The sequence below is a fragment of the Coregonus clupeaformis genome, chromosome 31 (genome assembly GCF_020615455.1).
Source record: "Coregonus clupeaformis isolate EN_2021a chromosome 31, ASM2061545v1, whole genome shotgun sequence".
NCBI classification, from domain to species: Eukaryota; Metazoa; Chordata; class Actinopteri; order Salmoniformes; family Salmonidae; genus Coregonus; species Coregonus clupeaformis.
The window spans coordinates 37,351,604-37,495,782 of NC_059222.1; the positions used below are offsets into that span (position 1 = coordinate 37,351,604).

The following is a 144,179-nucleotide window of genomic DNA, read 5'->3' on the forward strand; positions in this document are numbered from 1 at the left end:
GTCTGTATGGAGGAGTGGGCCAAAATCCCTGCTGCAGTGTGTGCAAACCTGGTCAAGACCTACAGGAAACGTATGATCTCTGTAATTGCAAACAAAGGTTTCTGTACCAATTATTAAGTTCTGCTTTTCTGATGTATCAAATACTTATGTCATGCAATAAAATGCAAATTAATTACTTAAAAATCATACAATGTGATTTTCTGGATTTTTGTTTTAGATTCCGTCTCTCACAGTTGAAGTGTACCTATGATAAAAATTACAGACCTCTACATGCTTTGTATGTAGGAAAACCTGCAAAATCGGCAGTGTATCAAATACAAATACTTGTTCTCCCCACTGTGTATATATATATATATGCTGTGTTTTAAACCCACTCCTCCCTCTTACACTAGTGTTTGCCTCATTAGATTGAATCAGGATACAAGTTACATCAAGCCATGATGTGACTATTTTGTTTTTTCCAAAGCGTTGCCTTAGTAGATGTTGTTACCTATATGTTTATACATGTTCACACTTGTTTATACTTGTTCCCTTAATTATGGCATTGTATATTAAGTCCACGTATGCCTTAATTATGAAATACAAGGGCCAAATCGCCAACTTCTGTTGTAGAGATGTGTATCGCTTTGAAAGCCATTTAAAGCCACTTAGCACTGAAAAGTGGAAACGCTTCTCCGTGGCAGCGTTTACACATGCAGCCCAATTTAGATATTTCACTAATTGGTCTTTTGACCAATCAGATCAGATCAGAAATAGATCTGATGTGAAAAGATCTGATGTGATTGGTCAAAAGACCAATTAGTGGAACAAATATTAGAATTGGGCTGCCTGTTTAAACGCAGCCTAAGTCAGCTGAATAATGTAATCTACTGTTGAAATATTGTCAGATGAATGATGTAATCAACTGTTGTAAATGTGGTCAGATGAAAGATGTAATCAACTGTTGAAATGTGGGTGGATGAATGATGTAATCAACTGTTGAAATATTGTCGGATGAAGGATGTAATCAACTGTTGAAATATTGTCAGATGAATGATGTAATCAACTGTTGTAAATGTGGTCAGATGAAAGATGTAATCAACTGGTGAAATGTGGTCAGATGAATGATGTAATCAACTGTTGAAATGTGGTCAGATGAATGACGTAATCAACTATTGAAATGTGGTCAGATGAATGACTTGTTTTGAGAGAGAAACAGCAGGACACAACATTATCATGTCCTCATAATCTATGAATAGACTGCAAAATTAGATTTGTATCCACAGTAATCTGTAGAGATGTTCTCAGCTTTTTAACAATTCAAGTAAAGCCAGCCTCGAAGCTGTTGCATTTGTAATGTCACTGCGTTTTGAATGAATAAAAGCATTCATGTTTCATCTGGATCTCCCATGGTGTATTTCAGGCATCATTCTAGATGGAGCACTCTGATCAAGCCACAGCATGTACTGCTTCCTCATTAGCATTATCACTTACAATGATATTACCTAGCTACAGTATCTCGCTCCTTGTTATTATTAAGCCAGCTATTTTACAGTAAGCCTATTGTTTATATTATAGATATTTAAATCATTTTAAAGTGTGTACTCAGTTATGCACCCCATAAGTAATCATAATTTGTCATGTCACAAATCTCAGATGATTTCTTCCTCTGTTCTTGTATGTTAATCTTCCCTGGTAGGTGAACCAAAGTATAATGTGGGGGAATACTCTGTTTTCAGTCCACAGACTTTGATCCATGGGTTATAATCATGATGACCTTGAAGAAGATGAAGACAACATGAGTGTTATGACAGTGTTATGAAGACACACCGCTACATGACACCTGCACAACTTTTGAAGGTCTTGTGAAAATATATGATTTCACCATTATCATCTGAGAGGAAAGCTAATTTTAAATCGAGCTTTTGCATTCAACCATCAATTTAATTTAGATAAATATCACTAAAGAGAACCTTTAATACGATAAAGGTAGTGATGCGACTTAGCAAGCTTCCAATCATCATATTTTGTAATCCGATACAAATTGAATGTAGTAGATCAAATATTTTTCAAATCCGTTTCAGCTTTTCAGCCCTGGGTTCCTAGAATATGTAATAGGTGGATTATGTGTGCGGTATGGGACAGTGTTGTATTAAGATTGGGGTTGTGTAAGAACTCTAACGGAGTTGTGTTTTGGTTGTTGGTGTGTGTGCGTGCTTTACGCCTAATTCTCACAGATGACTGAGCACTGTTTAGATTCCATTTCTTGTATTGTAAAAGCTAGTGAACTACTGTGCCAAAGTAGGTCACATGATTTCACTGCACCAGGCAGCTACAATCACTGAAGCACACAATTTAATTCAAAACTTCAATTTATAGTGTAATATATTATCCCAAATGCATTGCTTAGTAAACTACTGTTGGGTGTCTCCCCCCTCATCCTAAATCTGACAAGAAAAACAACTACACATGGTTCCCACATTTCTTTATTCCAGTTGATTTACCAGATGGGAGAAAACAGCTTACTAGAGAATTAACAAAAATGATGTGAAAACATTCATTGTTGGGAACAGGTGAAAAACATCCTACTAATGCCATTCTATGTCATCATACTGGACATCTATCCAGTGTCTAAAAGAAAAACCAGTAGAAGGATTTTTGTTTTGTGACAGCAAAAAGACAATGGCTATGTGGCACACACACACCATAAGATTAGAAGCAGATGCAAATTGATTGGTATACATACATTCATTAAAAACCATAATATCAACCACAAGCCAACAGGAAGATAGATATGCATTTAGTCTAGGTGTTGTGTAAACTTCTGGGTGGTTGCTACTTCAGTAGTGACATGTATCTCTTCTGTCGGCTGCCCTACAATGGGCGTTCAGAAAACGCTGTGTAGCTCTTCACACGTGCAAAGTAGAAAGATGCATACATCTGGTCCAAGTCAAAGGCAGTGACAACTGTCTCTCCGGTGGATCTTCAAAGAAGTAAACATTAATTTCACATTTTATGTTCCCAATCACTATTCTCTCGTGCAATGACATTCATAGATTGAATGCTGTCAAATCAAAACCCTGGCTACACAGTGTATTATTACCTGTAGGTGATGTGGCAGGAATGGTGGATCCAATTCAGCTTGTTGAAGCTCTGGCGCCCCCCGGAGGACAACTGCAGTCCCACGTGAAAACTGTGCTCCGTCTCGGGCGCCGCTGGGTTCCGCCGGCAGAACCGAGAGATTCTCTGGTACTCTGCCACCTTCTGTCAAGAGAACACATACAGGGAATCAGAACTGGACAGCCAAAGCACTCTTCAATCATCTGTGGACAATGACACAAGTCTAAGAAGTCCGAAGTGTTCATTTGTTAATTTGTAATTTTCTCCTTGTATTCGGTGTCCTGCACTGCACCAGTTGACCCAGTTAATGTGTGAGGAAACAGCCCATCTTGTTGGGTTTAAGTTATAAACAGTAATGGAAAATATACAAATACCTTCCCACATCAAATCATCCCTGTCAACTTCTCTCACTCACCTCTTCTTTTCTCTTAGAGACGACAACAAAGACTTTGGTTTGATTGTCTGTGTCCTGCGACAGACGGTAAAGACCACACATAATGGACTCCACCCTGTGTAAAGGGAAATTGAAAGCCATTAATCTTACAAAATCAAACCGTTGTGACAAAAAAAAAAGTATATTATTCCCCTCAAATGTGTTACTCCAGACTTGAATGCCAGTGTATGTTGTGTTCTAAATACCTGGTGTTCTTGCTACGTAGACGGGGAACAGTGACCAGTGGGTCCTCAGGTGTGGTCAGCATCATGACTTGGCCATCAGGGAAGAAACGCAGATATCTGGGGACACAAACAGTAGTCTTGTCTGACTGTACAGTGGGGAAAAAAAGTATTTAGTCAGCCACCAATTGTGCAAGTTCTCCCACTTAAAAAGATGAGAGGCCTGTAATTTTCATCATAGGTACACGTCAACTATGACAGACAAATTGAGGGAAAAAATCCAGAAAATCACATTGTAGGATTTTTAATGAATTTATTTGCAAATTATGGTGGAAAATAAGTATTTGGTCACCTACAAACAAGCAAGATTTCTGGCTCTCACAGACCTGTAACTTCTTCTTTAAGAGGCTCCTCTGTCCTCCACTCGTTACCTGTATTAATGGCACCTGTTTGAACTTGTTATCAGTATAAAAGACACCTGTCCACAACCTCAAACAGTCACACTCCAAACTCCACTATGGCCAAGACCAAAGAGCTGTCAAAGGACACCAGAAACAAAATTGTAGACCTGCACCAGGCTGGGAAGACTGAATCTGCAATAGGTAAGCAGCTTGGTTTGAAGAAATCAACTGTGGGAGCAATTATTAGGAAATGGAAGACATACAAGACCACTGATAATCTCCCTCGATCTGGGGCTCCACGCAAGATCTCACCCTGTGAGGTCAAAATGATCACAAGAACGGTGAGCAAAAATCCCAGAACCACACAGGGGGACCTAGTGAATGACCTGCAGAGAGCTGGGACCAAAGTAACAAAGCCTACCATCAGTAACACACTACGCCGCCAGGGACTCAAATCCTGCAGTGCCAGACGTGTCCCCCTGCTTAAGCCAGTACATGTCCAGGCCCGTCTGAAGTTTGCTAGAGTGCATTTGGATGATCCAGAAGAGGATTGGGAGAATGTCATATGGTCAGATGAAACCAAAATAGAACTTTTTGGTAAAAACTCAACTCGTCGTGTTTGGAGGACAAAGAATGTTGAGTTGCATCCAAAGAACACCATACCTACTGTGAAGCATGGGGGTGGAAACATCATGTTTGGGGATGTTTTTCTGCAAAGGGACCAGGACGACTGATCCGTGTAAAGGAAAGAATGAATGGGGCCATGTATCGTGAGATTTTGAGTGAAAACCTCCTTCCATCAGCAAGGGCATTGAAGATGAAACGTGGCTGGGTCTTTCAGCATGACAATGATCCCAAACACACCACCTGGGCAACGAAGGAGTGGCTTCGTAAGAAGCATTTCAAGGTCCTGGAGTGGCCTAACCAGTCTCCAGATCTCAACCCCATAGAAAATCTTTGGAGGGCGTTGAAAGTCCGTGTTGCCCAGCGACAGCCCCAAAACATCACTGCTCTAGAGGAGATCTGCAAGGAGGAATGGGCCAAAATACCAGCAACAGTGTGTGAAAACCTTGTGAAGACTTACAGAAAACGTTTGACCTGTGTCATTGCCAACAAAGGGTATATAACAAAGTATTGAGAAACTTTTGTTATTGACCAAATACTTATTTTCCACCATAATTTGCAAATAAATTCATTAAAAATCCTACAATGTGATTTTCTGGATTTTATTTTTCTCATTTGTCTGTCATAGTTGACGTGTACCTATGATGAAAATTACAGGCCTCTCATCTTTTTAAGTGGGAGAACTTGCACAATTGGTGGCTGACTAAATACTTTTTTCCCCCACTGTATGATCATTAGCATATCACAACAAGGAAACCAGTGACTGACTGCAGCCCCTACCTGTAGTACTCCACCTGGTGCCAAGCCCTATAGAATCCATCAAGGGACTCCTCTCCCTGACGGATGTATGCCGTCTTGCTGATGTAAACACCTGCAAAATCAACATTGAAAACCACAGATTGAATTCACCAAACATAACAACCATCTGATAAGATGGACCCAATCTAGTTTTAGCTATGTAACTTATGCTAGACATGCCAATTGTGCATTGGTATTGAGGAAATAGAGTAGTCTATGAAACAAGCCCATTTATCTTAGAAGGGTTTTTCTTTCTCTAAGGATGATAAATAATTAATGTTCCTTAATGTTTACCATCAAAGCGCACACGTGGCCTCTCAAGAAACATCTCCCTCCAGGAGTTGAAGGGCACCAGTTTGGTACAGCTCCGGCCCCACACTCTCAGACAGGCCGAACGCCAAATCTCTGGGTCCCTGAGGAGAAATCAACACCGAGGGGAAATAACAATCTCAGTTTCATTTGAAAAACCAATACATCATTCAGAAGCCTGTTTTGATCCAGTGTATGGACCAGTGTTTCACAGCACTAAAAAGTTAAGGAACTACTGGCATGAATTAAAATTAATACAAGCCATGTTCATGGAAAATATATTTACAATATTTTGGATTTGTAAAGTGTATAGTCTGACCTAGCACAAATGTAGAAGCCTCTACAGACTAGGGAGAGCTGCTCCAGGGTGCGCAGGTCCAGATCACTGGACACAACCCAACGGAAGATGTACATCAAGACCTCTGGGGGCAGGGCTGTGGACAGAAACCCAAAGGAACCGACTGAAAAAAATAACCAGATCAAAAATCCAGTATAATAATAAAGAGTACTGCCAATCTGATATGCTCCCAGACAGTGGTTTATTGAGACATTTCGATCCTGACCAAGATCCCAGTGGGATGGAAACAGTGTGTATGTGCGTCTTAATAAACCACTGTGGGAGCATATGAGAGTTGCCAACATAACTTTTGACATGTTATTAATTTTTTCTGTCTAGGACATGAATTGCGATGGTCCTTTGTAGCTCAGTTGGTAGAGCACGGCACTTGTAATGCCAGGGTAGTGGGTTCAATTCCCGGGACCACCAATACGTAAACTTTATGCACGCATGACTAAGTCACTTTGGATAAAATCGTCTGCTAAATGGCATAATTATTATTATTATTGCATAAGCTCTACCTACCTGAGATGTGCATCTGAGTCATCTCCACCTCAGGAACACATATCTTCAGAGAGTTGTCTTGCAGAGTGAGCTGCTGATGGAAGTAGGCCAATAGATCCTCTATTTCACCATCCATGTCATTCTCATTGCTAGGAAACAGATATGAAGTTTCACTCACATGGTATGGAAAAGAGTGACAATGAGTTCAGATGGCACACACTTTGTGTGTAAGGTATTCATTGTAGTGTTACTGACTGCCAAAGTATACCAAAGTATTACGAAAAAAAAGACTTACCCGCCATCTGGATCAGGGGAACGACTGTAGTTGATTTTAAACTCAATGTCAGGCACAATCTGCATTGCCCTGCGATAGTATTTTATTGCTGTAAATTAGGGAGGGAAAAAGGTTCAGCTGTGTAAAACCATTATTCCCAATCCCAACTACAGTCACACAAGAATCCCATTCAAGTCATGGTACCGATATTAGCATTTTGTTGCCGCATCATTTTCTAATCATTGATAAGTGACTTTGTTGAGCTTCACAATCAATTTTAGATACTTTTGGATGATTTAGACATAATGCACACAAAACAAATATCGATACCATGACTTGAATGAGATTTTTGCCACAAATGCAAAAGCATTAGGAAACGGTGCCAGGTAAACTAAACTAAAGCATGGATTGCCATCATACCTTGTCCATAAACCAATGCGTCATTTTGTAATTTGGGTGAACTATCCCTTTAAAAGGTCCATCATTTTAACTATACTGAGACAAAATACTCATTTTCAACAGTGAGTGCCATTTTGCTTTGCCCAACTTGTCTCTCAGACATACATACCTTCATAAACAGCTCCATTCTCTTCTTCCTCAACAGCTTTAAGGAACAACTCTCTGGCCTAAGACAAAGAAACAAAAGTTGGCAACGATGGTGAAGATGACAATAGCATGCAGTCAAATCTGGTGTAAAACTACTATTCTAAATGACACTATTCTAAATGACACTATTCTAAATGGCTGTAACAAAACAGCTGACTTTTTCCTCCCGGGCCAGTTCCTGTTTTCTTCTCAGGTCTGCAGCTCGCGACGACATTCCTCTGTTCCCCCCATTGGACCCAGAGTTGGGCTTCAGTTCAGACATCCACTGGGCCCTGAACACGTTGAGCTCCACCTAGACGCATGGACAATGATGTACAAGGGATTGACATGAAGCGTTTTCTTATTGCCTGGGTCAAGTAAACTGTAAGTTTAGCCTGCTCTGAGGTTACCCCAGTGGGCAGTTGAAAACAAGTTTCTGCCCATTGTTTAAGTGAAAGACAGACAATTTATGGCAGTCCGGCAAATTAAGACTGGCTCTGATCATTTTTTTGACTGAGAACAACCAAAACACAAAGAAATCCAGTACTGATCTTTCTGATTCCTCCCCTATGTGTAAGTGAAAGGCAGCCAATATAATATGGCACTTCTGCATATAAAAACTTACATTTTCTGCGAAAGTGATCATAATCTTCAGCAAACAAAAAATACACCTGGTGCCTTTAAGACTAATGTGTACACACACAAAATGACAAAGCATAAACTACAACACTCCATCTCATAAGCTTTGTTAATCATAACAGGGTATAAGTCTGCTATCATTTTTTTCAATATGGATCTCTACATTTAAAGTCTTCATTATCACTCAGAGCAATCCTGAGACATAATAATTGTGTAGTCTTTGTATCTCGTGTCAAACAGGTCATCTTACGTGGAGGTTTTCGTCATCAGTACTTTCATTCTCTCCATCTTGATCTTCTACAATGCCAAGAGAATTGATAATGCTTTCAGCCTGGGCAGAAAACAATATAGTTTTGTTAAAATAACTAGGCCTAAACACGGCAGAGAATCACAAACATGGACTGTTTGGCTGTCTAACAAATAGGGTTTAAATCATCTGCAAATATTTGTAAGTCATTAACCAAATACAAGCTTTGTTTATGGAAGTGATGTGGTTTGACAGATAGACAAGCCCAACAAATATTCAAAGAAGGTCGTCGTGATCATGGTTGAGGTTACTTTGAGGTGTGAGCATACAAAATGTGCACACGTTAACTAGAACACATCGCTAGCTAGCTCCTAGTAGTCAAACAAATGTGGCACCACATAGCTAGCTAACTGGAGACTAACTGCATTGACTTTTTCCTCTGCCCAGCAAGGCACTAACTTGACGTTACCTAAACAAGTGACGTGTGACGAACAAGAAGCAAGCATGGTTTAGCATGCCACATTGCCAGGATTTACTTTTCAGACAGTTAGCTTGTCTATTCATCTTTTGACAGCTGGTCATTTTTAATGTAACAATACATTAACTACCGCTAGTTCGTATCATTCATGTTTACGACTAGGAGACACGTCATGCAACCACCAGCAGTAGGCGTGAGTGACCATACTTGCTAGCCAGCTAGCTAGCTCGATAACAAGTAGCCGTGCGCAAGGATTAGCCTCATAACAAACGACATTGAGCTACCATTATGGCTTATCTGAAAGCTCTTCTGTTGTCCGTCAACGTTTTCAGGTGAGGGTCTACAGATCACGGTCAGAAAAACGGACAACACAACGTGGAAATTTGAGTGATCGCAGAAATGCAGCCATTTCGACGACTTGCTGAGTACTGACTGTGTGTAGCTAGAAAGCTACTTACAAGGGTGTGTGGGTGTGACGTCAGCACACCACGTGACTAACTATTCTACAGTCTATCAACACACTTATCACAGAAGTTTCTACCTTTCTGCGTTTATGATTTTGTTGTAGGCTGGTACATGGGCCACACAAAAAAGTACCATCCTTCCTTGATTAGCATATTTGGCTAAAATCGTTCCGACGTAGAGTGATCCTGATTCCTGACTGTACCATGTAGGGGGGGGTGTTGTTGTTATGAAAGAGAAAGTTGGGGTACATCTCAATATAGTCTGAATTAGCTTCTTCTCTTTTCATCTCCTCTCCTTCATCTTCACTACTTGGAAAAACAGGACTGGTAAAAGCAATATGGTGGATCCCTCCCTTCTACTAGGAATTAGCTTTACATTTACATTTACATTTACATCATTTAGCAGACGCTCTTATCCAGAGCGACTTACAAATTGGTGCATCCAACTCATTTCCCATCAGTGCAGATGAAGGAAATGAGATGAAGAGGCCACTTAATGCTATTGAGATGAACCCAAATGTTTTATTTTATTAAACTTCATAACATAAAGAAATATGGTACTCAAACCTCTGGCCAACCCTAAAAGCAGCCAATCACAGACTCCCAGTATACATTTTCATCAAAAATAAATGGGAACGCTCAATTTAGTTCGCCAGAGCAGTATTTAGATACCTTAGCCAAATTCGACCCCTGCTCCTCCATATTCATTACTCAGCCAGCCAAGCTCCCTAACCCTCCCTAGCAGTTCTGTAAGGTGGAAGCTCCTCCATATTCTTATCCAGACCCTTCAGATCTGCAAACATTGAAGGGTTAGGGCCAAGGGGAGGGATAAAAGCGTCTGCTAAATGGCATATTATTATTATTATTAACTCGTTATACCAACTCTTTCGAAAGCTTCACAGAGGCGCCTTCGTACTTCTGACACCAGTGCAGCAATCGAGGGAGGGGGTAGAAACTGGAGAGGTCACCTGGACCCAAGGAAGGAGGGTGGGTTTGCAGCTACGAAAGCTTGGTGAAGCTTTCTAACTGTGAAGCTGCTGAAGAGGCTAACATTAGTCAACTCCAACTGACGCAACATAACAATATGGCAATATGTGTTGAAGATTGCGTTGGTGTCAGAACCAATGATTTATATATACACTAGATCGCAAAGAGGGGGCGCTGTTTTGGAGCTCCCGCACCTCCATCTTGGCACTCTCCCACGTGGTAAAACATATTTGGGAAGCTATAGAAATGCATTTATTAATGTATACATTTGTTTTTGCCAATTTTGTTTATTCTATTACAGACACCTTAATGCATACTAATTATATTATGTGAGCTAAACATAAAAATAAAAGATATTAAAACATTTTCTTTAAAGTATAGTTTTTTTGAAAGTTCTGTTACTGTCCCCACTACAAAAAAAAGTATCTTAAATACATGTTATTTTTTTCTTGAAACATTTAATTGAAATACCGTAGAATTCCATTTATTGCTATGGAGGGCCGCTCCTTCTCGGGAGTGCCAATATGGCCGACCAGCGGCTTCAAAGCCTCTCACTGGCCAATAGAGAGAAATAATAATGGCGTTTTTTTGTAGGCACTAACTCAGCCATGGTTTGTTGGACAAAGCCTATGAGGAAACTGAATGGCGTTTTTGTGGGGGTTTTGGATAAACACCAAAAATAAGGTCTGTGGTAAACACAGATTTAGGAGATTTTATACATTTTGTTCTATGACATAATTTTCATCAGCTAATGTAACTTAACATTGTTTATTTATTTTTTTACACATAAATCACATAAAAGCGTCATAATTCATAAAGGTCATGTTAACTGACTGCTATTATCTAATAGATCAAAACGTATAAGATATCTGAAGCCTGTGTTACCCTCAGAACTTATTTTCAGCGTTTATTACAAAACTCTATTCTTTCGTATTTTTTCAGTTGTTTTGAACGCACTGAAGTCGGAAATTTGAGATTTCCGAGTTACCAGTTCCGAGTTCCCAGTTCTTCGGAACGCGGCATTATATACGTCATTGGTCAGCGCAGATATGGTACGCAGGCTTGGTCAGATGTGGTAAGAACACCAAGTCCAGTAGATGGCGGTAACGTGACATAACATTGTTTGCCAACCGCCGTCAAACACCACTGATGTAGAATACGCAAATCTGCGACGCCCTTGGTCGCGCAGCTGTGATTTGTTGTGATGGGCCTGGATGTAGTGTGAGTGAGTGTGGTCGACTCTATACAAGTAGTTTAGTGGTGCTGTCTTCAAATGTCCGTTATTCGAGTTGAAACAGAGTGGGTGAGTGTCTTTTTGACTCTTTTGACTTTGCTTTATGTCATTATTATCAGCTGAAGTCAAAGATTGAGCGTGTGGCTAGCTAACCTTAGCTCGGCTGCAGCATCTGCTGTTTTTCATTGCAGCAGTAGCTGTGTAACCATAACATGACATTCTGGTCAGAAATCTGACCAGACAGTTTTTACTCTTAAAATCTTATGCATGCCTGCCCTGTAGTTAAAGGTTTTTTTTAGGTAGCTAGTGATGAAATAGGCTAAAACAGTCTGACTACTGTCTGTTGAAGATCTAGTAAGAAGATAATGTGCGTGAAATTAGAAACCGTCTGTCTCAGATTCCTTGGATTGTCTGGAAACTGAAAACCAAGTGTATATTTTCCCTCTGTGATTGAATTGCTGGTTCAATGGCTTCCTCTAATGACACCCCATCCCTTTTCCTCAGGAGGAGGCAAGAAGCCCATGACAACATGAGTCCTCCAGCTGTGCCTGTGGTCCACTGTTGTTGTCACAGGGAAATCTGGTTACACTCAACAGCTGCAGGGGGCTGCCAGCCTACCACCTCTGTGTTCCTTCACCCTACCACCTCTCTGTGTTCCTGGGCGATGGTGAGGAGAGGGCAGCACCATGAATAGATACACCACGCTCAGGCAACTCGGGGATGGCACCTACGGCTCAGTCATCCTTGGCCGCTGCCTGGAATCAGGGGAACTGGTCGCCATTAAGAAGTGAGTGGAGGGCACTGTCATAGCATTGTTATTATGAAAAAAATATGGCTGTGATCTCTGTGTGCAATTGCAGTCCATCTTTGAAGGGTTGCCAGCTAGTGTAACTTACATATTATCCTCTGGTACCTAAATTGAAGGGCTTTAGCTTACAAATTGTTGTAGCTGCTAAAGCCGTGTAGTAAAATGAGCTGCCAGTGCCTGTGGGATTCGCTAAGAATGGCATTAGCCGGTGGCCACTGCTACGCGTGGTTAAGCTGACAGCTGGCTAGACAGATGTAGACGAATGAAAGTGCACGGATGACTGACAGGCCCACCTATTTGGCTGATTGAAAAAAAGGCATCTGTTGGTGGGTACCTTCATGAAAGCTTCTTGCTTCTATTTATAGCCTTGACAGGAAGTATGTGGGGGGTTGGGCAGCCGCAGATTAGTAGCATAAATCTATCATGTTGGTGGCGTCGCTCTTGAGATTGAAATGGAGAGGGCCTTGGCCTACATGTTATAAACCTGTTTGCTCTTTTCAATCATACATTTTACGCGGTGCATATTCATCAAACTTCCCAATATGTTTTACTATAAAAAGTATGATCTATGATATGTTGGTCCTTTAATTCAGTTAGGCTAATCATAAATGATTGCATATTTGTTTCAGAATGAAGAGAAAATTCTACTCATGGGAAGAATGCATGAATCTTCGTGAGGTCATAGTAAGTGCTCCTTCCCAGATATGATGCTTGTGGGTAAAATGCTCCACCTATTGCAGTGTTTCCCCTAGGATTTATTTCAGCAGTGGTGGCAAGGGTAGGCACCGCACCGGTATAGGGCAGCATAATGAATACAACCTATGCTTTCACAGTTGTTGTCTACTGTTTCACCTGTTAGTGTTTTTGTACCACCATATAAATTCCACCTCTGCTCAGAACCACAGAAACCAGCACAAATAATCTAGAAGGTGACTCTTGTGTGTACTGCCTTAGGATTTTAACTCTCTAGTTCCTCACCCTGTCCCAGACATTCATTCCTTGCCGAGAGCTTGAATCCAAAGGAGCGTAGCAGTATCCTAGAAGAAACCAGCCCTCCAGGGATCTTGGTTAGAATAGCATAAATAGCATGTGCCACCACCAAGACCCATAACGACTTCCCCTCTACTCAAAACTATAGCATGGTGAAAGTTGCCGCCATTTACATCCATACTTTTCAGTGCATGGGAAAACTTCACCCGCATTTACTATGATCTGCACTAGTTTTCATTATTACACCTGAGTTAAAAAGCATAAAAAAATCCCTAAAGGCTGCACCTTTAGAAATACCAGTGGTTACCCACACTGTACCCAAGATGATATACAGTTTATTAATGCTTTGATTGTCAATCAATGTTTTGATTTTGAACTAAAGCATATTTGTTGTATGCCGGTTTTAAGGGTCAGACCTTCTATGTCTTACCTTTTATGTATCTAAGTCTGGAGGCAGGTGGCACCTTAATTGGGGAGGATGGGCTCATGGTAATGGCTGTAGCGGAATTAGTGGAATGGTATCAGATACATCAAACAAATGGTTTCCATGGTTTCCAGGTGGTTGATGCCGTTCCATTTGTACCGTTCCAGCCATTATTATGAGCCGTCCTCCCCTCAGCAGCCTCCTGTGGTATCTATGTCTGGCCATGATGAAGTGTTGCAGAGCTGTTTTTGATGATTTACAGATTGAGGTTATTTCCCTCATGCTTTGTCTTGATTGCTAAGGTACCATCTAATTCGTTCCCTCCTTCTTTCAGTCCTTGAAGAAACTCAACCATGCGAATGTGGTCAAACTCAAGGAGGTTATACGGGAAAATGACCACTTGTACTTTGTGTTTGAATACATGAAGGAGAACTTGTATCAACTAATGAAAGACAGGTAAATATAGCTTTTTTGATTCACATAGCGTAAATCTAGGCTATTTGAAATGGGTTCAGTGCTTTGGGGATAAATGTCAGTAGGTCAAAATCATGGCTCATATATTGTTATTTGTATCATGTTGCAGGTCTCGGCTGTTCCCTGAATCTGCCGTGCGAAATATTATGTTCCAGATACTGCAGGGATTAGCATTTATTCATAAGCATGGTATGATTAGAATGATACACTAGCACTTTTTTTGCTAATGCTTTTTACTTGTTACTTTGTATACTCACTGTATGTTTTTCCCCTCAGGATTTTTTCACAGGGATATGAAACCTGAGAATCTTCTGTGCATGGGACCGGAGCTTGTGAAAATAGCTGACTTTGGGCTTGCCCGCGAGATAAGATCTCGGCCGCCATACACAGACTATGTTTCAACAAGATGGTTAGTTTTGTTACCTCCATATGATGGGTTTATGTGTCACTAACCACATTTCCATTTACAGTTTTTATGCGAGTAAAGTAAAAAAAAATCACAACAGCTGAGATGGAAACAGGAAGTTTCGGTACAATTTTATAAATGCCGACAGATCATTTGTTCATTCGACATGGTGGGATATTTTTGTGTCGGTAAAGTTAATTATGCGAGAAATGGCGGTGGAAACGCCTTTATGGGTAAATATTCATATAATGACCATCATATCAAAGTAAACTTGGAGTCAATCGATGATATTTGGCCCTCCCACTACGACTCGGAAAACCATGCAGTTTAAAAGGCTACAGATTGAATAAATGATGATGAACTTCTCAGGGTGGTGAAAGTGCACGGTGATGAGCTTGATGCTCCTTTCCAATAAATATCGAGGGTCTAATTCTGGTGACATGATGATTGACGCTTGACTGCCGTTTGACAAATAAACAAATATTCTCACTCTTATCCATAATAATCTCATCATATACAGTAGACCATCCTACCCACACTGTATCTGCCAGCTGTTGGCTAAAGCACACATGTCAAGACCAGAGTAGACACAGTTTCTATTTAAAGCAACAGTTGTGACAACTATCGATAGGGTTGAAAATGCCATGGAAACACATTGAACTTTAGATTTTTATCTGGTACATAAAAACGTAAGCATTTTGTTTGCACTACTTCATCACACACTGTCAGTTTGGTGGAAACACACCACTGGTGGGAAAATGTGCATATTTTCTATGCAGATTTTAGAATCTTTGCATGAAAATCTGTCGCCAGTTGGATGGAAACCTAACTACTGACACCATTTTGTGATTGATCAGTAAAACTTGTCAAGTTCTATATGAATTTATTTGTCTCATTTTCTGTCGACTTGTGACAACATGAGACCTCTTGTATTTTCTATCATCATGTGGAGCATCAACCAGCCTATAAAGACCTTCTCCCTTCCCTGTGTTGTCTTCCAGGTACAGAGCTCCAGAGGTGTTGCTGAGGTCCACCTCGTACAGCTCTCCCATAGACCAGTGGGCCGTGGGCTGCATCATGGCAGAGCTTTACACACTTAGGCCTCTGTTCCCTGGCTCCAGTGAAGTGGACACCATCTTCAAAATCTGCCAAGTCCTGGGAACTCCAATGAAGGTAGCCTTGTTCTCCAGGGCTGTTAGATCCAGAATATCAGTGGAAAACAAGCTATACTGTCCTCACATCATCATGTAAAATAACTTGTGGTGTTGTTAAATGCATAAATCAAACCTCACTGAAGATGTGGTGATCAGTCTTGTGTAATGGGCTTTTGAAATGACAAACTTCTTCACAGATTATTATTGTCATAACTTTTAAAAACCGTTACATCTATCTGTTTTATTACTATACAGTAAAATAAGCAGTTCAATAATTATTGTGCCTGATCCACTTCTAGAATGACTGGCTGGAGGGCTTCCAGTTGTCAGCAGCCATGAATTTCCGCTGGCCCCAGTGTGTCCCCAGTAATGTGAGAAGTCTGATCCCCAACGCCAGTCCTGAGGCCATCCAACTGATGAGAGACCTACTCCAGTGGGACCCTAAGAAGAGGCCAGCCTCTGCCCAGGTAGCAAACCCTGGCTGGGGCATATCTCTGTTATCATCTATGCTAAAATAAATGTGATTCTCTTATAAAATGGGTAAAAGTAAGGTACACTTCTCAGAGAGTTTTGAATTGTCAAGAGTAGTTAAACAAAGGTGTCCACTGTCACCATATCTATTCGTTATGGTAGCTATTAAAATCAGATCAAATAATAACATTAGAGGATTAGAAAGGCTTAAAAACAAAGGTGTCCATGTATGCCGATGACTCAAGTTTTATATTAAGTCCGCAAGCTAGATCCCTGCAATGTCTCATTGAAGATCTAGATAACTTTTCTGGACTCTCTGGACTAAAACCTAAATGTACAATATTACGTATTAGATGTTTAAAAAAATACAACTTTTCCATTACCCTGCAGTTTACCTATAAAATGGGCTGACGGTGAAGTAGACATACTTGGAATTCATATCACAAAATATATAAATGAGCTCTCCACAATGAATTTCAATATGAAATTAGTACAATTAGACAAGATCCTGGAACCATGGAGAGGAATACCTGTCTATTTATGGAAAAACTGCCCTGATTAACTCCTTAGTTATATCTCAGTTTACTCACTTACTTTATGGCGCTGCCTACTCCTGATGATTCGTTTTTCAAATCATATGAGCAAAACATATTTACCTTTATCTGGGATGCTAAACCAGACAAGATAAAGCGTGCCTATCTATATAATGAATATGAACTGGGTGGGCTGAGATTATTACATCTAAAAGCACTAAACCTCTCTCTAAAAGCTTCACTTATCCAAAAGTTTTACTTGAACCCTAAATGGTTCTCAAGTAGATTTCTAAGAAAAGCTCATCCATTGTTTAAAAATTGCCTTTTTGCAGATTGCCATGTCTCATTTTCGCTTAATTGAAAATGAAACTTTTTTTCAAGCAAGCATTGCAGAGCTGGCTACAATTTCAATTTCATCCCCCTGAAAAGATAGAACAAATATTACAACAAATATTATGGCTGGACTCAAATGTGCTGGTTGATAAAATACCTGTATTTATGGAAAATATGTTTGAAAAGGGTATTTAAAAATAAATAAATGATATTGTAAATTGGAATGGTAGAGTTATGTCTTTCATGGAGTTATCAGAATTGTATGGGAAGGTCTGCTTACAACCAATTCATTACAGCACTACCCCAAACATGGAGGAGGCAGGTGGCAGTGGGAGGAGGTAGGGAACTGGTCTGTCTGCCCAATATAAAGGATCCAAACTGGCAGAGGAATAAAAATAGCATAAATAGGAAAGTATACCAGTTTCATTTGAGGACCAGGATGTTGACAGCTGTGCCATACAGATTGCAAAATAGTTGGGAAGAGATTTTTTATGTACCGATTCCATGGTACAGGGTGTATGAGTTGATATATAAAACAACGCAATATTCAAGACTTCGTGCTTTTCAGCAAAACATTTTGTACAGAATTCTTGCCACCAACAAAATGTTGAATATTTGGGGCATACAATCATCGCAGCTCTGCAGATTGTGTTGCGAGGATACAGAATCAATAGACCATTTGTTTTGGTATTGCCCTCAGGTAGCCTGTTTCTGGTCTCAGGTTCAGGAATGGCTGAAAATGCATCACATTGATCTAAAATTGACCCTAGAAATAGTATTGTTGGGAGATCTGGAGAGACCGGGTCAGTCAATTACTAATATACTAATACTCTTAGTAAAAGTATTTATCTTCAACTCGCAATCTGTGGATTCTATTCGATTAGATAGATTCAAATTGTATGTTAAACATCACAGCGTAGTTGAAAGATATATGGCGTGTAGAAATCCGAAGAGGGTGGCCAGCAGAGACAGGTGGGATGGGCTTAGGGAAGCGGGGGGTTTCTCTCGGATGATTGAGGGGCAGCTCTTGGGGAACTGTGGGGGGGATCTTGGAGGGCTGGTGGCCTGGCGGTTGAGAGCTTGGGCCGGTGGCTGATGTGTCGCTGGTTCAGGTCCCCGTTTTTGACCTTATGGGAGATCTGTCGACGTGCCCTTGAGCAGGGTGTTGACCCTGGTTGCTTCTGTGGATCGCTCTGGATGGGAGTCTGTCAGATGACTAATGTGATGTAGATGTTGAGCTGCTTCACTGCAAGTAGATTGTATGTTTTAAATATTCAATAATTTGTATAATTTTTTAAAAACGTATGTTAGCTTGTACATAGCTAAACAGGTTGGATTTTCTAACATTTAATGGCATGTTAACTGATTAATATGTCCTGCTTAGGGATCCTTGAAAACCAATCAATTATTTTATTATCCATTTGCAGGCCCTCAGGTACTCCTACTTCTACGTGGGTCAGGCGTTGGGCACTCCTCAGCAGATCCTGGAGCAGGGCAGGCCTCAGCCAGGTCCCCTACCTCCACAGCCACCACTACCATCACAGCAGCCTCTGCAGCAGCTACAACCACTGCTGCTGCTCAAACCAGTGCCCCCTCCCCAGCCAGCGCCCCCAAATCAACATTTCACCTCGTCCAGGCCCCTGCAACAGATCCATCCAGCCCCAGTCTCAGCCCCCACCCCAGTTCCATCGTACCAGAGGCACTCAAAGCTGTTGCGAGAGCAGCCCAACCTCATGGTGAAGCAGGAGGAGACTGAGACCACCCCACAGAACCGCTTACCTTACGTTGTTGACAAGAGCTTGCAGTGCCAGGTGAGTTTGCAGTCACCAACTCAGCTACTTGAGCACGACAAGCATTCATCAGTGTAATGTCATTAGATGTTAGAATACCTTGTTAAATGAATACAACATTAAATGGCTAGGAATGGAAAGTTGATGAATTCTTCAGAAATGTAATTGTTGTTTCTCTCCCCATAGAGATTGTTAATACAACATTTTCTTTTTTTTAACAGTTGACCCAGGAGGCTGAGAATGCCAACTTCTTAAGCTATCAGATGAAATCTAAGGGTGGAGGACGCCGGCGATGGGGCCACGGCACAGGCCTCCTAAAGGGTGACGAGTGGGATGACTTTGAGGACACGGAGCTGACCTCACTAAGTGTTCTGGGCAAAACAAAAATTCCTACTGAAAAACGAAGAGAGTGAGACTGTCTCCCTGAGTTATCCCAGTGACCTGAGTTATCAGTTTGATATTTTCAGATAAAGGGCTTTATGTATTTCTGTTATGCCTTTCAGGTACGGGAATGTTTTGGATTTTAGCAGCCCGAAAGTTAAGGGGCAGATGACAACAGGTGATGATGCACCTTTGAATCTGAACAAGGCCATGTCCTACCAGGAGCCTTCGAGGACAGCCTCTGCCAAACAGTATTACTTGAAGCAGTCAAGATATCTACCAGGTAGAAAATACAAAAACATTACCTTCCTTCCAAATGGATATTTTGAATAAGGCACTTCTAGTTACTGACAATGTATATGATAAAATGGGGTCACTCGTTAATTGGCATTGAGCCTTCTTTATCAGTAAACGTTGAACTTGATGTATCTGCCATTTGTCTACCAAATCAGAGGCATAAGCATATGTACATGCTCTGATATATAATGCCTAATGGTTTTTAAAAATGGGTGAAACCACATATTCTTTTCAGCCCGATTATCAATGATCATCATCTTAGGAGTGGCTAATCATGATGATGTAGTCTTGTTGAACCAGAAGGGGCAGCTTGTTGCAATGGAAATTACGTTGCAAACTCTACTTCCTAATCTATCCTATCTCACCCTGCAGGTTTAAATACTAAAAAGAATATGCCAATAAATTCCAACTACAGTGAAAGCAACCTCTGGGGCAGCAGAATTCCTGTTGGAGGGACACTTCCTAACCGAGGCACTCATGGTAATGATTAGTGTTGGGACCGATGTCCTGCCTGTTTATCACCTGTCACCCTACAACACGAGTGAGAGGGCTGTGTAGTATAAGCTAAGGTGATCTGTGGTGTGTGTTAACAGTATTAAATGTAACGTACATTTCCTGTTATCTTTGATGGCCCAATCACAGGTTCAAAAACTCTTCCAAGTGGATATGTACCGAACTATTACAAAAAAGAGGTTGGCTCTGCCGGCCAAAGAGTGCAACTCGCACCTATAGGGGACTCGACAGCATCAAGTGAGTGATCTTTGTAGTCTCGATGCACAGTTGTCAATCCAGGCTAGGTGCTGTGTAGTAATGTAATTCTATTATAAAGTAATAATGTTTCTTGTCTCTGCTGTTACAGATTACGCAACCTGGAGGTCATCTAGCAGAAATCAGATGGGTGCCTCATCCTATGTGCCGTCGCCCACCAAGACTACGCCAGGCCTACGGTCTCGCCCCCCAGTACAGGCCATCCATGGGCGCACAGACTGGTCTGCCAAATATGGACACCGCTAGTGGCCTCTTTGGGACACTTGTGTTATGGCCTGGCACAAATGACAGTACTTCAGATTTGTCTTTTCCCTATAAAAGGAAAAACTTATGTTTTCATATCAAAGTATGTACATATTATACAGCAATAACCTTGGTTTTGTATTAATCTGTGTATATATTGTTAAATGTGCAACTTTTTCAGTGTATGTGTGTTATATGGATAAATGCACTCATGACAGTGGTGTCATCACATTTTGTTCAGTGACAAATTCCATACTATTTATTTTTTGGGTTTATTGCATAGCATAACTTTTTCACACTTTTTTCATGTGTTCCATAGATTTTGTAAAATGTCCCCATGGTGTTTAAATTTGCATTTTCAATTACCAATCCAGTCATTTTATATTGCAAATCACTGTGATAGTTTGGCCAACACTGTTTTTCTGTTGCCAATTTGTTTTTTGTTTATTTTTCTTGGTGCTGTCTTTCATGAGATTCTGGAATAGAGGAAACACTTGTATCTTGTGCATTTAAAAAAAATATGTATTCATTGTTCCTTGATTTTTTTTCTCTAAAACAAGAACTCAGTGCTTTATTTCAAGCAGAATTGACATTCGTGTTATAATATGCCATTTAGCAGACTCTTTTATCCAAAGCGACTTACAGTCATGTGTGCGTACATTTATGTGTAGTCCCGGGGATCGAACCCACTACCTTGGCGTTACAAGCGCCATGCTCTACCAGCTGAGCTACAGAGGATCTTTCTTTGTAATTAATTATGTGGCTTAACTGTATGTTGACTTGGTTCATCTGCTGGGCCAATTTGTAAAAACATGTAAATTTGTAAAAACATGTAAAACTGCCAGTTACCAAATGCCATTGCTAACATTTGATTTATGTGGTATTGTAATGACCATTTTTATTTTCTTTACAACTGTAAAGTTGGACAAGCTGTAATGGTCATGTCTTTGACATCAATTCTGTTTTGGTTTATAATCAATAAAGTCATTGGTGTGTATATAGTCTGATTTAGTGAATTGCTTTAATTTGGTAATCAAACAATGACTTGATTAATGTATCCTATATATGCTCTGGCCTGGGATTATCTAGGAGACTGTGCTTTGCTCTTTTCAATTGAACAAGACAGTGAAGAGAACAGAGGACCTTGACATAAATCCTTGACATAAATGCTAAAGTGAAGTTAAATCACTTTAATATTTTTTTTACAAAAGAAGGCAGACTGCCACGTGCAGTGCCTCATTTGGATGTGTCTGAAGTCTTGGAGCTTGACTTCCCTACGTTTCTCCTACAAATGGGCCTTGAGCTTGTTTGGAGGTTCTAGCAGGGAGTGCAGCTACGCGTATACCAACGATGCTCGTCCGGGAAACTCGTCCTCTTCCACCGAGCGCGGGGCTTCGGGAGGGACGCACATGGAGCGGTGAGGGAGGAAGGGGACACCCGCCTAGCCAGCCAGATCAGCCGAATCAACCCTAGCGATCAATGGGGTGACAGATGTCGCAGCCAGATCGCCCTCACATCCGAAAGGAGCAGAGTGGCTCGTCGGTTTATATACCAAAAAGGAACCATACAATTTGCAGTTACGGTTTGTATTTTTATTTTTGGGGGTTCATATTTTAGAATATTGTGTGCTATGACATCTCCTGTAAGACGGAAATAGTCAGAGAAGATGTGATTTGTCTTCTAATATGTTTTTTTCACAATATATTTGTTATATTACCCATGATGCCTCGCAGACATGCAAATCTCCAGTCCTTCAATTGGCCACAACTCAATTCTCATGTTGGTCATATGACACAGTGCTTGAGGTTCAAGCTTTTAGTAACTTCGGGAGGGTACATTTTTTCGGTCTTTACACACGTAAAAGGTGCATACTTCTCTCTCGACATACAAGGTCAGTATTATTTCGTAGAATTATCTTGAAATTATAGGTTGATAACTACATAGACAATCGTATGTTTTGTACGCTTTTGTTTTTCAGCTTTATTTTCATGTATGTTTCAGTGTTCTAGTTTCAGAGTAGTCTGTTCACAATGTACCATCATTTATTTGACAGGCATGCATGTACCAAATCTTATGCAATTCATCAAACACAACATTGCTGCATTTGCACACACATGAAAGCGTAATTGAATGAGGTTGTTTCCTTCCTACAGTAAACTAAATGTTCACAATGTCTGGAAAAGTGGTGTTGACTTATTTCAATGGGAGGGGAAAATGGAGTCAATTCGATGGCTTTTAGCAGTTGCTGGAGTTGAGGTAAGCAGGCTGAACAAATAAAACCCAACATTTTTACTGTAGGTTGTTTACAGGACTTGCTTTTTCTAGTCAATTAAAGTACCCTGAGTGAAATAGTGGGTGGACAAACAGGTGATGCACACAGATGGATCACTGAACTGGATGTTCCGTCATAATTAAAATATATGTTTTATGTCCAGTTTGAGGAAGTGGCTATATCAAAGCGCCAGGAATATGTAAAACTGTTGAGTGGTAGGTTTGGTCACAATGGTAATACAACTCAGATAACATGCTCATTGTTTTGAAAGGTGTTTAATTGTTTTACCTTTCTTTTTCAGATGGAGCACTCAGGTTCCGTTGGTGGAAATGGATGGAATGAAGCTGGTTCAAACCCAAGGCTATCCTGAACTACATAGCAGGGAAATACAATCTTTATGGGAAAGACTTAAAAGAACGAGTCATGTATGTATGACATTTATGATTGAAATCGAACTTTTATTTACTTGTTTGGCTGTATTGCAGAGACATAAGAAGTGAAGCTGTTTGTACAAAAAAGGGGGGAAATCTGCTATGGTTTCAAAGGGTTTGGTTTTCATGTACCTTTAGGACTGACATGTATGCTGAGAGACTTGATGGAAATGATCATGGTGTTGGCCTTCTTGCCGCCTGACGCCAAGAAAACTAAACTGGAGGAGATAGAGAGGAAAGCAACAAGCCGCTACCTCCCTGTGTTCGAGAAGGTACTGTATGATCTGGGCCTTGGCCATATGGGAAGAGTAGAGCTCACTAAGGGGAGAAAGGGAGAAAAAAACGAACAAATCTAAGCCGTTATATTAGCATAATAATTGCGAGATACCATGTTTGCTAAGGGAACAGAAAAGGTTGGCACGTCTGTACAAGTTGATGTATTGCATAATGAGGGTGTGCTTGTGATTTTATAACAGGCGCTCCCTAGCTCCCAGTACCTGGTGGGTAATCAATTGAGCTGTGCGGATGTCCAGCTACTTGAAACCACCTTGATGTTGGAGATGAAATTTCCAACAATTCTCTCCAAATTCCCTGTTGTTAAGGTAAAGTTGATTACAAATTTATTTTGTTGTTGACAAAATAATCACGAGTCAAATCATCTTGTTACATTTGAGTGCATTTCATCAAAACATGTTAGAGGTTGACATAACCCCAGCAGCATATGAATATCACATACCAGCTGCACAGCACATTTTTCAGTCAGATATCAGTATACAATATGACTGGCCATACCAGTTCAAATGTACTGCTACCACACCCTGGTGGAGCCCAATAATCTCTCCTCTCTCATGACGTGTGCACTCTTTCAGTACTTACCACAAATCTCAAAGCATTGGATTGGTGGAGGCATATTTCTTTTACCAGTCATTTCCTTTCAAATCAGTGAAGGGAAGCAAACAAGTGCACACTTGGGGAGGAAGGAGAGATGATTAGGACATTGTCTGCAGCAGATTTAAAAGAAAGGTAAAAAGATCCATGGATGCTTCAGTTGATTCATTCTTGATTGGGTGAGAATGGTTTTCTTTTCAGGATTTTCAAGGGAGGATGAAAAGCCTACCAGCCATTCACAAGTTCCTGCAGCCAGGCAGCAAGAGGAAGCCTCAATCAGATGACGTATATGTAAAGACTGTGTGTGACGTGTTAGACTTCAAGCTCTGATGCTCATCTAAACATCAAGTAAAATGCACATTAAAGAGTTGAAGCTAATATAATTGAATTAATTCCATATTGTCATAACTTCTTGTAACATGTTGTCGTGGAAATATTGACATAAGCTTATGAATTGTTTAACCCTGGCTATATGATTGTGTGTGCTGGTTGCTATAATGTAATACATATTTGCTATATGACATATTTTATAACTAGCTTACAATAGGAGGAAGGTTCAGTGTGTGTGTGTGTGTGTGTTAGAAGACAATACCCAAGAGAGAACCTTGAGCTTCTTGGGTGAACGCCCAGAAATAACCTCTGAGAACCTTTATCAGGAGCAGGAGCCTTGATACACATTCTCTTTTGTACCCAAACCTCCGCCCTTGTGCTGAGGATGAATTGTGTTTGTGAGTTGTGTATCCTAGTATGTGCAGAGTTTGTTGTAACCTTTCCACTGGCGTGACTCGTAATAACGTTCATTTACTAATTGACTTGATGCGTCCTTGATGGTCATTTCCATTACAATGTGTAAGGACAATTGTTTAACTAGCACAAGTATTTTATGTTTTCCAATAATGTGCACATAAAAAGAACAAGGCTGTTGATCAAACAATGTCCACTGTAATTAAAAACTGCATCATGTCTGGGAGCTATTCCATCATTGACAGATGCTATTTAGTCAGGCAGCTGAATATGATTGTCAAACTATTTAAAAGTAAGTGGTCATACCTTCTGCAATGCTATAAAATGAATTCCGATCGAGTAGTAAATGTCATTGTATTTCTGTTGCCATATCCATTGAACAAATCATAACCTGTGTGCTTATAAACAGTAGTATATTTACCTGTTCAACAGAAAGTGCTCCTTTGTTCTTACAATTACATTTTAGTCATTTAGCAGATGCTCTTATCCAGAGCACATACATTTTTTCCCCCATACATTTTTTTACAATAACAATTCACTCAGTCATTGTAAGCCATTAATGTAGTTCATTCAACTTAAACAATTTCCTATGAGACAACACAACTATTCAAGGAAGTAACAACCTTTTTACTCCATCCACATAGCATTTGGTCATTGTGCATGTGCACTCATTGCCCCCAGTGCTGCGTACTTTAGGAATGACTAAAGCAGCATTATGATCATAGGTTGCAGGATCAACATCAATTTCTTTAAAGAACGTACAAACATGAAGTATGATTACAAAAATACATATAGGCAAGCACAAACAATGTGCAAATGGAACTTCATCCCTTGAAGACATTTTCCATCTTGCTTTAGTTGGTTGTTGTATTGTTCAAATCACATTACAATCACACCCATGAAGAGAAGTCGTAGGACCATCAGCAAACTGAGTAAAGAAAACAGATAACTTCATTTTGATTGTGCACATTATTTAATTTGAAACATTCCAATACAGGGTCAATTGTAACGGATGTCAAAATACAATGAAAATCAGCAAAGAGTTTCATGAACACATTCAACTAACCTCCATATATTTCAAAACCATGCAATACTGAGTATAATGGATTTTTGATGATTCTCACCTTAGTCCTGCCATAATACCACCTGGCATTATTTTCCCAGATTTCTTGAATCTCATTCCCATCACTATTGTCAGCGCTCCTGAGGCAACTGAGAAAATAAAAAAGATGTATGAAAATATACACATTCCAACACGTACACATCCCAACATAGCAGGCATACTTACAGAGGGAGTAGAAAGTCTTGGTTGGGTCATTTGAAATCATGAAGGCCCCATAGGCTGCTATGCTGCCAAACAATAGCCCAGCTATCAATGACATGACACTACCTGTAGTAAAAAAATATATAGAATAGCTGTTACTTGCCATCAGCTTGTTAACAGGGTCAACGTCAGTAAGACCAAGGAGCTGATTGTGGACTACAGGAAGGGTGGGGGGGAGCAGGTAGAGAGATTCAAGTTCCTCCAAATCACTAAACACTTAAAATGGTCCAAACACACCGGTACAGTCGTGAAGAAGTCGCGACAGCACCTCTTCCCCCTCAGGAGGTTGAAAAAATGTGTCATGGGCCCTCAAATAGTATATCTCACTGGTCATCCCCAAAGCCAACACCTCCTTTGGCCGCCATTCCTTCCAGTTCTCTGCTGCCAATGACTGGAACAAATTGCAAAAATCTCTGAAGCTGGAGACACTTATCTCCCTCACTAACTTTAAGCATCAGTTGTCAGAGCACCTTACCGATCACTGCACCTGTACACAGCCCATCTGAAATTAGCCCGCCCAACTACCTCATCCCTATATTGTTATTTATTTTGCTCATTTGTACCCCAGTATCTCTATTTGCACATCATCTCTTGCACATCTATCATTCCAGTGTTAATACTAATTGTAATTATTTTGCACTATAGCCTATTTATTGCCTTACCTCCATAACTTGCTACATTTGCACACACTGTATATATATTTTTCTGTTGTATTTTTGACTTTGTTTTGTTTTACCCCATATGTAACTCTGTGTTGTTGTTTTTATCGCACTGCTTTCGCACTGCTTCCGCACGGTAAGCGGTACATCAAGTCTCACACCAACAGGCTATTGAACAGCTTCTATCTCCAAGCAATAAGACTGATAAATAACTATCAGAATAGCTACACTGACTATCTTTATTTACCTTTTATTTTTGCACTTTCTATGTACACTCACAGGGCCCTACACACACACAATCATCTGCTCACTCACACATAATATGCACATGCATTTATACTGACTCTATACACACTCACATTCAAGCTGCTGCTGCTGCTACTCTGTTTATATTATATCCTGTTGCCTAGTCACCTTACTCCTATACATATCTACAGCCATCACGCCAGTCTCCCTGCACATTGTAAATATGGCATTGGAACTGACCCTGTACACAGTATACGTACTTAGTTATGGTGTTCTTCATATTTCTCGTGTGTTTTTTCTAGTATTACATTCTTATTGATTATTGCATTGTTGGATTTTGAGTTTGCAAGAAAGGCATTTCACTGTACTTGTGCACGTGACATTAAAAACTTGAAAGTGTGATAATGACATATTCATGTTGCTTTGTGCATTTTGAACTGCTTGACTAGAAACTCCTACCTTTTCTCTTGTATCCCATGAATCCCCCAAGGGCTATGGCTGCAGCGTAGCCAAATCCAAGCCAGTCAATTGCCATTGCAGTGCTGTGGAGCATGAGTATGGGTAAACACCAATTCATTTTAGCCTACATAGCTACAAGATACTGTAGCTAGCTACAACTATGTAGCGAACAGAAACGGACACTTGACAAAACACTGACCACTTGAAATATATGCATACAACTCACATAGGAATATAATGAATTAATTTACCTGGTATCTGCTAATTTAAACGTAAAATAAATGAGCAAAAATGTACGCCTACACGCCTGTGCTCCCAATGAGTTTGTTCGTTTTGCATGGCCCGGTGTCTTCTTCTTCTTCTTCTTCTTCTTCAATGAGGTTTAACGGCGCTTGGCATCCAATTTGTTGCATTACTGCCACCTACTAGACAGGAGTACAACTCCCTTATATTTTGCTTGAAAAATTAAATTAAATAAAGAAATACCCTACCATCTAACACTACACTCACAAATTCAAAATTGTTATTAATAATTAACACCACCCTTCTCCACTATTTAAATATATTCATTCCCACCTCATGCCCGCAACCTGAAATGATGGGACATAACCACTTAACACTCCCTGTAACTCTTCTGATGTCAAGTCTCGCACACCCAAATATCTCTCTGCAGCTGCCACCCCAACCTCAATCTTCTTCGACTTACATTCCATCCCTGCAGTACAATTAATAACCATTGCTATAAACGCTAAAAGTCCAATCTTACTGAAACATACATCAATTGTTGGCCTATCCCTCTGTAGTGAAAAATGTATGCACTCACTAACTGTAAGTCGCTCTGGATAAGAGCGTCTGCTAAATGACTAAAATGTAAATGTACATATCTACTACCACTTCTGGTTACCCTCACCGATTCCACTATACCCAACGCTTATTTCACCCATCTTGAAACCACAAATGGATCAGCCAAAAGGCAAGGGTCCACTTTTTCCAAGAACTTCACTCCTACTGTCACAGACTCATCTTTATCCTGACCCTCTATGCAAGCCTCAGGCTCCGAGTACTTCACCACACCTACCACCTCCGATACTTCACCCTCATTCACTTCCATTTCTCCTCCTGTCTTCAGCTCACTTTGCTTACATTTCCTACCATTCTTCTTTACCAAACCTTCTCCCTTTTTCCTGCAATTTTTCCCCAACTCAAGCTCACAATCTTCCTCACTCTCTCTCTTAGACCTCCTCTGCCTCTCTTTTTCTTTCCATTCCTCCGCCGCCATCCAAGTACACGTCTCCTTATCCCACAGCTGTCTGTTAGACATAGTTTTTCCTCCCCATGGCCCGGTGTCCAAAATGAGTGGAGGTTGTAAATGTTCGACCATTCCATTGGTCCTTAAATTAATCTCCCCTCACCCGGGTACCGGGCCATGCAAAACGAATACGCACAGTGTTTACTGTTTGGCACTAGGAAGTGTTAGGTGAAAGTCCGAAGTGCGCATGTGCGTACAAATTACTCGCTCACAACCGCATAATTTCCCTTTCAACATGTCTTCAACAACCCACTAAAAAGTCAAAAATTAATCCAAACGCTTTTGAATGTCATTCCTTAATTACTGAAGTCTCAAAAACACAAATGAACACAAGCATGATTGAATCATCATTGAACAAGTTTATGGTTTCAGATCAGGGTCAGTTAAAATGTGCTATAGAGTAAGGTGAGTAGGTCAAAGTACATTAATAAGTAAGGCTCTTTTGCTGCACTGCCTTAACAAGTATTAATGGATATTCATACGAGCAGGACAATCTTCTGCACTTTCTTAACAGTGCATTAGATCATTTTAGGAATATTTTGGAAATGAACAAATACAAAATATAAATGAATCTCTTCAATCAACAAGGTAACATTTTCAACTTCATAGCCTTCCATTTTCATAGGATTTTTAATAAATCTGTTAAGTGCTGCTACATTTCAGGAAAGGCATGCACAACTGTTCAAGTAAGGTATAGGATGTCAACAAAACAGTCTGTCACATGCGCCAAATACAACAGATGTAGACCTTACCGTGAAATGCTTGCTAACAAGCCCTTAACCAACAATGCAGTTCAACAAATAGAGTTAAGAAAATATTTACTAAATAAACTAAAGTAAAAAATAAAATAAAAAGTAACACAATACAATTACATATACAGGGGGTACCGGTACCGAGTCAATGTGCGGGGGTACAGGTTAGTCGAGGTCATTTGTACATGTAGGTAGGGGTAAAGTGACTATGCATAGATAATAAACAGCGAGTAGCAGCGGGGGGGTCAATGTAAATAGTCCGGGTGGCCATTTGATTAATTGTGCAGCAGTCTTATAGCTTGGGAGTAGAAGCTGTTAAGGAGCCTTTTGGACATACACTACATAACCAAAAGTATGTGGACACCTGCTCGTCAAACATCTCATTCCAAAATCATGGGCATTAATATGGAGTTGGTCCCCCCTTTGCTGCTATAACAGCCTCCACTCTTCTGGGAAGGCTTTCCACTAGATTTTGGAACATTGCTGCAGGGACTTGCTTCCATTCAGCCACAAGCATTAGTGAGGTCGGGCACTGATGTTGGGTGATTAGGCCTGGCTCGCAGTCGGCATTCCAATTCATCCCAAAGGTGTTCGATGGGGTTGAGGTCAGGGCTCTGTGCAGGCCAGTCAAGTTCTTCCACACCGATCTCGACAAACCATTTCTGTCTGGACCTCGCTTTGTGCACAGGGGAATTTTCATGTTGAAACAGGAAAGGGCCTTCCCCAAACTGTTGCCACAATTTGGAAGCCCAGAATCGTCTAGAATGTCATTTTATGTTGTAGCGTTAAGATTTCCCTTCACTGGAACTAAGGGGCCCGAACCATGAAAAACAGCCCCAGACCATTATTCCTCTTCCATCAAACTTTACATTTGGCACTATGCATTGGGGCAGTTAGCGTTCTCCTTGCATCCGCCAAACCCAGATTCGTCCGTCAGACTGCCAAATGGTGAAGGGTGATTCATCACTCCAGAGAACACGTTTCCACTACTCCAGAGTCCAATGGCGGCGAGCTTTACACCACTCCAGCCGACGCTTGGCTTTGCGCATGGTGATAGGCTGCTCGGCCATGGAAACCTATTTCATGAAGCTCCCGACGAACAGTTATTGAGCTGACGTTGCTTCCAGAGGCAGTTTGGAACTCGGTAGAGAGTGTTGCAACCAAGGACAGAGTTTTACGCGCTTCAGCACTCGGCGGTCCCGTTCTGTGAGCTTGTGTGGCCTACCACTTTGTGGCTGAGCCGTTGTTGCTCCTAGACATTTCCACTTTATAACAGCACTTACAGTTGACTGGGGAAACTCTAGTAGGGCAGAAATTTGACAAACTGACTTGGTGGAAAGGTGGCATCCAATGACGGTGCCACGTTGAAAGTCACTGAGCTCTTTAGTAAGGCCATTCTACTTGCAATGTTTATCTATGGTGATTGCAAGGCTGTGTGCTCGATTTTATACACCTGTCAGCAACGGCTGTGGCTGAAATAGCCGAATCCACTAATTTGAAGGGGCGTCCACATACTTTTGTATACATAGTGTATGATAAAACAAATTCAAAGAAAACAACTGAATTTCAAAGTAGACTTGAAACAAACTTCCAAGTGAAGAATAAAATACCATTGTGAGATAGCAACATGTGATTCTAAACGTTTTATACCATGGCATTGGGTAAAGATTTTGCACTGCATGTGGGTGTTTGATAGCCACAATGTATTCTTTGACCAGTGATATACAAAAGCATGACACATTACCGTAATAACGGAATAAAAGAGACTTGTAGCTTTGCGCCAGAGTATGAAAAAGACAACATGGACAATAAATTCATCTGAACTTGATGAGGTACTTTATTTACAAAAGGAAAAAAAACCTAAAACATATTACTTTTTTTTTCTTCTCAAAATCAAGTGCTTAAAAAAAAATATTCCACCAAATTCCGCCAAAAGCGCATAACTGAAGACAATTACACCAATAAACTATGCTGTGCAAAACAGTTCCAGTGCTGTCCAGTAGAGGGAGTCCCAGTCCAGTCATTACGGGCAGTCCTCTGGATGGAAGCTGAGGACTAACTCTGGTAGAAGGCACACATTTCTGGGTACAATTGGCACAATAGTGTCTACCAGAATTGTTTGATTATTTACAATCAGCTTTTTATATATATATCAAGTTGACAGAATTAAATTAAATAAATTGAATGAAATCATGTTTTTAAACTGTATTGCCATTCCACATTGTTATTAAAGGAAGGATATGTAAATGAGACCTAGGTGTGGCAGGTGTAATTACCATGGGCTAATTTCATCCCTATTGGAAGACACCTTTAATAATTCAATAAAATAAGAATACCAACATGTAAAGTGACAACAGTTGAAAAAGTTATGTTTTCATTGTGAAAAATAATGGACATACAGTATATAACTGTTTTTAGAATAGTGACGCATATTATACAGTTGACTTTGTAAACAAAGGATTATGAATTCTATATTGTGATACACTACAATTGGCCTTCTCAATATATAGCTATCTCTATTCTCTACCCCTTGTGTAATCTGTAACATGGCAAAGGCAGCATATACCAAACTGCCTCAATAACAAGCTCTCCAAAACGGAATTTGTTTTAGAAAATCTAATATACTTGCAATCTTTCGGTCAATTAAAAAATACAATATTGGTTCCTCAGGTACAGCTGACCCGATTACAGATACATTCCTCCCCCTAAAAACACTTGTTTGATACCCCTGCACTTCTATAGAGTTTGGCAACAATTTGCGGAACTTTTGCAAAAACTCAAACAAACAAAGCGCACATACAGCAGACATGTTGTAACCGGGTATTAAAAAGGAGAACTTTAAACACATGGCTAAGTAACCATCACTTAGACCTAATCCCTCCATCACCCTCAAGAATGTATTAATTTGACTATTGGATAAACACTAATCACTCTCTTTTGTAATGAGTACTTTGTAATTAGTACTGAATATTACATCTGCTCTCTAATGCTGGGTTCACATGCTCCTCGGAATAAGAAACTCTAAACTATCTTACTGGAAAGATCAGAGGACGATACATGTTATCTCCCCACTCCTATTTCATCCTTCTTGGAAGCTCATAAATTACTTTTTGGACGTTGTCAACGCAGAGTTATGAACATTCTGAGAGCATTTGGGGAGTTTCTCAGTCCCGAGTTGTTAATAATTCCAAGAGCACATGAACACAGCATAACATCTCAAACAGAGAGCTGAAGCCTAACTCCGGTAAACTAATGGAAGATTACATGTTGAAAAGGGATGCTGGACACTGGACATGCAAAATTACAGAATTTAATTATGTAATAGGCTAAACTGTATAGGGAAGAAAATCTGTCTATTCATACTTTATGGCTGAGATAAAGGGGGAAATTCAAGGAAAGAAAGACATACAACATCCCTATTTCTATTTTTCTCACCTTATCTGGCTGCAAGTTGACGCACACAACCATAGAGCAATGAAGAAGCAGCACAAGAAACAAAACCACTTCTCTATCTATCTATCTCACTCTCTCTTCTTACAGCTGTTAGGTAGGCAATGAGCCAACCATTTGGACAGAATTCTAGAAGAACCAAACCATAACAGCAACAAGTGCTTTGTTTTTCGAAAAACATACGCCCCTGCCTGATGGGTGAGTGAAAGGGCAAGGTCTTTCCATAGCCATAGCAGATGGCATTGATGACCACCATAAGCTTCTTAAGGACTAACGTTGACCCAGAGCCATCCCAACAGAGTCCCATACACCCAGGTTCGGACATAGAGTTTCCTGCCAGACTCCGTCAACAGCATTGGCAGTGTTAGCCCGCCCAAAAATAGCAGCGATGGCAACGTCTTCATAATGCTCAGGTGGGACCTTTGACCTTCTCCAGGGAATCTGCCTTTTTTGTCTGGATCCTCAGACTCATAGAAAGTAGTCAACATCCTGTGGAGAAAGAGAGAAGGTTCCCTTTAGAGTTAATGCATATCCCCAACTCATGTCTAATCAGCCAATCATGACAATTTATAACTGTAATTGTTAGTAAGTGGTAGGGTTGCAAAATTCCAGTAACCTTCCAAAAATTACTAGGTTTTCCAGAGATTCCCGGAATTAAGTGAGAATAACCAGGAAATCCGGAATCCTCCAACCAGGATTTCTGGAAAACCCGGCAAAATGGGGAAGTTACTGGAATTTTGCAACCCTGGTCAGTGCACACTTTTCTTGTGCAGTGGGGGAATTCAACACATATTATTACATGACTTATCAAACCAGACTAGCTCCAGCATCCTTAATATTGCAGTCCACCATTTGAGTAATTGAAGTTCTGCCAGCATTTCAGATTCATTTTCTTAACTTGAACTCAACCTTGGCCTACATGTGGAATTTGTGCATGGGCCAGTGTCATAATGTCAGACAGGGTTAGAGAGAGGGGGTAAGAGGATACTCACTGGTCCTTGATCTCAAATCGCTCGTGCAGCCACCTGCGGAAAAACACAGACTCCGGTGGAATTTCCTTCACGTCCACACGTTCAAAGTGGATGTGAACTCTGGGACATTCCTTACACAGGAATTCTGTCAAACAGAGAAAACATGAATGAGAGACAAAACAACATCAGGAAGAGCATAGCAGCCAAAGGCCACGTAGAGAGTGAGCCATCAAATTGTGTTCAACAGGTTGTGAATGAGGCACTACATAGGTTTAGATACAGTATCTAATGGATCTGACCTGAACTCTCTAAACTTCCGTCCTCTAACTCCAAATGGAGGAACTAAGTGACTACAGCTTGCACGGAGGTCTGTTTTTCCCAACAATTTCCAAAACACTGTACAATCTGAGCCGGATTTGAATGACCAGCTTTAGAAACTATAGTCTCCTCAAAAGCCCCGCCTGCTGTGTTTTTCTTACAGGCCCTCAGATTAGCCTATAGGCCTATTCTTAATCATAGTACCCATTTGGCATTTTCATATGACTCATCCAATCAGCCAGATCCACAACGGTAAAGCAGTCATTAAAACCATTATCCCTCACACTACACTCGTGAAGGCAATTTGTTCAGTTCCATGTTATCATGGAGAAACAGCTGGATCAAATTACAAAAGTCTCCTGAGATATAAGAAAGCAAAAAAGGACCACATGTCACGTCACTCCAGCCTCCCCAGAGGGAGAGCACTTATGACAGAAGAGTCAGCCTTTCCTGTGACCCATTGGAAAACATCTACATGGTTGATTTACACTAACTCCTGCCTTTTAAAGAAGGTCAAGATGGCACAGTGATTCTAAAGCGTATAGCTATTATCTCAAATGATAGACAAAAGCATTACACACCAGCTCTGATTCAATGTCAAATTTCTCAAGAATTGAATTGACAAGAATGAATGCTTGGATGATCTTCAATTCCTTGAGCCATTTTGTTAGAAAGACATGGAGTCATCTAATAAATATTAGAGGTCCTAATCGCAGGAGACATTTTAGAACCACTATATCAAACATCACTAACATGTTCTGATGTCATGATAATTCCATCAATGCAAGCGGGGCATTAGCCTTGAGAACTGGCAGCATTTTGAATCCTGCCATATGAAGGTTAAAAGCCAAGATAAGAGAAAAGTAAAATCCCTGCGCATGTCGTACATGACAAAACAATAACTCTGATCAGACAGCTTAGCTGAAAGCTCCCATGGAAACGTTGACGTTAAAAATAAGCAAACAGCCGAATCTGGGGCCGTGCTTCGAAACGTTCCCATGGAATAAACCCCCATAACCACTGCATCAGTCATTCAATGGATATTACAGTTTATTTCCGTTTATATCAACGTGGGTTCACATGATACCTAGGTCGAAAATATGCAGGTTAAGACAAAGGACTGATTCAATGCGGAGCATTCGAAAATAAACACATTCATTCACCAGCGCCGTTGCGGATCTATTGAAAACGTGACCAGCAGTGGCTGTAGATAATTTGAAAAATGTTAAAATTAATAGACAGTAAAACAGGTATGCTATGTGTTTGCTGTGTAGTTAGCTGAAATTCACTAAGACTGTGTTTACAGTGCATTCGGAAAGTATTCAGACCCCTTGACTTTTTCCAAATTTTGTTATGTTACAGCCTTACTCTAAAATATATTTTTTTCTTCAATCAATCTACACACAATACTCCATAATGACAAAGCAAAAACTGGTTTTTAGAAATATCACATTTACATAAGTATTCAGACCCTTTACTCAGTACTTTTTTGAAGCACCTTTGGCAGCGATTACAGCCTCGAGTCTTCTTGGGTATGACGCTACAAGCTTGGCAAACCTGTATTTGGGGAGTTTCTCCCATTATTTTCTGCAGATCCTCTCAAGCTCTGTCAGGTTGGATGGGGACCGTCGCTGCACAGCTATTTTCAGGTCTCTCCAGAGATGTTCGATTGGGTTCAAGTCCAGGCTCTGGCTGGGCCACTCAAGGACATTCAGAGACTTGTCCCGAAGCCACTCCTGCGTTGCCTTGGCTGTGTGCTTAGGGTCATTGTCCTGTTGGAAGGTAAACCTTCTCCCCAGTCTGAGCTCCTGAGCGCTCTGGAGCAGGTTTTCATCAAGGATCTCTCCAGATGTAACTTTTGGCATTTAGGCCAAAGAATTCAATCTTGGTTTCATCAGACCAGAGAATCTTGTTTCTCATGGTCTGAGAGTCTTTAGGTGCCTTTTGGCAAACTCCAAATGGGCGTTCATGTGCCTTTTACTGAGGAATGGCTTCCGTCTGGCCACTCTACCATAAAGGCCTGATTGGTGGAGTGCTGCAGAGATGGTTGTCCTTCTAGAAGGTTCTCCCATCTCCCCAGAGGAACTCTTCAGCTCTTTCAGAGTGACCGTCGGGTTCTTGGTCACCTCCCTGACCAAGGCCCTTCTCCCCCGATTGCGCAGTTTGGCCGGGCAGCCAGCTCTAGGAAGAGTCTTGGTGGTTCCAAACTTCTTCCATTTAAGAATGATGGAGGCCACTGTGCTCTTGGGGACCTCCAATGCTGCAGACATTTTTTGGTACCCTTCCCCAGATCTGTGCCTCGACACAATCCTGTCTGTCTCGGAGCTCTATGGACAATTCCTTCGACCTCATGGCTTGGTTTTTGCTCTGACATGCACTGTCAACTGTGGGACCTTATACAGACAGGTGTGTGCCTTTCCAAATCATGTGCAATCAATTGAATTCACCACAGGTGGACTCCAATCAAAGTTGTAGAAACATCAAGGATGATCAATGGAAACAGGATGCACCTGAGCTCAATTTCGAGTCCAATAGCAAAGGGTCTGAATACTTATGTAAATAAGGTATTTCTGTTTTTTATTTGTAATTCATTTGCAAAACGTCTAAAAAGCTGTTTTCGCTTTGTCATTACGGGGTATTGTGTGTAGATTGATGAAGAAAAAATTTATATTGAATCAATTTTAGATTAAGGCTGTAACGTAACAAAATGTGGAAAAGGTCAAGGCGTCTGAATACTTTCTGAATGCTCTGTATTTTCCACTTTGATGGCAAACTTTCTGTAGTGAAAAGATTCACTTCCAGTCATTTTTGCTCCAAGACTGGTCCAATGTATTAGTTTATTTTCAAACGCTTCTGCATGAAATTATTATGTTGTCTTAACCTTATTTCAACCTAGCTTGAAACCAGGAAGAGCCTGGACACCAGCCAATCAGAGCAAATACTTGTGTTTTATCAATAAGGGTGAAAGATTAGGGGTGACAATATTTGATACCAAAATGATTTGATACCCATTGAGTTTGGTTGCAAGAAGGTCAACCGTTTCAGTGCGGAAAACTTTCCTGTTTTCAGTTCAAACACGGTTCAGTCATTTCCTCCTTCAATAGTGTCACCTCAATAGCATGTGAAATACTGGGAAATGAACAGGAGGTGTACTTAGACAAACATGCTTTTCCATTCTTCCCATGCTGTTTACTACCAGCACATCACTGTTTATTCCTGAAAGCAACAGGATGTTTTCACACCAAGGCTTTTCAAAAAGGCTTTGGGAACACAGAGGAATCAAAAACACCACAACATAACACGCACTGTTTACAGGAAGCCAAGTTATTTTCTGTTTTAATTAGGAGAACAATGTTATACTGATAATGAACTGAGTAACTCCAGTTGCGTGTGGACATTTTGAAGATGATTGCTAGCATCAAAATCCCCCCTTAATACCTGAAATAATTGAATTGTCTGGAACAACCTCATACCTGGCATTGATGGGGCAGGATGTCTTTCACTGCTTTTGCCCAGTGTTCCCTCATACACCACGGTGACGTCATACACAGCATCCAGGTGGTTCCTCATGGTTTCTATGGCAATGTGAGAGGCTTTCATTCTTGGGGTCAGAACGTGGTCCAAGATAGCCAGCCCTGAAGGAAATGAACAGGAGAGCATTGGTTCATTTTTTTTACATTTATATTTTATCTTATCCAGAGCCACTTACAGGAGCAATTATGGTTAAGTGCCTTGCTCAAGGGCACAGACAGATTCTTCACCTAGTCGGCTCGGGGATTCGAACCAGTGACCTTTCAGTTACTGGCCCAACACTCTTGACCGCTAGGCGACCTGGCGCTGTTAAATCGCTTGGTTGTGCCAGGTGACATGCAGTGTTAATTATACCAAGTTTCCAATAGCAGTGTTAAACAAGACACTGTTTCTAGTACCAGGATTTCATTTGGATCTTTCAATAAAGGCTAACAAAAAGTATAGTGTCTGGGGAATACAGCCCTCCATTCAAATGATCAGGACACATAACTTCACTTGTTCACATAACTGAAATGGTAGACAGACGTGGACAAATTGAATTAGCAATGGTCAAACTATCCCATACTTCACTGAGTGAGGTGACAAATGACGTCTTCCAAATGTCACCCGGTTGTTGTAATCACTAATCAGAAAGATTGTCGGCTGCATTTGAGACCAGCAATTATCTAAAACCATATATACACAATTAAGAGGTCATTTAACAGGCCTGTTATTCTCCCCTGATTTAATCTTGATTGAACTCTGTCCAAAGTCCACAGGTTTTTCTTTGGGACCAACTACTACTGCATAACAAATGTGTTGTTCCATCCTGTTGTTGGTAGAATATACGTGGCACCATTCTCATTTCTCTACTATACCCCCACCTTACGGCAGGCAGATCATATAGTCATGTGCTAAACCCAAATCCCTAGAGCGGTTTACTAGGATTTACAGGGGCAGGTGATATTTGGCATTTTGATTTCAGTGACAGATTTTTCTAGTTAAATCTGTAGCTACGCACGCAAAGGACTGCAGTTTATGAAGTACCACACCGTGTATATGTTCCGCTCCATAACATGGGGATGGAGCTGTGATGGCCAAGGCAGTTCATTGGGAAATCTGCAATCTCTGATGGACAAATGTTATAACTTCAGACGACAAGGAATTATGATCTTAATCTTTAGCATTATCTTCATTTTATTAATATTGAACTTTAAATATAGAAAAATATGTGCATTACAGTAAACTATAAGTAATATATCAGTCTTCTGCCAAACTAATAAATCCTACTTTATTAAACAAAATGTCTGCTACTAAACTAATATATCCTACTTTATTAAACAAAATGTAATATGCACCAGCTTTTAAACCATTCAATTTGCTCTTGCGAATTAGGTCTAGCAACATTATAAATCACTTATCAGCCAGCAGTAAAATACTTTTGTAATCACAAGTTAATCTTTTGCCCAATTTTTAAGCTCCAGCCTCTGGGATATTTCATTAAAGCAGATCACTGGTTGGAGCTGCCAAGCTCTTGGCGCTGTACCAGCAATCCACTGGCGATGAGAAAAAATACAAAACAGCCAGGCGGCTTTTCATTTTGTCTAAGCTTCCCCTCCAATGCTGTCAACATTTGGGTCTTGACATTTTTACATAGATGGCAAAAAGTTAGTTGTGGGTAGAATGTATTCGCTGTTATAGTAAATGGATTTTGCTTTCATGTTGCGAGTTGTATTAAAAACCTTTGTTACTGCCAATGACCCAAATACCCTTCTACTGTTTTTAAAAAGTGATGTGGTTTGAGTTCTCCACTGTAGTAGGGCTGGGAATTGCCAGGGACTTCACAATACGATATTATCACGATACTTAAGTGCCGATACGATATGTATTGCGATTCTATACTGTGATTGTATTGCGATTCGATGTTCCAAACATATTGCTCACCATATGTCTGCTGCAGAGGGACAAGAGAGAGCCATGAGAAAACTAGTTTTGATCAGTCATGGATTTGTTTTTGCTGAAAACAAATTGGCTCCCTGTTTAAAAAGAAGATGGAGAACATGCTATTAAGGGAAAATACTGGAGTTTTGGGGCAGGTACAGCCAACTGGTGCAAAAATAATATTGCGATATTGTCAAAACAATACGATGTATTGTCAATATGTAACTATCGATTTCTTCCCCCATCACTAGTGAACATGGCCACTGGCTGAGTTTGAGAGGTTGAAGAGGGTAAAACAATTCTGTGCTACAACAACCACTTTCAACGTGATATAAGAAGTCCATTAAGCATTGGTCACTGCTATCCGGGATCCTTGGGACATCCCTACCCCATTGAAGTTGAAATTTAAAATGGTTAAGATAAGGGTTGGGGTAAGGTTTTAGGAAAGGGACGTCCCAAGGATCCCAGATAGCACTGACCATAAAGCTTTTAGGGAGGAATGGGTGGGGTAGAAGCTGAAGTACCTGTTGCAATGCACCTTTACATGACCCCCCATTACATGACCCCCCATTCATTCATCATCCCCAAAGCTTTGCTATTAGTCATGCAAGAATACACTCCCTCAAAATCAATAATACTACATTTGAAAGTATGAAAGAGCACCTTCTTTAGCGGAAAAAGCCTGACTGTCACTGATCATCTTCTTGAGTTCAGGGTTGTATCGGGTTCCTTCTGGGAAGATGACAAGATACATCTGCACAGATAACAAACCAAATGGTGGTTGAGTTAGGACAGGTGAAGTCTTACAGGGGAGATCAGCACATCATTGCTCTTAAGATAAGAGTGCAGTTTTACAGCAGGGTTACTAGACTTCAAGGCACTGACAGGTACCCATTTCATACATCCCTGTCTATACTCTACATACCCATGCATGCACATCTGAAAACGCTGCAACTTGGCTGTCATGTAGACTAGACAAGTCATAAGATCATGCCAAAATGCTAGCCCGGAAGACCAAACAACAAGCTATGGATCTGAAGTGTCCTGGGAAAAAGTTATTTGGCAACAGCTGTCCTTCCTGATATAGACTAGACACAGGGAAACATTTAGAATGGACATGCCAGTGACCAAAAAGGCCATTATAAATATTTCAGTTAGTTTAATGTATTTTGTATCTTTTAGAATAGCAATGCGCTTTTAAAAAATGACAATTTGGATAATGTAAGAGCACTTTCATGGTATTCACTGACAGCCTCACAGCCCATCAACAGAATCAATTTGAATGAAGTGGCAGTATAAAACGTTTGTTTTGTTGGCAGCCATGTAAAAAGTTATTGGCTACAGTGCAAGAAACATGCAAAATTTCCCCCCCAAAAAATGGTTTTGGGGAGGAAATAACATTCCCATATCAGACAGTTTCTGTCAGTGTGCTCCATAAATACTTACTGGTGTTCCCAACACTGTCTGTGAAGAGAGCTTCTTTTTCATTGCCTTCTCGTCAAACTTTGCGTTTCGCTTCACGTAGACACCGCCATGCTAAGAAAATAACATTTGAGAAAAAATGTACACAACATAGGCTTAAATGAAGCATACCAATAAGCACAATACACATAACATATCTTTGACAGTGCAAAAATCTTTCAGATCGGCCTAGATCTTTTTAGTTTTTTTGTGACCAAAGTGTTGTTGTTTTTTTTGGGGGGGGGAGGGGTTACAAGTACAATATTTAAATTAATCTAATTTCATTTTCAGTTCATTTATTTGTTATTCATTATTTCACACACACATATAAACTCAGAAAAAAAAGAAACGTCCTCTCACTGTCAACTGTGTTTATTTTCAGCAAACTTAACATGTGTAAATATTTGTATGAACATAACAAGATTCAACAACTGAGACATAAACTGAACAAGTTCCACAGACATGTGACTAACAGAAATTGAATAATGTGTCCCTGAACAAAGGGGGGAGGGGGGGGTCAAAATCAAAAGTAACAGTCAGTATCTGGTGTGGCCACCAGCTGCATTAAGTACTGCAGTGCATCTCCTCCTCATGGACTGCACCAGATTTGCCATTTCTTGCTGTGAGATGTTACCCCACTCTCACCCCTGGTGAGACAAAACCGTGACTCGTCAGTGAAGAGCACTTTTTGCTCTCTCAGCCTATTGCAGACAGTCTGAGCACTGATGGAGGGATTGTGCATTCCTGATGTAACTCGGGCAGTTGTTGTTGCCATCCTGTACCTGTCCCGCAGGTGTGATGTTCGGATGTACCGATCCTGTGCAGGTGTTGTTACACATGGTCTGCCACTGCGAGGATAATCAGCTGTCCGTCCTGTCTCCCTGTAGCATCTTACAGTACGGACATTGCAATTTATTGCCCTGACCACATCTGCAGTCCTCATGCCTCCTTGCAGCATGCCTAAGGCACGTTCACGCAGATGAGCAGGGACCCTGGGCATCTTTCTTTTGGTGTTTTTCAGAGTCAGTAGAAAGGCCTCTTTAGTGTACTAAGTTTTCATAACTGTGACCTTAATTGCCTACCGTCTGTAAGCTGTTAGTGTCTTAACGACCGTTCCACAGGTCCATGTTCATTAATTCTTTTTTATTTTTTGTCACCTTTATTTAACCAGGTAAGCCAGTTGACAACTAGTTCTCATTTACAACTGCGACCTGGCCAAGATAAAGCAAAGCAGCGCGATAAAAACAACACAGAGTTACATATGGGGTAAAACAAGTCAAAAATACAACAGAAAATATATATACAGTGTGTGCAAATGTAGCAAGTTATGGAGGTAAGGCAATAAATAGGCCATAGTGCAAAATAATTACAATTAGTATTAACACTGGAATGATAGATGTGCAAGAGATGATGTGCAAATAGAGATACTGGGGTGCTCACAATATGGGGATGAGGTAGTTGGGTGGGCTAATTTCAGATGGGCTATGTACAGGTGCAGTGATCGGTAAGGTGCTCTGACAACTGATGCTTAAAGTTAGTGAGGGAGATAAGAGTCTCCAGCTTCAGAGATTTTTGCAATTCGTTCCAGTCATTGGCAGCAGAGAACTGGAAGGAATGGCGGCCAAAGGAGGTGTTGGCTTTGGGGATGACCAGTGAGATATACCTGCTGGAGCGCATACTACGGGTGGGTGTTGCTATGGTGACCAATGAGCTCAGATAAGGCGGGGATTTGCCTAGCAGTGATTTATAGATGGCCTGGAGCCAGTGGGTTTGGCGACGAATATTAATATGCTATTTAGCAGACGCTGTTATCCAAAGCGACTTAAAGTAATGCGTGCATACATTGTTGTGTATGGGTGGTCCCGGGGATCGAACCCACTACCTTGGCGTTACAAGCGCCGTGCTCTACCAGCTGAGCTACAGAGGACCAGCCAACAAAAGCGTACAGGTCACAGTGGTGGGTAGTATATGAGGCTTTGGTGACAAAACGGATGGCACTGTGATAGACTACATCCAATTCGCTGAGTAGAGTGTTGGAGGCTATTTTGTAAATGTCATCGCCGAAGTCAATGATCGGTAGGATAGTCAGTTTTACGAGGGCATGTTTGGCAGCATGAGTGAAGGAGGCTTTGTTGCGAAATAGGAAGCCGATTCTAGATTTAACTTTGGATTGGAGATGTTTACAGTCTAACCAGACACCTAGGTATTTGTAGTTGTCCACATACTCTAGGTCAGACCCGTCGAGAGTAGTGATTCTAGCCGGGTGGGCGGGTGCTAGCAGCGTTCGATTGAAGAGCATGCATTTAGTTTTACTAGTGTTTAAGAGCAGTTGGAGGCTACTGAAGGAGTGTTGTATGGCATTGAAGCTTGTTTGGAGGTTTGTTAACACAGTGTCCAATGAAGGGCCAGATGTATACAAAATGGTGTCGTCTGCGTAGAGGTGGATCTGAGAGTCACCAGCAGCAAGAGCGACATCATTGATATACATGGAGAAAAGAGTCGGCCCAAGAATTGAACCCTGTGGCACCCCATAGAGACTGCCATAGGTCCAGACAACAGGCCCTCCGATTTGACACATTGAACTCTATCTGAGAAGAAGTAGTTGGTGAACCAGGCGAGGCAGTCATTTGAGAAACCAAGGCTATTTAGTCTGCCAATAAGAATGCGGTGGTTGACAAGAGTTGAAAGCCTTGTTTATCCTATTCTCGCTATACACCAAGTCACTTGGCTCTGTCATATCCTCACATGGCCTCTCCTATCATTGCTACGCAGACGACACACAACTAATCTTCTCCTTTCCCCCTTCTGATAACCAGGTGGCGAATCGCATCTCTGCATGTCTGGCAGACATATCAGTGTGGATAACGGATCATCACCTCAAGCTGAACCTCGGCAAGACGGAGCTGCTCTTCCTCCCGGGGAAGGACTGCCCGTTCCATGATCTCACCATCACGGTTGACAACTCCGTTGTGTCCTCCTCCCAGAGTGCAAAGAGCCTTGGTGTGACCCTGGACAACACCCTGTCGTTCTCCGCTAACATCAAGGCGGTGACCCGATCCTGTAGGTTCATGCTCTACAACATTCGGAGAGTACGACCCTGCCTTACACAGGAAGCGACACAGGTCCTAATCCAGGCACTTGTCATCTCCTGTCTGGATTACTGCAACTCGCTGTTGGCTGGGCTCCCTGCCTGTGCCATTAAACCCCTACAACTCATCCAGAATGCCGCAGCCCATCTGGTGTTCAACCTTCCCAAGTTCTCTCACGTCACCCCGCTCCTCCGCACACTCCACTGGCTTCCAGTTGAAGCTCGCATCTGCTACAAGACCATGGTGCTTGCCTACGGAGATGTGAGGGGAACGGCACCTCCGTACCTTCAGGCTCTCATCAGTCCCTACACCCAAACGAGGGCATTGCGTTCATCCACCTCTGGCCTGCTGGCCCCCCTACCTCTGCGGAAGCACAGTTCCCGCTCAGCCGAGTCAAAACTTTTCGCTGTTCTGGCACCCCAATGGTGGAACAAGCTCCCTCACGACGCCAGGACAGCGGAGTCACTGACCACCTTCCGGAGACACTTGAAACCCCACCTCTTTAAGGAATACCTGGGATAGGATAAAGTAATCCTTCTACCCCCCCTTACCCCACCCCAAAGAAAAAAAAAGAAAAAACATATTGTAAAGTGGTTATCCCACTGGCTATAAGGTGAATGCACCAATTTGTAAGTCGCTCTGGATAAGAGCGTCTGCTAAATGACGTAAATGTAAATGTATGGTTCATTGAACAAGCATGGGAAACAGTGTTTAAACCCTTTACAATGAAGATCTGTGAAGTTATTTGGATTTTTACGAATTATCTTTGAAAGACAGGATCCTGAAAAAGGGACTGCCACTCAGATGAAGAAAATAAAAAAACATTACAAAAGGTACATAACTACAAAGTATTCATAATAAGTAATAATAAATTCAGTATGTACAGAAAAAGGAAACAAAGGCCTACATCTTTTACATAAATATATTACCTGAGAGAAATACCATCCGTACAATGGGAGCCACTTCAGACCATCTTTCAGGACGTATCTCACATGGCCAAGTGCTTTCTGCCTAATGGCTAACATGTCAGCAATGATCCAGTCCGCTGTATGACAAGACAATAGAAAATAAGGGTTTTAGTCCAACTGCAGTGTAAACCGCAGTGTTCTCAGATGAAATCCTCAAATTTCACCGCATCATACGCCAAACTTTTATCTCAGAATGAAGAGAAATTAATTAGTAAAACATCTTGTTGAATAGGAAAAGCTCACCTGTGCATTGATGGTTGGAAAGGTAGACCACATTCTCTTTATTCTTTGGTATGTCTCCATAAATAACAATCTAAAGAAGGAAGAATCAGCACAGTGTTAGGCCTAAAAGACACCATAAGGGCATAATGAGAGACATCAGAAATAAAATGGAAGAAATTTGGGTGGTTGCCAAACTGATATAATTTGTGCCAACCTTCGTAATTAGACTTTCACCCAGGATTTTGTTGTGGAAAATCCACTTAGCGCTGAGAAATCCAATGGCATGCCAACCATGTCTCATTGTTTTCGTTCATAAACTGTTCTCATCAGCTTAATAGCCTTATACAAGCTGTTAATAATTAATCAAGAGCGTCACTTGTTCAAACACCTGAGGCGTTGTTGTGCTTCATAAGATAACATGTTTGAAACAGTATACCTACTGTAGGCATATGTGCAATTATATCATTTTGAGAGCCATATTCATGAACACCCACAATAAATGAAGTTCCCACCAGACTAGGCTTAAATAGCAAACACAAAGATGAACCACAAAAGAGTGGCTGCGAAGTTAACTTCCTGACTGATCAGACACGTGCTGATACACTGACGAAAGAAACAGCATACCACTGGTAAAACTGGATGCTTTATGCAATGTCCCAGACTCGTATAGGCCTATATGTATGCAGACCACATTCATTTCTCAGCTTTATATTAGCCATTATTTTGATCCCTAGTGCTGGCCAAGTAGCCAGACACTAATGACAACCACACACTTCCTACATACCATTAGACCTAATACTACCTTTCTCTCTCCTGTGGCATCAGAGAGAAATGATAACCATAAAGTAGTTTTTTTTCTTTCGGGAAAACATTTGATATAGGTCATTTATCTTAACTGAAAACAGAGAGGGGCTCTGTGAAGTGGCACTGAGGTTGCACAAGCCACATTTCCCAGTTGGGCTCAGCCCACTGACTTATTCAAGTTAGAGTAGTTGATGAGTGACTGAGGAGACAGAGCTATCTGGCATCCATCTGGTTAGTCAAGTTCCTGTCCATTGATGTACACAAAAGTATCATCTTTTGTATTCCTAGAGCTGTAATTACATGATAATGTCACCATACAAGATACTTTACAAGCTATAAGTCAGTGTGTGTCCTTAAACTAAGTGAAATGTAGGAAGACTCACCTCCACCCCGGTATAGTTTTCAAAGAAAAAGAGGATGAGGCTCTGGTAGATGTTATAGAGGTGGTCGTCCATCTTGCGGTATATTCTTGATGGTAGGAAAGCCGAAATCAAACGACAAGCACCCCATGATAGCACATAAGCTGGAGCTGTGCCTATCATAACCGCTGCAGGAAACCAGTACCGCAACGAGTACGTGTGCACAACAAGGGACAGCAGCATTCTGTACTGCGTAATAGCTTCTTCAAGTAGCTATAACTACAAGATATCTGGTATCTACTAGACACCACTTTCACTTCTTCTCTGTTGACCGTTATCTTTGTTAACTGTCAAAGCAAGAGATAGCTAACGTTAGCGGTAGCTTGACAGCCCCCACAAATTATCGCAGTGAGAAGTTGCAAATATAGCCAACAGCATATAGTAATACCACATGTCAATGTTATGCATATCGCAAAAGCTCAACGTAACAACAACCAGCAAACGACTTCGAATCTCCGACAGCCACCTAACTTTACCTAGCTAGCTAGCTAGCTAGCTAAGCGGCTAACGTTAGCTTCCGCCGCGGCTAGCTACAAGCTTTCGCTAAACACTGCTCAACGGGCCCATGACCCAAACGATTAAATGCTGTCTTACAAAATAACGGTTAAAACTACATTGGTAAATCACAACAACATTCTTAGAAGTTTTAACTTTAGTTCAGAAACTGCCTCTACCATGGACTCCATGGTGTAATTGGGCGTAACTCGTAAGCCACTTACCAACATCGTGCAAGCTGATTGGTTTAAAGAAGTGTTCTGAAGTGGTGGTTGCTAAAAGTGGACAGTTGCTAATTTGCTGGTGTCAGTCTGAGGTATAAAACAACAGTGCCAGGTGCCCGCAGCATTAAAGCAAGATCTGCCTAAAATGATCTGCGTTTGCAAGCTATTTTGGTAGTAGTGTGTGTGTCTGATGTGTGATCTGCAGTATATCTTGAAGGTAAATTACTGAGTGAATGTCAAATGGATGAAAGCACTAGCCTGGTCCCTGTATCAGTTTGTTGTATAAACAACCATCTTTGATGCATAGCAAACTCCTTGCTATGGCATCTGGGACATTTACGTCCCGGGAGACAAACATTGCAGGCTGACCCAGGAACAGGTCGTGCTGGCACTCCCCTGCAGACAGGTGCTGCTGCAGATTACAGATCTGGGAGGAGAGACATGACAGGGTCTAAGGTGGGATGTCTTTTCAGGAAGGGGGGAGTTGTTTGCAGTTGTGTTTTAAAAAGAGCCAATCTTAATATAGTTAAAAGAGTAGTTATTCAGCAATGTATATTTTGTATATGTATTGTGTGTTTGGCTGACCATTAGTTGTCACAACAAGTGTGTTGCAGTGTTCCCTTTTCACAAGGAGAGGGCAGAAAAACACCTTGAATTTGTAAATAAGTCTTCCTTTAGCCTGTATAGGGATAGCCACATTTCATACAAACAGAGCTGCTGTCATCACCTGTATAATCAAAAACCCTCCAAAAAGCTTGACCCCATCTGACCCCAAATCTCACCCAGTCTAGTATTTCCCCACTTCAACAATCTACTACCTTGGTATCTTGACAAATGTTGAATTTAAATTAAACCTATGTGAAATACAACACGATATGTGAAAGGGATTTGAGGTTTGAATTGAAAATTAATATCTGCCTGCCAGAGTGAACCATAAAACGTCTTAGCAGTAAAATATGTCATAACAGGAGTCATGATGAATGATGATTACATGTGGTTTCTGTAATCTGGAGCCATGCTTATTGACTTGTAATGATTGAAAATATGAACAAGCTAACCACATGGAAAAAACTAAATCCACTCATTTTGTTTACTGCTTTCCATTGTGTCATTTGAGCAATGGATTTTATGTCTTAGGTTCATAACGATGCACATTTTGGGGGTCCGAGAAGGTAGAACAGGGTACCTATATTAAGCTTAAGCTAAAGGTGATCCCCTACTCAGACCAGGTAGACATGTGTATTTCACTATGAGGACACGTTGGTCACCCTGGACTCCAGTCCATATCTCTGTCTAAGCAATAGCCCTTTTCCACAGCCTCTAGGGGTGGACGAATACTCCTTCTACACAGCCTCTAGGGGTGGATGAATACCCCTTCTCCACAGCCTCTAGGGGTGGACAATGGGCACTAAGCCTAATTGTGCTGAGAATCTGCGCGATTACAGAAGTCCTATGACATTGGCTGACACAGCTCATAGCTTACAGTTGCTCCAAGTAATACATAAAAGATTCAATACAACGCCTGGTTTGATTTCCTTGGGCTGCGGTCCAGGCTGTCCGTCCTCCTTGCCTGAGAGCATTGAATGAGAACATACATGCAGTCTTCGCTGACATTGTGCTCCATCTTAAAACTACTGAGTGGTGCTCTAAGCTACAGGGGAAGTCTGGAGTGCCGCTCCAATCTGCTACTTTATGAATGAGTGCCAGAAAACAGGTTTTACCTCAAATTAGACCTTTTGGAAGTTTTTCTTGGTAGGCCATTCTCAGGCTTTAAAGCATGTTGGTCCTCCTCTGTACATAGCAGGAGTCTTTTTATCGCTTATACTATATAATCAAACTTTGGTCAAATGGTTCAAAGGGAGCATTAAAGTACATTGTTCACTTCATGGGGCGTGATACTTGGGGTGGATTCATAATGAAGACGTGAGGACTATCAGTGAAAACAGGCTCTCATCAGGGAACACTGATTTGAATCAAGTGAAGCATCAAGAGATTTGTGACAGAGACTTGGGCTACATCTCAAATGGAGCATTGCAATTGGTTGAATATCAATCAGGAGACATCTTATATTATTTGAAGTAGGCTAACTGTGGCATATACAGCTGGCAAAAATTGACACTCAATATATGTGTTTCTTTCAAATTATGTTCCTTTGGAAATGAAAGAACTCTGTTCTTCTTGACACTCTCCTTTCATTACATTCTAAGTTATTCTGTGGCTGTCAACATTTTGGTTGTTATTACCTTAAATTATCAGAAAATGAAACACATTGAGTTTGTGGTTTTTCTTAAATTAGGTTCCAATCAAAAACAGCTGCTTGGCAGATTATGTGCAGTCAAACAGGTCACAAAAGCAGTCCTCAAAAAAGGTGACAGTTGAGTTTATTTTATGAGAAGGTTAAGCTGCAACAGCTGATGAAAATATCAGGTTTGTAGTAACTAGACATGAAATTAAAGTTTTTCAATCTCATGAGTCAAAGAAATACAGTGAATGATTATTGAGAGACAAAGCATAAACTTGTTAAGATTAAGGTCTCTTCAATCGACAATTGTACACTAGGTCCAACAGAAATTCGACTTCCGCTTTGTCCCAACCCCTCCGAAAGACACGCATATGTATACAGGTTGGAGAGGTTGGAGCAGGGGGCTACCACACTGGGCGCCCGTGGAGCAGTTCTTGTGCGTCTTTGGAAATAAGTTGTCTTTAATTATCTTAAAATGTGTCCTAAGAACAAACTAGTATTTAATAAACAATAAATATCCTCTACATTATATACAAATACCACTAGTAGCCTATTGTGTCTATATAGCCTTTTAGCATCCTCAAAGGAGCATGAAGCGGATTGGGCTTTGGATGACAATTCCGGCATAAATAGGCTAGGTCATTGTGTGAGTCACCTTCTTCCCCCTGATGCGCTTCCTCCAGACATGAAACGACTGACAGACAATCATCGACGCCCACACATCTAATGGCGTAACGATTCAACCGGAACCCATGAACCAACTCCAGTTTTTCTGAAAGCGGCCTTCCTCTGTGGTCATCTGCCTAAAACGTGCTGCATTTCCTTCACATTCTGTTACATCACTTCACTTCCTGTAGTTCCGCTTCTTGTGTGTGCTGGGACTTGAGTGTGACTAGAAGGCAAATGCAATGCATTGTAATAGGAACTGATGCTTAAAAATACACACACAATATACCTAAAAAGGTTATAGGACCTTTGGAATATTTGTAAGACCATTTTCTCAAAGTACAAAACTGTCAGTCAAAGAGAGAGGTGAAATATGTAGAGCTTCAGTGTAAAGGGAAATGAAGAATGAAGCTAGTGGAGCAATAGGAAGAGGACCATGATGGAGAATCATCCCTGGGGTTTAAGACAAAACATCCTCCAAGCGGATTCACTTCCTTTGTAGACCACCTGCATCGCCCCGTGTGTGATATCAGCGGTTTGATATAGCTCACATCATTAGAATAGACAATGACTGGAAAAACATTTTTACTGTACATAACAGGCTGGCTCATCTTGAAAATAATAAATGCAATACACCATAAATCTTATGTCATGTTTAAATATTGTTAAATTATATAAAAGTAATAATCAGCCTTGTGTATAAAGCAAATCAGCCTCGTTATTAGTATTGTATGTCTTATGTCTGTCGTCACTAGAAGAGCTCAACTACTGAACTGCACTGCATACAACTGAGAGGGGCTCTTGTCGAGTTTGTTAATGTGTGACCCTCACTTTGCACCGACCCAACTTGATCTCTCATCCATTCAAGCCAAAGGTTAACGTAAACCAGCTATGTTTGCCAAGTGTTTCAGTATACGCATGAACAGCATTATGTTGATGTCCTACAAGTCAAACCACAGGACTTAATGGTACCTCTATAACTTCTAAAATGTATCAAACATGCAAGTAGACGTAGCTGCAGAGATGCCAAAATGGTCATGGTTTTTATGGCGCTTGTGCACCTCCCTTCATCAAGCAGCTTGTCGCGCTCTACTATAACCGAAAGCCTTGAATAGCCGACCTATGTAAGATCTCCCGAGGGTGACTGTACACGCACAACCAAAAAACAACCACTAAGTTAAAATAGAGCACACATTCCGGAGCTCGTTGGCACCTTTGAAAATGAGCCAGCATAAATTAAAAAATCCTTGCGTTCCTCGACAGGCACAAGTCTCCTTGGAAGACAGTTTTCCCAACAACATGTATTGCCTATGCCCCCTCCCTATGGATGAATACGCATCCAAACATGCTTAAGCTCCTGAATAAATCGCAATATTTTATCAGTATGGACAATGTTTTTGAATACTATTTGAACCTTTCTGGGGTCAACTGACTAAGCTATTTGGAACTGTTCTGTCCTCATGCTACTCCACGCTAGTTTAAGAAAGGCTTGAGACAGGATGCAGGGAACACAGCCGCCCTGATCTGAAACACATCCTCTCAAATCAAAGGTGGGAAAATCAAGAGGGGAACGTTGTCTGGCGACAGCCAGGCACCTCTGAAGATTTGAATCAAAGTTAACTACAGTACAATAAGCTAATAGTCAGGTAAATTACGTTGGCTTCAGACATGGCCACTGTGTAGTACTGTGATTATGGTAGTTTCCCAGCTGCCTGTCTACAGCTGCCAAGATCAGAGATGATGAAGAAAAAAAAAGCTCCTTGAAAAAGGACCAGATGAAGAACTGTCTACTTCATTCCCACACAGGAACAAATGAAAAAACAACAACAGGGCTCTGTGAAGCCAAGATCAGTCTATTTTAAGTCACATTAATGGATATTTAGCATCTTATCAAGATGACATGAAGTGGACGGATGAGCTTTATTAATATCCCCAGAACCCCAGCCAGATACTCTTCTCCCTCTGTAAACTGGATCTCACCCCTATATGTGTACCAAGATCCTGATACAGCCCAGAGTTGGAGAATGACAGGAAATCAGAGCTAATGTTTCTTAAGACTGAGCAAAGAGCTCGGAATGGGATGAGTGACAACAGAGAAATAGTGTCTCTTTCCCTCAACATTCTCATACTTAGACAAATGCCTGTGCTTTTGTCGCGGGGAGAAAAATATTTACCCTGGGTAGGGATGGATATTGCAATTGCAGACTTTGCTGGAAGAAGGCAGCTGCATCCAGAATAGATGTTCGGCCATCGGCTTGTGAGAAAACACTAATATGGTAATTGCTTAATCCTCTCTACTCTTCTGTCTCCCTGACCTGTTCATAAAGCTCTCGCTCTCATGCGAAGAAGAGGATATGGTGGGAAGTGTTTAATTAGTGCATCTGCTCCTGTGTGTGTGTAAGAACTGGTCTCCACATTGCTGCTTCCATCCCAGCGGCTCTTCACAGTGACTGGACACAGGGATGTAGTGGGAGGGGCCTTGCCTCCACTCCCATAGCTAGCTAATCAGAGGGCCAACTGCAGCTGAAACCAAGAGGCTGGGGGCTTTATGAAAAAGGGGAAGTGTGCAGTCTAGGACTGGGAACCTGCAGGAATGACAACATCTACCCGGTGTACCCGCTGACCGTATCCCCTCCTCCCGCCTATAAAAGAACCTGAAGAATTGAAAGAGGACTGTGTGCATTTGGATATTCGAGAGGAAAGAATTACAACAATATTTCACTTTTAAAAACAAATCCAATCAAATTTTTGTTTTAATTCTTAAAATGTTTTATGTTGGCTTACTGGTCTTGAGTGGCTGCCTGGCCCTGGGGGCCGGCTACAGGAAAACTACAGACACGACAGCTGTTAAGAGGCAGTACCAGATCCAGAATGGCCCGTGCAGCTACACCTTTCTGCTGCCTGAGCAGGACAACTGCAGGACCCCGAGCAGCACCTACACTAACCTGGTCCAGAAGGACGATCCGGCAGAGTATGATGAGTCGGCCCAGAGGCTGGAGCAGCTGGAGAACATCATGGAGAACAACACACAGTGGCTCCTCAAGGTAAGGTGTTCTGCTTGACGTCACACAGCTTCTCTACTGGGAGTGCAGGTGTGTGTCTCACACCCATTCTCATGATATACGTTTTTTTTTGTTGCGTCCCTCTATTTTTTATGATCTGTTACGACTTTCCAATTCATATGATATGTTACAAATAGTTCCATAAAAATGTGTGTTATTTGCACCCTCTGGATGAGTGCCCACATTTAAAACATAAGGGACTTGGTTACGGAGAACCCGTTGGGTGCCATGAGCCGTTCAGAGATTAAGCAGTAAATGAATGGTTCTGCTGCTCTGCCATTATGTTTAGGGCTGGCACAATTACCATATAACCGACGGTTATGGATGAAGATAGTCATGAAAATAAGTCATAACTGTAAAAAAAAGTATATTTAAAAACAGATGATTGAAGACAGGACCACCAGGCATTCGTGCGGTTGAGTCCGTTTCAGCTGTGACATGGACTCAACAACATGAAACTTTATTGTAATGTAGAGTGTTCATTCAAATTCTATTACGTGATGTGGCTCATGCAATGGAATGTATTTGTTGTGATATTGAGTAGAAATCAACAAATCACAGCACATATAGTTTGTTCCTATGGGTATACTCGCAATGGCCGCCAGTCCACCCATTATGCCATCAATGACTTGAATGGGGACGACCGTTCTATTCATTCTATTTCTATGGGAGCACATTCATAGAAATACAAAATGATTGCTATTCAAACGGTTATTACAGTGACCGCGGTCATTTGGCTGGCCAATTACAATCATCCAAAGTTCCATGATCGTCACAGCCCTAATTATGTTACGTCAACTTAAGATGATAAAGGTAAGCGACAGTAAGCTTTTGCAGCCTGTATAGATGTATAATCTGTGTCAAACTGACCTCATTATGTATCTTACTGTGCAGAGCTGATGTTATGTAGTATCATGGACTCATTTCAACTCAGGGAAATATTAATATAGGCCAGATACAGGTTCTGGTTTCCCACTCCGCTCAATATGGTTTACAACAGGGCTCTCCAAACCGGTTCCTGGAGAGCTACCCTTGTGTAGGTTTTCAATCCAACCCTAGTTGCAACTAACCTGATTCAGTTTATCAACCAGCTAATTATTAGAATCCGGTGCGCTAGATTAGGGTTGGAGCGAAAACCTACAGGACGAAAGCGCTCCAGGAACAGGGTTGCTTTCTATAGGAAGGTTTTATTTCCCCCATGAGAGAAGACAAGAGTATACACTAGGACCAGGACGATACCAGTATCATGATTCTCATTAGTATCGTGGCATGGAAACAAAACACGAAGCGGATTTAACTTCTTTAGGAAAACAGACCTAATGTCATCCAGTCACGTATTTATTTTCCAAGCTATAGCACACAATATTTTACACACAGCAGGTTTTTAAAATGAACAAATAGTCACAATATTTTACATGCAGCAAGTTTTTTAAAGAAACAAATAATTTTTGCACAAAAAATAAGAAAAAAAAGTGCTACTGGTATCTTCACAGCCCTAGTATACACACCAACCTTCCAGTGATGTGCAGGCGCGTTATACTCCAGTCACTTTCCTTACTGCCAAGATGGCTTTGAAAGACTTTAATTCAGATTCAAAGAATCCTCAAATCTGATTGAGAGCACTGAACTTGACCTTGTAAGGGTGCAGGCAAGTGAATTGTGACATTGTCCTACTATTCGAAGGGGGCATCGTCACATGGATTCAGTCCTGAGCAATAAGAAAGCGAATGTGAGCCGAAGTAGGAAGAAAGTAGCCTGAAAGGTCATAAAACAAAGACGTGTCCCAGAACAGAAGCAGGGCTGTGGTGGCTCTGTGAGTGGGGGAGAAGGGCAGAGAAGTGACAAAGCCTCTACACAGGTGCCCAGATGAAGGACGTGCGCATCCCTTTCAGCGCTGCTGAGCCATCGCTTGTTATAGAAACAGAGCGCCTCTGCTTGGCCTCCATTCTTTCTACTCTTTAGAGTTTGATTAATGATGAGGTCTATACAGCTCTGACAAGACAAGCACAACTTCAAAGTATTATCACACAGCTCACACCTCTCCAAGGAAACAGACCCTGACCTGAATCACTCCGCCAGCTAGGTCAGCTGCTGCTAAGCGTTAGGGTCCCTAGACCTTTTGTCATTGCTGTTACATCAGAGCCACTGCTTAAGAACACTTCAATTTGAAAAATGTAGTCTTTAAAAGATGGATGCTTTGGATATGGCACTCAACATAATTTTACTTTTAAGCTAAGGACAGTGAATGGTCTGAGAAGGCAGCTACTGTTTTAATAGGAAGCTCTCACACCACAGGAGTTAGAAGCCTAGAAATGAAGCAGTTAAAATAGTGAATCTGTAGTCTTTAGACTCCATTATGATCCGTCATTCAGTTTATTAAGCTTTCACTGCCTCACAGGATTCTATCCTCCAAGGACAGATTTGTTATGCGCAATAAATGCGTGTATCTCTGCTAAAATCTCAAATCCAATTGACATGCATGATTTATGCTGCACAATAGAGTTATGTGTATGTTCAAGGTTAGGATTTGGCCTAAAGTGACGACTCCAGATGGAAAGGATGTCATTAATGTCTGTCATGGAAAGGAAGTCCAGTCTTTAATTGAAATGCAATACATTGATGTAAAACAAACAAGTGAGTGGAACTAATCTATAGGAGATCTGCAAAGGTTAAGAGACTCTCCTGGTAAAAGTGAGATCGGCTCAATGCATCCAGAATTCTGGACGTATTTTAAACGACAAAGTAGTCTATGTAATAGGGCCATTTCAAGATAATTACTAATACTAAAAATTAACAAAAAAGCCTTATGCAAAATGTAAGTATCCATTTCCCTAATACATTGCTAATAAATTTTTTTAAAAACTTTAAATTGCCCTTATAACATGAACTTTTTCCTGATGTCATCATTTCATACACTACAGTTTGTCTGAATATTGGCATTATCTGTTATAACAGAGGAAAGGCTCTTCCTCTGAAATGCACCATGTAAAACCCAGAGTCAAGGACAAAGGAAATCACTGTACATCAACTGAAGAAATGAAAATTTATTGTGAGAGCAAAGGTAATACCTACAATTCTTGCACTGTCCCACTCTGAAAAAAAATAGGAAGCCCGGCTGATGGACTGTTGTTGTTGTGCCGGTAAAATAAATGTGTTAGTTAGCCGTCACGCTTTTCGTGTAAACGGGGAGGACAAACAAGCATTCCTCGTGGAATCCTTAGAGGCAGGAGTGGTGTAAACAGCTGATTAGATAGCCGTCAATGGGAACTTCCCGCTCGCAGTTCCGATGACACACTCTTCCAGCCTCCACGTGTCTGTGTCCAAGAACACAGCCAATATGAAAGTGGAGAAAGGAAAACAAAATGTAATTAGCACTGATTGCTGCACTTCTCATTCATTGACATGGGAAAAGGCTAATTATAAACTGGATGGTTCGAGCCCTGAATGCTGATTGGCTGACAGCCGTGGTATATCAGACCGTATACCACGGGTATGACAAAACATTTATTTGTATTGCTTTAATTATGTTGGTAACCAGTTTATAATAGCAATAAGACACCTCAGGGGTTTGTGGTATATGGCCAATATACCACGGCTAAGGGCTGTATCCAGGCACTCTGCATTGCGTCGTGCATAAGAACAGCCCTTGGCCGTGGTATATTGGCCATATACCACATCCCCTCTGGCCTTATTGCTTAAATATACTTCCCAGTTTAAACTTAAGCACAATAGTTTTGCTTGTTGGCGGATGGGTATACAACCTAATTGTTTACGCAAACAAAGAACAGAAACACTAGGTCTACTAACGCCATGATATCGTCTTGCAGTGGAAGACGCTGTGTGGTATAGGATGTAACTCATCACTCATCATTTCAATCCTGTTTACAAGACTTTCAGGCCTAATTGCCACTCAGGAACTCGATGCAGGAAAGAGCTTTATGATTGGGTTTGTTCTAAATCTGACAGGTGGATACTGGATAGGGGACAAAACTACTATCTAAAGCTTTTTATTTTCTCTGAAGACAATGATACCATGTGGGACAGACACTAGAGAAGAAAGCTTATTTAAAACTTTTCCGCTAGTAGAAATGTTACAATTTATGAGTTGTCGCAAAGATGACTGAACCTAAGTCATGTGAAGGCTCAGTTAGCAGTACAATTTTACAAAAAGAACCTTAGCGGCTGACTATAGCATGTTGACAGGGCATTACAGTGCAGTCCCCATTGATTGTGATACAATTTGATGTTACCAAAAACGACCATATAAAAAAAAATGTGTAGAGTTTCGGTTAGATATTAATCCCTAGTATAGTTCAAGTGATGGCCTTAATATGAATCAGCAGGGATGCTGGGAAAATATTATCAGTCTTCCATTTTTGACCCCAACAGAAGCATGTGAACTTCCTGCTGCCAATTTAAAGAGGCTTCAACATAACGTAATCTAAACACTAGTCAAAATGCATGGCCTGTCACCGGATAATTCTGTCCACTTCTACATATTAAGACTTCTGGGTCAGACAAGGGGAAAAGCCATGAACTCCATGACAACAAGGCTGTACTGCTTAAAAGGAGTCATTCTAAAAGAGGAATAGGGTACACTTTCACTGTGACATCCATATGGTAAATGGTCATTTGACGCCATCACAGTGAACCAATAACACTGACATATCACTTAAACCATCTCACTAACCTGCCTTCGTCAACTCTTCTTGATCCTTACTGCAGCTGGAGAACTACATTCAGGAAAGCATGAAGCAGGAGATGGCCCAGATCCAGCAGAATGCTGTCCACAACCACACGGCAGCCATGATAGAGATTGGAGCTAATCTGCTGAGGCAGACCACTGAGCAAACACGGAAACTGACCAACGTAGAGGTGCAGGTGAGGACCGTTTACTTAACAATATCGTTTTGTGTGTGTGTGTGTGGTATATACATACTGTATAGTGCTGTGAAAAAGTATTTGCTGCCTTTCTAATTCTCTACTTTTGCATATTCTTTATACTGAATGTTATCAGATCTTCAACCAAAACCTAATATTAGTTAACCGTATCCTGAGTGAACAAAAAACACAACAATTATACTTATTTCATGTAAAAAAAGTTATGTAACACCCAATGCCCCTGTGTGAAAAAGTAATTGCCCCTTTACACTCAATAACTGGTTGTGCCACCTTTAGCTGCAATGACTCCAACCAAATGCTTCCTGTATTTGTTGATCTGTCTCTGCTTTCACTCAGCGACATTTGTGGGTTTTCAAGCATGAACTTTACGTTTCAAGTCCTGCCATAACATCTCATTGGGATTAGGTCTGGACTATGACTAGGCCATTCCAAAACTTCAGATTTGTTGCTTTTTAGACATTTTCATGTAGACTTGTGTATTTTGGATCATTGTCTTGCTGCATGAACCAGCTGCGCTTCAGCTTCAGCTCACAGATGGATGGCCTGACATTCTCCAGTAGAATTCTCTGATACAGAGCAGAATTCATGGTTCCTTCAATTAAGGCATGTCGTCCAGGTGCTGAGGCAGCAAAGCATCCCCAAACCATCACACTACCACCACCATGCTTGATCGTAGGCATGAGGTTCTTACTGTTGAATGCAGTGTTTGGTTTTCGCCAGGCATAATGGGACCTATGTTGTCCAGAAAGTTATACTTTTGAATCATCTGTCCATAGAACATTCTTCCAAGAGTCTTGATGATCATCCAGGTGCTTCCAGGTGCTTTTTGGGAAACTTGAGTCAACTTTTTGGACAAGATGAGTCCCATTATGTCTAGCGAAAACCAAACACTGCATTCCACAGTAAGAATCTCATACCAACAGTCAAGCATGGTGGTAGTGTGATGGTTTGGGGATGCTTTGCTGTCTCAGGACCTGGACGACTTGCCTTAACAGAAGGAACCATGAATTGTGCTCTGTATCAGAGAATTCTAGTGATGTGAGAGACTGATCAAGAACTACAGGAAGCATTTGGTTGCAGTCATTGCAGCTAAAAGGTGGCACAACCAGTTACTGAGTGTAAGGGCCAACTACTTTTTCACACAGGGGCATTGGGTGTTGCATAACTTATTTATTTATTTAACAAAGTATACCTGTTTGTTATTTGTAAAGTCAGGCTCCCTTTATCTAATATTAGGTTGTGGTTGAAGATCTGATAACATTCAGTATCAAAAATAGAGAAAATCAGAAATGGGGCAAAAACTTTTTCACAGCACTGTGTGCTAAATGACTAAACATTCAAAACCCAATAGCCTACATCAAACAATTCAGTGTTTCCCCTATATTCATTCATGCTAAATTGTTGCTGCCACTCCCAAAAACATAATAAAACCAATAATTTGGGGGATGGTAAAATGTTTTCAGTGTAAACTTAAACAACTAAAACCAGATATAAAGTATGTAGAAAAGATAATGGAGCTCTATATATTTTTTTATAAGATAATCTTTGAGCACTAACAATCACCAAAATAAAAACTAGACAGTCGGGGAGAATGTCAAATTCCAAAAATGTCATGGCATTGATTTTGTTATAATGTTTGAGTCACTCAGATAGCATAAGAACACTGCATAAGCCATGGTAAAGCGTAGAAGTGCAGGAAATTAGCTTTAAAACTGAATTTTGTTCTCTCAGCCCCATGACAAAATGTGTAGAATTGCAGGAAACTAGCTTTAAAACTGTAAAATGTTCTCTCTGCCCCATGGTTAAAATGTGTAGAATTGCAGGAAATTAGCTCTGTGGCCAAGAGGAGGGCCTCTAAAATTGTTGGCCGGAGACACTGCCGTCAGCCCCCCCCCCATGCTAACTTTGCCACCACTGCTGAAAACAATCATAGGGGGAACACTGCAATTAATGACAAAAGTAATCAAATTGGCAAAATATTAAAAAAAATCTAATGCTGTCCAACAGGGCCAGGATTTTGATTTGCTGTAGAAGGCCATTGACCTTTTGTGAACGAACTACACAGCATTTCCTGTTATTAATGCCATTGTATTCCCACAAGAAAGGGTCTATCAATTTGTCACAATCAGACATCCGTCTGTTCAAAGTCACCAACACAAGCTCCAATGGTAGACAGACACATACCCAACATTCATGTAAACAACAAATTGGCCCAGGTTTTTGCTGAGTTCAGTTCCTCAAACTGGAAAATCAGAAGGGGTTTTCTGGACCCAGGAGTTCAATACATCAGTAAAGACATTCATCACATTATAGAGCCACTCTTTCACAGTAGCCTCTACATCCCCTGCCCCCTTTCCAACATATCTGTCCTTTATTGGAATTCGATTGTTCCGTTTTTTCCTCTTACGAAACAGATTTCCCCGACCATCTACACACATGCTCATTGTACTCTTAAGAACATGAAGCGAACCACAGTGTTCACACATGAATTGAGATAGGACTGTTACAAATTGAGTTTCGCTCCTAGAATTTTAATCAAGTAAAGGGCTACTTTGGTGTCTTGAGGGCGCTGTACTGTAAATGTTTTCAGTCTACTGTGAGGGGGGAAAACAACAACTTAAGGCAGGCTGTGCACAATTTATTTTCAACTGTATCTGATCCAAAAGAATTGCAGTGAACTGTGGAATTGTTTGTGAAACAGACTACTCTAGAGAAAACAGGGAGATGTCAGAATCCGTTACATAATACCAATGATATTTTTCTAGCCAGGAAAATACCAATGTTTCATTTAATCATACCACATCCCCAATTGAGTGATTACTTTAAAGCGGCAGTCAGCAGTTGAAACAATAACGAGTCCCCGCCACTGTTTCGGTAAAAAGCTGAGGGATGGTGCTGGAGATTTAAACCACTCAAATTCAGACAGAGCTATTAATGCAAGGACTGACCATCCATGATATCAAAATTTGTTATATCCAGGTTTTTAAGACTATACAGTGTTTGTTTACATTGACTTTGTTTCCACCATTGTAGTAAAACAAGCTTATATTTTGGGCTCTGATGAGGCATTTATAAGTTATATTCTACAAGAATCAAATGGGTACATTTCATTAATGTATGAGTCCAAAAAAGTATATACAGTGCTGTGAAAAAGTATTTACCCCTTTCTGATTCTCAATTTTGCACATAACAGACACTGAATGTTATCAGATCTTCAACCAAAACCTAATTTTAGATCAAGGGAACCTGAGTGATCAAATAACAGATACTTTCGAGCATGAACTGCTTGTTTCAGGTCCTGCCACAACATCTCAAATCAGGTTTAGGTCGAGTAATTGACTAGGCCATTCCAGAACTTTAAATGTGTCTTTTCAGCCATTCTGATGTAGACTTACTTGTGTGTTTTGGATCATTGTCTTGCTGCATGACCCAGCAGTGCTTCAGCTTCAACTCATGGATGGATGGCCTGACATTCTCCTTTAGAACTCTTTGATACAGAACAGAATTCATGGTTCCGTCAAGGATGGCAAGTCATCCAGGTCCTGAGGCAGCAAAGCATCCCCAAACTATTACACTACCACCACCACCCGATTGACATGTTGTGGCAGGACCTGAAACTAGCAGTTCATTCTCAAAACCCCACAAATGTCACTGTGTTAAAGGAGTTCTGGATGGAAGAGTGGGCCCAAATTCCTCCACAGGGATGTGAGACTGATCAACTACAGGAAGCATTTGGTTTCAGTCATTGCAGCTAAAGGTGGCACACCCAGTTAGAGTGTAAAGGGGCAATTACTTTTTCACACAGGGGCATTGGGTGTTGCATAACTTTGTTAATTAAATGAAATAAGTATCAACATTGTGTCATTTGTTCACTCAGGTTGTCTTTATCTAATATTAGGTCAGGGTTGAAGATCTGATAACATTCAGTGTCAGATACATGCAAAAATAGAGAAAAACAGAACGGGGCAAATACTTTTTCACAGCACTGTAGCAATTCCTGATTGCCCCTTTAAGGCAGATTCTGAAATTGCGAAAGTAAAATTACTTGCGGAAAACAAACGCAAATCCCTCAAGATCCTGTGTTCTTCATTTGGGTCTTGCCAAATATTCGACATAATGTCAACACAAAATGATGTTTACTTAATTTAATCTGTAAAGGACTTGCAGCAATTAATAGCTCAATCTAATCTAACATACTTTCTGTGGGAAGTAATTGTCTCTTTCATCTTTAGGTAATAAATAATACAACTCGGCTCGAACGTCAGCTTCTTGAGCACTCTCTGTCAACCATTAAGTTGGAAAAACAGCTCATTTTCCAAACAAATGAAATAAGCAAACTGAATGACAAAAACAGGTAAGGATATTTTGTATTAAATCTCTAAATCATGCTTTAACTAAAAAGGCTACAAACACTAGACGGTAAATATTTAGTCTGTTTTCTGTGTGAAACACGTTTTTGCCTCATTGTAGGCTTATCTGTTCTTTTACCGTAAAACAATCTTCTTCTTGATAAGATAACTTGTTGCTTGAATTGGAAACCAGGAAAGTTGAGTTGCCATATGTACAACAGTCCACAACAGTAATGACAAAACCAACATACTAAGAAGAGCTAGAAGACCAGTAATGCCCTGCCAGCTCTGCTGAGCGTTGCTGAGCGTCTACCCTGCCTTTCCTCCTCCCCAGCTACCTGGAGAAGAGGGTGGGGGAAATGGAGGAGCAGATGCAGGTGGAGCTGGAGACGCTGAAAAATAAGAAGGAGCAGCTCTCTACACTGGTACTGAGACAGACGGCCGTCATGGAGGAGCTGGAGAAACAGCTGCTCCGGGCCACCACAAACAGCTCGGCCCTGCAGCGGCAGCAACACGAGTTACTGGAGACCGTCAACAACCTCATCTACACCATCTCCGTCCCCGCAGGTGGAGGTGGGTGTCAACGTCTGATAAACTCAGGAGGGGGCTACAGTGGCATCACTGATTAAGGCCAGAATGCTATGGCCAATTCAATTTGCCTAACTAATAAGCCATAGTTTAGTAAAATAAAGAATGTTTCAAATGTAGTGGATCAAACCCACCATTGAAAAGTAACAGAATCCTAGTATCTATTTAAGGAACAGTAACCTTGCTGCAGTATCAATTTGATGTGCCCTCTACTTTTTGCAGCGAACAAGCCTACCATGATGCAGGATACACCGACCACGTACCCAGACTGTGCTGCGCTCTACAAGTCAGGAAACACAGACAGTGGAGTCTACTCACTGACCCTTCACAACACTACACAGGAGATTAAGGTACAATTAAACTCTTATGTTAATATCCGTTGGTCCTATTCAAGTTATAAGCTGCCTACATTGAGAAATACCTTATTTTTTAACTAGGCAACACCACCACAGCCAATTAATTATCTTGCAAATGTGTATAATAATACGACGGGAATAAAATGTAGCCAAAGACTGCATAGCTTTCCTTTAATTCAGAGTCAATTAACATTTTCTCAGCCTTTGGTTTGTTTTGTGCATGCCTAAACTTGAGTAGAGCTCTCCTTAGATACTTTTCAGTGGTGATTTAGAATCTGGCAAATACACATCGCTTGTTTTCACAAAACTCCCATTACTTTTAAACTAGACTGATATGGAGCTGTTTTTATTGTCAAGTTTGTTGCTGCAGTCTAAACTCCCTCAGTGTACTGAAAAATCTGAATGTAATATAATTGATACCTGGAGAAAATATTTTGTTTCATTTGAAGGCTTACTGTGACATGGAGACGGAGGGGGGTGGCTGGACAGTACTACAGAAACGATTTGATGGCCGTGTTGACTTTCACCGTACGTGGAAAGAGTACAAAATGGTGAGCGCAAGAGGAAATGATCCCAGTTCGACAGCACAAAGCTTAGATAACACTGGCAAGTGGCAACAAACAGTGAACATTTTAGTTTTTATCTCTCCAAATGCAACTCAACTGTGACACTGTGATCATACTAAAAAGTTGAATAATTCTGTTTATATTCCTTCAAAGGGCTTTGGAAACCCATCAAGTGAATACTGGTTGGGAAATGAGTTTGTTTCAATACTGACCAATCAGCAACAATACGTCTTGAGAATACAGATGATGGATTGGGAGGAAAACTCGGGATTCTCACTATATGACCAATTCTCTCTTGGCAGTGAAGCAGAAAACTACAGGTATGCCTGGATTTCCCAGGTGTGGTGTTCAAATGTAGGCTACTGTTTCAGTCTACATAGCAAAGTACTAAAAGCTATCACCAATATTCAAAGGTCCTCCACACACAGACTCCCCCAACACAGTTTCCGTCCCATACAGTACCAGTCAAAAATTTGGACACCTACTCATTCAAGGGTTTTTCATAATTTTTTACTATTTTCTGCATTGTAGAATAATAGTGAAGACATAAAAACAATGAAATAACACATATGGAATCATGTAGTAACCAAAAAAGTATTAAACAAATCAAAATATATTTTAGATTCTTCAAAGTAGCCACCCTTTGCCTTGATGATGGCTTTGCACACTCTTGGCATTCTCTCAACCAGCTTCACCTCGAATGCTTTTCCAACAGTCTTGAAGGAGTTCCCACACTTGGTGGGAACCACACATGGGGAGATCATCCGTTCACCTACTCTGCGCCTCACAAAGACACGGCGGTTGGAACCAAAAATCTCAAATTTGGACTCATCAGACCAAAGGACAGATTTCCACAGGTCTAATGTCCATTGCTCGTGTTTCTTGGCCCAAGCAAGTCTCTTCTTCTTATTGGTGTCCTTTAGTAGTGGTTTCTTTGCAGCAATTCGACCACGAAGGCCTGATTCACACAGTCTCTTCTGAACAGTTGATGTTGAGATGTGTCTGTTACTTGAACTCTGTGAAGCATTTATTTGGGCTGCAATTTCTGAGGCTGGTAACTCCAATTAACTTACTCTCTGCAGCAGAGGTAACGCTGGATCTTCTATTCCTGTGGCGGTCCTCATGAGAGCCAGGTTCATCATATTGCTTGATGGTTTTTGCGACTGCACTTGAAGAAACTTTCAAAGTTCTTGAAATTTTCCAGATTGACTGACCTTCATGTCTTAAAGTAATGATGGACTGTCGTTTCTCTTTGCTTATTTGAGCTGTTCTTGCCATAATATGGACTCAGTCTTTTACCAAATAGGGCTATCTTCTGTATACCAACCCTACCTTGTCACAACACAACTGATTGGATCAAAATCATTAAGGAAATAAATTCCACAAATTAACTTTTAACAAGGCACACCTGTTAATTGAAATGCATTCCAGGTGACTACCTCATGAAGCTGGTTGAGAGAATGCCAAGAGTGTGCAAAGCTGTCATCAAGGCAATGGGTGGCTACTTTGAAGATTCTCAAATATAAAATATATTTTGATTTGGTTAACACTTTTTTGGTTACTACATGATTCCATATGTGTTATTTCATTGTTTTTAGGTCTTCACTATTATTCTACAATGCAGAAAATAGTACAAATAAAGAAAAACCCTGGAATGAGTAGGTGTGTCCAAACCTTTGACTGGTACTGTTTGTGACGGAAACTATGTTGGGGGAGTCTGTGTGTGGAGGACCTTTGAATATTGGTGATAGCTTTTAGTACTTTACGATGTGGACTGAAACACATTATCATAGCTGCATGACAGAGACAGATTTAGTCTGTTACTCAATATGTTTTGATGTAGTAATGTTAAAGTAAGTTCTAACAAAATGGGGCACACATGTTCTTGATAATCAACAAATGACAAAACAAAACATTTACCTTGCCTGAAAATATAGATAAATATGTAGGGTGGGCGGTGGGAGGGTCAAACCAGGGGTCAAACACTTGTCACCAGTCCAAAACAAATATTTTGTCATCTGTGAAACTAGGAAACAGAAGACTAAAATGCTTTGGTCTCCTAAACATTCAATCTGCACCCTTAGACATCACCAGTACCTGCCATTTTCTTTGCTGAACATACATTGGGGGAAAAAAAGTATTTAGTCAGCCACCAATTGTGCAAGTTCTCCCACTTAAAAAGATGAGAGAGGCCTGTAATTTTCATCATAGGTACAAGTCAACTATGACAGACAAAATTAGAAAAAGAAATCCAGAAAATCACATTGTAGGATTTTTAATTAATTAATTTGCAAATTATGGTGGAAAATAAGTATTTGGTCAATAACAAAAGTTTCTCAATACTTTGTTATATACCCTTTGTTGGCAATGACACAGGTCAAACGTTTTCTGTAAGTCTTCACAAGGTTTTCACACACTGTTGCTGGTATTTTGGCCCATTCCTCCATGCAGATCTCCTCTAGAGCAGTGATGTTTTGGGGCTGTCGCTGGGCAACACGGACTTTCAACTCCCCTCCAAAGATTTTCTATGGGGTTGAGATCTGGAGACTGGCTAGGCCACTCCAGGACCTTGAAATGCTTCTTACGAAGCCACTCCTTGTTGCCCGGGCGGTGTGTTTGGGATCATTGTCATGCTGAAAGACCCAGCCACGTTTCATCTTCAATGCCCTTGCTGATGGAAGGAGGTTTTCACTCAAAATCTCACGATACATGGCCCCATTCATTCTTTCCTTTACACGGATCAGTCGTCCTGGTCCCTTTGCAGAAAAACAGCCCCAAAGCATGATGTTTCCACCTCCATGCTTCACAGTAGGTATGGTGTTCTTTGGATGCAACTCAGCATTCTTTGTCCTCCAAACACGACGAGTTTAGTTACCACCAAAAAGTTATATTTTGGTTTCATCTGACCATATGACATTCTCCCAATCCTCTTCTGGATCATCCAAATGCACTCTAGAAAACTTCAGACGGGCCTGGACATGTACTGGCTTAAGCAGGGGGACACGTCTGGTACTGCAGGATTTGAGTCCCTGGCGGCGTAGTGTGTTACTGATGGTAGGCTTTGTTACTTTGGTCCCAGCTCTCTGCAGGTCATTCACTAGGTCCCCCCGTGTGGTTCTGGGATTTTTGCTCACCGTTCTTGTGATCATTTTGACTCCCACGGGGTGAGATCTTGCGTGGAGCCCCAGATCGAGGGAGATTATCAGTGGTCTTGTATGTCTTCCATTTCCTAATAATTGCTCCCACAGTTGATTTCTTCAAACCAAGCTGCTTACCTATTGCAGATTCAGTCTTCCCAGCCTGGTGCAGGTCTACAATTTTGTTTCTGGTGTCCTTTGACAGCTCTTTGGTCTTGGCCATAGTGGAGTTTGGAGTGTGACTGTTTGAGGTTGTGGACAGGTGTCTTTTATACTGATAACAAGTTCAAACAGGTGCCATTAATACAGGTAACGAGTGGAGGACAGAGGAGCCTCTTAAAGAAGAAGTTACAGGTCTGTGAGAGCCAGAAATCTTGCTTGTTTGTAGGTGACCAAATACTTATTTTCCACCATAATTTGCAAATAAATTCATTAAAAAATCCTACAATGTGATTTTCTGGAAATTTTTTTCTCAATTTGTCTGTCATAGTTGACGTGTACCTATGATGAAAATTACAGGCCTCTCTCATCTTTTTAAGTGGGAGAACTTGCACAATTGGTGGCTGACTAAATACTTTTTTTCCCCACTGTAAGCTGATTTCAAGGCGAGAACTGACACTTCCTTTCTATTTGAGCAGCAGACCTCAACTCAAACACACTCCTATTCATTCCTTTAGTCTCAAAGTTTGACACATGACAAATCTGGAGCCAGACAAATTATTCCATATACAGTAACTTATTTCTATACTGGAATTCAGAGGCCACGAAACAACTGAGGTCAGCAATGACATCAATACCTCATCACCTGCGTTGACATTTTCTACAGAATGAATGGGCAGCAATAGGCCTAGCGGTTAGAGCGTTGGTCCAGTAACCGAAAGATAGCTGGTTCAAATCCCAGAGCCAAATAGGTGTCAAATCTGTTGATGTGCCCTTGAGCAAGGCACTTAACCCTAATTGCTCCTGTAAGTCGCTCTGGAAAATAACGTCTGCTAAATTACTAAAATGTAAAATGTAATGAATAAGAACCAAACCATAACAGGGCTCTTCCGTCAGAAAACCCTGCTGCAGCTGTCATGCTTCACTTAACTTGCAAATGACTAGTGTGTAGACATAGCCTATAGCGGGGTTACTGAACTCTTACCCTACGAGGTCCGGAGCCTGCTGGCTTTCTGTTATACCTGATAGTTAATTGCACACACCTGGTGTCCCAGGTCTAAATCAGTCCCTCATTGCACACACCTGGTGTCCCAGGTCTAAATCTGTCCCTCATTAGAGGGGAACAATGAAAAAATGCAGTGGCACTGGCTTCGAGGTCCAGAGTTGAGTTCTAGGGGCCTATAGCTTCTCATGGAGCACAAGAAAGGTTCAAAAGTAGTCACGGAAAACCAAGGGATCTACAAACACAGCATCTTGTAGGTTAGTGCTAGCAGAGTAAGGAATCCTTGGCGGACTCAATTCATTCACTAAACTTGGGTCTTCTGAGGAATGGCAATCATGTACTTCCTCCTCAAATTGTATTTCTCCGTTGCCATGTCACAGGATACACCTTAAAGGCTACAGTGGAACAGCAGGCAAAATTAGTAGCCTTGGTCAACCAGGAAGTGATTTCAGCACAAAAGATGCAGACAATGACAGATGTGTTTGCAAATGCTCACAACTGACAACAGGAGGTAAGGAACAGGTTCATTTGCACCAGCCTTTATTAAGATAAATTATTTCCTCCATTTTCACATTAACAGCCGTGCAACCCCACCCCCCCAACAAGCGTTTGGCACTACCCCCCAGAAAAAAAAAGTTAAAAAGACATCTTGCCTTTTCTTTGTCGCAGGGTCAAGGCTCTCGAGCAAAACTAGCTCTGAATTAATCACTGATCAGCTCATTTGGGAATTCAGCCCCTGTAACAGCTGACATTAATAGTCTGGGAACTAAGGATATTTCCCCTCCCCCTCTCTCTGAGCTCAGAATAGAGGTCCTCCTCCATGCCTCTGATATGTAGACTGCTTTGGGGCTAGACTTGGACTTGTTCCGTGTATCGGGGTCTGCCTACTCTACATGTAAGCTGCTCTCCAAATGAGGTCCCCTCCTGAGGTCTCGCATAGAGGTTTCCCTCCACTTCAGGGAATTGTTGGGGATAACCAGCTGCATATGAACAGAAATAGGACTAAGATGACACAGGGGGGAATGAGCTGCACAACTTGCAGTCCATGTGATATAACAATCCAGACTTTCCCAATGAACTCAATGAAACCGAGGGTATGAAACTGTGGGAGTTTATCGTTGTGATAATACAAAACGTCAGAAGCACAGCTACTTATTGGGCTTGTTGTCTTACAGACAATGCACATCATGAAAAACCTCAGACTGACAATCTCTTGTTTTCTGCTTTTCTAGGCTGGTGGTTTGACGCCTGCGGCCCCTCTAACTTGAACGGAATATTTTTCCAGCAGGGCCAGAACTCTAATCGATTCAATGGAATCAAATGGTACTACTGGAAAGGCTCAGGTTACTCACTGAAGTCCACCACAATGATGATCAGACCAGTAGACTTCTGAAGCTGTCCCAGAGACATGCCTCTGACAGACGGACATAGAAAGGAGAGCATTGTCACGCTGGGAAACTACAGACAAGACAAACGAAAAAGACCAAATAGACCGAAGTGCTCCATAACAGCAACCTCACCACTTCCAAGTGTTCCACAAGGAAGGGAACAAATTAATTTGCTCCAACAAGTCAGCAAAAGTTTACTGTTTTGTACAAAATTGACAAGTGAAAATGAGTAGAAAAGTCTATGAACTATCTACTTTCAGAAATAGGCTTTGGACTGCATAATCAACCGGGACAAGGCAGTCAAAGGATGAAACAGGTATTTATAGCCAACTGGAACTGTGGTAGAGATAACAGTATTGTTTTCTATAACAAGCAATACCAGGGGAAATGTCAGTGTGTAACACAATGCAAGGTTGACAAAGTACATTTTGTAATAATGATATTTAACCCCATTGTTTGTTACAATGAATTTGAAAATAACGGTTACATTTTATTTTACATTACAAATCTAAAAATAGGCCTAATACTAAAAGCAAAGAAAACTAGGGTACAAATAATTTCACATATGAACATAACATATCAATGTGCAAAGGCCATCAGTAATGAATCTACTGCTTTTCTTTCTTACAGAGGTTGTACATACTTACATGACTTAATTTAAATGTATAGATGGTTCACAAAATGTATTAAAATCAATGTCATAACTTTGATCGGTATGTTACTCAAAACATCATCAATGTCAATTAACCTAATTATGCACTTGTGTGAAATAATCTATTGCAAGTGTGTTGAACTTTTTCCATGATTACACAATCGATTGAGTAATTCGACTTCCACATCCTTTGCCTGACTTAGGCTACATGCTCTGTCATGATTCTAATCTGTACAAGGAGCATATCTGCTTATATTTATCAATCTAATTTAATTGTGTTACTGTAGAAAATGTGATTTATGGTCGTAATAACTTATTTATGTAATACACTTTACCCATGCTTCTGTGAACATTTGGGACCAAAACTTTATTTTCACTTAATTCTTCTAAGCGACTGGAGTTATGAGTAGGATTAGTCTACTTGGGAATTTTTCTATGTGGAGTACAATGTCTTATGTCAGATCCTGTCACTCCTGACGCTCTTCCCTCAACCGACGGCCGTCGCGCAATCTGATGTGAAACAATGATGTGGAGTATGGTTAATGGTTTTGTCAGGAATGCAAAGAAATAGACTTTAGAACTTCATTCCAATTCTCTTGAAACTACAAGCTACAGATCTTATGTCTTCATTCTGCTTTAACACAAAACATTAAAAATGTGTTTTAATGTCTGATGTGTCACGCCTCTGATGTTTAAAAATGCCTTCAACTTTCAATTTAGTTAGATTCTCTGACAATATCTGGCTTTTGCAGGAAGCTACAGTTGAAGTCGGAAGTTTACATACACTTAGGTTGGAGTCATTAAAACTCATTTTTCAACCACTCCACACATTTCTTGTTAAACTATAGTTTTGGCAAGTCGGTTAGGACATCTACTTTGTGCATGACACAAGTAATTTTTCCAACAATTGTTTACAGACAGATTATTTCACTTATAGTTCACTGTATCACAATTCCAGTGGGTCAGAAGTTTACATACACTAAGTTGACTGTGCCTTTAAACAGCTTGGAAAATGCCAGAAAATGTCATGGCTTTAGAAGCTTCTGATAGGCTAATTGACATCATTTGAGTCAATTGGAGGTGTACCTGTGGACGTATTTCAAGGCCTACCTTCAAACTCAGTGCCTCTTCGCTTGACATCATGGGAAAATCAAAAGAAATCAGCCAAGACCTCAGAAAAAACATTGTAGACCTCCACAAGTCTGGTTCATCCTTGGGAGCAATTTCCAAACGCATGAAGGTACCACGTTCATCTGTACAAACAATAGTACGGAAGTATAAACACCATGGGACCATGCAGCCGTCATACCGCTCAGGAAGGAGACGCGTTCTGTCTCCTAGAGATGAACGTACTTTGGTGCGAAAAGTGCAAATCAATCCCAGAACAACAGCAAAGGACCTTGTGAAGATGCTGGAGGAAACAGGTACAAAAGTATCTATATCCACAGTAAAACAAGTCCTATATCGACATAACCTGAACGGTCGCTCAGCAAGGAAGAAGCCACTGCTCCAAAACCGCCATAAAAAAGCATGACTAAGGTTTGCATCTGCACATGGGGACAAAGATCGTACTTTTTGGAGAAATGTCCTCTGGTCTGATGAAACAAAAATAGAACTGTTTGGCCATAATGACCATTGTTATGTTTGGAGGAAAAAGGGGGTGCTTGCAAGCTGAAGAACACCATCCCAACCATGAAGCATGGGGGTGGCAGCATCATGCTGTGGGGGTGCTTTGCAGCAGGAGGGACTGGTGCACTTCACAAAATAGATGGCATCATGAGGAAGGAAAATTATGTGGAAATATTGAAGCAACATCTCAAGATATCAGTCAGGAAGTTAAAGCTTGGTCGCAAATGGGTCTTCCAAATGGACACTAACCCCAAGCATACTTCCAAATTTGTGGCAAAATGGCTTAAGGACAACAAAGTCAAGGTATTGGAGTGGACATCACAAATCCCTGACCTCAATACTATAGAAAATATGTGGGCAGAACTGAAAAAGCGTGTGCGAGCAAGGAGGCCTACAAACCTGACTCAGTTACACCAGCTCTGTCAGGAGGAATGGGCCAAAATTCACCCAACTTATTGTGGGAAGCTTGTGGAAGGCTACCCGAAACGTTTGACCCAAGTTAAACAATTTAAAGGCAATGCTACCAAATACTAATTGAGTGTATGTAAACTTCTGACCCACTGGGAATGTGATGAAATAAATAAAAGCTTAAATAAATCATTCTCTCTACTATTATTCTGACATTTCACATTCTTAAAATAAAGTGGAGATCCTAACTGACCTAAGACAGGGAATTGTTACTAGGATTAAATGTCAGGAATTGTGGAAAACAGAGTTTAAATGTATTTGGCTAAGGTGTATGTAAACTTCCGACTTCAACTTTATTTACCTATCCACTATCCACTACTGCACAAGACAGAGAAATCAGCACAGATTGAGTGTGTCAGGTAAAAAATGCTGAATGGCCCCCTTCAAATTAAATGGTCTGGCTCATCAAGATCCTTCAGGGAGTGTGGTTTTGGCCACCACAACAGAACTGTGTGTGATTTCAAGAGGAAATGTGATGAGACATATTCTATAGCAAAACACCCCTTCCCCTTCACAGATGCAGGCCAAAGATTAATGAATAGAGGAGGACAGGAAGAGCAACATCCACATCTGACACAGGATGCTGGAGTAAAAAACAACCGCTTTGAAAATTAATTAATGGCAATAAAATTAGCAGGTGTCCTACCCACCTCCTGTTTGGAATTCCAGCTTTTAGAGACAGTTGTAGTATATGATAGTCAAAAAAGATAGTAAACTGACCAAGCCATTTCATTATAAAAGCATATTTTTAACCAATTTGACCCCAAGGGCTATGTTTGAATAAGAACAGTATACAATATTAGTAGAATCTTCAGTTACTTACAGGTGCTGCTGGAAACCGATCTGAAAGTTCATATGGTTATTCTGGAATACACTGTCGTTGCTCCAAACACCACAAAATCGGTTTAGGGGAATATTACCAGCAGACACGGCCGATGCCCAGGAGAATATTGAGGGTCCGCCGGTGGCCCACCGACACCACGTGGGTTGTGTTCTCACACACCTGGTCCACCACTGGGAACCCACCCAGAGCTCTGACCACCTGGGTCACTGTCTGCTGCTGTCTGAAGAACCAGAGGAGAAAAGAGGAAAACCTTTCCAAATACCTAGGTTAGTAGGTTGAGAAGGCAAAGTATCGTCAAGAAGTTCAACAAGACATTATCAATATTAATCTGTCCAACATCCAAAACGTGGCTGTAACAAATACAGTTGGATCTACTTACTCAGTGGGCATGCTTGTCATAACTAATGTCCTTAGAGTCCGGATTGAAAAAACAACCACGTAAACAAATTATACGCACTTTAGAGTACATTAGCACTTTACATTAGTTATGAGTTCAATACAAAGTGAGTTCAATACAAAGTGCACACCTAAATAATGACTAAGGGATAATAGCAGCGATAAAGGCTATCAGTTTTCAATAGTTTGCTTATTGCTTCCACGAGAAAACACCACATGCCGGATATCTGCATAATTTGATGTGTGAAGAGGAAATGAAACCCAAGGCCATGAACAGTGAAAAACAGGTTGGAGAGCACCGCCGGCATTGAAACGGAATTGTAGGTTAGCCTGGTTCTGGACCATCCGTCTCCCATACAGACACAGTAGTACCTTCACCCCCACGCAGCAGGCAATCAGCACTGAACACCTGAGCGGCAGTTAGAGACAGGGCGAACAGGCTCTTTCCCGTCAGGAACCGCTCTCCAGTCCCCCAGCAGGAAGTCTGGGGTGAAGGCATCCTGAGCAGAAGGCATCCTGACCAGTACACAGCCCCATACACGACTGCTTTACAGGCATAACAACGTGTCCGTGACATCAATGTGGCCAGGTGTGATAAAAAAGGTTGCTCGTTGCGTATTAGTAACGCTGGGGTTGGAAACAGTCAGCATACGGCAGGGGTTGAGAAAGTTTAACAGGCCTTTTGTTGAGAAGGTAACCCAGTATATCGACTGAGCTGAGGATTGCTTGACATTTCATCTGAGGGCTGTTATGACAAAGAAATAAACAGTGTGTTTGCAAACCACAATAATTTACCCTGCCCAACCCCTCTTTAGACATGTCCTTGTATTTCATTTGAAGGTTTAACAAGAACACCTTGATCCTCCGTGACAACAGAACCCTTTTAAATCTGCCATACCCCAAATAAAACACACCCAAAACCCCTATACAAATTGACATAAAAGGATTCATTGGTTCAAAAAAGGTTTTCAGCTTTCTTTAGGAAAGCATGGCATGGTTTAGGTCATCCTCCATCGCAAAGGATTGTCCTTAGCTCAGTGCTGAAATAAGTTATTCACTGATCTTTAAGATGGACATCAACCATCATCACTGTGATGGAAGCTGATGATATGGGATGGAAAAGAATGCTGCTGTTGATAATACCAAAAGAAAGGTGTTCATCAGGGGGGAAACAATGTTTTCAGTAGCAATGCAAGAGACTGGCTGCCCATTGCTGACACTGATCTGGGAATGTTTTTCAGACATCAAACAAGGTTAAAAGCCTAAAGCACTATTATTCATTTTTCACTCCTTCGCCAAGAAACAAACAAGGAATTTCAACAGTTACATTTTTTGGAGGTTCCTCAAAGGGGATTTTTGGCTTCACTTATGCAATGTTCTGGCAGCAGAGCAAGAGGGCAGGCGTTGAACAAAGAGTCCGCACTAAATAAACCTAAGACAAAGAGTTGGTGTGAACTGTTGCACCAGGCTCCATTTCAATGCACCTCGCACAAATGAAGGAAATTATTTTGGGTATGGACGAGGTCCCGTTGATGGCCGATCTATGCAAACTGAAATTACTCAGGCTCTATCCATACAGTCAACTTCCATAGGCCCTTGTCCTAATCTATCTAGGGTCAGGGGGGGCTGGAATGGCTCATTTTAACTGAAAAGCACCCGAGGGTACAAAAGATCAGATTACCGATTGAACATTTGACTTCATTTGCAACAGCCGTGCATAGAAAACATAAACAATCACACTACATGTGGTGAATAAAGTGCTTATGACATCATGTTTCCTGAAGTTCTTTAAGAGCACATACACAATGCCATTTTATAAAGCCAAGTACTCAAGATAAAAATCAACTCATTTCTACACACAAATAAATGCTCAATGATACACATACAGGACAACTCCCCTTACTGCTAAGGGTACAAAGCTCACGTCAGATGACATGCTTCATCAAAACATTTCACTAAACATGATTTTTGCCTCAATAAACTACTCTACAAAACCATAGATTATCTAAGTTTGATAATGCTGATAGTGTCAGAAGAACAAAAAGGATAAAAGTGGTTTATGTCATGACTGTTGTACTTGCACATGACTTCGTTCCACTCTTGGTGAATGGTAAGACTACCTTTGTCCAGATGCTGAGGGGGTTGAAGCTAAATCCAAACAGTTCACTCCATAACATCTTATAATGAGTGCTCCCAGAGTTCTCCCAGGACTTTTGAACAAGGTCCCCCTTTGGAGATTTTTGCATTTTTGAACACCTGTAACTGCCATTTGCTGCAACATAGCGTCAAAAAAATGTGCCTTATATGATAAACATAAAACTATGTCGTTAAAAAAAAATACATTCCACAAGGTGGCGCAGTACCTCTTACAAGCTTACATTTTTTGGGGAGAACCCTCACTCCTATTACATGGGCTCTTCTGTGAAGGTTGAAACCTCACACAGAAAACCCATACCATCTTCCACAGTTGTAAAACAAGGGGCCAATTTTCCAGACCCTGATAAGTACCCTAATTCCTGAATATATATTTTTTTCTTCTAATTTTGGAGTAGATTGAACTTGACAGTGTTATATTCAAATCACTCTATTAAATGTAAACTAAAAGTGGATTAACTATACAATCTCGCTCATGTAACGATGAAAATAATATTATGCATTCCGCGATACAGTTCACATGAGAATTCAAACAAGATTTCTCCATAGTGTTAAAAGCTGAAGTTTTGTTCAGGTTGAGCGAACACAGAAGACCGTGTCAGGTGCATTTTCACAGGAGAGGATGTTATCCTACCAACATGGAGGTAACACACAGAGAGCCCCTGTGGCAGCAGCTTCAAAGACCATCATGACTACTCATTCACCCACTGAACACAGTTTCTGAGCAGCTGTGTTCAAAAGGAATGGAACGCAAAGGCAACAAATATGCCACTGTTCCTCCAGTTTGGTTTCACCAAGAGATCATAGAGGACACGTTGACCAAGTGTAAGTCTTATTCAATTCACAAACTGTCAGGTTAAGTCAATATAAAAAAACAAACAAAAAAAAACATGACGTCGTTAAAAATGCTTATTGTATGTTCCAATGCTGAGCTATAGAAATAAAGAGTCACATGATATACCAGCTCCCAGTCATTTATTGGGTAAATCAATGCTGGGCTATAACAATTACAGCCAACACCACAACAGCAACTTAGATGATACGTTTGGTTACCTTGGTATTCTTCTCCATGCTCTTGCCAACCATATTGACTAGTCTTTTCTGCTTGCTTAAATTGTCAGAAATTGTGTCTGTGACACCAGCTGCTGCAGCATACACAGTTACTCTGCCTACAACTTTAAATGTTGAAACGTTACAAAACACACAGGTGAAAAACATTTTTCCTGCTGAATGCTGATTCACTTGTGTTTTTGTGTAATGACAGTATCAGGAACACAAATTGTCAGTAAGGTGCTTCTAGAAAGAAAGGTTAACATTTGTTTATTAGAAAATGTATCACCATATCAGTATTAAAACAGTTAATTTAATCTTGTTTACCCATCATTTCAGGGGATCCCTCAATAGGCTATCCTAAAACTTCAATTCACAGTTTGATTAACTTACATGGCCATACATTTTCAATATAAAAGTAAATGTTTTTCATCCTTTGCATCACTGAAATACTGATCACGGTAATAATTATGATATGGTTAGTAAGTGCCATTCTGTTGCTGTAATAAAATTGTATCACATTTTTGGACACAGTTTATAATTCACATACTTTTGAAACGTGGGCTACTTTTCACTTGTTCGTCTTTGTGCCGAGGTAAGAGAGACAAACTGTTTTGCTTATCTAGTGCTCTGTTGGCCGCTGCCAGACTTGGTTTTGAAAGGTGTGTGGGATCTATTGATGCTCTCTGATGGTCAGGGGCACTAGTCAGTTCATCAGTGGAGTCTTTAGGCACTCTAGAGAATGGCAATGTGCTTTGCCTATTTCTTCTAGTCTGAGTTTGTTTTGTATTATTGTCCTCTGAGGATGGACATCCCTTTGAATCCTGGTGTGGATGCACGTGTTGATTCAACATGCTGTTTACACTGCTGGTTTCTCTTACACCGGGCACCCCATGTGTTCTCTTTTTGACACTGGCCGACTAAGACCCTGTGGTTTCACTCTTGCCCCTCTTCCTCTTCCCAGGGCTAGGCTGAGGCTCCAGTTCAAAGGGGATCTGAACCTTGGACTCTGAGGGCAAGCTGGGTAAAAGGCGGCTTCGTTGTCTCCCAGGGTTGTTAGCTGGAGAGAAGAAGTCCACAAATACCCCATCATCATCATCCGCACAGGAGGAGGCACGGAAGCCTTTTGAGACAGTGCAAGATCTTGCTAAGGCAGGAAGTGAGGATTTTCTACATTCGCTCACTTTTGATTTCGGTGTGGTAATCTTTAGGGACGTTTGATGAGGCACATTGGGTTTTTCTGGTAACATTTTTGAAGAACGGCGACTAGAAATCTCCAGATTAGCAGTTAGCTTACTTTCTGGAAGGGACTGTGGTGTTCTGCTTTTCCTGACAGGTGGTGTGACTTTTGACATATTAATTCTGCTGGATGATCGCCCATTTGTCCCCAGTAGAAAACTGTCAAATGTAAACACTGATTGCACACTCTTGCTACACTCCGGGCGGTCATCCAGGCATGGACTCTCTAAGGAGATGTGCTTTTTGATGACATCATGTTTGATTGAGGTCCTCTTAGGATTTTTGTCTTGTTTACTCCCTTTAGCCGGTGAATTGGGTAAAGGACTTTGAACCAATGTCTTTTGTCTGGGCAAATCACTGCAAGATGACTTCCAAGGTTTCTGAAAGTGTTTCTTGTGCTGTGGTTCACTGGTGGCTTCCTGTTGCTTCTCTCCATCGGTCTTATTTGAGCCAAAAGACGCATTAAGATCCTCATCCGATTCTTCATCTGCAGGGGAAAGATATGCCATTATGAGAATAACAAAATATACTGATAAACTTCTAGCATGATAAAATGTACGTTAATTGACACTATCAACACATCTTATGTCCTTACCTAGGTGTTGCAAGAAAGAGCGTGACGGTGTACTCCCAAGAGAAGGCTTAAACTCAGGCGATAACCTAGATTGTCCCATCTGTGAAGCTGAGAGAAATATTTAACTAGAGCCTGCAAATATTTCTCAGCTCAATAGTTTCCAACTCTGGCCCATGTTTTGCAGATGCTACACACACTATACACATCAAACGATTGGCCATGCACATAAAACATACCTGTCGGGGAGAGGTTCTCCCTCGTTTCCCTCATTTCTTTCAGGCGCTGTGCCATGGAGTCAGACCTTTTCATAGAAGGACTGTAAACTATTCCGTTCTCTTCGTCGATGATGTAAGGGGACACATCTGTTACTACACAGAAATATATTTACATATGAAATCACAGCCACACATAAAAAAAAGAAAATAATATAATATATTTATTAATATTATTAAATTAATAATACGATATATTATGAATTAATAGAATAGATTTGGAATAGAATGTATGACATGAGGAGAGATTTCTTACTAAGAGGTGATTTTGGTACTAGGTCTTTGATCATCTTGTCCAGTTTTTTCTTCATGCGCCTGTCATTCTCAGGGGTCCTCTCAGGGGTGTCTCTTGGCTGCATACAACGATGCTATATAAAATAAAATACACAACATTAATTTTGATAAGGAAAAACTTCAATAGACCCTTTCAATAAAAATACTCCTCATAGCCTAATTATTCATGTTTTTTGGGAGGGAAAAAAAAGTCCTTGCTCAACAATATAAATCAACTTTTTAAAGAAATAAGGTAAATATGCAGTAATGGTTGAATTGCAGAGAGCTAAGTAATGTCTTGACAGGATAAACAAAGAGAAGTTATGTACTGTGACTCCTTTAATCTAACAGGGAATTTTACATTTGCTTACCACCCTTTTCTTGAGTGCTGAATTGACTTCATCATTTAATGCCGGACACAACTCTTCATCAACATGTTCACCATCATCTTTACATCTGCATTTAATAAACAAACAATATGAGTGACAGCATAACATGGGGGCAGCAGGTAGCCTAGCGGTTAAAAGCATTGGGCCCCGAGCTGACTGGCATTTAACACACATTTTTGTTTTTACACTGCTGCTACTCGCTGTTTATCATCTATGCATAATCACTTTACCCCTACCTACATGTACAGTTTACCTCGACTAACCTTTACCCCTGCACTTTGACTCGGTACCGGTACCCCCTGTATATAGCCTCATTATTGTTATTTTATTGTGTAACTTTTTTAAATATATTTTTTTATTACTTTATTTAGTAAATATTACTGACCACGCACGGTAAGGTCTACACCTGTTGTATTCGGCGCATGTGACACATAAAATTTGATTTGATTTGCTCATGTAAGTCGCTCTGGATAAGAGTGTCTGCTAAATGACTAAAATGTAAAATGTATACTTAACAAAAATATAAACGCAACATGTAAAGCAAAATGTGCAGTTTTGTCACAACAATGCCACAGATGTTTTGAGGGAGCGTGCAGTTGGCATGCTGACTGCAGGAATGTCCACCAGAGCTATTGCCAGATAATTGAATGTTAATTACTCTACCATAAGCTGCCTCCAACGTTGTTTTAGAGAATTTGGCAGTACATCCAACCGGCCTCACAAACGCAGACCACATGTAACCACGCCAGCTCAGGATCTCCACATCCGGCTTCTTCACCTGTGGGATCGTCTGAGACCAACCACCCGGACAGCTGATGAAACTGAGGAATATTTATGTCTGTAATAAAGCCCTTTTGTCGGGAAAAACTGATTGGCTGGGCCTGGCTCCCAAGTGGGTGGGCCTACGCCCTCCCAGGCCCACCCATGGTTGGGCCCCTGCACAGTCATGCGAAATCTATAGATTAGGGCCTAATGAATTTATTTCAATTGACTGATTTCCTTATATAAACTGTAATTGAGTAAAATCTTTGAAATTGTTGCATGTTGCGTTTATATTTTTGTTCAGTATAAATAACAGAGCTCACAGCTATTTTATTTGGTCAGTCAGTGACGCCTTGTGGCTGATGTAAGAATTGCAAAAACAACAAAATGGTCACCGACTTGTCATCACACAGACCAATAGATATTGACGACACATCGTTGTCATTGCTACGATGTTGCACTTTAAGGCCAAAAAGCGTTTACACTGTAGTCCCGTGTAGCTCAGTTGGTAGAGCATGGTGCTTGCAACGCCAGGGTTGTGGGTTCGATTCCCACGGGGGACCAGTATATAAATATATGTACTCACTACTGTGAGTCGCTCTGGATAAGAGCGTCTGCTAAGTGAAAAAAATGTAAATGAAGCTTGAGGTTTACCTGGCCACCCAGAGGACAGACACAAGTCTCACACCAGTCTTCTTGGCTTTATTCCAGGTGGCTTGATGGCCATTTTTAAAGACTACGTGTGTGACTTGTTTATTGAAGGTTTTAGATACCTGGAATGATACAGGTAAATATCACAATGTGAAATGTATACATAGTAATAATCTTTCAGACTACTTAAAGGAAAATACCACTCAAAAACTATATGTTGGTGTTTGTTTCATTAGTCCACCGTTGATACAGTCCCCAAAATGTTTTGCATGTCAGCAGTCAAGATATAGAACTTTCGAAACAGAATGTGTCACAGTATGATATGTTTTGCATCATAATACCAAAAGATAGTGGATTTGAGTGGATTTTTTTCCTTTAAGAATGGTAGTTTTAGTTTTAAGAACCCCACAGGATGTCATCAAAAACAAACTTGTGTAGTTAGTTCGCCATTAGCTTCGCCCACGGTTGGCTCCAAGTGAACTACAATTCCGACGCTGTTTTAACATTTAAGACAGGTCAATAATCATCACTTTCAAACCGTTTTTTTTTTCTTTCTAAACATATGCTGATATGCTCCTTATCTTTCATATCAGAGAGAAGGAATCTTACAAATAAAAAAGATAGAATTACTGTAGCAGTTTTGCACAGATCCACAAGCTGTGTGTACCTCCAGTTGACGAACTACACTTCCTCCCTAGTTACACTTACACACAGGTGTTCGGAGCACACTAGATAGCTATTTAGCACAGGTGGCCGCCTATGTCTAAACACACGCTGTAACAGAGATATATGGCCATGTGGGAACACTAACCCTATAAAGATGTGTAGTAATTTAACATTTTTTTCCTCCTTCTCGCCGATATGAAAGATACATTCCTTAGGTTTCCAAAAAACGTACCCCAAGCGATGCGTTTTAACATTCGGAACGAGCGTCTGGGATCTTAACAGAACTCATCTGACCAGAAGATACTATTGTCAATAGGTGCTAATGCAGTTAGCGTCTATGAAAGGGTTAGTTAGCCATATATAAAAGGGTAACTCACCTCAGCTCCCATATCCTGCAGCTGCTGGATGAATGATTTCGAGTAATTCTCTGTTTTACTCGATGACCACACGTCAACGTAGGCAACAACATCTAGGGAAAAGATCAAACCCCACCTCCATACTTGATTCAAAGACAAATGAGAAAATACAAGAAAAAGCTGTAGCTATCCAAACCATGAAGTTAGTTTACACATCATTTACCTTTCAGAATAGCAGGAGAGTTAGGCCTACTGTTTGTGGTCATTAGAGTCTCTTACTGAAGGATTTCCCTACAATCGGAGAAAGAGAAGTAACCCAGTTAAATTTGAGTAAGGAAAGGGCAGTCAGTTAGCTAGTGCAATGGAGGGGGGAAACGTGCATCTCTTAAGCAACATAAACCATATTTGATGACAAAAAGCTACAAATCAAATTGTATTTGTCACATGCACCGAATACAACTTGCGTAGAATTTACAGTGAAATGCTTGCTTACGAGCCCGTCCCAACAATGCAGATTAAAAATTAAAAATAAATAGTGACACAAGAGGAATAAAATACACAAGAGTGAGGCTATATACAGGGAGTACCAGTACAAGATCAATGTGCAGAGGTATGAGGTAGATATGTACATGAAGGCAGGGTAAAGTGACTAGGCTTCAGGATAGATAATAATAAGAGTAAAATAAAGAACAGGGCAGCAGCAGCAAATGAGTGTAAAAGTGTGTGTGTTGTGTCGGTCTGCGTGTGCATATGTAGTGTAAGTGAATGTGTGTGGTGTCGGTCTGCGTGTGCATATGTAGTGTAAGTGAATGTGTGTGGTAGTGTCAATGTAGTGTATGCGCTGATAGTTCGGGTACCATTAATAAGGTGCAACATGTAACTTTTTGGGGGACCTGACCACATAGAAGTGTGTTATAGATCTGTAATTCTCATTGAAAGCAAGTATAAGAAGCAGTAGATCTGTTCTATGTACATAATTTTTATGCTTCCCGTTCTTAAGTTTCCTTTTTGCGTCTTTTACTTTCGGTTTTCTACACCAGCTTCAAACAGCTGAAAATACAATATTTTACAATATAGTTGCTTCTTTTGTCACATAAACTGAAATTAGGCGAACAAATAGAATTTTAGCAATCAGGAAATGGCGGAGCGAATTCTGCATAGTGCATCTTTAATTGTCTATGTAGCAGTCTGGCTATTTAACAGTCTCATTATGGCTTGGGGTTAGAAACTGTCTTGGAGCCTGTTGGTCCGAGAGCCGATGTTCCGTTTCCGTTTGCCGGACGGTAGCTACACCCCCATGCAAACTCATAACTATCTAGGTTAGCTAGGTAACTAACTAGAACTCCAAGGTGTATTTCTATTACAGCTAGTAAATTCACAAAACATTGAGTCCGAAGACATCTAGCAAAGTAACTAACTTGTGAATACAGATCGTAAAAGCTTTAATTTGCGTCTATGAAAGGGTTAGTTAGCCATATATAAAGCTTTAATTTCCCTGCAAGCTGTGAAGATAGCTAGCTACTTGCTATCGAGTAAGCAGTGCTAACGTTTACTTGTTAGCTAGAACATTTCGACTGAATTATGACCATTTCAAACAGATTAGGTACTGTAATATTGCTACTAATAGATATTTTAAAGCTTGTGGTATAAGAAAAAAATAACTTCTCTCTACTTTCAGTCGGGCACTGGACAAATCCTTGCAAAATCTTGGCTTTCCGCGCGTGTATTTTTTATGACACAAGGCATGCTGGGAAATAGATGACGTCGACCTGTCATTGGTTGGTCAGAAATATACAACTCACATCATGCATATCAATGTATTTCAAATCAAATTTTATTTGTCACATGCGCCGAATACAACAGTGGAATGCTTACTTACAAGCCCTTAACCAACAATGCAGTTAAGAAAAATAAGTGTTAAGTAAAAAATAGTTAAGTAAAAAAAAAAAATTAGAGAGCAGCAGTAAAATAACAGTAGCGAGGCTATATACAGGGGGTACCAGTACAGAGTCAATGTGGAGCATGGCGTCTTCAGCGAAAAGACGAGCAGTTGGAAAGGGATGATAGTGAGGATAACAGCTCGGATGAGGGATCGGAAGACGATGGTGATTCAGGAGAGGAGGACAGCGGATCAGAAGAGGAGAGCAATGAAGAGGTCAAGACCGAGGATAGAATAGACGCCGGAAGGGAAAGGAGGGGGAAATGGAGTCCTTAGAGAAGGCAAGAAACAGATATAGGTTTGGAGAAATGCAGTATTATCATAAGGAGACGTATACTTGGATGAATGAGGAGGAATGGAGGGAAAAAGAGAGGCAGAGGAGGTCTAAGAGAGAGGGAGGAAGATTGTGAGTTTGAGTCAGTTAAAAATGGCGGGAAAAAGGGAGAAGGTTTGGTAAAGAAGAATGGTAGGAAATGTAAGCAAAGTGAGCTGAAGACAGGAGTAGAAATGGAAGTGAATGAGGGTGATGTATCAGAGGTGGAAGGTGTGGTGAAGTACTCAGAGCCTGAGGATTGCACAGCGGGTCAGGATAAAGATGAGTCTGACAGTATTTTTATTTTATTTTATTTCACCTTAATTTAACCAGGTAAGCCAGTTGACAACAAGTTCTCATTTACAACTGCGACCTGGCCAAGATAAAGCAAAGCAGTGCGATAAAAACAACAACACAGAGTTACATATGGGGTAAAACAAAACATAAAGTCAAAAATACAACAGAAAATATATATACAGTGTGTGCAAATGTAGCAAGTTATGGAGGTAAGGCAATAAATAGGCTATAGTGCAAAATAATTATAATTAGTATTAACACTGGAATGATAGATGTGCAAGAGATGATGTGCAAATAGAGATACTGGGGTGCAAATGAGCAAAATAAATAACAATATGGGGATGAGGTAGTTTGGTGGACTAATTTCAGATGGGCTGTGTACAGGTGCAGTGATTGGTAAGGTGCTCTGACTACTGATGCTTAAAGTTAGTGAGGGAGATAAGAGTCTCCAGCTTCAGAGATTTTTGCAATTCGTTCCAGTCATTGGCAGCAGAGAACTGGAAGGAATGGCGGCCAAAGGAGGTGTTGGCTTTGGGGATGACCAGTGAGATATACCTGCTGGGGCGCATACTACGGGTGGGTGTTGCTATGGTGAAAATACAAAAAACAAAAAACAGGCTATTTACATGGACACACAAGAGAACACGACCGCACTGCTACGCTACCTTGGACCTGCTCAGTAGGAGTGAAGTTTGTGGAAAAAATGGATCCTTGCCTTTTGGCTGATCCAATTGTGGTTTCAAGATGGGTGAAAAGAGCGTTGGGTAAAGTGGAATCGGTGAGGGCAACCAGAAATGGTCTAGTGATAATTGTTTGTGTTTCTGTTGGGCAGAGGGAGAAGGCGCTCAGAGTTAAACAAATGGGGGAAAGAATTGTGAATTGTTTCGCTCTTAAGAAAAGGGCGCCATTGAGAGGAGTGATTACTGGAGTAGCAGTGAATGTAAAAGTTGACCAACTGAAGGAGATGATTCCCGGTGTGTGTGATGCTCGTCGTTTGGTGCGACGTAAACAGGGTGGCGAGAGTGGGAAACAGAAGAGTCATTTGTCTGTTCTTTTGAGTTTTGAAGTTGAGTCTTTGCCTGAGAAAGTGAGGTTAGGATATATAAGTTATCCAGTGCGAGCATATGTGCCGAATACCTTAAGATGTTACAGGTGTCAAATTTATGGGCATGTGGCAGCAGTGTGTAGGAGGGAGATTCCAAGGTGTGAGAAGTGTGCAGAAGGGCATGAGACAAAGGAGTCTGAAGCATTGGGAAAGTGGTGGTGTGTGCTAATTGTAGGGGTGGCCATGGGGCTGGGGATCAGACATGTCCAGTGTGAGAGAAGCAGGTTGAGGTTTCCAGGGTAAGAGTAGTGCAGAAGTTGTCATATGCTGAGGCAGTGAATAAAGTAGAGGAAGATGGGTCAAGGGGGAGGGATCCTGAGAGAAATGGTGTGAGTAGTAGTGATGTACCAGTACAGAGGGATAAACCAAAAAGTGATATATGGTTCAGCAAGATTGGATTTTTTAGCGTTTATAGCAATGGTTATTAATTGTACTGCAGGGATGGAACGCAAATCGAAGAAAATTGAGGTGGTGGTGGCAGCTGCAGAGAGATATTTGGGTGTGTGAGACTTGACAGCAGAAGAGTTACAGGGAGTGTTAAGTGGTGATGTCCCATCAATTCAGGTTGAGGGCATGAGGTAGGAGTGAGTGTATTTAAACAGTGGAGAAGGGTGGGGTTAATTATTAGTTATAGTGTTGAAGGTGTGAGTGTGAGTGTTAGATGGTAGGATATTTCTTTGCTTTGGTTTATTATATTTTTCAAGGAAAGATAAGGGAGTTGTACTCCAGTCTAGTAGGTGGCGGTAATGCAACAAATTGGATGCCAACCACTGTTAAACCTCATTGAAGAAGAAGAAGAGTCAATGTGCCGAGGCACAGGTTAGTCGATGTAATTGAGGTAATATGTACATGTAGGTAGAGTTAAAGTGACTATGCATAGATAATAAACAGAGAGTGACTGCAGCGTAAAAGAGGGGGTGGGGGGACAATGCAAATAGTCCGGGTAGCCATTTGATTAGCTTATGGCTTGGGGGTAGAAGCTGTTAAGAAGCCTTTTGGACCTAGACTTGGCGCTCCGGTTTCGCTTGCTGTGCGGTAGCAGAGAGAACAGTCTATGACTAGGGTGGCTGGAGTCTTTGACAATTTTTAGGGCCTTCCTCTGACACCGCCTGGTATAGAGGTCCTGGATGGCAGGAAGCTTGGCCTGATCATTGATCATACTGACCTTAAGTATTTGTATTTGTATTTTTTTTTGCACCTCAGTCACTGAAAAGGGAGGGGGAAAGGGTAGGCTAGGCTCAGTTAATCTGATTTTGTTAATCTAAATGCAAATCATTCATCTCAGTGATGATTATTGCATGCTGACTAACCAATCCCAGTGAAATGAGATATAATCTAGTCATGATCAATTTCATATTTAATTCACGTAAATGTAGTAGATAAATGTAGTAGATTGGCTTGATTGGTTGGCTAGCATGCAAAACTTGAAATTAGCCTATACATCGTTCACTTTTGGGAAAACTGGTCCAGCCACTTGGGACCTAGCTATCGTTAGTTCAAATAATGCCAAATGATGTACTAATATAAAAGTGCAATTGTAAACTATAAAATATAAACCCACCATAGTGATGTCGGTGAAGAAGTTAAGAATGAGGAGGTCCCAGGCGGCGGATTCACGGTTGAATGTGGACGCGGATCAGACAGTTTGAAACTCACGCCCCTCATGACGTTTGGCAACGCCCACCGCGTGAAAATGCCTGTAATCCTAAATTACTGGTATGATAAATTATGGTCATACATCATATAGATTACTAGATTTTTTATTAGATGTTTTTAGGCTTTTAACAAGATGATGATAGATCACTTATGAGAACAAGATAAGCTTTTGAAGCCATAGCCTACCCCTCTAGATATAGTCTCCTCTCCCCATTCGATCTTTCACTTATCTGTCCTTCCCAGGCATAGATTTCTAGGCATATTTGATAAAACTGTGAGTAACACAAGAGTGACTGACACATATTATATGGGTACCATGGTGCTGAATAAAATCATTTGCCATAAAGCTGCTGACTACCAAGGCCCTTCAGAATTAAGAACAGGCCTGCATGTAAAATGTTGTTCAAAATGTATTTTGTTGGCAAATCTCAAAAGCATAGACTACCATGAGAGGCTGGATGATGGGGTTGATTGTCCTAAATTATCCATGCAGAACTGGTCATCTGTAGAGTTCGTACTGCTTGGTGACCTAAACTGGGATATGCTTAACACCCCGGCCGTCCTACAATCTAAACTAGATGCCCTCAATCTCACACAAATTATCAAGGAACCTACCAGGTACAACCCTAAATCCGTAAACATGGGCACCCTCATAGATATCATCCTGACTAATTTACCCTCTAAATACACCTCCGCTGTCTTCAACCAGGATCTCAGCGATCACTGCCTCATTGCCTGTGTCCGTAATGGGTCCGCGGTCAAACGACCACCCCTCATCACTGTCAAACGCTCCCTAAAACGCTTCAGCGAGCAGGCCTTTCTAATTGACCTGGCGCAGGTATCCTGGATGGATATTGACCTCATTCCGTCAGTAGAGGATGCCTGGATGTTCTTCAAAAGTGCTTTCCTCTCCATCTAAAATAAGCATGCCCCATTCAAAAAATACAGAACTAAGAACAGATATAGCCCCTGGTTCAGCCCAGACTTGACTGCCCTTGACCAGCACAAAAACATCTTGTGGCGTACTGCATTAGCATCGAACAGCCCCCGCGATATGCAACTTTCAGGGAAGTCAGGAACCAATATACACAAGCAGTTAGGAAAGCAAAGGCTAACTTTTTCGAACAGAAATGTGCATCCTGTAGCACTAACTCCAAAAAGTCCATGGAGAATAAGAGCACCTCATCCCAGCTACCCACTGCACTGAGGCTAGGAAACACTGTCACCACCGATAAATCTACGATAATCGAGAATTTCAATAAGCATTTTTCTACGGCTGGCCATGCTTTCCACCTGGCTACCCCTACCCCAGCCACCAGCTCTGCACCCTCCCCGGCAACTTGCCCATGCACCCCCCCCGCTTCTCCTTCACCTAAATTCAGATAGCTGATGTCCTGAAAGAGCTGCTAAATCTGGACCCTTACAAATCAGCTGGGCTAGACAATCTGGACCCTTTCTTTCTAAAGTTAGCTGCCGAAATTGTTGCAACCCCTATTACTAGCCTGTTCAACCTCTCTTTCGTATCGTCTGAGATCCCCAGAGATTGGAAAGCTGCCACGGTCATCCCCCTCTTCAAAGGGGGTGACACTCTAGATCCAAACTGTTACAGACCTATATCCATCCTGCCCTGCCTTTCGAAAGTATTTGAAAGCCAAGTTAACAAACAGATCACCGACCATTTCGAATCCCACCGTACCTTCTCCGCTATGCAATCTGGTTTCCGAGCTGGTTATGGGTGCACCTCAGCCACGCTCAAGGTCCTAAACAATATAATAACCGCGATCGATAAAAGACAGTATTGTGCAGCCGTCTTCTTCGACCTGGCCAAGGCTTTTGACTCTGTCAATCACCGCATTCTTATTGGCAGACTAAATAACCTTGGTTTCTCAAATGACTGCCTCGCCTGGTTCACCAACTACTTCTCAGATAGAGTTCAATGTGTCAAACCGGAGGGCCTGTTGTCTGGACCTCTGGCAGTCTCTATGGGGGTGCCACAGGGTTCAATTCTCGGGCCGACTCTATTCTCTGTGTATATCAATGATGTCGCTCTTGCTGCTGGTGACTCTCAGATCCACCTCTACGCAGACGACACCATTTTGTATACATCTGGCTCTTCACTGCACACTGTGTTAACAAACCTCCAAACGAGCTTCAATGCCATACAACACTCCTTCCGTGGCCTCCAACTGCTCTTAAACGCTAGTAAAACTAAATGCATGCTCTTCAATCGAACGCTGCTTGCACCCGCCCGCCCGACTAGAATCACTACTCTCGGCAGGTCTGACTTAGAATATGTGGACAACTACAAATACCTAGGTGTCTGGTTAGACCGTAGAACTCTCCTTCCAGACTCACATTAAGCATCTCCAATCCAAAGTTAAATCTAGAATCGGCTTCCTATTTCGCAACAAAGCCTCCTTCACTCATGCTGCTAAACATGCCCTCGTAAAACTGACTATCCTACCGATCCTTGACTTTGGCGATGTCATTTACAAAATAGCTTCCAACACTCTACTCAGCAAATTGGATGTAGTCTATCACAGTGCCATCCGTTTTGTCACCAAAGCCCCATATACTACCCACCATTGTGACCTGTACGCTCTCGTTGGCTGGCCCTCACTACATATTCGTCGCCAAACCCACTGGCTCCAGGTCATCTATAAATCACTTCTAGGCAAATCCCAGCTTTATCTTAGATCATTGGTCACCATAGCAACACCCACCCATAGTATGCGTTCCAGCAGGTATATCTCACTGGTCATCCCCAAAGCCAACACCTCCTTTGGCCGCCATTCCTTCCAGTTCTCTGCTGCAAATGACTGGAATGAACTGCAAAAATCTCTGAAGCTGGAGACACTTATCTCCCTCACTAACTTTAAGCATCAGTTGTCAGAGCAGCTTACCGATCACTGCACCTGTACACAGCCCATCTGTAATTATCCCACCCAACTACCTCATTCCCATATTGTTATTTACATTGTTATTTATTTTGCTCATTTGCACCCCAGTATCTCTATTTGCACATCATCTTCTGCACATCTATCACTCCAGTGTTAATACTAAATTGTAATTATTTTGCACTATGGCATGACATTTCTGCCCCCCCCCACCAATCCTTTAAGAAAGAAACTCAAATAAATGGTCTCATAGAGTCATCTATTCATTGCATGTATGGGAATTATGAGAGTTCATATAAAAGTAACTGTCCAGTGAAAATCTCACTTTTAAAAGTTAATATTCTGTTAACTCATACCCAAATTATGTTGTTGACTCGTCTTATTCATGGGTTGCACCACCGTCACTCGGTTGTGTCGTTGCCATTGTTATGTACTTTCTACAGACGCCGCCCGCAGCCATTTTGGTGGCCGACTGATGATCACTGTCCTGTCATTCTGAAAGGGGATAGTGACTGTTTTGTCTAAATTACACTACAGCTTGCTCTGAAAAACGATGACAGTGCTAAAGTAGGCAAATCATTTGTAGGAAACAACTTTACCATCATTATGATGTTGTCAAGTCTACTTTAAAGAGAGGGCAATGTTGCCATTAGCTACCAAAGTTAGTCAGTAATAGCTAGCGATGCTAACATTAGCTAGCACACATTTTGTGCCGTCCCCTCAATCTTAGCTAGCTAGCTAAAATTATACTGCATCTGAAGTCAATCCTGCAACATCACAATGATGACAAAAGGTTTTCCTACTAATTATGTGCCTCATTTTGAAATGTCATCGGGTTTCCAAGCCACTGTAATCAGTGGCATGTATTCATGGATGCCAAGGGAAGCCAGCCTTCCCAAAACATTTGACCAATAAAAATGATAAAATAATGTATATTTTGTCTATTACTGTGTTTTCATATTTTTCTGTCAATTCGCAAGTGGCTGAATCTCACTGGAGAAATCATTTGAGGGAAACAGCGCCCCTCTGTCTCAGTATGTGTAGCCCATGTATCTGATGTCTGGCCCAAAAGAGTATAACATGTTGCCGCCATAGCGTTTGATTGATTCATGCCAGCAAGCATTTGGCTTCCCTTGATACATTTTTTAAATAAAATAATTAGCCAATCAGCATTTAGCTGAGCTCAACTGTGGGTTGTCATGATGCAGCAAAACGCCCCCCAAGGGAGGCTAGTTTGGATTTGGCTTCAGACCAATCAAATCAGACCAATTAAATAATTTCCTAAGAAAACCTTAATTTTCAGAAAAAGGTGTCTGTTTCTGGTCTGCTTGTGTTGATGTCCTGCAGTAGCTAGCTTGCTAAATCGGCCCTTTCCTAAGCCATGGATGGAGATGGTGATTTGGATTTGTGGTTTTAACTTAATTCTCTGTACAGGCCAATGATTATGAAGGTGATTCTGATCTAACCATAAATTAGTATGTTGTGCCACTGGCCTGAGACGATTGAAGTTCAAAATATAGCCTAGATGTAGCCTAGTAGGCTCACGTTAACTAGCTAGCTAGCTACCTTAGCTGGTTCATTGTTGCCCATGCCAGGAAGTTAAGCTAGCAAGCATTTTAGATAGGTAGCCTATAGCCCTATTCGCACGGGACTAGTAGTACTAGAAAACTTTGGTTATGTATTTATTACCCCAGAATGTCCGTTATTCCAGAGGACGATTCGGACGGGATTAGTTTTTTCCAAACTGCCCCCGTAATTCTTAATTTTTTATATTTTTTAATAAATTGACAGCTATGACGGAAGCCTGGAGGTTTTTTCTAGGCTTGAAGATATTTCAACAAGTCCGGGTGACAACAGGCTACACTGATAACTCAAGCTTGGTTCCCAAGGTTCTAAACCAACTTTGGTATAGTATCGCCATAGTAGTTGAATTGAGGAAGTGTGATCATAAACATTAGGATATTTTAGCGATCCGCAGTAGAAGACGTCCTAAATGCCCCCCCAGCCTTCAGATATCAGCTAAGGCGGTTTGAATCACGATGTACCAGATAAGCGCGGATTTTGACTTTGGACACTGAAATAGTTTTTCTTGTGTTCGATCATAACATTCTGTTTCGGAAGTGAACGCAGTGGTGCATTTTGTTGGCGGATCTGCACAGCTGTACTGAGACTGAGGTAGACATGGCAGGTAGCTCAGACGAGCGCTACCTGCCATGGACGGAATAGGTTCAGATGAGGGCATGAGGGTGTATTTACCACAGATGGGGACAGAGATGGAAGGGGGGAATCTAGAAGAGCAAACAGGCAGGGACATGAGGTACAGGAGAACAAAGTAATGGTGTTTTTTTTCTGAGCCAACCAGTAAAATGTTACATCCGATAATGTTGTCAAAGGCTCTCAAGTCAGATATAGATGCAAAGTGCGTAGGGAAAGGAAAGGTATTGATATTTGCAGTTAATAGATTATCAGAGAGACAAGATATTGAAAATGGAGGCACTGAATGGAGGTAGGGTGAAATGCCATATCCCTGGCAGTTGGGGGAAAGTGAGAGAGGTGATTGCTGGAGTACTGATGGAGGTGTCAATGGAGGAGTTTAAGAGGGAGGTGAGGCAAATGAGCAGTAAGAAAGGGGATTGTGGAGTAGAAAGCACTACGGTGCTGTTAGAGTTTGAAGGGAATCTTCCGAGACGAGGACATCTAGGATTCATCAGCTTTAATGTTAGGGAGTTTGTGCCAGTGCCGCTTCGCTGCTTTAAGTGTCAGCGCATGGGACATGTAGCTAGCGTCTGTAAAGGGGCAGAGACGTTGTGCGAAGTGTGGGGGACCACATGCATATGGCAAGTGTGGGGTGGAGACCAAGGCAAGGTGCTGTAACTGCAGTGGGGAACATAGCGCTGTGTTCGGGGGATGTATAGCACAGAAGCAGGAAGCGGAGGTACATACTGTAGATATAAGATCACAAACAAGGTAACGTATGCTGAAGCAGCATGGAGAGTTCAAAGTACAGAACCTGTGAGGAAATTGGTGCAGCGGCCTCCGATGGAAGGGGGAGGTAAGGGAGTAGCACAAACTGGGGTCTCCACGAAATGTAACCATCAGTGTGCGGTCATAAAATAATCGTTGGTGGTGAACAGGGTGGACTTTTTGTGTAGTGTGATATGAGTGATCAGGTTAAGAAAAAATCTGCACGCATAGATGTGGTGGTACGAGCTGCCAAAGATTTCCTGGAAATTACAGAAGCAACTGGAGTAATGATGCATGAAATGTTGAATCAGCCAAGAGGTGATGGGTTGGAACAACCTATTAGTATGTTTTTTACGGTCCTTCAATGGAACGCTAGAAGCTTAATAGCTAACGGGCAGAAGTTTAAGAAGTTTGTATATGACATGGATGTAGTGCCAGAAGTAGTGAGTGTACAAGAGGCATGGCTCAAACATCAACTGGAGTTTGTGATTCTGTGATTCAGGTCGGTACGGTGTGATAGAGGGGAGGGGTCGGGTGGGGGTTGTACTATGTTTGTTAAATAGGGGATGGCGTACAGAGTATTGGAGATACAGGAAATGGAATGTATGGGGATAGAAATATGTAGGAATAGAGGTAGCATTGTAATAGTTAATTTCTATAACCCCTGAAAAACTCTCATGTTAGCACAGTTAGAAGGGATTGATAGGACATGTAGGGGTAGGAAGGTATTATGGTGTGGTGATTTTAATGGCCAAAATGAAATCTGGGGAAGTACGCATAAAGATAACAATGGGAGTATAGCTGAAGAATTTATGGATATCGGGATTAGTGTGTGTTAGTGATGGGAGGGGGACGAGAATCAATGTGGTGAGGGGTACAGAGTCATGCTTGGACTTGACATTGGTATCTACAGGGGTGGCAGGGAGGTGTGAATGGGAGGTGATGAGAGATACCATGGTAGGGAGTGATCATTTTCCGGTTCGATGTAAGGTCAATATGGGTGTGTGTATGCAGAGTAGAGGCAATAACACGAGGTGGTGCTTTTAGAAGGCTAACTGGAAGATGTTCAAGTACCTGTGTGAGCGAGCGGGACAAAAGTTACCAATGGAGGTATCTGTGGATGAGTGCGCTGAGGCAGTAACATCTGTCATTATATCAGCTGCAGATGTGACTGTTCCAGTGGGTTTCGGGGGGAGGAAGACGGCGGGCGGTGCCATGGTGGACAGATGAGTGCTCAGAGGCGGTGCAGGAAAGGGATATAGCTCTACAGGAATGGCTTGACAGAAAGGAATCTCATGGACAGAAAGGAATCTCATGGACAGAAAGGAATCTAATGGACAGAAAGGAATCTCATGGACAGAAAGGAATCTCATGGACAGAAAGGAATCTCATGGAGTATCAAAGGAAGAGAGCGATGGCGGGAAGAACAATTAAGACTGAGAAAAGGAAGGCATGGTGGGAATTTTGCTCCACTATTGATAGAGGGACAGAAATTGGTGCGGTTTGGAAATCAAATTTAAAAAATTATGGGGAAGGGTAAAAATGCTGGAATTCCGGTGTTGGTAGACGGAAACGTCACAGCTTTATCATGTAAAGAAAAAGGCAAATGTCCTTGGTGGTGCATTTGCAGCGGTCCATAGATGTGAGCACCTGTGTGATGAGAATAAGAGTAGACGTAGGGAAAAGTTAAAGGAGCGTGGAGATGTTTTAAAGAAACAAGGGGAGTCAGGAGAAGCTATGGATGCAGAGTTTTGAGATGACAAGGGCGTTGGAAGGATGTGGGTGGACTTCTCCTGGAGAAGATAGGGTGTGTTATGTGATGTTTAAGCATGCACCAGACCGTGTGTTGGAAGCAGTGTTAGGGTTGTATAATAAGGTGTGAAGGACCGGGGTGATACCTGCTAGGTGGAAACGTGCGGTGGTGTTGCCGTCTGTAAAACCAGGTAAAGATCCCGCTAGGGCGGGCAGTTATAGGCCTATCGCACTGACATCCAACATGTGTAAGTTGATGGAAAAGATGATAGTGAGTTGGATGATGTATTTCTTGGAAGTTAGGGGTTTAATGAGCGTAGCACAGAGTGGATTCAGGAGAAGGTCTGCCATGGATGCCCTGGTGACAGTTAGTACAGCGATAGCCAAGGCCCTGACAATAAAATATGTGATGAGTGTTGTGTATTTTGACATTGAGAAAGCTTATGACACCGTGTGGAGGGAAGAGTTGTTGATCAAATCAAATCAAATGTTATTGGTCACATACACATATTTAGCATATTTATTGTAAGTCGCTCTGGATAAGAGCGTCTGCTAAATGACTTAAATGTTAAATGTTAGCAGATGTTATTGCGGGTGTAGCGAAATGCTTGTGTTCGTAGCTCCAACAGTGCAGTAGTATCTAACAATTCACAACAATACACAAATCTAAAAGTAAAAGAATGGAATTAAGAAATATATAAATATTAGGACGAACAATGTCGGAGTGGCATTGACTAAATACAGAGGACGCTCGAGTCCATCCCTTCATGTCTCCTGCCTCAAGCCTGTTTTCCCTCAGTCCTCTGTTGCCTCCTCCGCCTCCTCCTCCTCCTCCTCGGATGATCGAGGTGGTCCTCCACTCACACGGTGCGACGCATCACTGGTTCAGACGGCGGGGCCGAGGTTTCCGGTATCTCGTGGACTGGGAGGGTATGGGTCCTGAAGAGAGGAGTTGGATTCCTTGGCGACAGATCCCAGATGCTGATCCTCATTCGGGTGACTTCTACCGCCTCCATCCTGGCGCTCCCGGGAATCCGCCCGGTGGCGTTCGTGGGGGTACTGTAACGATCCCGGCAGTCTGAGTCGGGTCCTGTCTGTGGACTAGTTTTTCTGCTCGTGATCTCCAGTTTCCCGAGGGTTCTGGAACGCTCCCTGCCTGGTTGCCGGGCAACGTTGCTGGCGGGAAGCTCTCTTGATTTCCGCACCTGCATCCCATCAGCAATCTGCACACCTGGTCCTGATCATCACCCTTCTTAGGCTCTGGCCTAACATCCATTCCCTGCCGGATCGTTAGCCATGAACAGTATGTTTATCAGCGGATCAGTCTTAGAGCTTAGAGCATTAGTTTTGTTGTTTTGCACCTTGTTTTCTTGTTGTATGCTTACCTCCGTTTTGTTCTCCCTGCAGTCACTCGTCCGGAACCTTCACCCAACCTCTGCCTGATGGTCGGCTGCCCGCCGAGCCATCATTGGACCAACTACTGCACCCTCAACAACTCATCCACGACGCCCCGCTCTGTTCCCTGGATTATTCAGCAGCACTCGTGGATCAGTTAAATAAACACTCACCTTTGACACCACTTACCTTGTCCTGGTCTGCTTCTGGGTTCTGGCTTAGTAAACCGTGACAAGAATAGAATACAGTATATACACATGAAATGAGTAAAGCAGTATGTAAACATTATTAAAGTGACTAGTGTTCCATTATTTAAAGTGGCCAGTGATTCCATGTCTATGGTCAAAAGTTTTGAGAATGACACAAAGTTCGCTGCTTCAGTGTTATGAGATATTTATGTCAGGTGTTACTATGGTATACTGAAGTATAATTACAAGCATTCCATAAGTGTCAAAGGCTTTTATTGACAATTACATGAAGTTTATGCAAAGAGTCAATATTTGCAGTGTTGACCCTTCTTTTTCAATCCGCCCTGGCATGCTGTCAATTAACTTCTGGGCCACATCCTGACTGATGGCAGCACATTCTTGCATAATCAATGCTTGGAGTTTGTCAGAATTTGTGGGTTTTTGTTTGTCCACCCGCCTATTGAGGATCGACTACAAGTTCTCAATGGGATTAAGGTCTGGGGACTTTCCTGGCCATGGACCCAAAATGTTGATGTTTTGTTCCCCAAGCCACTTAGTTATCACTTTTGCCTTATGGCAAGGTGCTCCATCATGCTGGAAAAGGCATTGGTTGTCACCAAAATGTTCTTGGATGGTTGGGGGAAGTTGTTTTCGGAGGATGTGTTGGTACCATTCTTTATTCATGGCTGTGTTCTTAGGCAAAATTGTGAGTGAGCCCACTCCCTTGGCTGAGAAGCAACCCCACACATGAATGGTCTCAGGATGCTTTACTGTTGGCATGACACAGGACTAATGGTAGCGCTCACGTGTTTTCCGGATGCCCCAAACAATCGGAAAGGGGATTCATCAGAGAAAATGACTTTACCCCAGTCCTCAGCAGTCCAATCCCTGTACATTTTGCAGAATATCAGTCTGTCCCTGATGCTTCTTTGCTGCCTTTCTTGACACCAGGCCATCCTCCAAAAGTCTTCGCCTCACTTTGCGTGCAGATGCACTCACACCTGCTTGCTGCCATTCCTGAGCAAGCTCTGCACTGGTGGTGCCCTGATCCCGCAGCTGAATCAACTTTAGGAGACGGTCCTGGCGCTTGCTAGACTTTCTTGGGTGCCCTGACGCCTTCTTCACAACAATTGAACCTCTCTCCTTGAAGTTCTTGATGATCCGATAAATGGTTGATTTAGGTGCAATCTTACTAGCAGCAATATCCTTGCCTGTGAAGCCCTTTTTGTGCAAAGCAATGATGACGGCACGTGTTTCCTTGCAGGTAACCATGGTTAACAGAGGAAGAACAATGATTTCAAGCACCACCCTCCTTTTAAAGCTTCCAGTCTATTATTCTAACTCAATCAGCATGACAGAGTGATCTCCAGCCTTGTCCTCGTCAACACTCTCACCTGTGTTAACGAGAGAATCACTGACATGATGGCAGCTGGTCCTTTTGTGGCAGGGCTGAAATGCAGTGGAAATTTTTTTTGGGGTTTAAGTTCATTTTCATGGCAAAGAGGGACATTGCAATTAATTGCAATTCATCTGATCACTCTTCATGACATTCTGGAGTATATGCAAATTGCCATCATAAACTGAGGCAGCAGACTTTGTGAAAATTAGTATTTGTGTCATTCTCAAAACGTTTGACCACGACTGTATATAGGGCAGCAGCCTCTAAGGTGCAGGGTTGAGTAGCTGGGTGGTACCTGGCTAGTGATGGCTATTTAACAGTCTGATGGCCTTGAGATCGAAGCTGTTTTTCAGTCTCTCGGTCCCAGCTTTGATGCACCTGTACTGACCTCGCCTTCTGGATGATAGCGGGGTGAACAGGCCGTGGCTCGGGTGGTTGATGTCCTTGATGATCTTTTTGGCCTTCCTGTGACATTGGGCTTTGTACATGGATCGACAGACAAAACGGTACTACAGCGCCAGGATAGGATACAGTCCAGGGCCCTGAGATTGTGTGTGGGTGCCTTCAGGATGACACCTGTTGAGGCTTTGCAGGTGGATAGTGGGGAACTGCCACTGAGGATAAGGCGGGACAAACTTGCATTAGCGTACTGGGCGAGGTTGAAAGGGAGTTCAGAAGAACATCCTGCGGTCACGGAAACTGGGGAATGTTGGGAGCAAGGAGTGGGTAAGCAGAGGGCGTAGGGGTGGACAATTTGGCAGAAAGTGGTAGAATATGGACTGGGGGAGCAAGAGATAGGGCCGGCAATTGCATTGGGGAACGTTCCTCTGTGGCTGTTTCCGAAACCAAATGATTGAGGGCAGGAGAGAATGAGGTGAGGACGTGAGACGGGGTCTGGAGAGATATATAGATAATCAGTTTTATTGGTTTTTAAGGATATATACAGATGGTTCAAAGGATCCAGTCAGCGGTAGGGTGGGGGCAGGGGTGTACATCCCAGATTTCAATGTTAGAGTATGTTAGCGGTTAACTGATTATGTGTCAGTGTATGCGGCTGAGTTGATGGCCATGATTATAGGTGGAGGTGAGGTGAAATTGACTGCAGTGTTGAGTAACGTGAAGATGGGCAGGTTGGATAGGGGAGACTTGTTTGCGGAGAAGATAGTTCTGTTAATGGGATTGGAGAGGATGTGAGTGGTGGTAAGCTTTTTCTGGGTTCCCGGGCCATGTGGGTGTGGAGGGTAATGAGAAGGCTGATGTGGTGGCTAAGAGTGCAGGTCTCGCTGGGCTGCAGGGAAGTCAAGTCCTTGATCCGGGCAAAAGGGCTCGATCTTTGGCAAAGGGAGTGGGATGCTAGTAGTAAGGGGAGGCAATTTTAAACCTGTGCGCGGGCCAGTAAAGGAAGAGGTGGAGAGTATGGGATGTAGGAGAGAGGAAGTTGTGTGGAGTAGACTACGGTTTGGGCACACAGGTTTGAATGCCACGTTGTGGATGATAGGGAGACATGAAACAGCTCTGTTTGATGACTCTTTAGTGGAGGAAACGGTGGAGCATGTGTTGATATTTTGGGGTTTGGGTGGTGTAGTGGGGGAGGGTTAGAGAAGCTGGACAGGGTTGGGGTTTGGGTGGTGTAGTGGGGGAGGGTTAGAGAAGCTGGACGGGGTTAGGGTTTGGGTGGTGTAGTGGGGGAGGGTTAGAGAAGCTGGACGGGGTTTGGATTTGGGTGGTGTAGTAGGGGGAGGAAAGGGGAGGAAAGTGGTGTCTAGGGCTCTATTTCACTTTCTTAGAGGAACAGGAATAATGAAGAGAATTGAATGTACTGTATAGTAGTGTAGGCCGTGACTGGCCTCACACTCCAGTACAGTAGGTAGCGGTGGATGCACCTTAAAAGTTGGATGCGATCTGCCAACCCAATCTCGAAGAAGAGATAAACAGCCACTTGTATTTGATACGTGTTTTTAAAAAGTTTTTTTAATGAGAAAGTGAACTTGTCATTTTCAAACGTTTAGCTCAGTTGTGTGCTGCTTTGCGATCTATTAACAGCAAGGATTGCATTAAATAGGCACAATATTGTTTTATGATTAATTTGGAAATGTTCAATTCATTCGCACAAAACGTATAAACAAAATCATTCACTGTGAAAGTTGATACATGTAGGCCCTTCGTATATAGGCTATGCACACAGCACTTCGTTCAATTTATCGAAGCAGTTATTGTTTTCTTGCTCAAACCGTGAGCAACACCTGTCAAACTCAGACATTTCTCCTAAAACACAGGGATGTCGTTTCGCACAGGACTAGTATTATCAGAGGACTTTGGAGTTTGCTAAAAAACTGTAGGTTATTCTGGCATGAATTGTTACTCTCCTGCCATGTAAAACTGACTGACATGGCAGAATCGGACAGGACAAAAATTACAGATGTGGTGTTTTGTGCTCATTCACATCATTCCATTACCCGACCTCCCCCAGTAAAACTAATCCCGTCCGAATAGGATTTATGACAAAAAAAACTAAAAGTGAACTGTATGACAGAGTCACTGACCGTTTTCCCAACATGAAAGAGAGGAGGATGGCATTGGCGTTCAACTGGTCTACAAGTAGGGTGTGTAAAAAAAAAAAAAAGGTTTTACTTTTGTGCGCGCACGCACACACACAGACAGAAATCAGTACCATGGACAGTCACATGATATTTAGCAACATTGATTGGACTAAATAGTTATTTGGTATCTTTAAGGTTGTTTTCAGTGTACTACACTAAGCATACTGTAGGTTATAATATGGCTTTTTTACTAGCTTGGCTTGGCTTCCTCAGTGATTTTACCCACGCACTGCTATTGACTGTAATGCACTTTCGGTGAAATCTTCATCAGCGCCCACTGACCATACATTTTCATCTCCATAAGAAAAAGAAAAGTTGCGCAAAGAGCCATAGAAAAAAGTTTCAGAAAACGAGCCGATAATGCATTAGCTCAAATTGGTTGATCATTTAGATGTGCAATTCAATCCCAGGTGCATGGCACTGAGAAGCTTCTCATCACTCAAACTCAATAACAGGGGTAATGCTTAATTGATTTTCAACTACTCTGTTGGATTAATAGACCCTGACATAGATCGGCAAACAGCAAGACAGTACATACATACAAAAACCTAACTAGAACAGCTATAACATACAACTATTTTATTTTATACAGTTCTATGATTTTTTTAGATTAATCTATTTGTAATGCTTTTTTAAGGACCTTCAATATAACGGTTGACAAACCTAATACTGTACTGTAACCTCTTGCCAGTAGAGGTCTCTATGTCTCCAGCATAGAGTGGATGCTTTCTGTGTGTATTTTGATCCACTCCTGAAGTCCTGAAGTGTTGATTCTATTTAGCAGTTCATCAAGGTGATACCATACATTGTAAGGGCACCGAAGACACATACTGTTTCTCATAAATATAGGATAAAAATAATAGCATAACTGCTTAACAACATGAATTGTTCAAAGACTTAAAAGGTGTCCTTGATTTAGCTGTTGCACTTTAGGGACTATTCTATTGGTTCCAGAATACCAGGCAAATTAAAATCAGAAGCAGGTCAAGTATTTGAAAGTGTAACATACGTATTTGACCCACGTCTGGAGTCTTTTTCCAGAAAAAATAAAAATATTTTATTTAACTTGCATAGCACTTTTCATTACAGAAAATAATCTCAAAGTGCATAAAAAGCTAAACAAACAAACAACACATTTACATTTAGATGGTAGAGATGGAGATTGAATGTCTCTATTTGGCTTCGGATGAAAGGCAGGGAGTTGAGGCAGTTTGGATTAGAAAGGCCGTGTAGCTTCAGCGGAGGAGACATCGATGGTACAGCCAGAGAGAAACAAAGACGGTCTGACAAACAGGCCCGGAGCGCTTCATCAGTGCACCATATCTGCTTCTCCGTCGGTCCATAGGACCCACTCCTCCGTAGGTACTGCTCCTCCATTGCCGAACATGTAGCACCCACCTGGGTGATTCCACGGCTGCTGAAAAGTGCACGAAAAGCCACCACATCTTGGCAGTGGTTAAGAACATATACAATCTGAAATACACTCTGAAATTCAAATCTGGTATTGTGCTTAGGCCAACATCTACCTGTTCCCTGGAGAGAGGAATGACATTATTTACATAAACCTCCAAAATTGGCAGTGTATAAAAGAGCGGGTTGGCTCCTATTTGGCTGGATGTGCTATCACCGCCAGTATGCTAGGCCCTCCTCATGCACAATTCACCTTGACATGATGAAAACACAACCCATTTTTTAAATGAAATAGCAGGTGTGATGTAAATATTTTGTTAAGAGCCATTTGAGAATTAAATCTAATTGACAAAGAGTTTCATTGTAACCGAGACTGAGTTGGATGCCCCATAGAGGGTATGGTAAAGATTTGCCACATGTGAGGCTTGCAATCTGCAAGGGGAAAGCGATTTTCAGCATCTGTCTGTCTGTCTCAAAAATAGTTCTCTACCTTTATAAACAGCCTGGTCTCATATACTAGATGTAACATAGTAAACGTACATCTGGGACAATCAAATTAGTATTATATGTTACGTTTGGTATGGTTACATAAGACAGATGGTTACTTGGTCGAGTTGGATGGGTGGCCATATAACGCGAACGTCTAGCAACCCAAAGGTTACGAGTTTGAATCTCATCACGGACAATTGTAGCTAATTAGCAACTTTTCAACTACTTACTACATTTTAGCTACTTTGCAACTACTTAGCATGTTATCTAACCTTTCCCCTAACCCTAACCCTAACTCCTAAACTTAACCCTAACCCCTAGCCTAGCTAACGTTAGCCAGCTAGCATTTGTTTTGCCACCTAGCCACCTAGCTAGAATTCGTAACATATCATACGTTTTGCAAATTCATAACATATAGTACATTTTGCTTTTTACTTATTTATTTTTACATGTTGTACGTTTTACAATTCGTAACATATAATACTAATTGTAATTCGTAACGTATCATACGAAATGGGTGATGGACATCACAAATTAATACATACCATTTGAAATATAAAAAACATACTAAATGGAGTGTCTCGGATTTACTTACAGAATAATACAAAATGCTCTGAGACCAGGTTGTTATAAACAATGCATCACATAGCAGATCTCACCTATTGCCAGGGAAGACAGAGCAGTTTACATGTATCGAGAAAACAAGCATTGTTTTCCATGGCATTGTCCATCATCAAACTCTCATAAAATACAGCTCTAATTTGCCCAGTCTTCATAGGTATACTGGGACATGTTACTGTAAGAGAGAGACCTGTGATTATTTCGTATTGAGGTTACAATACTTTGATTTCTAGCGCCTTTGATTAAGCTCCGAAGCTAGAATTCTCAAAAGAGTTGGCAGCTGCTTTCCGATCTATGTCAGTGTGTACTGGCATCTACCTTTATTCCAATTAATTCTAGGGAGAGGTGGAGCTCCACTGCCAGAGACTAGATGCCCAGGGCTCAGCTGCTCTGGGACAGCTTGACACTGGCTCAGTTGGTTGAGCATGGCACTTGCAATGCCAGCGTTGTGGGTTTGATTCCCACGGGGGAACAATATGAAAAAGTACAACAAATGTGAGCATTTGCTACTGTGAGTCGCTCCGGATAAGAGCTTCTGCTGTAATGTAAAATGTGGATGGCAGAAAAGGAGGAACCTGACCACTGTTTGCTTTTTTCCAGTCCACCACATAGTTGGCAAAGGAGACGGAGAGAGGGGAAAAAACCCAGCAGACCTGATTGAACAGTGAACAAAGCAACAAGAGAAAGCTCTTGCCATCTGCCCAAAGCTCTCCTGCACAGCTGTACTCCCACCAGCATCAGACACTCTGTGCTTCAGTCACATTTTGAACAAGTGGATTCCAAAGAGGGTATCATTCATGCTTCTCCAAAGATGCACTGGGAGAATGGGAGCAAAAGGAGAACAGATATTAAATGGATACTTGAACAAAGTTCTGCATGTGTCCCAGATCTGTCTGGCTCACAATTTTTACGACTTTATCTTCCCTGCTGGAAAATCCAGCTTAGACCCCTGACCAGCTTGGATTTTCAGCTGGTCAATTGATGGAAACATGGTTCAGCTGGTAGACCATAGCTTGGCCTAGCTGGTGGAACTTGGAAGTAGCCTAATGGTTGAACTGGTAGACCAGTTTGGTCAAGCTGGTGGAAATATGCTTGAGCTGACCAGCTTGGTCAAGATGGTAATAGAATTGATTGAGATGATATTGACATTGGCATTGATGTTAATTTATTTTCCGACAGAAAACTGTGACCAGGCGAAAAAACCTTTCCAAGCCAAACCTTCATATCATAACCGCTATACGCTACACACAGCCTACATCATTGTCATTAGTAAACCCGCTACAATCATGCAGTATAGTGAGCAAGCAGTTTAGCAGTTACACCGGCGGGCCCCGGTGGCAATAAATGACTAAAATCAAAAGCTTACCTTGATTTGGAAGAGTTCCAGTGTTGGAACATAACATGTTTGAGCCAGGTGTTTGAGTAGGCTAAATATAGCTAGCTCTCTCTCTCGCTCTCTCTCTTTCTTCTCCTTCATTTTCAAAGAAATGTATTTGTTCAAAACTGTTCAACTATTGCCTTTCTCTCTCTTTGAGTCTACTACTCACCACATGTTATGCACTACAATGCTAGCTAGCTGTAGCTTATGCTTTCAGTACTAGATTCATTCTCTGATCCTTTGATTGGGTGGACAAAATGTCAGTTCATGCTGCAAGAGCTCTGATAGGTTGGAGGACGTCCTCCGGAAGTTGTCATAATTACTGTTTAAGTCTATGGAAGGGGTGAGAACCATGAGCCTCCTAGGTTTTGTATTAAAGTCAATGTACCCAGAGGAGGATGGAAACTAGCTGTCCTCCGGCTACACCATGGTGCTTCCCTACAGAGTGCTGTTGAGGCTACTGTAGACCTTCATTGCAAAACAGTGTGTTTTAATCAATTATTCTGTGACATGTGAATATATTTAGTATAGTTGTATCTAAAATATGTTATGAAATTCACTGAGGAGGATGGTCCTCCCCTTCCTCCTCTGAGGAGCCTCCACTGATGTGTTGCTAGTTAGCTAGCTTCGTGAGGTTTATAGTGATGTTGCTAGGTCTGGATTTCTCTGGGCCGACCTGTGATGAAGGTCGACGTCGGAAGTGCGATGACGCGAAAGCATAAGAATGCCACTGTTAAGATTAGAGATTTGTCTCCTGAGTATACACCTTCAGAGAAGGCCTAAGGATTTATACAAAATTATATATATTTTTAATTTACATTTAATTTGAATTTCTATTTAATCTTTACAATCATTTTAATGATCTTCTGATATCATCTCTTCAGTTTGTGTTGGAAAGAGAAGGGTTAATACTAAAGAGAAAAAAATATCCAATCAGGATTTTCTTTGGTGGTCTTTGGGTAGAAACATCTAGCTAGCTCAGCCAGCCATTGGCTAGGCCTTCAGAAGCTGGACAGAAGGCCTCTGCCATTCAACTGTATTAGAGCAGAATTTTGGAGTGACAATGGAATGAACCAATCACATTTTGACTTGCAATAGTCCCAGTTGGTATTAGATAGAATGTCATGGCCCTGCCCGCCTGTGGGAAAATAACCTGTGGTTACCTAGGTTACCCAATTGGCTCACAGCAAAAAACGTCACCTTTTTCAAATGCAATTTTCTTGTTGTCTGCTTGTTTTAGTCAATTACAAAACGACATTTAAGAAAAGTACAACGTGTCTAAAGATTACTTTTCAACATTGCCTGCTCCCGAGTGTTCTCACAACTTAGAAAACCCTCATGCCCCTTTTCATGATGGTGCTAGCAGCCACCTGAGTGAGTACCGACTGGAACATTAAGCTAGCCAAGAAGAACAACCCAAACGGACTACACAGCTACAAGTAGTGAGTGGAGTTACAAACGGACTATACTAAACAAGTTAAATATTTTACCTGTGATGAAATGTTTTCCAGACACATAGCTACGTGTAGCCTACTTGGACACCGGGTCCCCCACATTTCCCACTCTCCCACACCGAATAGCCTGAAGCCACAGGGCTCTTCTCACAAGCTCTATTTCCCTACGTGGGAGCATTGCAAACCGTAGGTCGGGAATTTTTACCTGGTTACATGTACATAGAACAACACAGCAGCATTTTGGCATGCTTTGTTATTTCTGTATAACCAAAAATCTACGAGGAGTATTTCTGTCTGTAATAAAGCCTTTTTGTGGGGAAAAACTCATTCTGATTGGCAGGGCCTGGCTCTACAGTGGGAGGATCTGACTCCCAAGTGAAATATGAACTGTAACTCAGCACAATCTTTGAAATTGTTGCATGTTGCATTTCTTTTTTTGTTCAGTATAAGTATTTTCCACTTTTGTAACAAAATTCTTCTCTCAAAACCAAAATAAATAACTCAAATAAAACATTATCACAAACTGATGAAAGTAAGTACTGATGGGAAGACAAGTATGCATCCACAAGAACATAAACATAATATGCATATTTTTTCATACTTCAGGCCTCCAGGTATGAGCATGGTGATGTTGTTGCCGTTGAGTAGGATCCAGTTTGGTTATCCTTCTTCCATCCGGTGTGGCTTATTCCTAATTCAAAGCACATCATGTGTGTTTTGTGTCTCTGTCATTTATGAATTTTAGTAGGCAACTATTGTGCAACAGATCTCAAGAATGAGAAACCTCTAGTCAGATCCCTGTATTTTGGATGGATAATCCTCCATAGAGGGTTCTAGTGTAGGAAAGGCTATGGAAAGGACACATATTTTCAACCAACCTTTACTTGGCAATACGGATGCTAATAAATCAGTGCATGTGCTAACTGTGCTCCACTGTGCTCAACAGTTGCACATCAAGTCATAGCTGTTATTGAGACATCTAGAGCTTGGGATAAGGTTCTATCTGCAAAAAATATGATTCTGAGATCTTCTTTAAAGTTCCAAACCCTTAGTGATTTGAATGGTGTCAGTAGGCTTGGGTGATATCCCATTTATACCATATACTGGGGTATTTCGAAATACCGACTATATTATTTTCAATAAAATAAAATAAACATTGGGGGTGGGGGCTGCGGGGGTGCGTGCTACGCCACTGCTTATAACTATAAGTTAAGTATAACTTTAAGAAATATAAGATATGCATTTTAGTATTTAGTATTTATTAGGATCCCCAAACAGGAAACAACACAACAAGCATTTGGTTTGCTAGCTAAGTGGCTAGATGTCAATATCAAGCTTATTGGTTACAGCAGAGACATTCAATCCCCTCTTAGATCAAGATCTCTGTTGCCTAAATTATTTTGTGCGTCAAAATAATAATAATAATAATATATATTTTTGAAATAGCGCCCCTTGTGTGCACATTCTGTATGGTACAAAAACGGTATGACGGTATGAAAATCTGGATACCGCCCAACCCTAGGTTTCAGCAAATGTAATCTAGTATTCTAGTACTTATCCTCAGTTCTCATATCACAACCAATAAACTCTGTAACTGTTTTAAAATCACCATTGTCCTCATGGTGAAATCCCTGAGCAGTTTCCATCCTTTCCGGCAACTGAGTTAGGAAGGACTGTATCTTTATAGTGACTGGGTACACCATCCAAAGTTTAATGAATAACTTCACCATGCTCAAAGGGATATTCAATGTCTGCTTTTTTTATTTTTACACATCTACCAATCAGTGCCCTACTTTGCGAGTCATTGAAAGACCTCCCTAGTCTTTGTGGTTGAATCTGTGCTGGAAATACACTACTCGATTGAGGGACCTTACAGATAATTGTATGTGTCGGGTACAGAGATGGGGTAGTCATTCAAAAATCATGTTAACCACTATTATTGAACACAGAATGAGTCCATCCAACTTATTATGTGACTTGTTAAGCACATTTTTACTCCTGAACTTATTTTGGTTTGCTATAACAAAGGGGTTGACTACTTATTGACTCAAGACATTTCACCTTTTTATTAATTTGGAAAAATGTCTACAAACAAAATTCCACAATTACGGGGTATTGTGTGTAGATCAGTGACAACATCTCAATGTGGAAAAGGTAAAGGGGTGTGAGTACTTTCTGAAGGCACAGCAGGTACAGAACATTGAACAGAACAAGGCTATGTCAATAACTACATTATGACAAAAATGCAGATAGAACCTTACAGTCCCAAGCTCTCGACATTTCGACAGAGCAAGAGAGGATGCAAGTCTCAATCTCTTACTGTGCTGCCCTTGTAGCAGATTAATTTCTTTCAGTGGGGCTCTGTCTGGATGTCCCTCACACCTGTCCATAATTCCTCCACTAATTATGCATGCCAATGATTAATTATTGATATGCCAGACCACTGACTGTCCAAGCTGTCTGACTTAATGAGTCAGACAGGGGAAAAAATCCTCCTTTGGTTCAGTTCCAAAAGGTGCTCTTTTGGGTCTCCTCTTCATGCGTCACAACACATCTCATCACCTAAATTCCTCTTGACATAGGATAGGCATATTTACATTTAGTTTTTAGATAATGGCTTAAACTCTTGGTCACCACACCATTTAGAAATGCCCACGTTTTTCCTCTCTTACCATTGAATTGATTGACGTGTATGAAAAAAATAATTGTGGCATTGCCATTCTCAAAAGCACTTTTGTTTCTAGCGATATGCCACCGCTATCTGTTCTGGGAAAAAAGGGTTGGATTCAGAGGTTGGACCGACAGCCCTAGGTGTTCCACACATTGGAGACATGCTCAGAATCCTGTGGAATAACTTCAGGCATCTCAAACAGCCAGCTCAAGTTCACATCTCCCCCTGTGTTCTAGGGCTGATAATAAACACAGAAAGCTCCAGTTGATCTAGATCCCTGTGCTCCAGATATGTCATAAAAAAATCAGCAAGAAATCTACTTCTATAAATCTACAGTATTGTTGTCTGTTGTTGACTTGTCAAGACACGTTGAGCTTGGATTGATCAAATGGAGTCTTGACATGGTTCACTAGTTTATGTTCTGTAGGCTCTACATTATTAGTGGTTACTGGCAACATCTAGAAGTTTTTTTTTGATTTGACTGACTTCATTGAACTTGGACAAGCTGACTAAGCTGAAATCATTGTCGGAGTGGGAAATTAGACCGTCAATACAGGGTTCAATACTCTAGTGTTCTGTGAAATTGTGTAATAATGTTCCACTTGACTTCCTTTCGGGCAGTTCCTATACCGTATCTTGAGCTATGCATGCATAACTTGGACTTTCCCATATTCAATAGGCATTGAAATTTAATGAGCAGTCTAACTTGTGTAAAAATTGAATGACACAGATTTCAAGTTGACATTAGTTGAAGTTCAAAATGCAACTTGATACAGCCCACCTGTAACCTGACCAGGATGACCACATCCCTTAGACCAGGGTAAAAGAGCACTACTGTAAAGTAACCAACCGCAGCTCATGCCGAGCAGCAGCTGTGCAGAGTGAGATCTCCACTGTTAGGGTAAGGGCCAACGGTAAGATGGTCATACCGTGGATCATTTAGCTATTTGATTTTACATTTTAGGACACCTTTAGGTAAAAAAAAAAAAATGATATATATATTAAATATTTGATTAAATATTGAATTTGGCCTTTACTACTATAGCTCATAGGAATGCATTGAATAATACATTCATAAATGGCAAAAAGACAGTAAAAAATAAATCATAAGGAATAAGGTTTTAAAGTGTCTAAGACAGATATAAGACCGTTTTTTTTCACACATATTTAACCCCTAATTTTTGTTGGCACAAAACTACCTCCATACAAAACTACCTTCCATTCATTAGTATGGGTTACCTTCAGACGAGTCCTGTGACACTTGTGGGGGTCTTAGAGCAAAACGGAGGACACTATAGTGGACGTTAGAGTCTCCCCTTTCCAGTGGGGTCATATTAGTTTTGTAGGCCAAACCGTTCGACGCTAAAGATGTTTACGTGAGAAAATCGATTTTCAGGACGTCTCATGGTCTGACAAACACAGCTGTAGCTAAGCCACTGTCACGATCGTCTAAGGAAGCGGACCAAGGCGCAGCGTGTTGAGCGAACATGTTGACTTTATTAAATTAAAGCAACCACGAAACAACAAAACAAATGACGAGACGTGAAGTCCTCTGTGACACTGACAGAACATGGAACAAAAACCCACAACCCCAAGGTGAAAACACACAGTTTAAATATGGCTCCCAATCAGAGATAACGAGCCGACAGCTGACACTCGTTACCACTGATTGGGAGTCACACGAACAACCAAGACAACACACCAAAACACAACAAAACGAACACACCCTGGCTCAACATACAAAGTCCCGGAGCCAGAGCGTGACAGCCACCTTCCACCGTAGATGCTGTAGGCCGACATAGGCTGATGCGGTGGATTGAGACGAAGCCCATGTGAAACAGATATCTCTTGCTTTTTTTACACTGAACAAAAATATAAACGCAACATGCAACAATTTAAACGATTTTACTGAGTTACAGTTGTCGTAGAATTACAACATTATGTTAATCACATTACTCTTATATTAGAATGTATTCCTATATTAGTACTTTCTTCTGAGAGGAGCCTCTGAGGCTTAACGCTGACAATTGATTTACGATGGGCTGGTGATAAGAAAACACTCCATTCCATTAGTAGTGTCTGTTGAATGCTGGTCTGTTTACCAGGGTGAGGAGAACTCTCCCTCCAGATTATTAATGAGCACTGGACTTCATAAATTAAGGCAAGGACTTAGTATCCTATGTTGCATTAGTATTTTTGTATAAACAAGTAGTAAATGAACTAGACATATTTGGCGCCATGTAAATCTTGCTGTCTGTTGCATGAGAGCACAATGTACCTTTGTATAAAGTCACATATCTATTCTTCGTCACGAGGACTCAGAAAGACTATTAAAAGTTGTAACATAACCCTGCTTATTTGGGCCTTAACTCTACACCATTGGGTGACCGTTAATGTTCCATTACTGCAGTAATTATTAATAAAGTTTGATGGTTTTGAAGAAATCTAAAAGTCTCTCCTCTGATTAGAATAATTACCACAACACAGTTCATATAAGGAAATCAGTCAATTTAAATAAATAAATTAGGCCCTAATATTCAGTCATGGCCAAAAATATTGTCACCCTTGCACTTTTTTCAAGTAACTCACAATTTTCCTTAAAAATAAGTTGAAATTGACCAAAGTACTTGGTCTCCACAATTCTTTATTTCACTGTTAATATTACAGAACCTTTGTTTTTGATTCAGAACGTAATATATCCATTTAAATCAGAAAATAAACAGAAATGGCAATGACAAAATTATTGACACTCCCAGATTTGAAGGGTGCCTTCTCCCAACTGCTGTTTTCAGATCTCTCCACAAGTTTTCAATGGGATTTAGATCTGGACACATTGCTGGCCACTTCAGAACAGTCTAGCGTTTTGTCTTGAACCATTCCTGGGTACCTTTTGAAATGTTTGGGTTCATTGTCCTGCTGGAAGACCCATAACCTTCAACGGAGACCCAGCTTTCTGACACTGGGTCCGACATTGCGCTCCTTGGTATTCTCCAAATTTCATGATGCCATGCACACGTTCAAGGCACCCAGTGCAAAAGTCAGCAATGCAACCCCAAAACATCACTGAACCTCCTCCATGTTTGAGTGTAGGGAAGGTGTTATTTTCTTTGAAGGCTTCATTTTGTTTTCTGTAAACATAGAGATGGTGTGCTTTACCAAAAAGCTCTAATTTGGTCTCATCTGTCCACAGGACATTCTCCCAGAAGGATTTTGGCATGTTCAGGTGTGTTTTGGCAAATTGCAGTCGGGCTTTCTTATGTCTCTCTCTCAGCAGTGGGGTCCTCCTGGGTCTCCTACCATATAACCCCCTTTCATTGAGTTGGTGACGGATGGTGCGAGTTGAAACTGTCGTACCTTGTGTCTGAAGGCCAGTTTGAATCTGTGTGGCAGTTGATCGAGGTGCTTTCTCCACCATTCGAACAATCCTTCGCTGCAATCTTCCATCAAGTTCTCTCTTGTGGCCACGTCCAGGGAGGTTGGCTACAGTGGCATGGGCCTTAAACTTCTTGATAACATTACGTATGGTGGAAACAGGAACATCAAGGTCTCTGGAGATGGACTTATAGCCTTGAGATTGTCCATGCTTGGCTACAATCTTGTGTCTGACCTCAGATAATTCTCTGGCTTTCTTTCTTTTCTCCATGCGCACTGCGTTACACACAGTGACACAAAACAGAAGAATGAGTCCATTTCTCTATTCAAACTGGTTGAATTAGTGATTTTTATATTGCAGGCACCTGCAACTCACCACAGGTGAGTTCAATCCCAAAGTAAAGGAGAATCACCTGCTAGAAATCAAATTATTTCTAACTATTTCTAGAAGGTGCCAATAATATTGTCCGGGCCATTTTAGGATTTATTTGTGGAATAAGCTAGCAAACTAAAGACATACATATGTGGATACCAAAATGTGTTTTAATTTCAACAGTTTTCTGGAAGAAATTGTGCATTATTTGAAAAAATTGCAAGGGTACCAATATTTTTGGCCACGACTGTATGGATTTCACATGACTGGGAAAACAGACATGCATCTGTTGGTCACAGATATCTTTTTAAAAAGGTAGGGGCGTGGATCAAAAAAACAGTCAGTATCTGGTGTGACCACCATTTTCCTCATGCAGTGCGACACATCTCCTTCACATAGAGTTGATCAGGCTGTTGACTGTGGCCTGTGGAATGTTGTCCCACTCCACTTCAATGGCTGTGCGAAGTTGCTGGATATTTGCAGGAACTGGAACGTGCTGTCGTACACATCGATCCAGAGCATCCCAAACATGCTCAATGGGTGACATGTCTGGTGAATATGCAGGCCATGGACGAACTGAGACATTTTCAGCTTCCAGAAATAGTGTACAGATCCTTGCGACATGGGGCTGTGCATTATCATAGTGAAACATGAGCTGATGGCGGCGGATGAATGGCACAACAATGGGCCTCAGGATCTCGTCACAGTATCTCTGTGCATTCAAATTGCCATTGATAAAATGCAATTGTGTTCATTGTCTGTAGCTTATGCCTGCCCACACCATAACCACATCAGCAAACCGCTCGCCCACACAACGCCATACACGCTGTCTGCCATCTGCCCGATACAGTTGAAACCGTGATTAATCCGTGTAGAGCACACGTCTCCAGCATGCCAGTGGCCATCGAAGGTGAGCATTTGCCCACTGAAGTCTGTTATAACACCAAACTGCAGTCAGGTCAAGACCCTGGTGAGGACAACAAGCACGCAGATGAGCTTCCCTGGGACAGTTTCTGACAGTTTGTGCAGAAATTCTTTGGTTGTGCTAACCCACAGTTTAATCAGCTGTCCTGTGTGGCTGGTCTCAGACGATCCCGCAGGTGAAGAAGCCAGATGTGGAGGTACTGGGCTGATGTGGTTACACATTATCTGTGGTTGTGAGGCCGGTTGGACGTACTGCCAAATTCTCTAAAACAACGTTGGAGGCGGTTTATGGTAGAAAAATGGACATTCAATTATCTGCCAACAGCTTTGGTGGACATTCCTGCAGTCAGCATGCCAATTGCACGCTCCCTCAAAACTTACATCTGTGGCATTGTGTTGTGTGACAAAACTTGACATTTTAGAGTGGCCTTTTATTGTCCCCAGGACGAGGTGCACCTGTGTAATGATCATGCTGTTTAATCAGATTATGATATGTCACACCTATCAGGTCGATGGATTATATTGGCAAAGGAGAAATGCTCACTAACAGGGATGTAAACACATTTGTGATAAATACGCATTTTGTGTTTGTGGAACATTTCTGGGATCTTTTTATTTCAGCTCATGAAACATGAACATATGTTTTTGTTCAGTATATTATGTTACTTAGATATTAAAATCCCCCATTTTAGGTAGCTACTCACCGGGCACACACTGGTTGAATCAATGTTGTTTCCATGTCATTTCAATGAAATGACATTGAACCAAAGTGGAATTGACGTCTGTGCCCAGTGGGTCTTTGAAGCAACATTTAGGTTGAGACTGGAGAAAATAGGGAAGATAATTCTGGACTTTTCTGTACCTTAAATACTTCCATAATTCCATATTGTAGACTATAAAATAATTTAACAACGGACGAATATGATGTGGTGTTTTGACTTCCTCCCACAGATGCTTTCAGAGAGTTGTTTTCCTCACTGAACCATATAAATCAAATCAAATCAAATTGTATTTGTCACATGCGCCGAATACAACAGGTGTAGAACTTACAGTGAAATGCTTACTTACAAGCCCTTAACCAACAATGCAGTTTTAAGAAAGAATACCAAAAAAAATCACAAAAAAATACAATATAAAATAATACGAAATAAAAGTAAAAAATAATTAAAAAGTAGCAAATAATATTAGGTCCACATTTTTTATATTACCTTTATTTAACTAGGCAAGTCAGTTAAGAACAAATCCTTATTTACAATGACGGCCTACACCGGCCAAACCCAGGCCAATTGTGCGCTGCCCTATGGGACTCCCAATCACGGCCGGTTGTGATACAGCCTGGAATCGAACCAGGGGGTCTGTAGTGACGCCTCAAGCACTGAGATGCAGTGCCTTAGACCGCTGCGCCACTCGGGAGCCCATATTTCATAAGGTGAAATAAACAGAAATAATCTGAAACAGAAGGCCTTCTCTGCTCTCCTCTCTTTCTTTGTGTAGCCTGTGTCTGGGGATAGTTCCTGACTCCTCATTTTAAAAATGTTTTGCTCCCTCATTTACCATGGTGCTGCTGTGTCACCATGAAGGAGTCACCATGAAGGAGTCACCATGAAGGAGTCACCATGAAGGAGTCACCATGAAGGAGTCACCATGAAGGAGTCACCATGAAGGAGTCACCATGAAGGAGTCACCATGAAGGAGTCACCATGTGTCATTTCTTCTTCTTCTTCTTCTTCTTCTTCTTCTTCTTCTTCTTCTTCTTCTTCTTCTTCTTCTTCTTCTTCTTCTTCTTCTTCTTCTTCTTCTTCTTCTTCTTCTTCTTCTTCTTCTTCTTCTTCTTCTTCTTCTTCTTCTTCTTCTTCTTTGCGCCATCAGAGTTTCTCTTCAAAGAGTCTGGTAATAGCAGTGGTGTAAAGTACTTAAGTAAAAATACTTTAAAGTACTACTTAAGTAGTTTTTTGGGGTGTCTGTACTTTACTTACTATTTATATTTTTGCCAACTTTTACTTTTACTTCACTACATTCCTAAAGAAAAGAATGTACTTTTTACTCCATACATTTTCCATGACACCCAAAAGTACATTTTGACAGGAAAATGGTCTGATTCACACACTTATCAAGAGAACATCCCTGGTCATCCCTACTGCCTCTGATCTGGCAGACTCACTAAACACAAATGCTTCATTTGTAAATTATGTCTGAGTTTTGGAGTGTGCCCCTGGCTATCTGTCAATAAAATAAAATAAAATAAACTATTGTGCCATCTGGTTTTACTTGAGTCATTTTCTTTTAAGGTATCTTTATTTTTACTCAAGTATGACAATTGAAAACCTTTTCCACCACTGGGTAATAGAGTGAAAAGAGCCCTGAAAGAGTCTAGCATTCCAAAATGGCCGCTCACAGCGCCATGACTGCATGGAACTCTATTCCAGATCATGTGACTCAAACAGTAAAATCTGATTTATAAAACATAAAACTACACCTTATGGAACAGCATGGACTGTGAAGAGATACACACACACACACACAGGCACACACACAGCATTCACAAACACATGCTAATACACTCAGTCTACACACACATAAACTACCGGTCAAAAGTTTTAGAACACCTACTCATGCAAAGGTTTTTCTTTATTTTTACTATGTTCTTCATTGTAGAATAATAGTGAAGACATCAAAACTATGAAATAACACATATGGAATCATGTAGTAACCAAAAAAGTGTTAAACAAAATAAAATATATTTTATAATTGAGATTCTTCAAATAGCCACCCTTTGCCTTGATGACAGCTTTACACACTCTTGGCATTCTCTCAACCAGCTTCACCTGGAATGCTTTTCCAACAGTCTTGAAGAAGTTCCCACATATGCTGAGCACTTGTTGGCTGCTTTTCCTTCACTCTGCGGTCCAACTCATCCCAAACCATCTCAATTTGGTTGAGGTCGGGGGATTGTGGAGGCCAGGTCATCTGATGCAGCACTCCATCACTGTCCTTCTTGGTAAAATAGCCCTTACACAGCCTGGAGGTGTATTGGGTCATTGTCCTGTTAAAAAACAAATGATAGTCCCACTAAGCCCAAACCAGATGGTATGGGGTATCGCTGCAGAATGCTGTAGTAGCCATGCTGGTTAAGTGTGCCTTGAATTCTAAATAAATCACAGACAGTCTCATCAGCAAAGCACCCCTACACCATAACACCTCCTCCTCCATGCTTTACGGTGGATAATACACATGCGGTGATCATCCATTCATCCAGACCGCATCTCACAAAGACACGACGGTTGGAACCAAAAATCTCCAATTTGGACTCCAGACCAAAGGACACATTTCCACCAGTCTAATGTCCATTGCTCGTGTTTCTTGGCCCAAGCAAGTCTCTTCTTCTTATTGGTGTCCTTTAGTAGTGGTTTCTTTGCAGCAATTCGACCATGAAGGCCTGATTCACACTGTCTCCTCTGAACAGTTGATGTTGAGATGTGTCTGTTACTTGAACTCTGTAAAGCATTTCTCTTTGCTTATTTGAGCTGTTCTTGCCATAATATGGACTTGGTCTTTTACCAAATAGGGGTATCTTCTGTATACCAACCCTACCTTGTCACAACACAACTGATTGGCTCAAATGCATTAAGAAGGAAAGAAATCCCACAAATTAACTTTTAAGAAGGCACACCTGTTAATTGAAATGCATTCCAGGTGACTACTTCATGAAGCTGGTTGAGAGAATGCCAAGAGTGTGCAAAGATGTCATCAAGGCAAAGGGTGGCTATTTGAAGAATCTCAAATATAAAATATATTTTGATTTGTTTAATACTTTTTTGGTTACTACATGATTCCATATGTGTTATTTCATCGTTTTGATGTCTACACTATTATTCTACAATGTAGAAAATAGTAAAAAATAAAGAAAAACCCTTGAATGAGTAGGTGTTCTAAAAGTTTTGAACGGTAGTGTGTATATATATTTAAACAAAAACAGCAATACAGATAAACAGTTAAAGTCGGAAGTTTACGTACACCTTAGCCAAATACATTTAAACTCAATTTTTCACAATTCCTGACATTTAGTCCGAGTAAACATTCCCTGTCATAGGTCAGTTAGGATCACCACTTTATTTTAAGAATGTGAAATATCAGAATAATAGTAGAGAGAATGATTTATTTCAGCTTTTATTTCTTTCATCACATTTCCAGTGTGTCAGAAGTTTATATACACTCAATTAGTATTTGGGAGCATTCACTTTAAATTGTTTAACTTGGGTCAAACATTTCGGGTAGCCTTCCACAAGCGTCCCACAATAAGTTGGGTGAATTTTGGCCCATTCCTCCTGACAGAGCTGGTGTAACTGAGTCAGGTTTGTAGGCCTCCTTGCTCGCACAAGCTTTTTCAGTTCTGCCCACAAATGTTCTATAGGATTGAGGTCAGGGCTTTGTGATGGCCACTCCAATACCTTGACTTTGGAAGTATGCTTGGGGTCATTGTCCATTTGGAAGACCCATTTGCGACCAAGCTTTAACTTCCTGACTGACGTCTTGAGATGTTGCTTCAATATATCCACATAATTTTCCTTCCTCATGATGCCATCTATTTTGTGAAGCGCACCAATCCCTCCAGCAGCAAAGCACCCCCACAGCATGATGCTGCCACCCCCGTGCTTCACGGTTGGGATGGTGTTCTTCGGCTTGCAAGCAACCCCCTTTTTCCTCCAAACATAACGATGGTCAATATGGCCAAACAGTTCTATTTTTGTTTCATCAGACCAGAGGACATTTCTCCAAAAAGTACAATCTTTGTCCCCATGTGCAGTTGCAAACCGTAGTCTGGCTTTTTTATGGCGGTTTTGAAGCAGTGGCTTCTTCCTTGCTGAGCGGCCTTTCAGGTTATGTCAATATAGGACTCGTTTTACTGTGGATATAGATACTTTTGTACCTGTTTCCTCCAGCATCTTCAGAAGGTCCTTTGCTGTTGTTCTGGGATTGATTTGCACTTTTCGCACCAAAGTACGTTAATCTTTAGGAGACAGAACGCGTCTCCTTCCTGAACGGTATGACAGCTGCGTGGTCCCATGGTGTTTATACTTGCATACTATTGTTTGTGCAGATGAACGTGGTACCTTAAGGTGTTTGGAAATTGCTCCCAAGGATGAACCAGACTTGTGGAGGTCTACCATTTTTTTTCTGAGGTCTTGGCTGATTTTTTTTTGATTTTCTCATGATGTCAAGCGAAGAGGCACTGAGTTTGAAGGTAGGCCTTGAAATACATCCACAGATACACCTCCAATTGACTCAAATTATGTCAATTAGCCTATCAGAAGCTTCTAAAGCCATGACATCATTTTCTGGAATTTTCCAAGCTGTTTAAAGGCACAATCAACTTAATAAACTTCTGACCCACTGGAATTGTGAAACAGTGAATTATAAGTAAAATAATCTGTCTGTAAATAATTGTTGGAAAAATTACTTGTGTTATGCACAAAGTAGATGTCCTAAATGACTTGCCAAAACTATAGTTTGTTAACAAGAAATGTGTGGAGTGGTTGAAAAACGAGTTTTAATGACTCCAACCTAAGTGTATGTAAACTTCCGACTTCAACTGTAGTCCTGTTCAGACCAATAGCATGCTGCACATGTAAATAATGCTACTGTACGTCAGCTATTTTTTTCCTTCATATTTTCCCCTCATATGTTTAATATGCTTCGGATGAAATCTTATTGGCATTTTTGTGTCAGTGGCCAGAATAATAATCGAGCTGTGAAGTCAGACTGTAAAACTGTGTTTCGTCTTGGTTCCCAATGTTGTCTTCGAGCATGTATGTATGTTTGCACGTGTGCAGTCACATGTGGACATACAGTGGGGAAAAAAAGTATTTAGTCAGCCACCAATTGTGCAAGTTCTCCCACTTAAAAAGATGAGAGAGGCCTGTAATGTTCATCATAGGTACACGTCAACTATGACAGACAAATTGAGAAAAAAAAATCCAGATGAATGAATTTATTTGCAAATTATGGTGGAAAATAAGTATTTGGTCACCTACAAACAAGCAAGATTTCTGGCTCTCACAGACCTGTAACTTCTTCTTTAAGAGGCTCCTCTGTCCTCCACTCGTTACCTGTATTAATGGCACCTGTTTGAACTTGTTATCAGTATAAAAGACACCTGTCCACAACCTCAAACAGTCACACTCCAAACTCCACTATGGCCAAGACCAAAGAGCTGTCAAAGGACACCGGAAACAAAATTGTAGACCTGCACCAGGCTGGGAAGACTGAATCTGCAATAGGTAAGCAGCTTGGTTTGAATAAATCAACAGTGGGAGCAATTATTAGGAAATGGAAGACATACAAGACCACTGATAATCTCCCTCGATCTGGGGCTCCACGCAAGATCTCACCCCGTGGGGTCAAAATGATCACAAGAATGGTGAGCAAAAATCCCAGAACCACACGGGGGGACCTAGTGAATGACCTGCAGAGAGCTGGGACCAAAGTAACAAAGCCTACCATCAGTAACACACTACGCCGCCAGGGACTCAAATCCTGCAGTGCCAGACGTGTCCCCCTGCTTAAGCCAGTACATGTCCAGGCCCGTCTGAAGTTTGCTAGAGTGCATTTGGATGATCCAAAAGAGGATTGGGAGAATGTCATATGGTCAGATGAAACCAAAATAGAACTTTTTTGGTAAAAACTCAACTCGTCGTGTTTGGAGGACAAAGAATGCTGAGTTGCATCCAAAGAACACCATACCAAACTGTGAAGCATGGGGGGTGGAAACATCATGCTTTGGGGGCTGTTTTTTCTGCAAAGGGACCAGGACGACTGATCCGTGTAAAGGAAAGAATGAATGGGGCCATGTATCGTGAGATTTTGAGTGAAAACCTCCTTCCATCAGCAAGGGCATTGAAGATGAAATGTGGCTGGGTCTTTCAGCATGACAATGATCCCAAACACACCGCCCGGGCAACAAAGGAGTGGCTTCGTAAGAAGCATTTCAAGGTCCTGGAGTGGCCTAGCCAGTCTCCAGATCTCAACCCCATAGAAAATCTTTGGAGGGAGTTGAAAGTCCGTGTTGCCCAGCGACAGCCCCAAAACATCACTGCTCTAGAGGAGATCTGCATGGAGGAATGGGCCAAAATACCAGCAACAGTTTGTGAAAACCTTGTGAAGACTTACAGAAAACGTTTGACCTGTGTCATTGCCAACAAAGGGTATATAACAAAGTATTGAGAAACTTTTGTTATTGACCAAATACTTATTTTCCACCATAATTTGCAAATAAATTCATTAAAAATCCTACAATGTGATTTTCTGGAATTGTTTTCCTCATTTTGTCTGTCATAGTTGACGTGTACCTATGATGAAAATTACAGGCCTCTCTCATCTTTTTAAGTGGGAGAACTTGCACAATTGGTGGCTGACTAAATACTTTTTTCCCCCACTGTATCCAGGATGCATTGGTCATTAGAAAGAGGAAAAAACATTTTCATATTTCTTTGAAAGTTTGAAGATCAATGAACTGTATTACAATACTGTGGTATTCCTAGATATATATTTTATTTAAGTTTTACATTTGAATGAGTAATGCTTGAAGCTTTGAATACCACACTACATTGGAGTGCATGGTCCTCATGTCTCGCGCTTCGCTTCATGTCTGCACAACAGAATTAGAAAACAACAGAATGCCAGGAAGGTAAACCAATAGAGGTGAAATCAGGGGGAAATATTGAAAGTCTCTTTACTTGTCCAGTCATGTAGAAACACAGGAAGCTGGCTTTTGATCCACAAGCAGCTGGACTCCATATCTCTTTTCATCTAGATGCAGCCAGCTGAGTAAATGTATTCACAGAAGATGCATCTCAGACATATCAAGGTATGGGGGAAAATACTATGCATGATCTTTCCTCAAGCAGAGAGTGTGAAATACCAATAATGTGAAACAACAATACCATTAGATACTGTGTGAACCATCAACATTCAGTAACAATCGTATGGAAAAATGTGGGTATAAGATTTACCTATGTTATACGTGAAGGGGCGGTTTCTCAGATACAGATTAAGTCTAATCCTTAACAAAAAAAATATCTTAAATGTGTTCTCCATTGAGTTAGCTTTTTAGTCCAGGACTAGGCTAAACCTGTGTCCAGGAAACCGCCCCATTATGTTAACATGTTTGTACTTGTCACACATGTATTGGTACGGATTTGCTTTACCATACAGGTTTTGTCATGCCAGATTGACTCATTCCGCATCACACTTCCTGAAGAGTGACTTTCTTAGAGTAAACATATTTTTATAGGTTTGTTCCTCTGAGAACTTGTCAGTAAATATTACTGTGGCTTCATGGGATTTTTTATTTTTAAAGCAACAGGACTTTTTTAACAGCTTATGATGGAGCTGAAGCACTGACATTTTCTACAGTTCTTTCTACCGAAACATAATATTGACCAGACTTTCTTTCAAATATAGACTACACGACCCAGTAGCATAACAGTCATCTAAAGTACATCATATTATTACAGTGCCCAGTTAAATCAAAGGCGGTAACTGAGTTATAGATATAATATAATTTAATTGAAACAACCCTGCAATGTCAGAATGGTTGTCAATGCAATTCACTTCATTGGGCAACATCTTGCCATATGTTAAATACTGCGCTGTCTTTCCGCAACCAGATGGATAATACATTATGTTGAGCGGAGAACCTATCAAGAAACATTTTTGTTGACTACTTACAGTGGGGAAAAAAAGTATTTAGTCAGCCACCAATTGTGCAAGTTCTCCCACTTAAAAAGATGAGAGAGGCCTGTAATTTTCATCATAGGTACACGCGTCAACTATGACAGACAAAATGAGAGAAAAAAAATCCAGAAAATCACATTGTAGGATTTTTTATGAATTTATTTGCAAATTATGGTGGAAAATAAGTATTTGGTCACCTACAAACAAGCAAGATTTCTGGCTCTCACAGACCTGTAACTTCTTCTTTAAGAGGCTCATCTGTCCTCCACTCGTTACCTGTATTAATGGCACCTGTTTGTACTTGTTATCAGTATAAAAGACACCTGTTCACAACCTCAAACAGTCACACTCCAAACTCCACTATGGCCAAGACCAAAGAGCTGTCAAAGGACACCAGAAACAAAATTGTAGACCTGCACCAGGCTGGGAAGACTGAATCTGCAATAGGTAAGCAGCTTGGTTTAAAAACTCAACTCGTCGTGTTTGGAGGACAAATAATGCTGAGTTGCATCCAAAGAACACCATACCTACTGTGAAGCATGGGGGTGGAAACATCATGCTTTGGGGCTGTTTTTCTGCAAAGGGACCAGGACGACTGATCCGTGTAAAGGAAAGAATGAATGGGGCCATGTATCGTGAGATTTTGAGTGAAAACCTCCTTCCATCAGCAAGGGCATTGAAGATGAAACGTGGCTGGGTCTTTCAGCATGACAATGATCCCAAACACACCGCCCGGCAACGAAGGAGTGGCTTCGTAAGAAGCATTTCAAGGTCCTGGAGTGGCCTAGCCAGTCTCCAGATCTCTACCCCATAGAACATCTTTGGAGGGAGTTGAAAGTCCGTGTTGCCCAGCGACAGCCCCAAAACATCACTGCTCTAGAGGAGATCTGCATGGAGGAATGGGCCAAAATACCAGCAAACAGTGTGTGAAAACCTTGTGAAGACTTACAGAAAATGTTTGACCTGTGTCATTGCCAACAAAGGGTATATAACAAAGTATTGAGAAACATTTGTTATTGACGAAATACTTGGTGCAGGTCTACAATTTTGTTTCTGGTGTCCTTTGACAGCTCTTTGGTCTTGGCCATAGTGGAGTTTGGAGTGTGACTGTTTGAGGTTGTGGACAGGTGTCTTTTATACTGATAACAAGTACAAACAGTAGATGTAATGTAACTCAAACTTTCAAAGTCGATTTTTGAGAACAAGTTGAACCAAAGTGTTTATACAGTCCTCAACACTGGAAGAATATCTATTTAAGTTTATTTTAACTCTCTAAAGTGGGATCTTAGCAGTGTGTACAATATTTTATTGAATCCAAAGGACATGACCCATACCGTCTGATCTACCTGAAATCCAATACAAAACGTCTGCAACTTACAGACAAATCACATCGCAGGAACTTATTAGTTAATAGCCTTAAGTACAGAGCCCACCCTTTCTCAAGGTTACTGGTGAATAAAAACAAGGTAATTAAACATAACCTAATTTCCTCTCCCCTCTCTCCTGTTTGAAAGCAGGATAATCACGTTCAGTCCAGCACACTGTAGATCTCATAATGCAATCTTCTCTTCTGCTTATTATAAATATTTGCTTGGGGCTTCCAGATTTGCATTTAGCCGTTCAAAGTCGCAGAGCTGGGCTAAAGACCCGGGAGTGTTTCCAGGGTAGAACTGACCCCAAAGTGCTGGAGATGTACTACAGCAACAGGGTGTTTTTCATAATGCACCGTAAGATTTAGATACTGTATTTTGCTTTGATTCCCTTCTGTCCTGAAATGCTAAACAGACACATGTATCTCAACAAAAAGGTTTTATTGTCACATACAATAAGGATAGGTGCAGTGAAATGTGTTGTTTTACAGGGTCAGCCATAGTAGTACACTCTTAGAAAAAGGGTTCCAAAGGGGTTCTGCGGCTGTCCCCATAGGAGCACTCTTTTTGGTTCCAGGTAGAACCCTTTTTGGTTCCAGGTAGAAATCTTTTGTGTTCCATGTAGAACCCTCTGTGGAAAGGGTTCTACATGGAACCCAAAATGGTTCTACATGGAACCAAAATGAGTTCTTCAAAGGGTTATCCTATGGAGACAGCCAAATAACCCTTTTTAGTTCTAGATAGCACCTTATCTAGAAATGTTTGATTACAGGTCCAACACTCTAACCACTAGGCTACCTGCGGCCCCTCACCTCAACCCACTGGCAATGCATGCATCAGCATCTCCCATGCTTTGTTCCTTTGTTTCTTATCCTATGGAGTTGGGTTGCTGTAGCCCAGACCCACTGGTGAAGGGATCAATAAAATAACATGTTTATCACCCATCTCTATGCTGTAAAACACATTATAGGTTTTCAAAGAAATAACACCACCATAGGCTTAACTTTGGAAATAACTAAAATGATGTGTTGATCGATCCACACCTTTCAATATTGTCTGGAGGAGTGTGGTTGTTGTCAAAAGCTTTTCAAATAACTTAATTATTTCATTTACCTATGTGTATGTTTCAACTGTTTTCCACAGACATGGCAGAAAGGGAATTACTTTTTAGATTTCATTTTTGACCTCTACCCTTTCTTGTAATTTTCATGAAAGAATTGCCTGCAATTTTACTTATTCACGTGTTCCTTTCCAGACAGGAGCAGAGACACTCATTTTGAAATCATTTAGAAAAATATTAAACTGTTATCCCGAAGATCGTCTATCGCACCAACACATTCTCCTCTCTTTTGTCTTTTGTAAATAACGTCGTTCTTCTCTCATTATGTTTGAACATTTATCACTTTCAGGAGATCCACTGAAGGTGGATAAACCAGGTTAGAAAATTGGCTCTTCCCAACTTCCTTTTTTTGCTTTCTCATCAGGGGCCTTTTTCTTTCCCTCAACTCATACTCTGGCAGTGTGAACCACTGTCTGAGAACTAGTTTGTAATGGCTTGTGGTGATAAGTCACCTACTCTTAGTTAAATGAATCATATTTCCTCATATTTTTGTTCTCCCATTAAATGTAATGTGCTGCTATGCAAATAGACAGACACCAGTACAGTATGAGAAGGAAAGGACAGCGTGTAACATCCACCTAATGGCCTGTCCCCCACGGACGTCGTGTGCCGCTAACAGTTTACCTTCCTCCACTACCGGGCTCGAACCAGTGAGCCTCTGCTCGCAGACACACTTGACTGCCCTCCTTGACGTCGTACCAACCGTTTGAGCTATTAAAAATATCAAATTCGATAGCACCATCGGCAACATTTTCACTTAGCTGTGGAGTGAATTTACGGTATATTGTTAACTCTGTTACGCATGCAATGGTTTATAACATGAAGGGCAGTCCTAGGGTAACTCCATTGGCTGTGCTGTACCCAAATCTCTCTAGATTATGAGGCGCATTGTAGTTTAAAAAAAATATGGCTGCATTGCTGAAAACCCATTCCATCTTCAGCGTGCAATGTTTTCATAATTCACAGTACAGATATGAAAAAAATTGTTCCTTGTCCAGCTGTCCTTATTTCTTTTATCATCTTCTTTGATTGTTCCCAATATGCAAAGTCGTTAAGGAGGCATGAACAGTAGAGAATGGAAAATATAGTTTATTTTTAATCCTTTTGAATTAAAAGCAAAAACAAGTCTCAACAAAAGGAATACCCACTAACAATATTTTGGAGAAGGTGTCTGTTGAATCAAGACGTTTTTTTGTTCTTTCCTAAAAAATAGTTAGTTTACAATAAAAAAAATAAAGAAAACCTGCAGTTATTGACAGCCAAATGTGAGCCTGTGCATTTTGAGAGGAACGTTATCATGGTTCTATTGTGCTGGATCAGAGGCACACAACATCAAGATCACTATGACAAATTGTTCAGAGTTGAAAAACATCAAAAATAATCTTAGCATCAACAAGATCTAGTGCATAAATAGGCAGGTTGCTCGAAATTGTAATAATCATTTAATCAGTAAACAAAGGGACTGGGATGGCAAAAATATACAGGTAGGCAGACAGAAATTGAGCAGCATTTTCAAATTCCCAAGGGATATAATTAAAGATCACTTCCTTATGCGCTCCTTATGAAAGATTACATATGAGGACGATGATAAAGAGCAAGAGCTGTGGAATCGATAATTATCTAGAGGAAGCCTTATGGAATTATATTCATTTTGTGTTGGGAAGCAAAACTCAAATGCCTCTTGGAGATGATTGACTGGAGAATGGCCTAGCCAAATGAATAACCAGTAGTGTTCGTGTAACTATGCAGTTCGTCTCATTTTATAGTCACATACTGTACATGTGTGGATACTGGTTAGCCAAAGATTTATGCAAAGTGAAAAGTAGTAGGCTATTAGCCTGACAACCCACACTAAATTATTCTGCTGCTCTGTCGTTTGCTACATGTTTTAGTCTGAGACTGCCATCATTTAAATCACTTTCGGTGAAGAGGGGCACTAGGGGCGTTGTACAAAACAAAGTCATCAGCGATTGGATCGTCTCTAACCAATCAGAGTATCAAAGCCAATGACACATTTTCTAACAGCGGCTTTACCCACGTCTGTTCTGGCTCTGGGCCAACCCATCGGTTTGTGGACCAATCAGATGGCCCCGAATGGGTTGGCATTCGGTGAACGGTCGGGGAGGTCCTCAGATCCAGACTCATTGTGGAGAAGAAACGAAGTCCGTGGGCGTGGCTTAGTATTTGTCCGGAGCAAGGAGTCTAGGTAACCAGGCAAGTAGGCTGTTGCTGTTGGATAGCTGTGTCAGCCATATTCAAAATTCAATTGAGGGAGACAATTGCTCAAATGTCCAAAGTGTCCATTAAAATGGAAAACAGTAAACGTACTGCAATGATAAAAATAAATGGTAATTTGAAAATGGCACTGACATTTCTAAAGCCATATATCCAAGTTGAAAAAAATAAATATAGAAACTACCCAGCAGTCTCTAACTGGCAATGGAGCATAATTAAAGGAGTTCTTTCTTGATGGCTCACTTCGCTGGAAAGATGGGCCCACCATTTTCTCCACCATAACTGTCAATGCATTATTACAGTGGAGCCTTAACAGATGATTTATGGCTAACACGTAGCCTATATAATGCGTCAGACAGAAAAATGAAAGGTATTTGAGCTGCTAGTAGCTTGAATAAGATGTTGAGAGCATTGAGGACGAAGTGGAGTTCATTGAGGGTGACACAGTGAACTCTGCCCATCAGCTGCATTTCAAACACATCGTCTAGTTGACTGAGCTAATTTGTATCGGTAACCATGGTGATGTACAGTACAGTCTGACATAATCTCTGTGAAAACAAAACGCTGCTATCACTATTATGAAATCTATTTCTATGAGTAATTGGAGAGAGAGCGAGAGAGAGGGGGAGGGAGAGAGGGGGAGCAGCAGCGAGGTAGGTTCAGTCTGTACTCTGTAGTATAACTTTAATTACTTGTCTTATCTGGGTGGGGTGATTGTGCTAAATTACTGCCCTGTCAATCAGTTTGGCTGTGCTTGGAAACTGAAATGTTTATGCATTGGCCCATAGAGGTGCTTAGCTCATTTAAACATCTTAAATATAGAAGAACAATGGAAGTAAATTCCTACGAGAAGGTGCTTAGAGAGGTCATCCATTTATAGGGCTTAGAGAGGCAATTATAGAGGACTTCATTACTGTAAAAAGGTTAAGTTGGGAGAAACTCTTTTTAGTTTCAGATGGTCTGCAATGATTTAAATCAAAACCAGCCTGTTCTTTCGCCAGATGCAAAATAATAGTGATTGTTTTGTCCCAAAATGCAACCACTGTGGGTCAAAACAGATTAGACCCAATGAGACCATAATGGACAGTTTATTTAATAGGTTTAAAGAATCACATTACTTTCAATTACTCTAATGTCGGGCAACCCCCACGAGATGCAATTGTGGGACATGAACATTGTGACTTACTGTAGAGGCCGTTCCCAATGAGCGCTATAAACATCGCTCTTTCAAGTAGTGACTTCTCTTGATTAGGGGACAAACTATGTAATGACATTAAAATCATGTTTATGCTAGACGTGGATAACCAATGAAATGAATTTTCTCTAATCCACTTTAATCCTTGCTTTAGGGACATTGGTACGTGTGAGAGGCAGGTCAGGTTACTGCCATAGAAATGTTTGAAGTTTGTCACAGTTAAGTTTGGGAAAAAGACAACATGTCAACATGCGTCTCAAAAGGCCTTTTATAAAGTTCTGAAGGCAACATTTATTCTGTAACTGAAGGTAAAACAGTTAAAAGCAAGGCCACACATAGTTCCTGTTAGTGTGCGTGTGTGTTTATATGGTTCTGAAGGACAGCTCCACCAAACAGGTATTCATTGTCTGGGAAATATGTCAAACATTTCGTATCTGCTACCTACCTCGGCAGACGGGTTGCCTCCCACATTAACAATGTTCCAGCATACACGTCTGCACAAGAGCCAGCGTCGGTTGGGTTAAGCGGAAATGGACACGCAGGAATTCCGTCCGCATTGTGTCTGTTTCTGTCATGTTTCCGTGGGGATTATTTTCCAAGAGCACATTTCCCGCTCGCATTTTAAGCCAAACTGGTGATTTGATGAGAGAGTTGCCTGTCTGAATAGCACACTTTTCTCTCCCCCTATGGAAGTGTCCAGGTGAATCCCACAGTCCCCCAGACCCAGTTCTGTTGCCCCTTTCTGGGATTTGAGAGACTAATATGACTGAGGCACCACACAAACACATGCTTAATATGCTGTACATTTCCATTAATATGCTGTACATTTCCATTGAATACAGAAGGTTGATCTTACTGTCTTGTCGTGAGCCCATGTTGGAATGAAAAAACACTTCCAATAGTCCTGATTCTCTGCATGTCCAATTTGTTTGCTAAATGGGATTTGACAACATGTCCAAACATGCCATGTGTATATTAGTCCCCGTCCTCCAGTTTCCGTCAGAGCAGTGCACAGTTTTTACGCCCTGTTAAGCTTGTCACTTTAAACTGACACCTGCGTTCCTAAATGAAGCACATGCAAAAACCCGAAATAACACTTAATTGGGGGTGTTTTAGCTAAATCTGCACCGTTCAACATTTCCACTAAGTTTTTAGCAAGATGGCCAAATGTAAGCTCAGGTGAAACAGGCACTCATAGGTCATTCGTTGTTCTAATGAAATCAGTCCCACTGAACTGACTTATACCAGCTTGTGATTTTGATGGCACTGCGCTTTTGCAAAACAGGTTATAGAAACATGTAGGCTACACAGAGACTACATTCTGTACAAAAACTACAGCATGCTCCGATTGTTGACAAATACAGTATATTGAACTGTGTTACTGCTTTCAATCCAGATAAGATTCTTGGACACTACACAGAGTTTCCTCCAAAGAAACATTGGATTGTCTGTCATAAGAACATCAGGGGTGTTTGGAACACAAAGTAGAGAAACAGTTGTGTTTGCTTGATGGGGATTCTTGTCAGACGCCATTGAGACAACAACCACCATTTGCATAGCTACTGTATGTGAGGGTTGCAGTACTTAATCCATGAGGTTGTACAAATACACTGCTCACCGCTGCATGAGTGTTAGACAGAGGGACAGCGGTTTGAAAGGCTGTACGGTTAGCCTGTACATGGAATTCTTGATTTGTCAGAACAACCCTTATGGTAGCATGATTTACTTGAACAATTGTTTACTGCGACTGTTTCACATCGGTTTTTATTTTGCTTATGCAGTACACAGTAAGTTATACTTGATAATGGTTCTAATGTATGTTATTTTATTACATAAAGAAGCCACACCAGGCAACAAATACATGTACCAAAATTGCAGAGGATTATATACACAAAAACTAAAAAGACATGTTTCCATTGTGGTTCTCTATTGCTAGACAAGTGACTGCAGGGCAAAACAAGTGACGTGGGCACTCTGTGCCATAAGTATCATCATACACAATGCCCACATATTTACAGAAATACACACATCTAACAAATTCCTCCACTAGCACAGAGTGGTTTAACACATGGCTAGGAGGCCATCTCAAAATTAACCAAGCCTTGCATGAGTGTTTGAACCTAAGACTGGCAGAAACAGTTTCTATCTCAGCCGGGAGTTTGTTCCACTCTACCTCCGCCGTATATAAAAACGTTTTCTGGCCAGTACAGCTCTTGAATCAACATGGCACAAAATAGTAGTAAATTCGTTTTTTAGATACTGAGGGACTGTACCATACACGAAGCCCAAGGAGCCTGACCCTCCCTGGAAGTTGCTGTAGCCCTGCGTGGGATATTTTCCTACATTGGCTGTTGGTTGAGACGCAGGGCCCGTTCTCGGTTGCTATGTCAGGGTGGGCAATTGGAAATGTGAATTGGGCCAAGTTGAAGGTAATAATGCATTTAGGTTATAGTTTATTGAGATGCATGAATACACCACACCAAAAGCTTGATTATCTGGCTGTTTTAAAACTAATTTCCTGCAATTCTACATAGTAATGATTTATGTTCACTACTTGGTCAATTGATTTGATAGCATGTTTAATCTATGCAAATCAACCCTATGAATTGATAGTTGAGCTCTCTGTTTTCTTTTATTTCTGAGAGTCTTTAGCGGGCTGTCATGTGCCTTTTACTGAGGAGTGGCTTCCGTCTGGCCACTCTACCATAAAGGCCTGATTGGTGGAGTGCTGCAGAGATGGTTGTCCTTCTGGAAGGATCTCCCATCTCCACAGAGGAACTCTAGAATTCTGTTAGAGTGACCATCGAGTTCTTGGTCACCTCCCTGACCAAGGCCCTTCTCCCCCGATTGCTCAGTTTGGCCGGGCAGCCAGCTCTAGGAAGAGTCTTGGTGGTTCCAAACTTCTTCCATTTAAGAATGATGGAGGCCACTGTGTTCTTGGGGACCTTCAAAGCTGCAGAAATGTTTTGGTACCCTTCCCCAGATCTGTGCCTCAACACAATCCTGTCTCGGAGCTCTACGGACAATTCCTTCGACCTTATGGCTTGGTTTTTGCTCTGACATGCACTGTCAACTGTGGGACCTTATATAGACAGGTGTGCCTTTCCAAATCATGTCCAATCAATTGAATTTACCACAGGTGGACTCCAATCAAGTTGTAGAAACATCTCAAGGATGATCAATAGAAACAGGATGCACCTGAGCTCAATTTCGAGTCTCATAGCAAAGGGTCTGAATACCTATTTAAATAATGTATTTATGTTTTTTTGTTTTAATACTGTGATGTCACGAGAGGCTGTGTCCTGGAGGGACGTTACATCCCCCTGAGGTGGCTGCAAACCCAGACAGCTATGGCTCCATCTGCTGGTATGGTCGGGAACTCCACCCCTCTATGGCCAATCTTCCCACGCAGCTGAAACAAATCAGGAGCTGATGAGCTGAAGGTTTGGAAGGGAAGAGACACACTGAGGGAGGGAAGAGACACGGTCTCCAAGCTGGGCTCTGGAGGACAAGAGTGCTGCACGTCCACTTCCATGAGGAATATACGGATTTGGAGATACTTACCTTTGGGAAATACTCACCTTTGGATATATGCACCTGTGGAAATACGTGAGAGACATTTGGAAGGACTTTTTTGCTGGGTTGGCCCTAGCTGCAACGTGGACTACAGTAAGGCTGGGGAAAAGTTATCTGAGCAAATGAGAATTATGATTTTGGATGTGGAAGAGACATCCCTGAACTGTTAACCCTTAAAGAGCCACAAGAGAACATAATTTTGTTATATTTTCGTTAATTTCCCAAGACCTTTAATAAAATCCTTGTTTTGATTGAACCTGGCCTCCTTGCACTACTTGAGCAATCCCGCTGAAAGCTGTGTAGCCTCTCGTGACATCACAGATGGTGGAGAATACGGGCACGCTCAAGCGTTAATAGTGCATGTCAGAGGAGGATACCGAAGGTTTGATCACCCAGTTTTCCAAGTTGGCCGTAGGCTCCCGCCGACTGAAATGGAGGACATATTGAAAGCCCTTGTTGCTGGCCAGCAAGCCCAGATGCAAGCAAACGTGGCTCTCTTGGAGGAGCAAAAGAAAGCCAACCTTCTGAAGGCAGAGGAATTGCAGTTGCAGAGACAGAGGGTTGTCCAAAATACCCGCCCAATAAAGGCAAGTGACTTTATATCTAAGATGGGAGCTACCGATGACATTGAGGCATACCTGCATGCATTTGAGGCCACGGCCACTAGGGAAGCCTGGCCCAAGCAACAGTGGGTTGGTCTGTTAGCCCCCTTTCTAACCGGGGAATCGCTGAATGCTGTCCGGGACCTGGGCCCTGACCAGGTTACTGACTATGATGCCCTGAAGTCTGAGATCCTCAGCAGATATGGACTCACAAAGTTTGGTATGGCCCAGCGCTTTCACAGCTGGACCTTCCAACCAGACCAACCTCCTCGGGCGCAGATGCATGAACTTGTCCGAATCGCAAGGAAATGGCTGGATCCGCAGAGGAATACAGCAGCGGCGGTGGTGGAGGCCGTTGTGGTGGATCGTTACTCACGCGCCCTGCCTTATGAGGCAAAACGGTTCATCAGTCAACAGGCCTTGACCACGGCTGATCTGACCGTGGAAGCTGTGGAAAAGTACCAGGCCACAGCGGAGATGCTGAATGCTTCCCGAAAAGACCCCAGGAGTGCGGCCCCACCACAAATGGGAAGAACCCGTCCAAAGGACCCCAAGGTCTCGAACCCAGCCACGTCAGGACTTATCCCGGCTCCAGGGGGAGCCAGAAACCAGGCGGGTCCAAGAAGAGTACACCAGGAGGGGGAAACTCGACAGTGTTACCGGTGTGGGGAGATGGGACATATCTCCTGGCAGTGTGGGAAACCAGCCGATGAACCTATGCCCACTGCGGAGTCCTCCAGCTCAGCACCCACACACCGTTTTGCCTCGCTCTTGGGAGTCGTAGATGGCGGCCCAGATCGACCCCCCACCTGCCCGGTAACTGTGAATCACCATGATGTGGAGGCCTTACTGGATTCTGGTAGCCGGGCCACCCTGGTGCGTAAGGATTTGGTGGGCCCAACGTGTCTGACCCCGGGGAAAGTCCTCCCAGTTTCCTGTGTCCATGGGGACACCAGAGAATACCCCATTACTGAACTTACAATGACCAGCACACGGGGAACCATACACACGACGGCGGGGGTGGTTGATTCCCTCCCCGTCCCTGTCCTAATTGGACGAGACTGCCCAGCCTTTTACCCACTCTGGAGAGAGTCTCAGGAGAGGATAACCCGAGTACCTCGGAAACGGAGAGGCAAGACTCATCCTGGGAAGGCTCCGGTGCAATCCTCCGAGTTACTCACTCCCGCCCGGGCTCTGATAGGGATGGCAGGTGCCCAGACCGACACAGAGACGGAGCTACAGAATCTGGACAAAGAACTGTCTGGTCTGAAGGGGACCGCTGAGAGGTATCGTTTGTTAAAGCAACAGTTAGACATGAAGACAGAAGAGTTAGATATCCTCCAGGCTAAACTCCAACAGAGCTCCTTCCCTAAGCAACAGGAGGAGCTGGAGAGGCTGCGCAGGACCATCGAGGAGTGTGAGGAGACCCTGCGCAGTAGTAAGGAGGTCCAGAAGAAGGCAGAGGAGAAGTACAAGGTGTTGGAGAACAAGATGAAGAATGCGGAGGCAGAGAGAGAGAAGGAACTGAAAGCTGCTCAACAGAAGCTAAACTCTGCTAAAACCAAGGCTGATGCGTTCAGTAAGAAACTCAAGGAGAGACAACAGGAGGCTGAGTCCCTGGTCCTAGAGGTGGAGGAGTTGAAGAGAGAGCAGGCTGGCAAGCACCACGGCAATGCGGACGCCCTCTCCCGGCGTGATGCCTTCTTCGCTGCCTTTACCCCGACGAGGACGTCGGTCCCGAGGAGGGGATGTGTGATGTCACGAGAGGCTGTGTCCTGGAGGGACGTTACATCCCCTGAGGTGGCTGCAAACCCAGACAGCTATGGCTCCATCTGCTGGTATGGTCGGGAACTCCACCCCTCTATGGCCAATCTTCCCACGCAGCTGAAACAAATCAGGAGCTGATGAGCTGAAGGTTTGGAAGGGAAGAGACACACTGAGGGAGGGAAGAGACACGGTCTCCAAGCTGGGCTCTGGAGGACAAGAGTGCTGCACGTCCACTTCCATGAGGAATATACGGATTTGGAGATACTTACCTTTGGGAAATACTCACCTTTGGATATATGCACCTGTGGAAATACGTGAGAGACATTTGGAAGGACTTTTTGCTGGGTTGGCCCCTAGCTGCAACGTGGACTACAGTAAGGCTGGGGAAAAGTTATCTGAGCAAATGAGAATTATGATTTTGGATGTGGAAGAGACATCCCTGAACTGTTAACCCTTAAAGAGCCACAAGAGAACATAATTTTGTTATATTTTCGTTAATTTCCCAAGACCTTTAATAAAATCCTTGTTTTGATTGAACCTGGCCTCCTTGCACTACTTGAGCAATCCCGCTGAAAGCTGTGTAGCCTCTCGTGACATCACAATACATTTATATACATTTCAAAAAACCTGTTTTCACTTTGTCATTATGGGGTATTGTGTGTAGATTGCTGAGGAAATGTTTTTATTTAATCCATTTTAGATTAAGGCAGTAACGTAACAATATGTGGGAAGAGTCAAGTGGTCTGAATACTTTCCTTAGGCACTGTATGTTTTGATTGAAACAAAATACTAATAGTTTGTTAACACCGTCTGCTCTAATTCGCTCACGAAACAGTAATTCAAGAAGATCTAAATGCATATTCCCATGAAATTGATTGAGTTAAATCAAATGATTGGCATGGAGATACAGTTTGGACATTTCACCAAAACATGAATAAATATATTTTAGGATTGACACTGATGACTGCCTGTTCTGAAGTTAGGTAGCCTATTCCTAACTTGGTGTTGAGGATATTAAAACTTGAACATTTTCTTTAGACAATTTGTGTGGGCATAGACAGACGTTGCAATTGGAGGATGCATTTTATGCATATTCGTTAATGATAGGCTATTCAATTGGCTACATTTGTCGGTACAAACTTTGATTGAAGAAACTATGGTGTCATTAAAAATAAATTGTGCTCACTTAGCTTAAAAATAGGCCTACACCTTTGCAAAATGTGGGAATGGCAAATTCCTCAAAATGTGGGAATGGGAAAAATGTGGGAATGGCAGGAGATTGCTGTGTCTGACACAACTAAATCTCACTGAAGTTATCCAGTACATCCATCTGAATAGCTCCCTAGACTGCCTGTGACGTCTCCTCCCGTTGCTCCCCTCCAACGCTCTGATTCGCTGGTCTACTGAGCCACCGGTCTGAGCGCACCACCTCGGCAACACCGGAATGGAAACCCAACGCACCCTAATCACCTCCAGAGCACCTGCACCTCATCATCTCATCACCACCCCTATTTAGCCCTGGAATGTTCTGGATGATGTTGTGTGTGATTGTTTAGCTTTGTGTCGTTTACTCTATCGTTGTTATTTCTCTTGTTCATTGTTTAAGTAAACCTTGACCTTGTTAATTCCTGCGTCTGCGTCCTGCCTCTTCGTATACTCAGTACGCGTCACACTGCCTGAATAACAGAATAGCAACAACCGTCTCAATTCAGCGTGACAGAACCAATTAATAGCACAGTGTCAATGTACCTTCTTTGTAAATCACAGAGTTATAATAGCATGGTAAAGTAGCCTACTGCGCGCCAAATTCTTAGTTTTGAAATGTGAGGTGTGTATTAAGCATGTACCTCATAAAGCATCTACAAGGTTACCGTTCTTGGATCAACACAAAATCGGCCTCTTTTGTCATCCTTGCACATCTGTGACGCACGTACAGTGGCTTTAGAAAGTATTCATACCCCTTCACTTATTCCACATGTTGTTGTGTTACAGCCTGAATTAAAACAGACTGACAAAGTGAAAATATGTTTTAGACATTTTTGCAAATGTTTTGAAAATAAAATACAGCAATATCTCATTTACGTAAGTATTCATGCCTCTGAGTCAATACATGTTAGAATCACCTTTGGCAGCGACTACAGCTGCGAGTCTCTATTCTGTTTCTTTTTAGCCTAAAAAACTCCCTTGCCGATGACAAGTATACCCATAACATGAGGCAGCCACCACCATGCTTAAAAATATGAAGAGTGGTACTCAGTGATGTGTTGTGTTGGATTTGCCCCAAACATAATGCTTTGTATTCAGGACATAAAGTTAATTTCTGTGTCACATATTTTGAAGTTTTACTTCAGTGCCTCATTGCAAACAGGATGCACTTTTTGGAATATTTGTATTCTGTACAAGTTTCCTTCTTTTCACTCTGTCATTTAGGTTAGTATTGTGGAGTAATTACAAAGTTCTCCTATCACAGCCATTAAACTCTGTAACTTTTTCAAGTCACCATTGGCCTCATGGTGAAATCCCTGAGCAGTTTCCTTCCTCTCCGGCAACTGAATTAGGAAGGACGACTGTATTTTTGTAGTGACTGGGTGTATTGATACACATTCCAAAGTGTAATTAATAACTTCACCATGCTCAAAGGGATATTCAATGTCTGCTTTTTTTTTTACCCATCTACCAATAGGTGCCCTTCTTTGCGAGGCATTGGAAAACTTCCCTGATCTTTGTGGTTGAATCAGTGTTTGAAATTCACTGCTCGACTGAGGGACCTTACAGATAATTGTATGTGTGGGGTACAGTTATGAGGTAGTCATTCAAAAATCATGTTAAACACTATCATTGCACACAGAGTGAGTCCATGCAACTTACTATGTGACTTGATAAGCAAATGTTTACTACTGAATTTATTTAGGCTTGCATTAAAAAAGGGGTTAAATATGTATTGACTCAACACATTCCAGCTTTTAAGTTGTAGTAATTAGTAAAAAATTATCAAAACATAATTCCACTTTGACATTATGGGGTATTGGGTGTAGGCCAGTGACACAAAATGTCAATTTAATCAATTTTAAATTTAGGCTGTTACACAACAACATGTGGAAAAAGTCAAGGGGTGTGAATACTTTCTGAATGCACTGTATGTACACAGCTTAATTGTATACCTTCCACTGCTTTTCAAACAGGTTTCCATGCTGTTTAATCTTTCATCTTTAACGCCTTAAAATAAAAATATAATTATTCATTCATTTGTCGATTTGTATCTGCGTCAGCCTTAGTAAACATTTAAAAGAAATCTGAAGTCGGTCACAAATCGAGACAAAGCCCATCTACAATCATCAATGTGTGAGAGAGGGAAAGGAGGGAATGGCAATGAGACAACGGTTATGTTAGAAGTAAACAAACCTTTTCATCTGTTAAACAAATTGTTACCTTTACCCCACCGGAGCTTCCACCTAACAATATGACCTGTGACAGCAGGGAAAGCACTTCATTTTCTATTCAAGCAGAGAATAAAGCCTTTTTATATCCTGAAGCAGAGACGCTGGGTCCACCAAGATCCTGTGGATATTACAGGAACATCTCGTGTGGATTCTGCCTCTCGAGGAGTCACATCTACTCCATCCCCACACTGTGTTAATATTTAAATGTATCTTGGATGTAGCATGGGGAGAGCAGATGTCTACAACACTTTTGCCTTTGACAAGCATGTGTAGTCAAGTAGAGTCTGACATGATTAGTATTCAAAAACGGAGGGATATTCTTGTCTTGATAAGAACATACAACGCTATAGGCCACTAAATAGATACTGAAATTCACAGCATCTCCAGTAGGAGCATTCATATACACTGCTCAAAAAAATAAAGGGAACACTAAAATAATGAAATAATCTTATTAAATACTTTTTTCTTTACATAGTTGAATGTGCTGACAACAAAATCACACAAAAATTATCAATGGAAATCAAATTTATCAACCCATGGAGGTCTGGATTTGGAGTCACCCTCAAAATTAAAGTGGAAAACCACACTACAGGCTGATCCAACTTTGATGTAATGTCCTTAAAACAAGTCAAAATGAGGCTCAGTAGTGTGTGTGGCCTCCACGTGCCTGTATGACCTCCCTACAACGCCTGGGCATGCTCCTGATGAGGTGGCAGATGGTCTCCTGAGGGATCTCCTCCCAGACCTGGACTAAAGCATTCACCAACTCCTGGACAGTCTGTGGTGCAACGTGGCGTTGGTGGATGGAGCGAGACATGATGTCCCAGATGTGCTCAATTGGATTCAGGTCTGGGGAACGGGCGGGCCAGTCCATAGCATCAATGCCTTCCTCTTGCAGGAACTGCTGACACACTCCAGCCACATGAGGTCTAGCATTGTCTTGCATTAGGAGGAACCCAGGGCCAACCGCACCAGCATATGGTCTCACAAGGGGTCTGAGGATCTCATCTCAGTACCTAATGGCAGTCAGGCTACCTCTGGTGAGCAAATGGAGGGCTGTGCGGCCCCCCAAAGAAATGCCACCCCACACCATGACTGACCCACCGCTAAACCAGTCATGCTGGAGGATGTTGCAGGCAGCAGAACGTTCTCCACGGCGTCTCCAGACTCTGTCACGTCTGTCACATGTGCTCAGTGTGAACCTGCTTTCATCTGTGAAGAGCACAGGGCGCCAGTGGCGAATTTGCCAATCTTGGTGTTCTCTGGCAAATGCCAAACGTCCTGCACGGTGTTGGGCTGTAAGCACAACCCCCACCTGTGGTTGTCGGGCCCTCATACCACCCTCATGGAGTCTGTTTCTGACCGTTTGAGCAGACACATGCACATTTGTGGCCTGCTGGAGGTCATTTTGCAGGGCTCTGGCAGTGCTCCTCCTGCTCCTCCTTGCACAAAGGCGGAGGTAGCAGTCCTGCTGCTGGGTTGTTGCCCTCCTACGGCCTCCTCCACGTCTCCTGATGTACTGGCCTGTCTCCTGGTAGCGCCTCCATGCTCTGGATACTACGCTGACAGACACAGCAAACCTTCTTGCCACAGCTCGCATTGATGTGCCATCCTGGATGAGCTGCACTACCTGAGCCACTTGTGTGGGTTGTAGACTCCGTCTCATGCTACCACTAGAGTGAAAGCACCGCCAGCATTCAAAAGTGACCAAAACATCAGCCAGGAAGCATAGGAACTGAGAAGTGGTCTGTGGTCACCACCTGCAAAACCAGTCCTTTATTGGGGGTGTCTTGCTAATTGCCTATAATTTCCACCTGTTGTCTATTCCATTTGCACGACAGCATGTGAAATTTATTGTCAATCAGTGTTGCTTCCTAAGTGGACAGTTTGATTTCATAGAAGTGTGATTGACTTGGAGTTACATTGTGTTGTTTAAGTGTTCCCTTTATTTTTTTGAGCAGTGTATATCAGCAAGGGAAACCTGTGAACTCAGTGCTCTGCTCCTGTAACATATTCTACAGATTTGTAGGCAAAATATCCTTGATCTTTCATCCTTTGTTTGATGGATTAGGAAACACCACCCTCATTGGATTCAATTATTTAAGCATCAAATGAAAATCAAACAACAGCCTCAAATGTTGTAATTGACTTTTCTTTTTTAAGTGCTTCTTTACTCTGAGCAACACAAACAAAACTTTGTTGAGTTTATCCCTCAGCTTCCCACAAAGCATTATGCATTGGTATATTTCATCCTCACAGATTAAAGTGTGATAATTATTTTTCTTTCCATAGGGACATAAACTAAATTATTTGGTACACCTTCGCTTTGGCTCATGAGTACTCATCTAGATTGTGAAACAAGCGTCTAAGCTGATTAAACATTTCTTATGGTAGTTATCCCTCAAAGCTTTAAGTCAAATTAAAACTGTGTTTGCAAAGTCTTCTTGTTTAATCCAACCCAAGATAGGAATTTAGCTCGAAGACTATCATATAGCTGCCAACTTCATAGAAGACCATATAATATATTTCAGAGCTCTCTGGGCTTACCCATGCTTTATGTATGCAGTGACACGACGTGTTACATTTACATTTTACGTTTGAGTCATTTAGCAGACACTCTTATCCAGAGCGACATACAGGAGCAATTAGGGTTAAGTGCCTTGCTCAAGGGCACAACAACAGATGTTTCACCTAGTGTGCTCAGGGATTCGAACCAGTGACCTTTCAGTTACTAGCCCAACGCTCTTAACCGCTAGTCGACCTGCATTCAAAAGAGAAAGTTAGTCCATTTTCACCTCAGTCTGACCCCGTCATCATTTATTCTCACCAACTTTGTCACAAACATGTTTTTATTCCAGCAGCATGCTACCTTGGAGAGAGACTTGCCAATCAATTGTGTTAGTCTAACTCATGGTCTGCCACAAAAATAGAAAATAGAAAAAATGCAAATCAGCCCACAATGTCCACTGCTATTGCATATCAACTGAATTTTGTAAAACCAGGAGGAATGAGGTTCTGTAGGGAAATACTACCATGTTATGTTACTGCATGACAGGCAATTTAGTCTGATTCGTATCATAATTCAGTAGGTTCTACAGTATGTGTTAGATCATATTACAGAGCGTGCTACTCTAATATAAACTCACATCCAGTTTTGTATTACCTGGATGTTCACCTTTTGAGGTGCTAATGACCATGTTTCAACCATTACAAATCGTCTAATCACAAAGTGTAAAGGCTAAGAGGTGGGTGAGGAGAGAGGACGGCTAGAGGGGCGGCAGGTAGCCTAGCGGTTAAGCGTGTTGGGCCAGTAACCGAGAGGTCGCTAGTTTGAAGAGCCGGGAAGGTGGAAAAATCTGCGATTCTGCCCTTGAGCAAGGCAGTTAACCTCCCCATTGATTAAGGCAGCCCCTCGCACTACTCTGATTCAGAGGGGTTGGGTTAAATGCGGAAGACATATTTCGGTTGAATGCATTCAGTCTTGCAACTGACTAGGTATCCCCTTTCCCAAGTTGTAATTTCTCTCTTGCAGCAGGCTTACTGCTGTTTTGACTTGTGCCTGTGGTGGCAGCAGGAACCAGATGCAAGTATCTTTGTATTAATAAAGCTCAGACTCCTGTTGTCACATGATCTCTTTAATACCAATCACTGAATTTGCTATGGGACTGACAGTGTGTAAGGTAAGTCTTATCCTGCCCTGTAATACACTGAAATGGTTCAGGAAAGTTAAAAAGGAAGCTTTGAAGGCAAGGTGCAAGTTGATGAAACTATAACAGAAGCTGACTGCACTTTTCAATTCTAATAAGCTTCACAAGATTGCAGAAGAACTATTAAAAAATTATAAAATAACAAAACACAATATTCCAAGTTTTAAGTTGTATTTCTCTAAATTTACTGGATGGTTAACAAAGGACCCAGACGGGGGCGTCATGCACCCCAAACATCTAACGGGCCTCAACTACGTGAGGATGGCTGAGGGGTGGTCCGGAGGGGTGCTGGACCATAAAACAGCTTTTTCCTGCAATCTAAAGTCATAATCATTATGCTTAAGTCTCTTTTTCTCTTGAGCTGTCTGTGTCGTCCTGGCAGATTTGTTTTTTTAAACATGACAAATCTGAGGGGGCACATACCCCTGTGCCCCCTATGGGCATGACGCTGTTAGACCCAGAGCTTGTTTTTTTCTATGCCAAATAGGTTACCTAAGTCATTTCCCAAACCCTTTTATTTGAAATATTTGTTTAGTCTAAATGAGCTTTTCATTTACATAAATGTTATATCATGTGAAAAAAAATTGGAGATGCTGTGTTCTCCATGTGAGAAAGATTTTATAGCCCATAAAACAATAATTATGGTTATTTTGATTGATGGATTTTTCTGTTCACTTTCAGTAAGAGAGATATAAGGGACGATCAGAACCACGGGGCTGTGCATTCAACATATAATAGAAATGTGTCAGTTCATATTAATTCCGGTGTGTTGGTGTGGAAGGCTGTATATTGTAGTACTTCTGTCTCTGTGTAAGAGTTAAAAAATAATTCCAGTTAGAATAAAAGGCAACAAAGTTTTGTGACAGATTTAGTGAATATAATTGATTTAATATTGACTTTGAAATTTGATGAGCCCTGTGAATCAAAATTAAATATTAGCCTTAATTAAAAATACATATTTGTTATTGAGTTATCTTTTGAAGTTCCTCAATAATGTAATGAAGCTAGTATTTATATTTTTATTTGAAAGATAAGAAATTTGACTCTCTGTGTGACAAACTGTGATGATGCGTTGAGAGCACTGGAGAAAAAGAAAATGGACACATTACATTGAAGCTGTTGGACAAGACACATATCTTTTCAATGTTACTAAATGTTCAGTGTATGTGACACATAAATTATGTACATGAGAAATGTATGCCAAAGATCAGTTTGAGCTATCAAGCATTTTACTTGAACTCTCTGTATGGCAGCGGTTCCCAAACTTGTAGTTGCGACCCCATGTGTGGTCGCCTGATATGAAAATGGGGACGCGGGAGAATTTCCCTAATTGCTAAAAGACCAAGTCCATATTATGGCAAGAAGCTCAAATAAGCAAAGAGAAATGATAGTCCATCATTACTTTAAGACATGAAGGTCAGTCAATACGGAACATTTCAAAAATGTTGAAAGTTTCTTCAAGTGCAGTCGCAGAAACCATCAAGCGCTATGATGAAACTGGCTCTCATAAGGACCACCACAGGAATGGAAGACCCAGAGTTGCCTCTGAGGATAAGTTCATTAGAGTTACCAGCCTCAGAAATTGCCGTCCAAATAAATGTTTCACAGAGTTCAAGTCACAGACACATCTCAACATCAACTGTTCAGAGGGGACTGTGTGAATCCAGCCTTCATGGTCGAATTGCTGCAAAGAAACCACTACTAAAGGACACCAACAATAAGAAGAGACCTGCTTGGGCCAAGAAACACGAGCAATGGACATTAGACTTGAGGAAATTTGTCCTTTGGTACAAATTTGTCCTTAGTACAAATTTGAGATTTTTGGTTCCCACCGCCGTGTCTTTGTGCGTGAACGGATGATCTCCGCATGTGTAGGAGGAGGTGTTATGGTGTGAGGGTGCTTTGCTGGTGACACTGTCTGTGTTTTATTTAGAATTCAAGGCACACTTAACCAGCATGGCTACCACAGCATTCTGCAGCGATACGCCATCCCATCTGGTTTGGGCTTAGTGGGACTATCATTTGTTTTTCAACTGGACAATGACCCAACACACCTCCAGGCTGTGTAAGGGCTATTTGACCAAGAAGGAGAGTGATGGAGTGCTGCATCAGATGACCTGGCCTCCACAATCCCCCGACCTCAACCCAATTGAGATGGTTTGGGATGAGTCGGATGGCAGAGTGAAGGAAAAGCAGCCAACAAGTGCTAAGCATATGTGTGAACTCCTTCAAGACAGTTGGAAAAGCATTCCAGGTGAAGCTGGTTGAGAGAATGCCAAGAGTGTGCAAAGCTGTCATCAAGGCAAAGGGTGGCTATTTGAAGAATCTCAATTATGAAATATATTTTGATTTGTTTAACACTTTTTTTGATTACTACATGATTCCATATGTGTTATTTCACACTGATATCTTAACTATTATTCTAAAATGTAGAAAATAGTAAAAATAAAGAAAAACCCTTGAATGAGTAGGTGTGTCCAAACCTTGGTACTGTATATATACAAAACATATATATTATAATATTGTCTTTGTATCTCAAAATCATTGGAATGTGACTAACCTTAAACATTTAAATGAAAATTACTCAAATATAAAAGATACAATTCTACCAGAGCGCCCTTAGAAAAGGCCGGACTTGACTTGAATCAATCCCATGGTGAATGGCTAGGCCCGCTATAATACAGTATGAAACCACACGTATTGCAGAGACTTTGATATTACCAGCCGCAATCGATATGGTAAAAACAATGTGTGGGGAGGCAGAGGCACAGAAACTTACATCAATACCTTTGTCAGGTAACACTAGCAATCAAGAGGAAAC

At 41.5% G+C, this 144,179-nt stretch overlaps 6 protein-coding genes and 1 pseudogene across 11 annotated transcripts; 3 read left to right on the forward strand and 4 right to left on the reverse strand.

Annotated features, from left to right (window-relative positions):
• Positions 1–2,447: 2,447 nt before the first annotated feature.
• On the reverse strand, positions 2,448–9,362 carry fbxo9 (F-box protein 9). Of its 3 annotated transcripts, none has more exons than XM_041858254.2 (13): positions 9,195–9,362; positions 8,436–8,516; positions 7,725–7,859; positions 7,530–7,587; positions 6,983–7,070; positions 6,709–6,836; positions 6,166–6,280; positions 5,832–5,950; positions 5,520–5,610; positions 3,739–3,834; positions 3,515–3,608; positions 3,083–3,240; positions 2,448–2,962 (listed from the first exon to the last, which is right to left on the reverse strand). In XM_041858254.2, exons 1-13 carry the CDS (start codon positions 9,195–9,197, stop codon positions 2,854–2,856), a joined length of 1,275 nt encoding a protein of 424 aa, XP_041714188.1. In that variant the 5' UTR covers positions 9,198–9,362; the 3' UTR covers positions 2,448–2,853. The 3 variants fall into 3 exon arrangements, with proteins under 3 accessions (XP_041714188.1, XP_041714187.1, XP_041714189.1); XM_041858253.2 differs by having other exon boundaries at positions 3,083–3,243; positions 9,195–9,360; XM_041858255.2 differs by lacking the exon at positions 8,436–8,516 and having other exon boundaries at positions 3,083–3,243; positions 9,195–9,360.
• A 2,137-nt stretch (positions 9,363–11,499) lies between these two features.
• On the forward strand, positions 11,500–21,664 carry LOC121547144 (serine/threonine-protein kinase ICK). Of its 2 annotated transcripts, none has more exons than XM_041858256.2 (14): positions 11,500–11,664; positions 12,100–12,382; positions 13,033–13,087; positions 14,152–14,273; positions 14,401–14,480; positions 14,568–14,700; positions 15,699–15,870; positions 16,151–16,318; positions 18,616–18,999; positions 19,200–19,387; positions 19,482–19,642; positions 20,029–20,136; positions 20,299–20,406; positions 20,516–21,664. In XM_041858256.2, the coding sequence occupies exons 2-14, from the start codon at positions 12,282–12,284 to the stop codon at positions 20,668–20,670; spliced, it is 1,935 nt and encodes a 644-aa protein (XP_041714190.1). In that variant the 5' UTR covers positions 11,500–11,664; positions 12,100–12,281; the 3' UTR covers positions 20,671–21,664. The 2 variants fall into 2 exon arrangements, with proteins under 2 accessions (XP_041714190.1, XP_041714191.1); XM_041858257.2 differs by having other exon boundaries at positions 11,500–11,660.
• A 247-nt stretch (positions 21,665–21,911) lies between these two features.
• On the forward strand, positions 21,912–25,189 carry LOC121548095 (annotated as a pseudogene).
• Positions 25,190–25,337: 148 nt separating this feature from the next.
• Positions 25,338–33,274, reverse strand: LOC121547146 (transmembrane protein 14A). 2 transcript variants are annotated; one of them, XM_041858260.2, is made up of 5 exons: positions 33,187–33,274; positions 27,691–27,773; positions 26,291–26,392; positions 26,127–26,214; positions 25,338–25,930 (listed from the first exon to the last, which is right to left on the reverse strand). In XM_041858260.2, exons 2-5 carry the CDS (start codon positions 27,764–27,766, stop codon positions 25,882–25,884), a joined length of 315 nt encoding a protein of 104 aa, XP_041714194.1. In that variant the 5' UTR covers positions 27,767–27,773; positions 33,187–33,274; the 3' UTR covers positions 25,338–25,881. The 2 variants fall into 2 exon arrangements, with proteins under 2 accessions (XP_041714194.1, XP_041714193.1); XM_041858259.2 differs by lacking the exon at positions 33,187–33,274 and adding an exon at positions 27,942–28,063.
• LOC121547145 (1-acyl-sn-glycerol-3-phosphate acyltransferase epsilon-like) lies at positions 31,565–47,612 on the reverse strand. Its single transcript, XM_041858258.2, has 8 exons — positions 46,869–47,612; positions 45,703–45,772; positions 45,421–45,536; positions 41,388–41,477; positions 40,605–40,695; positions 37,964–38,125; positions 34,194–34,317; positions 31,565–33,690 (listed from the first exon to the last, which is right to left on the reverse strand). Exons 1-8 carry the CDS (start codon positions 47,085–47,087, stop codon positions 33,465–33,467), a joined length of 1,098 nt encoding a protein of 365 aa, XP_041714192.1. The 5' UTR covers positions 47,088–47,612; the 3' UTR covers positions 31,565–33,464.
• A 5,532-nt stretch (positions 47,613–53,144) lies between these two features.
• On the forward strand, positions 53,145–71,333 carry LOC121547930 (angiopoietin-2). Its single transcript, XM_041859341.1, has 9 exons — positions 53,145–53,575; positions 58,319–58,474; positions 62,728–62,849; positions 63,179–63,417; positions 63,655–63,782; positions 64,238–64,339; positions 64,508–64,674; positions 69,034–69,164; positions 69,886–71,333. Exons 1-9 carry the CDS (start codon positions 53,297–53,299, stop codon positions 70,044–70,046), a joined length of 1,485 nt encoding a protein of 494 aa, XP_041715275.1. The 5' UTR covers positions 53,145–53,296; the 3' UTR covers positions 70,047–71,333.
• A 5,809-nt stretch (positions 71,334–77,142) lies between these two features.
• LOC121547147 (microcephalin) lies at positions 77,143–84,161 on the reverse strand. Of its 2 annotated transcripts, none has more exons than XM_041858261.2 (9): positions 84,089–84,161; positions 82,640–82,707; positions 82,438–82,529; positions 81,398–81,516; positions 79,964–80,048; positions 79,576–79,687; positions 79,284–79,415; positions 79,069–79,155; positions 77,143–78,960 (listed from the first exon to the last, which is right to left on the reverse strand). In XM_041858261.2, the coding sequence occupies exons 2-9, from the start codon at positions 82,680–82,682 to the stop codon at positions 78,155–78,157; spliced, it is 1,476 nt and encodes a 491-aa protein (XP_041714195.1). In that variant the 5' UTR covers positions 82,683–82,707; positions 84,089–84,161; the 3' UTR covers positions 77,143–78,154. The 2 variants fall into 2 exon arrangements, with proteins under 2 accessions (XP_041714195.1, XP_041714196.1); XM_041858262.2 differs by having other exon boundaries at positions 84,093–84,138.
• Positions 84,162–144,179: the final 60,018 nt, after the last annotated feature.

Coding starts and splice junctions, on each gene's coding strand:
- fbxo9 (XM_041858253.2), bottom strand. Junction 6,281..6,708: donor GACTCAGATGCACATCTCAG/GTAGGTAGAGCT, acceptor TTCTGTCCACAG/CCCTGCCCCCAGAGGTCTTG. Junction 5,611..5,831: donor GCCACGTGTGCGCTTTGATG/GTAAACATTAAG, acceptor TTGATTTTGCAG/GTGTTTACATCAGCAAGACG.
- LOC121547144 (XM_041858256.2), top strand. CDS start 12,282: ATGAATAGATACACCACGCTCAGGCAACTCGGGGATGGCACCTACGGC. Junction 13,088..14,151: donor TGAATCTTCGTGAGGTCATA/GTAAGTGCTCCT, acceptor TCCTTCTTTCAG/TCCTTGAAGAAACTCAACCA. Junction 19,388..19,481: donor CCTACTGAAAAACGAAGAGA/GTGAGACTGTCT, acceptor TATGCCTTTCAG/GTACGGGAATGTTTTGGATT.
- LOC121547146 (XM_041858260.2), bottom strand. CDS start 27,766: ATGGCAATTGACTGGCTTGGATTTGGCTACGCTGCAGCCATAGCCCTT. Junction 26,215..26,290: donor CAAGACTTTCTACTCCCTCT/GTAAGTATGCCT, acceptor TTATTTTCTCAG/TTGCCTCAGGAGCGCTGACA. Junction 25,931..26,126: donor GGTATTATGGCAGGACTAAG/GTGAGAATCATC, acceptor TTCTTTACTCAG/TTTGCTGATGGTCCTACGAC.
- LOC121547145 (XM_041858258.2), bottom strand. CDS start 47,087: ATGCTGCTGTCCCTTGTTGTGCACACGTACTCGTTGCGGTACTGGTTT. Junction 45,537..45,702: donor TTCCAACCATCAATGCACAG/GTGAGCTTTTCC, acceptor CTTGTCATACAG/CGGACTGGATCATTGCTGAC. Junction 34,318..37,963: donor TCCTGCCCCATCAATGCCAG/GTATGAGGTTGT, acceptor TCTGTTTGACAG/AATTCCTGTGTAAGGAATGT.
- LOC121547930 (XM_041859341.1), top strand. CDS start 53,297: ATGTTTTATGTTGGCTTACTGGTCTTGAGTGGCTGCCTGGCCCTGGGG. Junction 63,418..63,654: donor CTCCGTCCCCGCAGGTGGAG/GTGGGTGTCAAC, acceptor TACTTTTTGCAG/CGAACAAGCCTACCATGATG. Junction 64,340..64,507: donor CGTGGAAAGAGTACAAAATG/GTGAGCGCAAGA, acceptor ATTCCTTCAAAG/GGCTTTGGAAACCCATCAAG.
- LOC121547147 (XM_041858261.2), bottom strand. CDS start 82,682: ATGACCACAAACAGTAGGCCTAACTCTCCTGCTATTCTGAAAG. Junction 82,530..82,639: donor CTCTCCTGCTATTCTGAAAG/GTAAATGATGTG, acceptor TCTTTTCCCTAG/ATGTTGTTGCCTACGTTGAC. Junction 80,049..81,397: donor TCTGTCCTCTGGGTGGCCAG/GTAAACCTCAAG, acceptor TATTAAATGCAG/ATGTAAAGATGATGGTGAAC.